Raw genomic sequence first — 128,086 nt, forward strand, 5'->3', positions numbered from 1 at the left:
GCAGGCCTTAATGACCTTAATTTATCCATGAAGCAAATGAAACAGTAGGGAAAATGCTGCTAATAAATACATGTGCTGTATACAGTCATGTAAGAGTGTACTCATTTTGCACATTTCAGAACACGAATTTTGCCTGCAGCAGTACAGTCCATTTTGGGGATGTACAAAGTAAATTCCAGATACCATGCATGGGGGAAAGGAGAAAGAGAGTGGGGAAGAAATGACACCAAAATGCAGATCTGAAACCACTCACATGTTAAAGGACTTCTGGAAATTGATGTTATTAATGTCCTTAAAGGCAGCCTACTGAAGCAGCGTTTGTAGAGACATTTCATTCTGAAAGAAAAGTACATTTTTATTGATAATGGCTCTCTTTTGCTGTATGAATACAGAATAGATGACACTGTAGCCCCAATCTTGGCTAAGACACTTAGCCAATGTTGTAACAGACTTGTAATGTAATATATATACTCAGCAAGCATCTGATTTATAACAAGAACAGAACTATGTTCTTTGCATGTATGTCTTGCAGGCAGAGAAATCAGGAGATTGGTTGAAATATGTGGGTTTGCCTTCCTACCTCTATAAACAGTGTAAAACCCAATCAAAAAAAAAAAAAGTATTGTCTAGAATCCTTGCAGTTTCTGAAAAAGATTTATTTTTCTCTATTTTAAACTTGTGCCTTCACATGTGACAATGTGGTCCAGGAAAAGAGTTCTGTTTCCTTGAGAACATAATGACAGAGAAATTGGTTCAGGGAGAGGAAAATAGAGTTCTACATGAAAGTTCTGTGATTTAGAGAGAAGAAAATCATTAAAAGAAAAATGTCTTTATTTCCCATTTTTGTGAGTATGTATATCTGTGGTTTGTTTTCTGTTACAAATGAGTGAAGTCAGGAACTTAGAGAAAACCAACTTCTATTTATTACTTTAATTTTTGAAAAAAGAGAAAATATAAAAGTCCATAAAAATTTATAGACTTTCAGATTTCCTAGTGCAATAAAATTAGTCTCTTTTTTATACCAGTTATTCCTTTAGATTGAGTAACGCACCTGACCTAGCCTATGCTTCCTTGTTTCCATCTTTGTTGATGAGGCACATGAACAGCGTTTATTTCCTGGCTGCCCTTCCTTCTCTCCTTCTCTCTCTCTTCTCAAGTACTTGGATTAATGTATAGCATTTTTTGGCTTCATGCATCTTCTTGCATGATGAAGCATCTGCCTGTGGTGCCGAAGCTACTGGCAGTGCCTGTGTTTGCCCCAGAGCACATTACAGATGGTAGTGTCATTGCAGATAATGATAGCCTAATATACTCATGGTAGCAACAGGGGACAGATGCTGCTTTTGTTCAGTTTTCAGTGGCACATACACCCTGCAGACCGGGGCGGAGAGGGGAAAACTGAAAAAATGAGCAGAACTGGCAATTTTGGTAACGGCCACTGGGTGGGGCAAAAGTGCACATCATAAAAAAAAAAAAAAAAACAACAACAACCACCCAAAACCCCAAAAACACACCAAACCAAAAAAAAAAAAAAAGAAAAAAGAAAAAAAAAAAACCAAAACAACCCACAAAAAACCAACCAAACAAAAAACCCCACCAACAAACAAATAAAACAAAACAAACAAAAAAAAACAGAAACCAAAACCGTGGATGATTTGTGACAAACAACAGGGGAATCAAAAGTACAACTCTTTAGGGTGGCCAGGAGATTCTCAAATATGTGAAATAACAGTTTCTACGTAGGAAACAGCAGACATTCTTCATTACTTTTATTACTTCCACAATAATCTACATTAAATTACACAGGGGATCACTTTAAGGCATCTTGTCTCTCAGGATATGAATGTGAATAAATCACACCCTATTATCTTCCATCATCCCCAGTGTTTTTTTCAGGGGGAATTTACACTCACACATAGAATAAATGCTTAAACCCCCACTGTAGAATGGCAAAGGACCTTTCTTCCAGAGACTGCAAGCATCTGAACTACATGCTGTTTAACTTTTGCCTTTGTGCAGCATAGTTGGATGAGGAAAGCCTTACCAAGTAATTATATTAAGTAGGAATGTAACTATCACTATTTTTATTGTGTAATGTTTTAACAAATTTCACTTGTCCAGTTTCTTAGTTTAAGAGCTTGAGATCCTAACAGAAAACACATGGTTTTGATGATTTACATGCTTTTAGTGCAAAACAGCACTTTTTCCTCTTGTAGTTAGCACCACTAATGAGAGTATGGACCTCAGATTATCCCTCATCCATGTTCAGCCAGTGTCAGAAACACAGGAAAGAAGCCAGTAACTGGGCGAAGAAAATCACCCTGTACGTGACTGTAACTTCTTGTATATCCTTCTACCCATACTCAGAGCTGCAGTCTGTTTTCTGCCATATGAGGTTGCTCTGCTTGAGGTCCTTAAAGACATTTCTTCCCATAGAACTGCTTTTTGTATTTTTATGTGGGAAGGAAAACTGTTGGCCTGATTTCAGCAATTCCTTAAAAAGGAAGACGAGGAAGGAAGGGCAGAAGTATTACAGATATGTCTAACAGTTTTCCTCAGACCTATTCCTGAAGTGTGATCAGAAAACAAACAAACAAACAAAATAATCCTCACTGCCTTTATAACACAACTGCTATTTTCCAAATAAGCCAAAGGAATTGATCTGCATGTGGTTGTCCAAGGATGAAATCCAAGATAGAATATTACCTTTTCCCTTTAAAGAAGTCCTTAAGAATATGTTTGTTTTTTTCCTTTTCATCTTCCTACTTCTTTGTGACTGTATCCATGTATAACTAGTAGATCTCTCACACTTATGAACTCAGGAACTATTACGAATTGTGTCATAGGGTCAGGGGACAGGACAGCTTGTAGTACACTACGAATTTCTGGAGGGAGAAAAGAACACCATATCTTATTTTCAGCAAAGAAACTAAAGTAAGATGATAAAAGCCGTTATATTTCCTCAGTCATTTAGCTCCATTGCTGGCACCATTTTTCACTGACCTCACAACTAGCTCTCTTTCTACAAACATCCTAATTAGTGCTTCTTCTTGTGACCAAAACAGCCATCTCAGTGCTGTGAGTCCCTCTGCACCTAAAGAGGACTATTTCACCTTACTCTTTTTAGAGGAACTGACTCCCTGGACATATTTCTACTTGCAGTGGCTGGCCTATAAAAGAAACTGTTGATTTCAGCCCATTTCATGTTCATCAGGCATACCAGTCAACAAAAATCATTAGAACAGATGTTGCTATCTGTTAGTGGCTTTAAAAGAGAAGACACTGGAGAGCAGAAATTTCCAGATGTGATATACACACTGCACATCACTTCCTTAATGCTCCTAGCCTGTGGATAAATGAACTTTATTCTCCATTGTTGCCAAATTTGCATTTTTCAAAATATTAAGAATTAATGTGAGGTAAAGCAAGCACAGTCACAGAAAACAGTGCTTGGACTGTGCAACGTTTCAGAGGATACCAGCACATTAAACAAAAACCCCTCTGCTAGTGTCTTAGACTACCTTTTAATTGTCCTGTTGTGGTGGTGCTAAACATAGAAACAGAAAATTTAATCTCAACAGTGTATGTAGTTTTACAGAAAGGGGAATGACTAAAATATGGAGACACTAACCCTGGCTCTCCAAGGAAGCATGTAATAAAGCTGGATACTGGATATCAAACTTGTAACCTCTGTCCTGTAAGAACAAGATCATCTTTCCACTCTGTCTTGCACTGCAAAGCTAGGATAAAAAAGCTTTTTAATAATGTCATTACTGGTAGTACTTCCTTATTGACAATTACCCAGTGTTATAGTACAACTACCAGTCAAACTGTATCTGCTTATAACAGAGCTGAATTTGTTTCATAAGGCATGACAAAATTTTAAGCACTCCAAAGATGTAGGTAACCATAGCTGTATACAAATGAGGAGACTGAAATACAAGTTTTGCATTTTCCTCCCAGTAACTCTCTCTATCCACCACTACAGCACAAGGTGGCATCTTTCAAATTTATTCTGTTCTGGGGCCTAGTACTGGTTTGAGCACACTCTAACTAGGTCTTCCAAGGTGTCTTCATCTAAGCACTGGAAGTCTGTGAGTTGCTTCTCTTCCAAAAATCAGTCATTATCCCCATCTAAAGCAGTTGTAGCTTTCCAGTCTACAAAGCGAGTACACTGCAGATTTCCATTTAGATTTAGACCTCCTGACTTCCCATCCTTGTCTTCATCCACTAAGAAACTCAGCTTTTTCATAATTATGTTGGGAATTAAATGTGGCAATACATTCAATGTGGGTTTGATTGTCAATAAACAATTGTCAACAGCAACTTGAAATGCTCATTTAGGGCCTAAAGTAAATTTAATAAAAATTGCATAAGAGTTAATTAACATAAAACAGTCAAACACAAAATGAATTAAATAAACTAAAATAAAGTTCATGTTTTAATCAGCAAAGCCTTGTTGCTTAACAGCTCCTCCAGGCTTAATGTTCAGCTTAGTTTCTGGATCACACTCTTTCAAATTGCTCCACAGAGACATAAATCTGACTGTAGCTACTGTATACTCTTGTGAGAGTGAGTACATGTGTATATTTCTGAGTGGGAATGTAAAATATAGTGTGCTGGTGCATTGAAGTGAATTACTCTTTTCTTTAGTAGGAAAAATACATTGCAATATTTTTCTCTTACAGAACACTGTCAAATATTTTTAACTTTCTTTTGTTTGGGTGATATCAGAGAAATTCAAGAATAATGTGGGATTCAATTAGACTGTATGAAAGCAGAATAAGATTATTAACTTCACTGAACTTTCCTGAACAGATGCCAACATGTTTGAATTCTAATACTATCCCAAAGTTCTCTCCTTTTGGAGTGACTTCACTGCAATATTTTTCTTTCTTAAGATGAAATAAAGAAAACATTCCCCAATCTGTTAAACCATTGATCTAGGACAAATGTATTTCAAAATCACATCTAAACTTACACTTAACACCATGCAACTGGATAAATTATCTGGATCATACCACCTGTGTTAGCCTGCTCTGACTGATCCATTATGACTCATCATGTGATTCTCTGAACACTGTGAATGCAATGAGTGAAAACACAGCTTGAGATGTCTTTTCTCCTTCCAATTTCTTTCTGAAGTTAAGAAAAACTTGACCACAACATGCTCTAAGCAACAAGGTTGCTGTTGCTTTACAAGGTATAGCAACTAAGCAATCAATACACTAGCTGGCCACTTCTTGGTTCTAAAGCGAGCAGGCTGAACTCCCAGTATATGTCCACTGGCCCCCCTGGGACACTTCCCTGGATGCTGTGTCCCTGTTTGGGAAGATGGAGAGAGAAATGTCATGTAGCATTATTATAACACTGGGTCCAGGATGTATCACACATACTTTTTGTGTGCTCAAAGATATATCCGAATTTTCCTGACACATGTAAAAATGTCTAAGTTTTGTTAATAACTACATGGAAATCTGCTTCTGTGGTCACCTAGCTTACACGTACATTAACAGTCTACTCCATTCTTCAGTCTATATTTCTGCTGAGGACTTCTGCTATCATATAAGTTATCTGAGTTTCTTTTCCTAATTTTCCCTATCTGTAAGATCATAATGGTACTATTCTGTATCACAAAGATTTTGAAATAAAAATGTCAGGAAGTGCTTTCTGAGCCTCAGGTGGAAACTTTCACTGAAGTGGAAAGTGTGGGTTTTATTTTCTGAAGTCTAAATGAATCTGAAGCTCAGAGCAAGTTTATGAAAAGCAATCCTCTGAGGCAAAATAGTTCACATAGTCCTACTTAAGACAAGCAGGTAATTTCTGTTGTGGAAGTTATGTGCTTCAAGTACAACTAATTGAATTTGAGATGTGGGAGGAATTACTGAATTAAATCATGCTAATATTCATAATCAATTTTAAGCACAACTTGGGTTTTTTTTAAGCAGTACTGATTTCAAATATCTTGTTAAATGACTGGAGATCGCTGTTATAGAGGGTCCCCTCTGACAAGCTCATAGCCATCAGTACTGTACCTTAAAAGCAATGCCAGTCATCCTTTAACTGTGATTTGACTTAGAGAGTCACCGCAGGAAGTTTTCTTAGGCTAATTACATAATCCATGGGGAAAAAAAAAATTACGGGAGAACCATAACAAAATGTTTGACAGCTAGGAGAAGACAACCCTTCAGGTACATGCTTTACTTTAAACAAAGTTACTAAGGTACAAGCTTTTGATGAACGTTTATAATTTGAAATGCTTTGTCTGGGATCAACAACTCTGTATCAATATCTCACTGCTAGACCCACCTGGTAAAATTGATCTGATTTTGAAGATGTGGAGGAAGGTTCTCAGGCTTCTTTAGATAAGATTTGCTACAACTTTGGTAAAACTTTCCAAAAGAATGAGGATTAGTGGGTACCCAAACTGGTTTAAAGGCATCATAAGATAGAGGAACATCATGAATTGCAAAAATAGCTATTAAAACACAGGTGGGCTTTCCCTGCTTTGTAGCCAATGATGTAATGTCACTTGTTCCTGTGGAATCTCTTTTGAGGGTATGGGGAAAACTAAGGTAAATAACATTGGGCCTGGGATATCTCTATGGCAATTTTTGTTGACTGACCTTTGATGTTTCCCATAATCAAGGGTAGTCCTGGTTAAGGCATCCAAGAAATTGTGACAAGGGCCTTAAAACTATTTCAAAAGAGAGTACATGCACTTAAACAGAGCAAGTATATTAGCCCTGCACCTATACATTGTGCAGTGTCTCCACTAAGTTCAGATGCAGCACATGCTGCTGCAAAAAAGTGTCACTGTGAATTTGTCAGCAGAATGCCCTCAAATCAACACAAAACCTGAGGTCAAAACAAACGTGGAGGGCAAATCAGTTATTGAGCAATCTCTAAAGAAAACCAAGGCCAGGTTAAATGCAGCTTATGCAATCCTTTTTAAAGGGGAGATTCAATAAATTTATGGAGCTGCAGTCCTGATTCTCAGGCTCAAGCAAACGCGAGCTGAGTGGAAAATACATTTTCTTTGTATCAATCTTCACTGTTGTGCCACAGACAACTGACCCTGTGGATGACTTGAAACACAGTTCTATCAGTCATTGGATCCTTCAATTGCCTTGTTTCCTTACCTGGGATCTCTGCCCAGCAGAACATTTTATGTTTTGAGAGATTGCTCATCAGTTATAAGAACTATTCAGAGTGAAGCAGAGGTTCTCTCCAGAAAGGAAAGAGAGGCTAATATACCAAAATATAACAACATCTAAAACATTCAATGTCTAAGTTTAGGTGTTTTTCAATTAAAAATATTATGATTTCAGAGTACTTGCTTTATTTGTAGAGTTGTTTCAACATACAAATTGTATATCACTCATTCATTTCAGAAACTATATATTTAGACTAATGAATGCATTTTGATTTATATAATGTATTATAATTTAACCCTTTAACACTTATCTTCATAGGGCTTGTTTTGATTTGTCATCTGCAGTAATTCTAAATAGTGTGTGTTTAGTGATTTAACTTGTAATGTCCCAGCGGATCAGTTTGGTGCATTTCTTCCTCCAAAGAAAATGAATTGACTTGAAAAGTGTATTTACATTTTGGTTTATGATTACATCTCAAAACTACTGGTCAATAGTAGATTAATCAAGCAACTAGATGAATTTGTCATATTCTTGTACTCCTTATTTTCAGTGCATATTTACACCCTAGGTTTTGATAATAGTGTTCATTATATACCTCTCAGATACATAAAACCTACTTTAAGCACTAAAAGTAGAATTATCGAGGTATTTTATTTTAATAAATGAAGCACCATCTCCATCTTCACACATCTGCAAATCTTACAGTATTGGCATTCTTACTGTGAACTAGCTCGTCTAAGTATGGACAGCTGTGTTAGCAGCAGAGTATATGTTCAGGTTTAACAAAGCAGCCCAGTGTTCCACATAGTTTTAGTGATTCTGATCACTGCATATAATTTCAGGTGAGTGCTGTAATGCTCTTTCCAGCCAGCCGTGAGACTCGGAGGTGTAGTGTCTTCCCAGTTTACACATATTATTGCTTTATACCCAGTGAATTAAAAATTCCCAGTAGATATTGAGGGGGTTTATTTCTACAAAATAAATAAAGAAGCATTCCCTCAGATTCTTTTTTCTTCCTTGCTTTTGTTTGTTTGTTTGATCAGTGCTTTTCTTCTTGCAAACAGATTTCTGTTGGCTATTTGTATACAGTATTAAAATATTATTTTATCTCTCAAATGTATTACTATGCGTTTTTCCTCATGGTTTCTTCATTCCACATTACAGCAAAATAGATGAGTGCATTGAATTGCTTTTTATAGATTTCAGTGTCTGATAGATGACTACGATTTTCAAAGTATAGAGGACATTTGATATCCTGTTCAATTCCTTCATGTCTTTAGGAAAGTGGTAACCTCACCAGACATCACTTTTTTTTGGGTCTATCTTCTTTTCATTTGAGAAGAAATGCTCTTTTAAAATGTACTTTCTTTTGAAGGGAGTTGTAGCAAGCAGTAGTGGAATACCCTTTGCCATTATTTCTCTAATTAGAGATCATGCTTCGGACAAAGCAACCCTGGGTATTCATGATATTTCTGAAGAATACATTTAGTTCGTGTGCTCTTTGGGACCATTATGTGTTAAGACTGCTATATTTACTGAACATAAAACATAAAAAAAAAAATACCGTTTAGTTTTTTTAAAGCTGATTTTTTTTATCAATGTAAAATAAAAACTGAGGTTAAAAAACTCTAGAAACATTTTATCTCTTCCTCTAGTTCATACAAAGAAATCTTCTTAATCTCTATATAAAAGACTTCAGGATGATCATAAGTATTTCTTCGGTGACCAAACCCAAATTCAGAATTCAATTCCAGGAAAAGGAACCTGAAACTTACTTTAAATGCATTTAAATTGATATACAAGTTTTCATGGCTTGTGTTTTACATTTGAAGACTTTTAAGTGATTGTAGTACATTTAAACCATGGCTTATTCCTGTTCTTGTTCTGCAGTAATTATGTGAGTGTTTTTACTGTGTCTGTTGAGTATCCCTCAGCTATTCTACAAAGAGGAAAAAAATTATTTTGTTACATCAGATCAGCTAATACATTAATTAACACCATAATTAATTAACACCATATATAATTTACTTTGTATTGTAATTTTTTGTGGGAGTTGCTTTGAAAGTGGAATTTATCTATAAATCAGTGATTTGAAACCACATTCAAACAACTTTTAATGACCTAAGTAAGAGCATAAAATGAGTTGGAGGCTTCTAAGTCAGGTATGTAGTTATATCACCTTTGTAAATGTCTCCTAATAAAAAAGCATCACAATTATATCACATTGAAGTCCAGTCAAACTGAGAACAGTGTTATACTCTGAACTGAAAATAGCAAAAGTAGACCAAAATTGCATTTCAAGCATTTTAAGAAGTATGTGCTCTCAGGATGACTTAGTCTCAAGTTATCCTACAGTTCGGGTTTGGTTTGTTGGTTGGTTTTTGTTTTGTTTTGTTTTGTTTTTTTCCCTCTCTCCTTATTTATTTTTAACCTAAGTAACGGTTAAACCAGATAAGGTATGGAGGGAAATCAAAATATACCGAATGTAAACCAATATTTTAATGAAAACTTCTGGACTGGAAGGGATCTTGTTCTTGGGTTTTTGTGATATTCAACCCAATGGCATATCTTCAAGCTTAAGTAGCCTGCAGGAGTTGCGGAATATAACTTCATGGAACACTTTATCTTGGAGAGACATCTGTATCCTAAATCTTCACTGTATGGCTATTACAATTCCTCTTGTCTTCGGTGAGAATTTTGTCTGAATATGTAGTGAAGTAATATCCACATGTATACATATATATGTATATATATACACACACACACACACACGCACACACACTAATGCATTAAGCATACATATATAAATATGGAATAGGCAAATATCAAAATATGATAAATGAAAACTAGAGTGAAGGATAAAGAAAAAAATAAAAGTAATTTTAGTGTCAGAGTTTAGAAATGGTGAGTACCATTTCAGCTGCCAGGTAAAAACTGCAGCTAAATTCAACAACAGTGAAATCCTTTTATTTCAAGATGTTAGTGATATTATTCCATTGAACAGGAAGCTGAAGACATTAAATGATTTTTTATAAGGAATTTTTAGCATTGGTTTGTCTTGACTGTTCAAGTAAAAGAGTTAAGGTAATTCACAGATCAAAAATAGTGTTAATTGAGGAAGTATTAATTAGTTCATTCTTATAAACTGCTTTGAGGAAGCACGTTGTTTCATAGAAGACATGTCTTTACCATAATACCATGCAACTTGTCTATCTATTTCCCACTTTCACTGTATATTATTTTAAACTATTCAGTAATTAATACAGCCCTCCTCCTTGGGAAAAATTTGCATGAGAGAGCTCATCATCGACTTGTTCTAGACAGGTAAAGAAATTACACTATCTTCACATGATATACACTTAGAAATGTTCCTGCAAATTTACAACTAGTTCTGTGCCTTATTCTATTATTGCACAGGAATTGCAATACAGATTTAGATCCAAAGCCTACCCTGAGCAGTGCCTCTCGAGAAAATGGCTAGTCTCGGATGCTTTAAAGTTCTGGAGCACTCTCCATAGGCACTCCATATCATATAGCCTGCCCCCACTTTTAACATTTTTTGTGTTTACAAGCAGAGACTGAGCCTTCAAGCATGAAGTGCTTCAGTATGTCTCAATATACAAAACCCTAATATTGATATCTTGTGTGCAAAAAAGAAAAGTTCTCCCAGTAGAGGTGGGTTTAGAAAAGTTTTTGGCAGTTGTATACAGAGGTAACTGAGTGAACCAGTTGGCTGCCCTAACTCTCATGATCATGTAAGGGATGTTCAAGGAATAAATGGTGTGTGCAAGCTAACTCCAACACTTAGCTGCTTTTCATTCCCTAAAATCATCACCACCTCCATTATCCATCACCTTCTTTTCACCAAACTAACTTACATCCATGTTCCGATTTTTACTTCTCTGATGTTGTGTTTCATTATATGAGGATCATAGTACAGCATAACTTTATGTATCTATGCTAACCCTCTCACTCATAAATAATTTCTTTATTTTGGGCTTAAAACTGAACCAAGATCAAAAACATTCATAATCTTTTGGTTTATGTTTCATTTGGATCATTTTTTGATAGATCTTACAGATACTATCCAAAGGCTAAAAGGATACTGACAAGTGGGAATGTGTGAACCCCTTTTCTGTGAAAATATGACTGAAGTTGATGCTGAAGTCTTATGTTCCTAATTTGTTAGCATTTCAGTCTATATTCACTGTATCTTTTGACAGGCTCTATTCAGTTTAAAAAAGATGGAGGACAGTAGATTCCTGTACAGTAGAAGGCTTTTTACTTTGTAGAGAAGTTAATTACCTTAGGCTTCTAACTTCATTAGGAGACTAATGGCAGTCAGTGGCCTCAAAGGCCATCAGAGTGAGACCTGTGAAGTAAACTGAGATAATGAGTTATCATGGTTGTGCTCTGTAGCTGCACAGTATTACAAGGATCACCCATGCCTTCAGCATGGCCATATGCAAATGGGTGCCAGAGGTTCCAGTTAGCAAATAATTGTTATTGAAAGGAGCCCCATGAAGGGCTAGAAATGGATGGAGTGAGTGCAGTTTGGCCTGAAGGGTTCCCATGGATCCATAGAGGGCTAAATCTCTGATTTGCTGTCCAGTTATCTTGAAGGTCCTTGGTTTACCTGAGATTGCCAACCTACCCACGTAAACACCTCATGTAAATGCTAAATTAGGAAGGTGATCATCTTGCATGCCAGCTGCTGCCAGTGAAAACTGTGGTCTCTGCAGAGAAAGAAGACACTTCAGAGCTAAATTCTTCCCTTTGGTTTCCATCAGCTTGCTTCAGGTAGAAAAAGAAAGACTATGCTAATGTTGTAATTTCCTTATAACTTCTTTCTTCCAGGTAAATTGTCAAGGACAAAACTATAACACACTGTATCCTTTGGACCAGAACATCACTGTACACCCAGTCTCAGTGAAAAAGTATAGAAGAAAGATTTGAAATAGTGTTTTGATTTGTTGTTCCTTTAATTTGTAAGGATACTGGAGAGCAATGAATGCAGTTTTGTGCAAATAAGTCTTGCTCTGGCACTGCTGTGTGAAGACACTCATTTCTGGGTTGTGAGCTGGAATACATTCCTACTCTGTTTTCTGTCTTCTAATTAGTTTTTAATCCATAACATGACTGTGCATCATCCCCTCTTATTGCTTAATATCCTCAAAAGAAGAAATCTTTAAAAGGCTCTTGAAATTCTAAATCAGCTATATTGCTTGCTTCTGTTATATATTTTGTTAACTATCCCAAGTAGTACTAACCCTTTCATAATGTAAAAATCTCTGTAACAATAATCTTTGTAGGTTGTTTTTTTTTCCTTCTCTTCTCCTTTCAGAGATTCTTATGGACCTTTGGTCAGTGATACCAATTAGGAGCTGTACACATAGAGGAGATCAGACTTAGCTCTGTACAGTTCTTGCTTGTTTCTATCAGTACTGAAAGTGCCTGGACTACAATTAATGTAATATGGATAGAACCTTTATTAAAACATGGCATAGCAATAACCACCCACAAATTCTCTCTAACAATGGGGGGGGGGTTAATTTTTTTTTCTTTAGTAACTTATCTGCTTAAATTTTAAGGGCTTGAGTATTTGGATTTTAGGCTATATTCTGCTGCGGCCTGTATACCACCTGAATATTTAGACTTGTACCCTCAAAATGAATATATGGGAACTGATATTAATTTTTTAAATAGGATTTGCTACCCAGAAAGGGCAGGCTCAACCTTTTACACACTCAATTTTTTATTTTTTTTTTTTTTTCATACATAAGAAGAAACAGTGTAGAAGACCAACTGAGGACTTGCTTCCTTCAAAGCATGAATTCAGTCCATTTCTGTTCCCTGGTGCCTGGCTTATTAAAAAGCCTATCACCTCAGACTGACAACTGGCAAATGCCCATACCCTTTCTACTGTTTTCCTCAGCAGTGTTTGACACTGTCTGTCATACATTCCTGCTTACATGCTGTACAAATCTGGCAAGTGTAGGCAGAAGCATGCTGAAGTGACTCTGATCTTTCTTGTCAGATTAATCCCAGAAGGCTCCATTTCCTTTCCAGAAATTGCCATTGAAGAACTTGGAAAGGCTCAATTCCTCCCCCTTCCTCATCCAATATCTATACTTTGGGAAACTATGACTTGGCAAAGGCTTGGGCAAAGACCAGCAAGAAGAAAATATACCCCACTAGCAGAATGAGATAAAAACCAGGTAATATACCAGCAGATGTGCCCAAATACCTTTTATATTGAGCTTCCCAAAGAAGTACGTATAAAGCTTCTGAAGGAAACTTAAAATGTAAGTTTATTTTGCTTGCTTGTGCCCTCCTGTCCTATTTTTTTGTTCTGCAAAATTACATATGGACTTGTGCTGTAAAGTTGATCAGGGAAGCCATCTATGTGAAATAAAACAAATTGGAAACTTCTCTTAAAAAAGTATTTACTGCTTGATTTAATTTGAAGCACTGAACTGATCTGTTTCAAAACATAGCCTCGCACACGTGATGTTGCCCCAACTGACAGGGACCTGAGAGGCAGCCCTGGGAGTAGGAAGAAATGAGAAGAAGAATGTCTCAGCTGGGTTTGTTGCCAGTGACACTGAAACACACAAATCAACCCCTTGCCTAGCTGAAAACCACATCTTACAAATGGGAGTGAGTTTACAGATGCAGCTTTTCAAAACTCGTACACTTAGTATATCCAGTGCCTTAGAGAAAAGAAAGCTTTAAGAAGCACTGTGAAGGGGATTACATGATACACATATTTATTAACTTATTTTTTAAAGGAGAAAAAGAGGTGAATTTTCTATTGAAGATACAAGCTTTTCCTGGCCTTTTGTTTTAAAACTCTTCTTTGAGCATAGAGTATTTTGTTTATTTCTTTTCTGTATTAAAACAGTAGTAAGCAATAGGATGAAATACTAACAAAGGAATATTGAGATGTACTTCAGTGTTGTGTAAGTAATTCAAGGAGTTAAAAGATTATTGGGGTTTGGGTTTGGTTTTGGTTTGGTTTTTTTTTGTGAAGCCATGTATCAGAGACTCTAGCATATCATTTCCACACTTTTCTACATCTCAATGTTTTTGAGTCAATGGGCAGATTTTTACCTATGTTTTCCCTTAGCTTCTGTTTCTATACCTGCTAATCGAGTAAATAGTAAGACTTTTTCCTTTCATCTGCACCTTGCTAAGCTACCTCATGGATAACTGTACTTCAAAGGTCACATGTTATACCCAGTCATTACATCTAAATGCAGAGCCAGAGTAAATGCTGTAATTCCAAATTTCCCTGATCTTAAATCCATGGGTTTATGAATTAACATAAACATCCATTTTTTGACCGGTCTGGTAAAATTACCTATATATCCATAGAGATTTTGCTTTCCTTTCAGAGGCATCAAAGAGTGCTTCCTTTTGAAGTGGTAAGTGCTTGGTATCGTGGCTTAATGCAGTACTGTTTTGTTTTGTTAGGCCCCAGCCTCAGAGAGCTGTTGGTCTGATACTTCACACAGCAGAAAATACTGTGATCTGATATCTGGGACTGAATCAAGTAATTGCAGGAGCTTGACTGCACCAGGGAAAGGGGGAGGGTTATGCCTTCATCTTCCCCTGCTAATGCCTGCTGTGTGGTCTTATCTCATTTGGTAGATTGGAAAGAATTTTAAAAGAAGTAAATACCAAATCTTCATTATTTTTTTTACTTTTTCTCCAGAACACCCTGCCCCCCCTCCCCCCCGCCCCCTTGGATAGCAGCTATGTAGCAGTTTCCAGTCACTGAAACAGGTTGATAATATTGGAGGAAACGGCAATGGTTTTTATTCTTCTCTGTAAAAGAATCTCAGAAATAGTTTAGAGAACTTGCAGATGGTGTTTCAAACAATACTGGGGGCTGGGGGGTGGGGGCGGTGGTGTACAGAGGAAGAGGGGAGCAACACAGCTGATCCTGAATCACATTTACATCAAGAATATTCTTCCAAGGGTTAAACGGCGAGATGTTCCCAAGCCTGAACTGTCAGTGTTACTATTTTAAATGTTCACCAATTAAATAATTAGGTGTAACTTAATAAATGTTTGAACACCATTTTCTCCACTCTTCTTTCAGTCCAACTGTCTCGTAGTTTATGTCACTATGGCCTACTTTTCAGCAAGAGCATGTCTTAATATTGAGTGTATCAAATCTGATCCTACGGTTTATTGTGGGCAGCCCCAGTTGGTCCTATTCTAAGGCTTTCCCTCCCTTTCTGGTGAAAAGCACTTGTACTGTGGCCCTGCTGGTGGCCTGAATCACCTCAATTTGTTCTAGCAATCAGAGGCAGCTGCTCCATGTGAAAGGAGTGTGGACCACTGAACAGAGCATTAGGAGTGACCTCAGGCTGAATGCAAAAAGCTCAGCCTTTTCTGCAAGGCCAGTCAAGCATGTGCAAACAGATTTGCCGAAGTACAAAATGGTCCAGTGATTTAAAGCAAGTTTTCTTCTCTCTTTCTCTCTTTTTCTCTTTCAGAAATGAAACAGGATAGAGGATAGCCTGGGTACAATCTTAGCAACATCTGTTGCCTTTCACTAGGGTCTCAGCCAAGGCCAATATCTATTCAAAGAGGTACTGACATTTTACTGAAAGAGAAAAAAGCCTTAAATAGCGAAGCGTTTGGACATGTTTCCCAACATGCACAGTTGGGTCTTTTTGTGGGTCAGAATGCTTTTGGAGAAACACTTCTTCCCCACAAACCCCCACCTCCCCTTTTCTAGTGAAAGTTTCAGAAAACAAATCTTCAGCAAATTACAGAGCTCAGCGGGCTTACAGCACTGAAGAACAGTTAAATTTTCCCTTAATTGCTTTTATTCTCTGAACCAAGGGGTGGTTGACAACTGAAATCTTAAACACACTTAAGAAGTGCGAAGGAATTTATGCTTAAGATTGTTTCACACCTGTTACTTTCTAACTTCCACATTAATTTATCTTTTAAAACAACTAGTAATAGCAGTGGAGCAACTGCAGCATTTTAGCACTGCTGCGATGACTGATATTGTATGAAGATATATTGTGTAAAGTTATTTGTTATGTTTGTTTTCCTGTGCGCTCTCCCCCCGTCCACCATAAACATTAATTTCATCCAGCACTTAGGAAGAGGCAGTTACCTGTTTCTCTCTCCCTTTTTTCCTCACATAGCTTTTCACAGGCAATTTTGCTCTGTCCAACCATGACATGCCTTCATAAAAGTGACAGATGAAGCAGCTGAGTAACTGGTGGGTATATTACCCTCCTGCAGGCATCTGCTGCTCAAAAGGCACCTATTCTTTTGTTGGCCTTGAGACTGAGGATGTATATTGCATCCCATACGTAAAGCCATTCTTATCAATTTCAGATATTTTGAAGATAATCATGATAAATTAAATAAAAGCTACTTAAAAGAAGTCTACTAGAGTTATTCAATTATATAGATTAGCAATAAAGATTTATATAAGTACGAATTTTTAGAAATAGGAGATAGTATTAGAATCCTCAAGAAGAAATTCTGCAATGCCTCCAGTTTTACTGACTTTTGGTTGGCCAGGCCATGGTCATTAAGTTCAGAGCAACATGGATATGTATAGATGAAAACAGCTCCATGACATGAAATGACTTAAAGTATCCGACGTATGTGTGTATTGTCCACATGTGCAAAATAAATTGTTAATATTTATCTGTATGGTGATAATTTACACTGAGATCAATGTGTCTGTGCTCTGCGTATGTCCCATGATTGACCTGAAAAAGCCTTGCCTCAGAAAATTCACAACAGCATGACATAAATGACAAACCTCTGTGACTCAAAGCAAACCAAAAGCAGTGCTTTTTTATTAAAAAAAAAAAAAAAAAAAAAAAAAAAAAAAAAAAAAAAAAACCAACAAACAGGGCATGTAAGACAGGTGACACTAAGGTCAATGTTTCTGAATGATTAGACACAGCAGCCTAGTGACCAGTGCCTGATGTCTCCAAAGTCCAGGCTGGAGGAAATACACTAAGAGTGAAGGGGATTGAATGGCTTTTTCTTCTTGTGCTAGGGCACTATACTGTTAACCTGCCAAGTATGGGAGGAAGAAGGTTCCAGAGAACTGCTATCTTTTTTTCACCTGCCCTCAGCTCTTTTGTTTTTTCCTTTATACATACAGGCATGGGTAGGAGGAAATAGGAATTAATCAAGCTCTGTTTTCATTCTTGCAACACAACCATTGGTGTAATGCCTTGGGACCTGCATCTTCATAGCAATGAACAAACATTTCCACCACCTTCTGTAGGAGTGGGACAAAGTGTTGTGTTCCATACTCTGAGTTAATTTTCTAACCAACAATTACTTAGATCTTTCAAAAAACTTATTCTTCCCTCATTGAATCAAAAGATGTTTTCCCACTGATTTTAATGAATGCAAACTCTATCCCAAGAACAGGTAGCAGCTGGATAGGATTAAGGGATTTATAAAGTTTTTGACATTTTAATATAAAAGTAATGCCTGAGATGTCATTCCTAAGGAATAAAAAAATTGATGGATACATTAGCTGGGTGGAAAATTGACACATCAAATTACGTCTCCTTTGGCATTCTTACCAAGTCATTGTGAGAGTGGGCAGTTCAAGTTGATGAAGCTAGTTGAACTTTTTCTCTAGTTCACTTGGAAGGTATAGCCATATGCTTCCTATACAATTGTTTACATGTCATTTGAGAACTCTTTATCCATAAATATTCAGGTATAGGAGTTTAGCATTTAGGTTAACATTCAGACATGAAAAGTTTGATTGCCTGAAGGTGAAAAAGAAGCATCACCAGCATGTTCCTCGTTTGTGGTGTTTCTTGTACTTATAATGCTTAGATTGTACATTTTGTAAATGTTTAGGGTTTGGGGATTATTTTTTTTGCTTGGTTTTGACTTTGGTTTGGGGCAAGTTTTTGTTGTTTTGGGTTTTTTTTCTTTTTCTTTTTTTTTTTTTTAAACTGAGAGTGAGCTTGTCCAATAATTGCTGTGGTCAGGGGAAAAATATAAATAAATAAAATTTGCTTCCTTAGCTAGTGTGTTCACACAGGGAAGGTTACGAGCATCTTGAATACTAGTCATAATGCAGGAGTATACATAATTTGGGTCTATTATTCAGAAAAGTCTTCTAAAATTGCAGCTGTAATCTCTGCTTTTATTCATGCAAGTGTTCAAGCTTGTACTGACAAACTACATAGAAACACTGAAATCTGGTTTGGGTTTAGAGGTCAGTGGAGAAGTTATTCACATTAATTTTGTAAAGTTGATCCAGAGTATAGACACTGACTTGAAGTGATACATCCTGCCATGTATGGTCAGTTACTGGTTTGTGTATATATTGGCATTTTTCACAAGTAACTTAGCTGCAGATTTTTTGATGACTGCTAACAGTAGCAGCCCCATGAAGTCTGTAAACCTCCCCACAGTCAATTTGACTTCCTATGTATAACTTTTCATAGAATCAGACAAATGTTTTGAGTCTAGATTGCAATTCCTCTGAAAAATTGACCTTAGTTGTGCCACAGTGTGAATGCCCTGCAGGATTGAGCTTAATATTTAGTAACAACTTACCTAACCTTATCTTTTTTTTTTTTTTTTTGCATACAGAAAAGACAGGAATGCTGATCATAAAAATGGTGATGTTTCTCCACCAGCAGAATCATGCTGGTATGAAGCATTAATCTGAGACCCAAGTGTTTGTGAATTTCTTTATTTACAGTTGTGTTCATCAAGAGATGCTCATAGATGTTGCTGTGTGAGGTCTGTTTCTACAGACTTTCTACTATAACTTGACACCATTGCAACATTAATGCAGGTCCAAGGATACACAGGTAGTTTGCACTTTGTTTGCTTGCACTTCTCAGAAACTGAACTTCTGCTCCTGCCCTGACTCTGCCTTTCCTAGCACTTTTGCTTGAACAATTTCCTTGAATGAGAAAAAAAAAAAAAAAAAAGGCATTTTAAAGCCTTCTTCCTCCCTTTTAATTGCCTTATAATATGCCTTATCTCATTTCCTAGCTCTTGTTCTTATCTTTTTTTTTTTACTCATGTTTTAAAAATAATCTTTTAATGCTTTTACTCCTAGCATCTTTCTTGGGCTGCTGCTGCTTTTTTTTTTTTCCGCCTTCCCCTGTTGGTAATCCATACTTCTGCAGAGCGCTCAGTGCACTACACTGCCAGCTTTGTCCTGCCGTATTCCATCTCACTGCTGGCCAGCCTGGTACATCCACTTATAATATGATGAATAGCATCTGGAGCCTGGCCACACAGCCTACATTCTGGTCTTAGGGCTTTTTTAAGCCATCTATCCTTGCTTGTACAAATAGCCCATTCCTGTGTGGCCATAATGAAATTCTCCATTTCTCTTTTCAGTCTTCTGACAGCCTACTTGCCATTTGCCACCATCTTCTTGTGAGATTTTCAAAATTCTTTCCATGCAGTTCTTTTTCAATTGATATTTCCTGGTGCTGTGTGACTAATAAATCACCAACAATAGCAGAATCTTTTAATTTTGGAGCCTCCTTATGATTAAAGAAGCCTGTTTTCTTTCTATTACCTTAGGCAATGGTAACTTCTTATTACTTTTACAGTCACATTTCCTTAGATTAATGAGATTTACTTCTGAAGAAGAATACCATTCTTGCGAATATATCAGTGTCCCAAATTTGCCAGTATATGTGGGCCAAATATGTTATCAAACAATCATGGAAACTCAGAAGAAGATAAAGAGGAACCAGAGAGGAACAGGTTGAGCCATGATGGTAGTATTGAATTGATAAGGTAACACTTCCTAAATGGAGTGGGTGGTTGTGGTTACATAAAGAGACCTCATAAATTCCCCAACTGAATCACCACTATTGTTACTTGCTACAATTTAGTTCATGTTCTATCTTTTTAGTTGTCGTATGTTTAGAGGTTATTCTACAAAATATCTGCTAAAGAACAGGTTGCTGAATTTTGGGGGTTATTAGGTAGGTCCCCATAATTACTGTGGCCCCACAGGGGCTGGGAAAAAAGACTGGAATATAGACAACAATGTAATTGTCTCCAAAAATAAGTTTAAATAGGGAATTAAGCCATAACTAAGAGGACACAGAAAAGCAAAGACATTCCTGTGTTGAGTATCTTGTTAAAGGCGGTAAGTGTCTTCACTTTCAATAAGCCTTTTGTTTTTCCTTCTGCTATTTGTAGAAATGAGAACAAAAGAATACTGAAGACAAGCAATGCTCAGTTCTAGATTTGAATCAGAGCTAGTGTAACCACAACAATAGATAATGATTTCCCATGTGATACAAAAGGTGAAAAATTCACATCAGAATTATAGCCACCTGTAAATAATGTCCTGGACAGCAGAAGTCCTTACCTAAGAGTCATTTATAGAGGTGTAAGTACTTGTACAGGGCAACCATGTGCTAATGGCATTAAGAAGTGTTTTTCTTTAAAAAAAGATCTTAAACTGCAAGGTCTCCTACTTGTCTCATGAAAGCCTAATATCACATATACATTTTTTAGGAAAAGTAAGGAAAAGTTAGCATTCTGCCGATGAGAGCAATACATTCTCATACTTAAGGAACTCTGCAAGCTGTTGCTGAGTGCATAATGGAAGTTATTTCTGCCCACACAGTCAGTGAGTTACCAGCATCCAGGTAGCAGTTAATAGACACTGCTTTTGTTCAGAATGTATATTATGAATGTACAGGTAGAAATGCTAAAGTTGAGAGACTGTCAGTAGCTCAGAGGACTAATGACAACTATAAAACTTCTCCATTTTCTGTCTCAGGTCAAAATCCTCCCTAAGCAGTGGCCACCAAAGCTGTCATTGTCTAAGGACCATTTGAGAGCATGTTTCAGAGTAGGTTTTGTGGTCCTAAATCTGCCTATGGATCCACTATACAGAACAGCAACACAACTCATACTGTGAAGAGGCACCTTTGACACTTTCAGAAGTGAAAAGATGGGAAAGATGCCAGAACCAATATATCTTTTGATGCCTGCAGTCAGTCTTTACGGGGCCTACCTAAGAGACAGTCTAGCATTGTTCGTTTTTACAAACCGTAGAATTCCTCCAGAAGCTGTACACCCGTACATTTCAAGATGACTAAATGTACTACAAAACATATAAGAAAGAAATACAACAGCACTGTAAATATGGATTAGAGCCAAAATGATCCAGCCAGTGTATTGGAATGGACTGACTCACTGGCAAAAACTCACAATCAAGACAGTCAAGAATAAATTTTATTAAAAATATATACATTTGCTTATGTTACTAAAAATGGTAGCTTGCCAAAAGTGACTAAGAATAATTGCTTCTTTATATTTTATTCTGCGTGTGTAATGAAATTAAATTGGTCTGCTTAGTCACACTTCTTGCTTGGAGTCACTTGGCTGTTTTGCTCCCATGAAAATCAAAAGGTTTAATAAATTTTATTTTGATATGGCAGCATAAGTATTTAGAAAAATAATCTGACAAAAATATCTATCCTGTTTTCAACATAGTAAAAATAAGTTCAAATGTTTTCACAAACATATAGTTTAATGAAAGGTCTTGCTTGAGAGAATATAGAACTTTGGAACATCCTTGAGAGAAGTCTGCTAAGTTAGTAAGAACATCATGAAATACTCTGCGAAGGACTACGCATGAAAGCTTTTTAATTGGGTGATAATTGGCTATTCCAATTCTCCATTAGTAATATCTGGATCAGAATCAAAATTAATGAGAAAGAACCCTTCCTTTATAAAGATTTTCAGTGATTGTAAAACTGTTTAGCCTCTATTTTGAACCTGAAGAGCAAAGAAAAAAATTCAAGATGTTAAGTAAGGTTTATGAAGCTAGCAACCCCTTGTAGATTTTTTTTTTTTTTTTTTTTGTATCAACTTATTCCCAAACAATGATTTTTTTCTCTCTCTTTTTAAACTGTTCTATTTTCACCATTGAAGTCATAGCTACTGAATTAAGTAGGAAAAGATAAGGTTTCCAAGTACTGGTTACATCTCAGAATGAAAAAAGATAAAGAAGAGGTGTTTGTGATATTTAGTGATGAAAAAAGATAATCTGTCCTTGAACCTTGTCCTCTAAGGATCAGTGCAAAGAGACTTTTTTGTCTTTTTTTGTCTTTTTTTTTTTTTTTAATGAACTTGTGAAAGGTGAATTAGGGATTGGGGGAAGGAGGACAAAGGAAAGAAGAATCCTTAATTACAATGTTAAGCAACTGTGTGCAATCATGTTTCAGGATTTTCTTGCCTGAATAAATCTTATTAAGTTGTAACCATGCACTCAGGCACTCCATAACTTGGAGAATGAAGATGGCTTCTAGTTGTTCTCTTTAAACCACTTCTCCAGTTCACAAATGCCATGATGCTGAATTGTGTCTCCCTGATTAGAAGGGTGACATTGGAAGTCACGTGTCTGAAAATGAAGCTAAAAGACAAGGAACACATAGCAGTTACCTATTACATTTATTAAAATACCCATGCATGTTTGCATTTGTGTATTCAAAGGCTACAAACAAACACAAGAAATGAAAATTATTTTTTAAAAAAATCCTTCATGATCTAAAGCAATTATTTTGTAGGGGTTTTTTAAGTGACTTTATCTTTACATTATTATGGTTGACACCACACTTCACAGTATAATGTATAATAGGAATGAAAATTAATTATAAATGCACATGATTAGTTTGTTCATATTGTGTTGGGAATGCTTTTCCAGTAAAGTTATAAATCAAAAGACATTGGCCAAGGCTCATTTCTTACCCTTGCCCTTGGTACGATCCATTGTTCTAAAAACAGTAAGTGTTAAAAATATTTTTGCCCGTGGAAAATGTCAGTTCAGCAGCTCCGCCAACACTTGGAACCTCTGCCTGCTTTTTTTGCAGGAGGCGTCCTGACTCCTGGCCGATCACGTTTCAGCCGCAGGTCTGTTTCATTCCGCAGACCCGGAAGGCTTCAGCAGTGCTGAAATGAGGCAGAAAGTTTGCGCTGCCGCTGTCCCAACCGCGCGGCGCCCCAGCACCGCAGGTACTGACCTCCCCCAGCGGCTGGCGCGGGCGGCCGGGCTGCGGGGCTCTGCGGGGCTCTGCGGGGCTCTGCGGGGCTCTGCGGGGCTCTGCGAGCTCTGCGGGGCTCTGCGGGCGCTGCCCGGCACCAGCACCGCCGGACACCGCGCCTGCTCCGCCGGCGGCGCGCACAGCCCCTCCGGGGGCACGGTCCCTCTCCCCACCATTCATTCTATGAAAGCACTTGGTTTATTTTTTCAATGTATCATTTTTTCATCCTTTCCGCCCACCTCACGCACACACCCCCACCCCCGCCCTCCGGTTTAAACACGGGCCGGGTAGGAGGGACGGCAGCGCTAGGGAGGGCAGGAGGCAGCCAGGGGCGCGGGGGTTCAGGTCTCCCGTCCAGGTGGGCGGCAGGTCCGTGCCTTGCCCCGGCAGAGCCGCGCCGCGGCCCCGGGACCCGGAGAGGGGACCCCCGCCCGGCCCGCTCGCTGCCCCGCGGCCCCCGGCTGCCACCCGCCGCCCCGGCGAGGGGGCCGGGGCAGGAGGGGTGGGTTTTGCAAGTGGAAGCAGAGCAGGCTGGGGAAACAAGGCAAAACTGGAAAGCAGGGACCCAGAAAGTTCGGATTAGTTTGGCGACTTTGTCTTCACGCCTCGGGAGCTCAATTGATCGCGGCTTGGGTGGGGTGGGGGGTGCGTGGGAATAAAAACAATACATTCTTAAACTCTCTCCTTCAGCTCCGCGTTTCAAATGCAAATGGAGAGATAGATTGCTTCCCGCCCCACTCCCTAGCCCGGCTCCCAATTCTTATCCAAAGGACTCCATCTGTGTATCCTGTCAAGGAGGAGGAGGAGGAGAAGGAGGAGGAGGACGAGGAGGAGGAGGAGGAGGAGGAGGAGGAGGAGGAGGAGGAGGAGAGGCGGGGAGGGCAGTGGGGCCGGGCAGGCTGCTTGCTCCCTGGATCCCTTTTCAATAGCCACCGCTGGGTCTTCGGGAGGTACAAAGAGACCCGGTGCCCGCTCCGAGCGCCCTCGGACGGAGCTGGCAGCCGGCTCCGGTCGCCGAGCGGCGATATCCCCTGCCCAGAGCAGCATCCCCACCTCCTCTGCCTTCTTCCCTCCCTCCCCGCTCCTTCCCTCCCTCCTCTTCCTCCTCCTCCCGCAGCCACGATCCGCATCCAGTCGGAGCTGGGCTTGGCACCGGCACCCACTTCTCCCGCCGTGTGCCCAGCGGCTGGCCGCGCCGTACCGTGCGGTGGAGGAGGAGCGGAGCGGCGGCGGCGATCCTGTCTCCGCGGGTGCGGGCGAGTGCGCGGGCGGGCACGCAGCCCCCATGCCAGGAAGGCGCCCCGCCGCCCGCCGCCCGGCCCCCGCCTGGGAGCATCCCGCCAGCGCTTCACAGAGCCACCGCCGGCCCTTGGGATTAAAATACTCATTGAGCTGGGCAGCCGAGGGAGAGGGGCAGCAGGTAAGTGCCGGCTGCACCTGTGCCTTTCCTCGCATGCCTCTCCCTCTGCCCCTCCCGCGCAGGCAGCGGGAGAGCGGAGTTGTTGCGGGAAGGGCTGTGCGCGGTCCGTCTCCCCGCCCCGGCCCCCGAGGTGCTCCCGCGCGGCTGCGGGGCCGCGGCTCTGCGGCGGCAGCGGGGCGGCGCGGCCGCGGGCGCAGCGGTAAGTTTCGTTTTCCCCGGGGCCGGGGCCGGGGGAGCCGGGGCCGCCCGGGTAGCGCGGCTGGGAACGGCTGCCGGGGCGCCGGCACCAGACGTGGCAGGGAAACCGTGGGAAGAGCGAGCGCTGATGCTGTACGCGTGTGTGCACCTTCTGAAAAACAGGAGAACAATAGCATCCCCCTGACTCTTTGGAGAAGTCTCACAGACAAGCGGGGAGGTGGGGTGGGGGAAGGGAGGACCACAGACTTCTGCAAAATATCGGCAGCACTAAGTCCTGACTACCTCGGTCCTTATCTCGGTCCTTTCTGCCAAACCAAAGCGGCTGTCTTGCTTGATCTCAGAGTCCGGCGCTGATGCTACAGAGCAAAAGATTACCGAGGCCAGGAAATTTCCCAGAGTTATTTCCCAGAGCTTTCCTGCTGTTATGTCACGGATATTCTAGAGTTAGTAAATGTTGAAATGACGGGAGCTTATTTCTTTGATTAGTATTCAGCTGGTAAGGCTAGCTCTGCAGTGCTTGGCTGTCTGATACTGACCCTTCTTCCTCCGCCCCGTCCCCCCATCTGTCTACATATCCACGCACGGGCATGTCCTGGCTTCCTGTATAATAGGTTGTGTGCACTGTGATCTGGATCCTCAGACTTCTAGTTGCTAAATGGAGGAAAAGATACGCCCTTTTGAGAGAAGATTTAGCCTTTATTGTACTCATGCTTTCAAAAGGTGAGGTAGTTCAGGTGAGCCAGGGTTCTGCAAACAACGTCTTCCCCGGCAAATCAGGGGATTTGGGGAGGGATGGGAGACCGAGACTAGTGAACCATTCTGGTTCTGGGAACTGAAATGTTGATACTTTAATCTTTTCTCTTTGCAAGGATAAAATCTTGTGTTCTGATACATAACTTCTCAAGTCAAAGCAGAGACTTGAAAGGGCAGCGTATACTTTATAGTCTCTCTAACAAGACATAGTGCCTTGCCATTTTGCAGCTAAAATATAGATGATTGTACAGCTTTGCAGAAAATAAATCTCTTTTCCAGGACAAATAAGTAAACTCTTAAGGATGCCAGTTTCTGAAACAGTCTCTTCTTGACAGTGATGTGAGACTTTACTTTTCTACCCTTATCATACTAATTGTCCCTCTGTTACATTATTTGAAGTTTGCAGGGAATTGTCACTGGTGAAAAGGTAGATACTTTGTTTTTGAAAAAACATAGGTCTACATAATCTCAGATGAAGAGTTATACGGATGGGCAATAGCATGAAAGTTGAGTTAAATAAATTAAGTTTGCTTAAAATATATTTTCTGAAGGTACAACAGGTCAACAGATAAGGATCAACAGGGAAATTATGCTGATTGCTCTTAGCAATACTGTAACAGCTTTGAAGATGCAAAAGTAAAGTGAGGGCATTTAGAAATAATACAACTGTGCCTCATTAGAGCTACTTCATTGCAGCGGGTGGAGAAAAAAAGAACAAAAACCCACTAAACAAATTCAGCAGAACTACCTAGGGACCAAATGTGACATCCTGTTTAAAGTCCTTGTACACACTTTTCCAGCTCTCCAGCCCGCAACTACCAGGGGATCTAATCTAGACACACTTCTTTTTTAGGGTCATGAAGGCTAAGTAAGATTTAAAAAAACAACTGCAATGAAATCCACAGCAAGGGGAGAAAAGTAAAGGAGCTAAAGCTAACTCCGACAACTTTTAGTGTTAAGTATGTGAAACATCTTGGATTTGAGTGCTCAATATAGATTAAGAACTACCTGGAATATTAGGGAAATATCAAAGGTAATAATGTGAGCTACCGCCCCATGTTAGAAGTGTGTGTCATTTAATGTGAATACAAATACAAAGTTCAGCAATATAGACCATTTTCTTGCAAAAAGCCATTAAATATTGCAGTTTTAATCAGAGAGCATTTCACCCTTATAATGGGAGACTTTACTGTAATTAAAGGCTGATGCAGGTCATTAGAATTGCATTGAGTCAGATGACATCCTCACAACTCTCTTAAGTCTACTTTTATTGATTTAATAACAAAGCAGTCTTGATTATTTGCTATTGATTTAATAGCAAAGCATTCTTGTACTTCCATATAAAAGGGTAATTTGTACAATTGTATAACTGCAGATTATCCATGAATTATCTGATGAGAAGAATGGATATAGCATCCATGCAGGTTTTCGCCTATCCTTTATATGTATAATTGTGTGTGTGTGCATGTTGTGTCCATTTTTTTCTATGTGTCTCCAGCAGACTTGACTGATGAAAACCATTATTAATGCAAAGCCTTAGGTTGTTCTGCTCTAAGTTAAAGTTTCACTTTGGTATAAACCTGGCTGAGCTTTTTGTCAAAGGTATTCAGCTCACAAATTGACTACAATGTGCAATGAAAATAGAAAATACATTAAATTTCAAATGGTTTGCAGATGAATATGCTGTTTGGGGAGTCCATCTTAGCGACAAATTGGCTAGTAAGTTTCTGTGTATGTTTTTGGGTATTGGCTTCAGTATCTGATGTGTTCAGTGGTTCTTCATTGAAGGCCTATCCTGAGACATTCAGTTTCCTTTAATTTATCATGTACATTATTTTTTCATGTATGTTTTCATGCTACTACTGGGTATTGTTTTGTTGCGGCAATAAAAATCATTAAATCCTAGCTGAGGAAGGGTGCATAAAATAGATGATGGTTACTTCTGTTCTTCCTGTCAAACCAAGCTCAACTCTAAGCAGTAATACAGGAGTGCCTCCTCTGGGAATTCAGCAGTTCTGCAAGAAAGTCATCCTTAGGTATTATGTGAAGTTCCTCAGCTTAAATGAGGCTGCAGAAATTGAGCTTGTTGCAATTTAAATATTTGACTTGATTGGTCACAGATATACAAATACTGCTAGCCTTTCTTTTCAATAACCGATCAAATTAACATAATCCTTTTCAGCAAGTTAGATCTATAAAATGTACCGTAACAAGGTGAAAAACCAACGAAGTACCTTCACGTGGAGAAAATTATATTTTAAAAAACCGCAATTGTTTCTTCTGTTAATTTTTCTTGGGGGAAAAAAGAAACCTACCAACAACCCAAACAACTTAGCACTCCAGCCACATACAATCTTATGATCAACCGCAGAACAGTATGAAAGACCAAAAGCTGTTGCCTGGTTTTCTTTATGCATTTTTTGAAGCCATATCATTTACTGAAGTGTGCCTAGCATTTTCCTGTTGTTTCATCAGGTCCTTTCACCTGAGTCAGAGGGTATTTAAGACAGTTTAGTGTAACATTAGCCATATGTTTGGAGCAGTGATAGTTTTTTACTTGATAACCAGATGCAGACTGCCGGATGTGCACTACGTTTACAGATCTCCCATGTGAATATTTAGGCCACTTAGTGGCAAGAGGCTGTGGTCTGTAGTTGTAATGTCATCAGCACAGGGAGTTAATAGATTTCATCATACTGCCTTCACTTACAGAGCGTCATTTCATGGAAGGGTCCCCACCTCACTTGTACCATGGCACCATCCTTTTTATTTTTTTTTCCTTTCTTTCCCTGAACAAAGTGATAACCAGACATTGCAATCTACACCATAATTAGTCATATAATCTTCTCTAAACCCTTTCTTTTAAGGATCACATCGCTCCCATGCCAGTGAAGGATATCCTTCATATCCTAGATATCCTGTGATATCTAGGGGGTGTGTGACATAGAGGAGCTGCAGGGTCATAACAAAGGAACAAAATTCCATAAAAAGGAATTTTCTCTGCCACAGAAAGTGACACCCTTTCCAATAGGTAAAATTGAGTTTCAAAGCAGAAATATTTCATTGAGGTTAGTTCAGCTGGGGCTGTCAAGGGGCTCACCTGCTGATTCCACTGTGTTTAAGGGATCATGGTTCAAGATCAAGTGGCAACAGTCACCCTCAGAATTATCTCAACATGCAAGGTCTTATTTTATTGAATGACTAAAGCAGAGAAAAAACCCAGACCCCAAACACAGGATAACTGTGCACTATTGACCAAGCTAAAATAAGATTTACCAGCAAATGTCTGGGCTGCACTTTCAGAGACATTGAGGTCCAGGTTTACACAGTAAATTTTGCAATAATATAAAAAAAATTAAAGCAATCTGATGAGATGCGGGTGGGAAGAGGGAAGCAATAGGAGTGGAAAACTCTTCAGTTATACCTTCAATGAATGCTTTGCACTGTCAGCAAGATTTCAAAATAGAGAAATGTAATCCAGACTGGTGGAGTTTAGTAATGGAAAAGGTTTTGGATTTCTACTTCTTCCTGAAGAATTTTGCACATTGGAAAGACATTGGGACAATATATGGTGAAGGACAAAAATTCCTGTGTGTGTTGAAGAGTTTGACAGGGAAATGACATGGTTCATAGATTAAGCTGTCACTGTGACACTGGTAGCAACGTGTGAGTGGAAGTCTGCAGGAATTTGCACTTTGGCTGCAAAGGTGAGGTTGTATGAAGATGATCTCAAGAGCCTTCAGCAGACTGCCCTAAAAGGTTGGGGAAATCTCAGGGGTGGGGAAAGAGGGCTTCCATGAGGGTATCTAGGAAACTGAAGACGTGTTTTGTCCCTATCTACTGGTGGTGCTCACTGCTACATGCAAACAGTGAGGACTAGTCTGGATGTGTTGTTTTAGACATTATGAAGCAAAATATTCAGAGATTTTCAGTGGGTGTAAATTACCCTTAATTGCTTGCAGTGAGGGGAACTATTCCTTAAAGCTGAGGATCTTATTCATGATCTGAATGGTTTTCAACAAATCAAGATTGCCCTTCAGAGACAGTGCATAACAGTGCCTTTTTGACACCAGCAGATTGTTTTGGTGGAGTAGTAACATTTTTCAGATTAGTAATGTTCACCAGAACACTTCTGCTACTAGACTGTGGCTTAAATGTAGTTCAATTTCTATACAACAGATGGGAGAAAATATAAGTTTTAGCATATATATTGAATTATTTTTTATTTTTCATTATTTTTTCAAATGTATAATATTCTCGCTGATGTTTTATATATCAACTATCTATTTAAGAACACAAACATGAAAGATTAGATTAGATATTTAGTGGACATTTTTTACAGGTTTGCTTTTTTTTAAATTTTTTTTTACTCGTAATTGTTCACATAGCATGTTGCTGCTCTGGTAAGACATACTATATGCACAGTTCAGATCACATAACTTACTCTGAATTACACACCAATTTTTGTATTTTATGCATTTCATATTAGTGATTGTCAGGACTATATGCAAGGTAAATAGGGAGTACAAGTTTAGATGTGAATGGTAGAGCCTAGTACTTTTAATATACCAGTAGACAAATTAATTTCATTTTTAAAGCCTAGATTACCTTTTATGTAGGCAAAGCATGAATAAGGAGACATAAGTGCACTTTGCCCCAATTTGAGGAGGGGAGTAGCATTTGAAGATCCAGAAACAAGATGTAAAGGTGCACTTATGTCCTAAGGTAATTAATTACATCAATTACAATTGAAAATATTTCTCACTTCTCTGTACTCCAAGTCCTGTTTGTGCACAAAGTGATACCATTTTATAAAAGAATATCTTTAAAAACAAAATACAAAATGGTTGCAGGTCAATTTTGCCTTCTCTTCACACTCAAGCCTGTAAACGGAGATGACAGAGAAGGCACTGGAATCAGAACACTGCATGCCCTCAATCGCTGTCAGTGCTAGTCATATTCACCGCTGCAAGTGCAGCCCTGAACATTGAAGTTATACCTTGATGAGGAAAAAAGAAGACCCCATCACCTTTTGGTTTTCAGTTTTATGAATGCCGTGATGTTGATTATGTGGTCTTGTGGACTTCATACTTAGGGACTTTGTAGAACAGGTGACAGTGAAGTGTTAGTTATGCTTGGACAGAAATACAATATTTCGTTTTTTTAATAAAAAATCCATAAAATATGTATATGCATATCTATATCAGTAAGAAAGGTAATTAAATGCAATTTAATAAATAAATATTCCCAGAACAGAGAAGATTTTAAAACACCAGACACTTTTACTTCTGCTTTAGGAAGTATCACACTCAAAAGGCAATGTGCTGAAAGAACTATAAATAAAAGCCTAAAAAAAACCAGCTCTAAGAGGAATAGGAGGACTTACCCTGAAGAAGGGGAGGAAGGGAAGGAAGAGTGTTTCAGAGCAGAAAGTGCTTCCACAAAGCTGAATAAAAAGAATTGGAATTCTGGAGACTGTGTGGTGAAAGTGTTTGAGAATGAGTAAATGACAACAATTTTTTTTTCCAGGGGGTGTGAGTACTCTGCTTTTCATCAGATTGTGCTGTCTAGCATATGGACTGTTTTTCAGTTGGTATTTTGGGTGTGTTTTTCTCTTCTGTGCTGTGGTGTGTGGCTGGGGACCATGACACTCCATATGGTGGCTTTCATATTTTCCTGCAGGTGTAAAAGAAAGGATATAAGAGAACACTGTTCAAGCTAAAGGTTAGAGCAACTCTAGGTTTGAAATGTCTGTTCAGAGCAAGAAGAAGACATTTCAAACTGCTTAGTGGAGACTCTAACATATTGTAAATGTTTTACTGACATTTCTTAAGCAAATCCATTTCGTATTTTTATCTGTTAAATAACAATCTGCTGCGTCTTTGAAATAAACTGACAGTTTATCAATATCAGATGTCTTTAACATGGTGTAACAGATACAGAGAGGGAAAGTAAAGGGTGCATAAACAGCTTCTACTACAAACAATGCTTATGTGAACTGAGAGGTAGGAAGTGAACACAGAATCAAGGCAGCACAGCTACTCTCCTTAACACTCATGGCAGCCCTCTCAGTAATTACTATGTCATATGGTCATGATTTACCCAAAGGGCCAGATCAAAACTGAGCTATGACTAGTTGGGATTAATCATTTTAAACTATGCTCTGCTAGCGAGCATGACACCTGTGTGTTAATCCCACTGCAAAAATAATCTTGGTATATGTAGGAGAGATGTCTTTTATAACCGTAATATCACATTTTGGAAATTAGGGTCTTTAGGTAAGCTATTGCTTGTTGTCTTTGTTTTGCCTGTAGGGAGACAGTGGATTTTCACATATGGAAGCTTTCAAATTGCTGCTGCTTAGCAAACACGCTCAGTGGGTTTGTGGTTTATCCCACCAGTCTCTAAGCAAAGCCTTTCTGGTGCAGGGCAGTACCACAGAAGGGATTATGATAAAAAGGCTTTAAATACAGTCTGTAATCAGAAGAGCTTTTTATTTGTTTCATGTTTCTGCCCTCTAGGTACCTTTGGCGGTGCGATGCATAGGCATTCTGCAGCTAAAAGGGCCTGACATACTGAAAACAGCAGAGATCACATTTCACTCCATTTTAATTGTAGTGGGTAGGGATATAATGATAATCTATCTAGAGCATTTAATGTGTATGTGACTTAATGTCTAGCCTTTTTAGTTTCATTAAACATAGAAAGGATGAAATCTTTCTTCCACAGCTTTCTAAGTAGCAGTGGTTCACTCCAAGTGAATGCCTTGTTGTCTGTTTTAATTTCATCCTCATTTTCACCTTGTGTTTGGCACTTCTGAAATACTTCTCATCTCCCTTGTTGCTCACTCTTGCTTATTTCAGAGCAAGCATTGCTTACCTGGGGTTAATGCAGGTGATTCCCCTGAAAGATAAAGCTATGTTTGGTTCTGCCTGACAGAACTTATACTTTTAAAAAACATTGCACTAAGCCTACATTGTCATTTGGCTAGAGAAGGCTCGAAATTGTAAAATACAGAAAAAAGTCTTGTTTAAGCATTGAATGTTTTTGGTTTTTTTTTTTTTTTTTTTTTTTTTAAAATGATTGGCATTTTTTAAGTGAGTTGAGTTCTACCGGTTATTAAATGATCAAAATTTCAAAATAAAAACATACCAGATGCACAAAAAGATAAAAATTCTATGTGTTAGTGCTGAAAAATCATTAAATCAAGGTTTCATTGAAAACACAAAATTACATTATACTCTGATCTTTCTGAACATAATTGTGTATTGATATATAAACTAGTCTAACGTGCTTCTTACTGTGCCTGATATTTGCTTTAGAAATGTAGTAAAAATGAATTGGGAGACTCTGAGTGCTTTTAACAGGTCAGATTCAGATCAGAACAAAAATCTGGTGTACTGTGACTAAGAATCAATCACATTGTTCCGATTCATCTTATACTCCTTTATTTTACTTTTCAGTTATATAGAGGAGAGTTAAGCTAACATATGTCCTTGCCATTAATATAACTTCCTGCCTGTAGCTCGTTTGTGATTATACCATTGTAATGGCAAGTAAAGCAGACTAGCAGACAGAGGAGGAAAAATCAAACCAAGTAATTGTAAATAGCTACAGTTGTTTTGATTACTTTAAAGAAAAAAAAATAATCAGCATTTGTACTGGGGAAACTGGTGTGTTAAGAGAAGAGTCACAAGTAAACTTTATAGCTATGCAGATGTATCAGCAGTAGTAATGCCATCCAAACAGTGTGCTCTAAAGTCTGAGACTTATGTAAACTCAAATGTGTTGCTGACAAGAAAAATCATAAATAAACATTTTTGATGCATTATGTGAAAGCTGCAAAAAAATTTGCATTCTGAAAAAAAAAAGTTCTGACAACTGTTCTTGTTTTTTTCCTGGATAGGTACCTGTTACACCATCTCTTTCGTGAAGGCTATTCAGCAGTGGTGACTTCTTCCAATCGACCACTCCACAAATTATTATCTCTGGATTCCCAGCTGACACCCTTCTGGAGGCTAGAGCTACCAAGACAACAGGAATTGTGCCCACCCTTGTCAAGGTTTTTTCTTTCACAGGGGAAAAAGAAAAAAAAAAAAAAAAAAAGATGAAGTTGGGCAAAGTGGAGTTCTGCCATTTTCTGCAGATACTAGCTCTTTTCCTGTGTCTTTCTGGGATGAATCAAGCAGAGCTCTCAAGGTCCAGGTCAAAGCCTTACATTCAATCAGGGAGGACAAGAACCAAACGCAGCTGGGTGTGGAATCAATTCTTTGTGCTGGAAGAATACATGGGTACAGACCCACTCTATGTAGGAAAGGTAGGGGATTTAAACAAACTTTGTAGGGTGGAGATGCTTACTTTTTGATGTGTTTATATGGTGCAACCTGAGAACTGTAATTCTCTCAGCATGGTTGACTTAAGCTAGGTTGGGACAAGCTTTCAGTTTGAAAAAAAACCCAAAGTTTAGCACTTCAGAAGAGCAACACATTACATTCCTGATTCCTCTTGCAATTTTCATTAAGAAGTCTACTAGCTATGCTTCTCTAAAGGAGTATGATGATGAAATTGTTCTACCACCATTGATAGAAAGAATATATTTTATTATGAATATCAGATGTATTTTCTACATAAGAATAGAGGAATTTGATGATGAATATTCTTTTTTAAGAGCTAACAGCTAATCCCCGAAAATAAAAGTTCTGTGTTATGTTTTTGCTCCCTAAAGAACAGCACTACTGAAGGCAAGACAGAAAGAATCAGGTGTCTGGGGGTGTGACAAGTGAAAAAGGGGGCATGTCTGTATTACTGCTTTGGTTTGACATGGCCTGGCTAGCAGATCGGCACCTTGGGGACCTCACTGTCTCCCGTGCATAGCACAGCCTTGTGGCTTTACCTTCCCTCTGATGGGCATCAGGCCAGTACAGAGCAAGCCCTTACATCAGGGCATCCCAAATGGCTTGTTCTGAGCGCCTGCCGCTGCACGTGGAGCACACTGAGCACAGCTGTGAATCCGGGCCTTAGCTCGTTTACTGCCTTGCACTGGTGGGTAATATGCTTCCTTAAGTAATTATGACGTGGAAAATAACCCACCCAAACAAAAAAAAACTTCTTGTGCTTCTGTTACTTTTATGTGTAAACATCTTGTTGAAAGAAACCCCCATTTTTCTATATAATATCAGAATCAATAAATGGAGTTTCTCATTCAAATATAGCAAATGCATAGAAAACCAGGGAGTGACCGCTTTTGACAAAATGGCATGCTTACAGAAAAGGAAGTACTTTGAAATCCTCTGCTTCAAATAGATGAGTGCGATGAATTTAATCTTGCTTAATTCATCCTACTGAGACAAAAGCCTTGATGTTTGTGTTAACACACTTAAGCGTTTAGAATTTGATCATGCCAACTGAATAATCAAGTTAAATGGGGAACTGCTCTCATGATTACAGCTATGGTGTGTTTAGATGCTTTTCTGAACTGGGTCTGGTACTTTGCACAATTGAGGCCTTAAGAAAGATGTGCTAGAATCAGAAATATCATCTCATATTTCAATGGTCCTGAAAGCTTTTGTTAAGTTTTAGGTTATGTAGTAGTTTCCATTCTGATGCCATGCAGCTCCTGTTCGGCTTTGGGGTTTGTGTTTTAGGCAAATTTGTTCTCAGGTTGGAACTTCTTTTGTGCCTCTGGAAAATGGCATATTTGGCATTCTTGCCCACTGATAAAAAATGGCTTACAAATTAGAATTTCTTTCCTGGCAAATAAGCATCTTTAAATACTCAACTGAAGACTGGTTTTGACCTGTACCAATTCTCATATACATTCAATTGCTGTATTATGGCCAAAGGTGCTGCAGAAGTGCTAGAGCACATGTTATTTGCATATATGTGGTTATTTTTAGCTTCACAGTCTGCTCTTTCCTGTCCTTTACAGGAGTCCCAGCATTCATAAGTAGACATCTTCTGAAAAACAAACCTTTTTTATTGAAACAGTCTGTGCCCAGCCTGCTTTTGTATCAGCAGTATGAATTGTTGGCTCAGGAGCTCAAACTTGTACAAGCAATCCATTTTGTAGGAAAAGCAGATAAAAATTGGTACTTGCAAAAGGAAGCCCATCTTCCTGGAAACAGAGTCCTTGCTGTTAGGTGTTAGATAAGACATGCCCAGTTCCTAACCTTCTCACTGGAGAAGCTTTTTACTCTGTGGTTCCTGAGGCGCAATCATGACTGAAGCTGTATTCACATGCAGGGGAGCAAAAAGGTGAAGAAACAGTTTTCTTTCTGTATGTTAACATATTATGTGTAGCACCACCCTGGAGTGAGCACCAGTTGCCTTCCTCCCTCTTTTTCAGGCAGGTAGGTACTAAGAATACTGAGATTTGGATAGGAAGGTTGGTTTTTTTGTTGTGCTTTTTGCTGTTGTTGTTGGTGGTGGTGTTTTTGGGGGTGTTCTTTCGTTTTTCTTTTTTTTTCTTTTCCTTTCCCCTTGGTGATGAAGCTACAGCAAGGAAAGAGCTGGCTTAACTCACTTCTCTCATCAAGTGAAGTGGAAGCAGCAACCAGACTGCCTCATGTTCTGCAGAGTGCTTTGCTCCTGGGGAGTTCAGTCCTGCACTGCCTTACATTCAGGATGCTTTGCAGGGTGCCAATCTAACTGCACATCCAGGAATGAGGAACCTTCCTCCAGATTTTAAGTGCTGTGAGATAAAAATGTCTCAGAAACACTCAGGCAAATAGAGATGCAATAAGGAATATTTTGTCCTCACCACTTCTACAAAGCCTAGGCAGTTCTGGTTGAAAGGCAGCATTCAGGGAAGGTTAGGGTTCCACAGCAAATCATTCAAGAGTCATGATATATCATGATATCAATGATGATGATATCAATGATGATGATATCAATGATGATATATCAATGATAGATCAAATAACAATTCCATGTTCAGCATTGTTGTGGTTTAACCCCAGCTGGTAGCTAAGCCCCACACAACCACTCGCTCGCTCCCCTCCAAGGTGGGATGGGGGAGAGAATTGGAAGGGTAAAAGTGAGAAAATTCATGGGTTGAGATAAAGACAGTTTAATAGATAAAGCAAAAGCCACACATGGAAACAAAGGAAAACAAAGAATTAATTCAGTGGTTCCCATGGGCAGGCAGGTGTTCAGCCATCCTCAGGAAAGCTGGGCTCCATCACGCTTAACAGTTGCTTGGGAAGACAAACATTGTAACTCCAAACATCCCCCCCACCCCCCACCCCCCCACCCCCTTACTTCTTCCCCCAGCTGTATAGCTGACCATGCCATCATATGGTATGGGACATCCCTTTGGTCAGTTGGGGCCAGCTGTGCCCCCTCCCAGCCTCTTGCATCCCCCCAGCCTGCTCACTGGTGGGGTGGGGTGAGGAGCAGAAAAGCCCCTGGCTCTGGGTAAGCGCTGCTCAGCAATAACTAAAACAACCCTAGATTATAAATATTGTTTCCAGCACAAATCCAAAACATAGCAGCATACTAGCTATTGCAAATAAAATTAACTCTCTCCCAGCCAAAACCAGCCCAAGTATTAACTCTGTCCTCCTGGGTGTGCATTCTGACACCTTAATTACATGATCAAGCAGGGTAAAATCCTATTCCTTTTAAATAATGTAACAGGATTCCTATTCACCTCAGTAAGCTGAGTCTTTCACTTAAAATAATTTTTCATTGTTCTCATGTTTGTTTAACAAGACTTCATATCCCTACCTGAGATATATTACATCCTTCCTTCTTGCATGCTTGACATCTACTTATTGGCAGAATGAGTTTTGTTTTGTTTTGTTTTGTTTTTTAAAATATTCATTTTCTTAAGGCGGCAGGGTCCTGTTTCTCATGTCACTCAGGAGAAACCTCTGGAGGACTTCCATTAGTTTTACACTAACAGGAGTCAAAGGTGACTGAGGTTTTCTGCCTTTTTTTTTTTTTTTTTTAATATAGGTCTTTCCTCTCCATGGTATGAATTTTAATCATCTCAGATTCAATCCTGAGTAATTCTGAATGCCTCTTGGGAGGTGCTTAACAAGTAATCAGATTGTGGACTGAACCATATACAATTTCTTTCTGTCCGTCAGCATAGCATATGTTATATTCACTTAAAGGGCTGAATCATTTAACTGTTTAGCCCTTTTATCTGTTCAGGTAGGCACCGTTATCTTCCAGATATGCCGTGCCGGAGATGAGACAGTTAACTATGATGCTAATTTAGCTAGAAGCATAGGTGGCTTCTGTTTTCCAGAAAATGTTTACTATTGCTTGGTAATCTGTTTTGTGAAATTCCTTACTCTGTATTTTCCATATAAATGACTTTAATGGAATCTATTTGGGCATAGAATTAATAGTACAGAACAGTTTTAAATGATTCATTGCACAAACGCCTAAAATTAGGAAAAAGTGGATGCTATTATATTGAATATTTGAAAAGCTGAATACAATCTTGTAATTAAAGTCTATATAGGTACACATTGGCAAAAAAAGGTGCAATTTAAAATGTTGATGATATCTTTTCAGGTTTTGTTATATAACTGTCAGACACCCTGTGTCTGAAAACTGTCAGGGTTTTTCTTGTTTTTGTTTTCTTTTTAAATTATTTTTATATGTTCTGCTGCAAGAGCGTCATCTCCTCAAAAGCACTACAATGACAAAAAGTCTCAGCCAGTAATCCTTTCATTTTTCTTATTTAAAAAATAAAAATAAAAAAAATAAGAAGCCACAAATAAACCTGAAGAAGTGAAATAAAGCTGTGAACTCCATGTGAGATGCTGATTAATGGCTGGCTTCACTGTTTTCTTTTGGATCTAAACCAAAACTCCTTTTCCAATGGCTCTAAATTTAATTGTAGTTAAAGACAGGGACAGTTTCAAGCTTTCAGCACAAACCCAAGAAGTTAATATGTAGCTTTGAGAAACTCACTGGTACATCCCAAAAATAACACGTGGATTTGGTAAAGGTGCCCTGCATGTAGTTGTTATTCATAATGTATGGGGAAGGAAAGCATGAATCCTAACCTCCATTGTCTAGATGGTAAAATCAAGAAAAAAAAAAAATGAGTGGACTAAAAGCACATAGTTTGTTAGAGCTCACAGTCATTCCCTTCCAATGCCATTTTACCTGCCTCTTTGTTTGTCTTCTATTTTAAGTTAAAAAGGCTTGTTGGATTCAATTTTCAAAGATGGACCAAAGTGCATAAAAGCGAATTTTTACATTATTATTTTCTGGGTTAGCACAGAATAAATGAAGCTTAGAAAATAATGCAGTGAACCTAAAAATTTCCTAGAAAACTGATGCATTTAAGAGAATTTACAGGTTCACGCCAAGGCAGAGTGGGGAAGGGTTTTCCAAGCAGCAAAATACGAAGAAGTGTATGTCATTGTCAGCATAGACAGTGGGTTATTTTTTCCAGCCTCATTATTTTGGAAGAAAAGAGGGTTTTTGTGTCTGTTTTTTGTTTTTTTCGAAGGTGTTGATGAATGTGTTAACAGGGTGACAGAATTATTCACATATGATATTTATCTGTGGTGTGACCTTATATCAAGCCATACACATGTAGTCAGAGGTAGGGATATTTTTCTGGATCATAGCCTGACTTTTTCAGATGCAGCTGAAGACTTTTTGACTGACTTGGGTAATAAGTGTCTTTGCTAAAATACTTTAAGGGAGTAAGTACTGTGGAAGTGCAAGCCACTCAGTCAAACTCAGACTGATATGTGGGAATATCAGCTGCTGAGAAACTGAGGGAACTTCACCTGTGATGAAAGACCTGAGGATCTCTGAATAGAAATTAATCTAAATAGCTTTTCATCTCTCTAGTAACTACACTACAGCAGTTTTATGACACTTTGGGAAACGGGGTGGAGATCGGGTGAAATCAGAAAGGTTAAATGTAGGTAGAAGGCTTGGCTGCCTCACGTGCAGATAACAGAGCAGGAGATGGGTCGGATGAAATTCCCTGGAAGTGTCTGTCCCTCCCACTGCATCTGGAGGCAACTCATGGGGATCTGCACTCCCTGCCCAGCCTCAGCCTGGGGTCTTGATCCATCTATTGTGTTTCTCTCCAAGTACTTTTGGGGACAAAAAAAATATATATCTATACAAAACAACCATTTTTCATCTGTCATTGTAGACGCTATGCAGAAAAAAAAGATGGCATAATAACTCAGAGAGAAACTTCCCCTTTGATATATTTTTTGTTCCTTTTCTATTTATGTTATCTTTACTTGTAGTATATTTTTTGAGGCACCATTGTTCTATATACTCCCAAAAGAAAATTTATGAAAGTGCAAAAGCAGATCTGGTGTATTTCTGATATTTATCCATCTCAGGAACTCTGTGGTTCTGTGCTGTGAAAAATTGATAATGGTTGACCTTTGAAGTAAAATGGGACATGCCATTCCTGTCAATGCTTTTTCTACCACAAGTGCTGCAAATGAAACAAATTAACACAAAATATAGTCAAGTCCTGCTTACTGCTTTGTGGATTGAATAAGTCTTGGGGAAAGGATGCTTCAGCTGTACAGCAGTGGTATGAATTTACCGTCTCAGCTTGTATCATGCAGTCACTAGTAGCACACATTTTTCTTCACTGGATAGTCACTGTGGGCTTTGTGTTATTCCATGCTTTTCTTTATTTGGATTACCCTGAATAACTGAGAACTGACTGACAATCTGAATGTTTCCTACTTAGCAGGCAGGGCTAAAGTGTCTCCAGGGAGAATGGTGAGATTAAGGCCCAGAGGAAGAATTATCCAAAGGGATAATCTAAAATCTACTGCATTTTCCTGGTTGATTTCATTAGCCTGCACAGCTATAGTGTAATTTCCTCTTTCCCTCTTTATAGGAAGTCATCTTCTCACATAGCTGAACAGATACAGAAATGGGGTTTATGCCAAGGATTTAAAGTGATGACAATTTCACATGCTCAAGCACTGAAAGACAATTTGTATGTAATTTCATTATTAGAAGTGATAACAGAGTTGAGAGACTTATGGTTGGATACCAAACCAGAACATGCAGCTTTTTGATCTTTTAGTATAATATAAAACATTGATCCTTAACATGTGCCATTATAGAAGATGAAGGTTAGTGAAGGTGATGACAACATCTGTAAATTAAGTAGCCTTCATCGCAGCTTTTTATTCAATGGCACAGCCATGTTATTTACATAATCCTGTAATACCAGTTCTGTATTTCAGTAGACTAATAGGCTCTACCTGCAGTGCTCTGCTCTGAATTTCTTTTGGGCATTATTTAAAACTATGTTTTATGGGTCTCTGACAAAATAGAAAAGCAAGAGTAAAAGCTAATTTTGCAACTATATGTAGATGAAAGTCTCCCGTGTGCTTGGCTGGTTATCAGAAAATGCCTTCTTTTCATGAGAGCATGAGATTTACTGTTCCGATGTCAGTCAGGCTCATGCTGCTTCAGCTGACTTTTTTTTAGCCATGTTCTAACATTCCTTCTCCTTTTCATCTGCTGAGTTTGTTTTCAGTCCTCTAGTTCATGCTGTTGGCTGTCATCAACATCTAGTTTTACCTCTGTCCTCTAGTCTCACAGTTGTGTATTAATGATGTTGGAAACTCGGTGCTGTAAAACTAGGGCTACCAAGAACTGTGAGTATTTGCATTATTCTAAGGCTAAGAATGTCCAGTCATGAACCAAATTCCCACTGTGCTAGGCACAGTGCAAGCAAACACAACCCCTGCCCTGAGGCAGTGGTCTCATAACAGGCAATAGCAGATTAAGAAGAAACATCAGAATCCAGAGAAATACAGAGATGTCAGTCAACATCCCGAAAATAGCTTGAGAACAAGAGCTCACTACTGTTCTTTGCTATGAAGATAGAATATTATTTGTTCTGAAGACAAGAATCATGCAACATTTTTTAACATTATGAAGAGATATCAGGGAGTTCTTTCCTGCCTTTATTTTCCATCCTTTAAGGATGACAAGTTAGTTAAAATTCGTAACCACAGATCTATTTGATATCTGTGTTAGTACAAGGCTACTTCTTTTTTCAGACCAGTGAAGATAAAAGATACTTTTCCATTGCTTTCAAAAGATCAAACTGCATATGCTTTAAGGTTTTACATCTTGTAGCCTGCTATCACACTTCCTTTTCCATGTTGCCTTTTCTCTTATACCTGTACTGTTAGACATAAATGTCTGTCTACAGACTCACTGGGCATTCATTCCATGCATTTAGTGTTTTCCATGTGTCACAGTCTAAAAGTGCTGCCAGGACTATTGCTGCCCTATCACAAATCTTTTGCTGAATTTCTTCTTTGCTCTGCAGTATTGGTTTTTGGGGTCTTTTGTGGTTTGGTTTTCGGTTTTAGTGTTGGGTTTTTTGTGTGTGTGGCTTTGTTTTGTTTTGTTTTGTTTGTTTGTTTTGTTTGTTTTTAATATTACACTGCACTTCTTAAGTTCCTTGTAGTTTTTCTTTTTCTTTCTTTATTAATCATTTAATAGAATAGTACCTGTGTACACATGTCGGTTTTCCGGTGCTAACTTTTACCAGTTAAAAGGGGTGCCTGGGACAACATATTTAGAGATCCTTAAAAAAACAAGGAATGATTCCTTCATGACCAATACGTTGGCTTTTACAAAAATATACTGGTGATAAGTCCTGGAAAATCTCTGCAGTGTAAGCTTTTTCTCTCAGCATTATGCTTTTCCTTGTAAGAGGTGGCTGAGCTAAGTGCTAGTGGTGGAACTGCTGAGAGAAGAAAGAAGTTAATACACTAGTTCAGGGGTCCTCAAACTTTTTAAACAGGGGGTCCAGCGCACAGATGAAGTGGCAGGCAATCATCTGCGGCTGCTTGGTTTCCCCCCCAACCCCCTGGCGGGGGGGTGGGGGTTCTGTAAATACCGGAGGCCGGATTGAGGACCCTGGGGGGCCGTATCTGGCCACCGGGCTGTAGTTTGAGGACCCCTGCACTAGGTTGTTCACTTGTCTTAGAATAACTATTGGCTACTTATACTACCAGCATCTTCTCTGTCACTTTTGCACTGGAAGAGACGCTTACTGTCACATACATTAGAGACCAGTAGTTCTTAGAAAAAGTTGTGGAGTTTATACTGTTAGGACATTTTCTAATTCTGTCCCAGCTGTCCAAATCATGTTCATGATATGAATACCAGCCTACACCACAAGCATAAGTGTCCTGGTCTCAGCCGGGATAGAGTTAATTTTTCCTCCTAGTAGCTCATACAATACTGTGTTTCAGATTTAGTATGAGAATAATGTTGATAACACACCCATGTTTTAGATGTTTCTAAGTAGTTCTTACCCTAAGTCAAGGACTTTTCAGTTTCCTGTGCTCTGCCAGTGAGCAGGTACACAAGAAGCCAGGAGGGAGCAGAGCCAGGACAGCTGGCCTGAACTAGCCAAAGGGATATTCCATACCATAGAATGTTGTGCTTAGTATATAAACTGGGTGAGTTGGCTAGGAGAGGCTAATTGCTGCTCGGGGACTGGCTGGGCATCAGTCAGTGGGTGCTGAGCAACTCTACTGTGCATCACTTGTTTTTCTTGAATGTTATTCCTCTATTCTTATCTATTATTACTATTATTATTATTATTATTCCTGTTATTATTATCCCTATTATTATTCCTAATATTATTCCTATTAATAGTATTATTATTTCTATTATTATTTATTTCTATTATTATTATTAGAATTAATAATCTGTTCTTATCTACATCTATGAGTTTTAATTTTTTCCAGATTCTCTTCCCCATCCCATCAGGGTAGGGAGGGAAGGAAGGAGGGAATGGCTTTGTGGTAGTTGTCTGCTGGGGCAGGTCATCACAACAAAAAGTTTGAGGAGATCATAATGCTTAGTCTGTCATAGCTTCAAGGCTGTAAGAAGGAGGATCAGCCAGTTAAAAATGGTGTGTGTGTTTACATGACATTAAAAATATGTTGTCAATACCTAACTATAGATCAATTGACCTCAATCTGTAAATGGGAGCCACCTCAACTTTCCCAGGCTAAGTTGTAAACTTAACTAATGAAGAAGCTCCATTGAGAATAGAAAAGCACACCGTGAAAAGATGCTGATGACTAAAATCAATAAATATGCTCATAAAATTATACAATATATTTAGGATCAATTCTTGTAGATGTTTTTGACTCAGCTGAACCAGTAAGTCTTATTCAAGTATTTGCTGGTGCTACAGGCCTGTGCCGTTGCAGTAGTAATATTGTTATTTACGTGGGTGTAAACCACATAGTATGGTAGTAGTACTCTGTAAGCCATAAACCATATAGTGAAGAATAAACATGATATTATCTTTCAGATAAATAGGAATACCAAGACAAATATAGCTCTTTTGGCATAGTACTTGATGTGCAATGATTCATATGCCAGAAGATACAAAATATGCCTTACTGGCTCAGTCTCAGGCTGTCTTTTTCAGAATGCTCCTGCAGGAGAAATAGGTAGTTCTAAACATTCAAGAACAAGCAAAAGTTTTTTTTTAATCTGTTGTTTATTAGGTTGTGCTGTTCACAGAGTAACTGGAGATTTAATCCAGCATCTTGACATCAGTTTTGCCAACCCTAGAAGGCCATTTCAGAACATTAATTTTGGAGTACAACTATTTGGCTATTTTAAAATTGATTTTTTAACTGACTTTATTCTGTAGGTTAGTAAAAGGGAAATACTGAGGACAGATTGATAACAAGTAGTAACATATTCTACATTTTGACATTGAAAAAATGTGCCTTCCTTTATATAGTGATATAGTATTAGAGCACTGAAGTCCTGCCTTGTGGTGTTTAATATAGATAAGTAGGGTATATGTTGAGAACTGCTAAAGGCGGTCTGACATAATGTTCTATCTACATCACAGAAGATTCTTTGGCCCTCTCTGAGTAGAAAGAAGTAAATTTCCTGTATTTTTTCAGGTGATATAAGGATATTTAACTGCATGAGTTCCACAAAATGTTGCCGTAGTCATCCCATCCCATTTAGTTTTCCCATTTCTGTAAATCATGAGCATTTACCTTGAGGACTACAGGGACATGCAATTTTATTGCTGTGGACTGTGTGTAAGAAGAATCGAGACCACAAAGTTATTCTCCATTTGAAATGCTTCCAAAATATGGAAAATCTGGTTCTTGGATACATGTGTAAGGATAAGCTGCTTAAACATTTCATACTGAGGTACCAAATTGTAACCCTGCTGACTAGGCAATCAAGCAATTAATTTTCTTTACAAGGTAGCCAGTCGCTGTATTAAGCAAAGTTTAGCTTGTTATTCTGTGACAATGGAAAATTTTCAGACACAGTGGGGAAAAGCAGATGGTCATTTCTTAAGTCTCCATAATCATGGTATAAATGCACTTCCATAACTTAGCAAAATACCTTACTTGCCTGTCTTATATGATTTACACACGTTTTATGGGCAGAGTAGGCATTTTGGGAAAGCACTTGGCATATTATTATGTTTCTTTTCTAACTTGAAGGGCTGTAATGCTGCATAGTGTTTATAGTAAAAGCTGTTAAATAATTCCTTTTGCTCCTCCATGTTCCTAACCTTCATGCTTATCTAGACTGTTGTCTCCCAACCCATCTTTTACTTTTTACCACTTAACTGTTGCTTAACCAAGCAATACATATTTCACACTTTAAAAGGTTTCCTCATTAGTCAGCATTGCAGTCCTGTGTTCACATAAAAGGCTCTTTTATTTATTCCCTCTGTTGTTTTTTTTTAATATCTTCCTGAGTGGAAAAAGCTGTGAGCAAAGGCACTCTATTACACCTCCAGCTAAAAAGGAAATAAGCCAAGTGAAACTGATATTTCCTGTCTCATTGTATGACTCAAATCACACAATTCATATTTGTTTCTTTCTTTGCAAGATCATGTCCACTACTATTCTGAGGATCTCAAAGCCTTGTTGCTTTACTGTTCTATTCTTTCTGCTGAATCAAGTGTACCTCTGAGTGCGTACCAATCCCTCCTGAAAAATTTGGAGAGCAAAGGATATATTGCTTAAAAGGTTGTTTCAATTTTTCTGTTTGACTGATAAACTGAATTAAGCCATGCCAAAGGAGAGTTTGTGGAGGAAACCAGCAGGAACTGGGGTGACAGCAGTGATGGAATGCATACATAAATGTGTATATATGTGTGTATGTGCAGGAAACAACAGAGGTAGCTTACACTGAAGTATAACTCCCACTTATACTGGCACATTTATTCAATTCAGATTTACCTTAAGAATGAAAGAAAATATAAAGATTCTAGTCTTAATGATTTTAGTATAGGAAAAAAGAGATTGGGAAGGTTTAAGAGAAGAAAAAGCATCCCAAAGAGTAAGTGTGAGAAAGCGAGAACCATGATGAACAATATGTTATGTTTCTCCTCAATACAGAGCCTGATGTAAAGCTGAAAAGAACATATCAAAGCAATCAATTAATATGTTAATTTAGATTAAGGTGTAACAATCATATGTATAGGTCTTGATTCCCTTTTCTCTTTGCTAAGGATGTTGTATGTGTGATATATGTGTGTATACGGGGCATGCAATGGTTTAAATCACATCAATCCACCACACAGGGGTTCTAGAAAGAAGGCCTTGTAGGTACCAATGCTAGCTGACTTAGTTATGTTAACACAGATGGGAAAGGAGGGCAGCTAGCCAGAGATGCAGTAACACCTGGGTTTGAGAAACTTGCAGGAGGCTAGGTCTGTTAGCTAGCAGATGCAGTTGAAAGGGTCAAAAAGGTAAGTGAAGCTTATTTGTAATTGAAAGAGGAAGTTTGCCATGTATAGCAAGGTAATTTGTGATACAAGAGAACAGCAAAACCAAATATCATCAGGACAAAAACTCATAGAAAAGTGATTTTGTTTTTCTTTTCTGGGAACTTTGAAGGAAATGATAGAAAAAAAAAAAAAGATTTATATATTTCTTATAGAACAGTACTGGAGAGGGCTAGAGAATTTGGAAAACAAACAAACAAACAAACAACCACATAACAACCTAATACATGAGCGACATAGTGCCAAACAGCACAGGACAAGAAAGAAAAACCTTCCATCCATAGAAGTTCCAAGAATTACTGGGTCAAGATAGAGTGTGGATGAGCAAAAAAGCAACGTGCAAGTCTGGAGGAGTCCAAGCAAGTCTGAGCTCTCAGCAGATGGATGGAAGGCTGTGAATATGTGCAGCTGTCAGGGCAGCAACTGGGCCATGTCTAGACTGTTTCCAAATTAAGAGTTGAAAATCAAAAGGATTAATGCTCTGGTCTACCACTAAGGAAGGCAGCCTGCACCTTATAAAGTAAATTTGTTTGGGAGTTAACAGGATGAAACAATAACACTCATGGGTTTTCTAGGTCTTTCTGAACCTCAGTAGACACCTTTCCTTCTAGACTGGTATTTTGACATTCACAATTCTGTGTAACTTTGTTTCCTACAATCTATTTGCAGGCTACATGAGATTTTTTTCCTGCAGACTAATTTCAATGTCCTGTCAAAATTAGATTTTGTTCCATAATATGTAAGCCACAGTATCGCATTCAACAATTTCCCTTCATCTGTTAGTTTAGTAAGTAGAGCTAGGTAGAAGATAATGGTCCATTCTGCTAGTCTGATGGCAGAACCATCTTTCCAGAACATTTTTTTTGCCAATTTTACTTCTAGCATCACAAATTGAAATCAATGACTGCTTTTCATGTGCGATGATACAGACTGAGGACCCAGGTGCTTTGTTTTGCTTCCCAAATATCCACTAAGCAGGCAATGAGGCTACAAAGAAGACAGATTAAGATCACCTTGATGACAGGTCCTTCTGATACCTTAAGAGATGTAAGGGTCTGTATCTGCAGACTATACTAAAAATTCAAGATATATACCTCTGAAATAATTTTATCTTCTGTGTATTAGATACAGTGGCCCGCCTTCTATTTCTGACCATTTCAGGTGTGCTTTGTACTATGCTTAAACTGCAAATATCAATTTGGGACACAGTTTTGGACTGTAACAGGATGAGCTAACAGGTTGTGGATCAAATTCAATTCTCTGGAAAATTACTTTGTTAGGTAATTAGCAAGATACAGGGAGAACCTGCTGCAGCTTAACCATCAAGGTCAGAAGAGTTAAGTTTATTACAGTGAACAAAGTGGTCCACGATATCGCAAATTTTCCTGGAGCCAGACACTCCTGCACCTGTAAATAACCTTTACTGATAACAGAACTCTAACAGAACAGATAGGAGTGCCATTGTAGAAAGTAACAGGTGAAACCAGATCTTTTTTCCCCATAATTACTTGGATCTGTTGAAAACAAAATACAACCAAAGATGAATATTACATTTAGTACTTTCCTAATGTATTTTCAAAATCAAAGTACACTCTTGGTTTTGTTGGTGCCAACAGAAATGATGCAATAAAATAAGATCGATTTTCTTAAACCCTGAAGCATTAAGATACTATTTAATAGTGTTTGGTAGAGGATAAAATTATTTTATGAATGATGTTTTGGAAGGCAAAGTAAGAATTTTTCTGTTCTTCATACTCCTGAAGTTGTGTATCTCATTGGTCAATAGACCTTTCCTGATGTTTTACTGTAAGGTTGGGCTCAAGGAAAACATTCAATATTGTTAGGGTTTTTACCTCAACTGAATATTTAAATGCCCTCAGGGTAAAGTGTGGGACTGTCAGAAGAAGCAACAGTTTGCCACGTAGAAAAGGCAGCTCAGGGCCACAAGTCTTCACAATGATTTAGAAACACTGTATGTCTTCACCAAATACCATATGGTGGTCTAATACATGTCAGTTTGTTTACAGAGTAGCAGAAAATTTGTTCTTAAAAGTGACTGTAGAAAATTTTACTTCATTACTCAGTAGATGAATTCTACATGTGAGTCACACCTGCATGTTCTGGTGATATTTTTTTTTTTCTACTTATTACTGCTATTAGTCCTGCTGAGCCAACACAGCTGAGACAGCAAACTGCGTTCTATTATTTCTTGAGTGTCATCCACAGATGTGTTTGCTATGTTCCACTGACTTACACCTGCACAACCCAGTTGTGAGCTATGGGACCATACATTTTTACAAAGAGAACAGAATCTGAAAATAGCAGGGGTTTTACTTACTTACGTAACTGGAGACATAAATCATCTCCTGGAAAGAAAAAGCTTGTCTTTACAAGACTTAGTCAAGATTGCAATATGAACAGTTTACGTTATGACTTGTCCACTGAGGCTCTTTGAAATGCAAGTCACAGAACACCATTGCTGGTTTTTATACTACCACTTTTCAGCATGCAGCACATTAAGAGAAAGCCTGTTTACTGTCTTAATGTCTTTTTTTACGATCAAATTGGTTTACTTGGTTAATTCAGTTTGTTGTTTGCCAGTTAATATTGAATTCATTAGATTTGCCATTGAACAACCACTATCCTTCCGCTTGTAGCACTGTTTTTGTGTATGTATGGACTCAACAACATGGCTCTATTAGTGAATGGGCATGCTTTCTCTTTGATAAAAATTGCAGGATTTAATAGGGTATTCTGATTCCTTTACTCTCTTATATAGCCATTGTTTTTGCCTTCCAGTCTTTCACCTGTTTTAAAACTAGCTGCAGAGCAGACTGAAGGGTATTCCTTACCTTGTGCTGTCATGAGCACTGACCACCAGTGTTTGACTACTGTGAACAGCATACTTTAGAATTACTCATGTATTTGTCACTGAAAACAGACACATTAACCACCACCCCAGACAATCTTTTTGCTTTCCTGTAAATTTTATTGAGCAAATACAAATAAAGATTAATGGGGAAAACAGAAGAGGAAGAAGCAATAAAAAGGATGTAAGTAGGATAAAAATAAGCCAATACTAGACAACCACAAACTCCCAGAAGAACAGGGGATCTGTGGGATCATTAGGATGACAAAAGTTTCACTAGTTAAGAATGTGAGGAATAGAATGTGGTTGAAGAAACACAATAGCCTTTGAAGATGTATATAAACTAGAGACAGGTGGGGGATAAAAATTCCAGCTGTGAACTACAAATGAGATTATTAAGTAAAATTTTCTGTCACTTCAGAAAGTTTGACCTTAGTATTTGAAATTCATATATCCTTGATCTTCATTAGTTTGACTTATCTGCTTGTGACTTTTATTTGTGTTATTTTCACAAGCTAGATTTCACCTGTTCATAAGCAATGTAACTTTTTCCTGAACTGTCATTGTATTTAAATGAAATTTTGCACATTTTTGAAGGGGAAAAGTACAGAAAAGTAACATAAATAAGAGATTTCTACTTTGTGTGCAGAAACAGTTACTCTTTGGAAAAATATTTAATGAATTTAACATTTTCCTTTTAAAAGAGATAACATTTTTTTGCCAGTACCTATTACGTACAAGGGTCAGAACTTTATGAATGGGAATATAATTCATTATTTGTTTTTCTTTAAAAGTATAGGAGCAGATCCTCAGTGAATGGAAATTGCTCTCTCCTTTCAGTGCACAGAGCTGTGCTGATTTACACCAAGTCATATAGAACTTCCCTAAGGGGGGATATTTATCACAGTTTGTTAAATTAAGTGATAATTTTAATGGACCACACAGAAGGTGTGAGACAAAAGTGAAAATGCCTTGAGTATAAAGTTCTGAACATTACAACTGGTGACAGAAGGCCTATCAATGAGACAGTAATCCTATAAAAATACAGAAAGATCAGATTGCTTGTTGAATTAGAATTGCTTTAATATGGATGCATGCAACTGGATAGCAAAGGAGCTGGAAACTTTCCATCTGCTTTGTATACAAAGTGATTAGATTGTGATCACTTAGTCCAAGAGGATAGAAATGATGCACAATTCTGCCAGGAAGAGACATGCAAATTGGATCAATTAAGCTTTGAGAGTGCTCAGACAATCTGGTAGAGAAGTTTACATGCTGTGTCAAGTGAAACTTAGCAAAGATCAGTCTTGAGTGCTGGGGGCAAGTATTACAGTGATTTAAACTCTAATCTCCAAGAGTAATTCATTGGTTTTGGATGCAGTTATAAAACCGATCAGATACTATAATAAAATAATCAGATACTATAACAAAAGTTCCCTTTAGGAGACGTTTGATGGGATACACAAGAAGCATGACAGACAAATTAGTAACAGTCATCTGAGTTGAAACATTTGAGGTAGATGACAGTAAATTCTGAATGGCTGATTGTGTTTGCAGTTAATGGAATACATAATACTAATAACTCCTGTACCTTCCTGTTGACCACAACGCTTCAGAAGCAGGGAGTGTTCTCATAAGGAAGTCAATGTCTGTTCTATTTTTTATTGAATCAGAGCTCACTCTGAAGGAGAACAATGTGAAAACAATCATTAAATAAGAGTACTCTAATTTCATCAGGGGCCATCTTAAGAATTTGAACTGTTCACCCTGTGCAACATCTTTAGGGTGCCAAAAGGACACATAGTTCCAGATAATCAGAGAGGTCTTTGTGTAAATTGAAAGTTCTCAATATATATGAGGTATGGGAACCTTAAGAAAAGAGTTTCTGAAGGAAGACTTTTAACATTTTCAGTAGAATCCAGATGGCTGTCAGAATTAGAAACAGGTCTGCACAATTTGAATTTTAATGTAGATTCAGCAAGTATACATGACCAATGTAAAGTAACACCTGCTATTTCAATATTTTCTCATCATTTGTTTATCAAGGGTGCATAAATTGATTGCATTGTCAGCATTTAATGACAGTGAGTAAGAAACACAGCAAGAATGTGTTCTGGTGAAAAGATGAAAAAAACAGACCAAAAAAATTCTGGGTTGGTATCAGTATTGTACATAGTAAAACTCATATCTATGGATTTTTTTGAAAAAATATAAGTGAATTTCAGTTTTAATCCATAAATATCTTCTCTGTCAGAATATGATTTAAGGAAACAAGGTGTAATGACTGCATTAAAATTTGATGACATTGTCTTTATTAAACACTCATCATGCTCACCAATGTAGAAAAAAACACCAGGAGTGCACTGTCCTTTACATACAGCTGTTAAAATCCTTCTAAGCTGGAAGGCTTTACAATTAAACTAGTATTGTTCATGTTAAGGCAATTTGTTATGGTTTTGAAATACTAATGTATTATCCTCGCCTTCAAATGTTTTCTGAAAACCAGCACAAAACATAGGCATTAAAAACATTTCTTTCCCAGTCCTTAATCCTATGGTAAAAATGCCTATCAAAATATGAATTACTATCTGGAGGCCAGTCTGGTTATATCTGAAAGCCCTGGCAGACATGTACATTGGAATGGTTACCAAAAAAAAAAAAAAAAAAAAAAAAAAAATCAAACCTTTTAAAGTATTTATTCACAAAAAATCATTTAATCATTTTATGTGTTCTGAACAGTTTAAGAATAGTCTTTCAAATGTACGTATTTTCTGTGCATACTTCAGCTTGTTCTGAATGCTGAAAAGCTACAGTGAGAATTTATGTAATGGAATCACTTAAGCTTCTGCTTCTGCTTCTTACAATTAGTCTATGTGATGGACATTGCCCTTCATTAAAGCACCCTTCCTTTGCATGGGGATTAAGGCTCTATTTCAGAAAGGCGCTTAGGCATATGCTTAGTACCAACTCTCATGAGCGTTAAGTAAGTCCTGACGTGCTGTACATGGATAAGAATGATTTCTTAACTTAGAGAATTCTAAATCAGAGATGTAATTTGAAGTAGCACAGTGTTACTTTGCCTTACTCTTTGGAGTAAATTTTGAGTAATGGGTTGTTAATTAACTAGCCAGTGTGTACAGGTGGATGGATATGTATTTTAGAAACACTTTTGGTTAAAAATCAATGTGAGAAACCATCTTCAATGAAATACATAAAAGTAGGGGGAAAAAAGAAAGAATTGTCTTATAGCCTAATGAAAAAAAAACTAACTTATTTATCATTCAGTGTTTTACCTTTGCTGAACTGTGGTGTTAGTAATCAGTCACAGTAGTGAATAGAAAGAACTACAGAAATGTTAAGGGGTGTAATCAAGCCAGACTGAAATAGAGTTTCTAAATTAAATATAAACACACTGACAACAATAACTTGTGTTTTAAGATAATAAGTTAACCAAGGGATTCTTCTGCTCTTTTTAAGTGAACTCATTTTAAGACACAAAGCAAGTGTCTGTAGGAAGATATTTAATACTGCACTTTTATTTGGTCATGTATTCGTTTTTCATGTTATATTGTCACACTAGCAATGAACCTCTAAGACTTTCCTATGGATTTTCATTGCCACCCTTTTCATATAAAATAAATTACTCATTTAAAATTTTTATAGTAATTTTTTACGTTAGAGATTCTCTGGGTTGTATAAAACATTTTATAATATATAACCAATATGATCATACAAAGAACTGTCAATTTCAAGTTGGCTATAAATCTTTCAGGACAGTCAGCACAAAGTGTTACATTTATCCAAACATATAAAACTTTATAAAGAAAGACAATAGGGATTTAATTTTTTAAGAAGCAAAACACAATAACAAACACTTGTGCCCTGACTTTTGTATTATAATTTCTATCCATTAAAAATGGAGAGGTAGACCAACATGTTAACTCTGCTTTATTTTAACAGTTTCATAAATATTTTTTATCAAGTCCTTAACTGCTTTCAGGGAAATGTGGCTGTGGACCCAGTTAATTACATTTTTTTCTATTGTTAATATTTCATCATTAAAATGACCAGATTGTTCTTGTTTTTGTAGTACTCTATAAGATTCTAAAAACACAATTATTCACAGTGATTCAACTGCTTTACAGTTACATAATTTACCCCTGTGTTCTAGTCTGTCAGGGTTTCAGCACTTCACACTAACACACAAGGTAATAGTATAAGTGGATATTTAGTGTCGTTAAACTTTCAGGAGCAAATGAAATTTGAGGAATTGATACAATATAAAACCAAACCAAACACAACAGAAAAAAAATCTACACCCTCTGGGTTTCTATTCCTTGGTACTAATGTTCTTTGGAAGCAGGTTCCTATAACAAAAATCATTATCAACCAAGCAATGCTGCAAGCTATTTTGGATAGCTGGAGCAGAAACAGGATAATCACTCTAAACTGTAGATCAGTAGTTTGACAAAGAAGAGACAATATGAGAGGTATAATTTCCACTCTAAAATAAAGACATTCAGTATAAGTACATATCTCAGAAAAGACTTCAATACCAAATGAATTTTTGTTTGTGAATTTGGTGTTATTGATATGGTAGTAAACAAGAATTGTGTGGGGTTAGTTTTCCCTCTCAGTGCTATTACAGATAATTCTTTAGATTACAGAGTTAGATATGAAAAAATACACCCTCTAATATACTCTCATTTTCCATGGTTGAAATCCTAGGCCTGAATATCATGGCTACATAGAAAAAGCAATATGGCAGAAACAACTTTCCAATCAGCATATTTGTGTTTGTTTTTTTTTTTCTTATTTTTATTTTCAAGAACCGGGAAAAAGCAAAATCATTCATTTTGCATTATTGCAGGTGTATAAATTCTGCTGCTGCTTTTCTTGTTTCATCTTCCCTCTTTCCCTCTTTCCTGTGCCATAAGGCAAAGTTTATTCATGCATTCTTTGGTCATAAAAATACATTAATAAGACTTAAAAATAATGAATAATCAATGAAAGGATTAACATATTTTCACAATGTATAGTGTTATAAGAACATGAGTTATTAATTTCACTACAAATATATATGTATTTATGCATATATACATATATGTATTTCATTCAAGAGAACTGTACGTTCAAGAAACAGTCCTTTACTGTATGTATTATAATTGTGCAAGCAATTGTTTCATGTGTAGTGGGGAAGTAATTTCAGAAGAAGAATGAGTGAAATTTCTTGAAGGCTTTGTTTCTGTTAGCTGCTACACATGCACAAACTTTTCAAGCCTATGGACATCTGCTAGCCTAGAGATATTCTTCTATGAGATATACTAGGGTCATTGGTATTTATTCACCATGTTAGATTTTTTAAGCTTGATCACTTTCATAGAAGCTATATATGGAGATTGCAGGGAGAAAGCATTCTTACACAATTGTATTACACTGCTGAAATAGAGAGTAGTGACTTTAAGAGAATTTTGTCTTATAGCTTCAGTGATTCTTGGCAACAAAATAAATCAAATCACTGGACCAGTAAATACATTGGTTTAGCATATAGCAGCAAGTAGTATGGTGCATTTTGAATCATGTGAAAATATTATTGGTATGTACAGAAGACAACTTAGTCACTTTTCTTGGAGAATAAGAAATACAGAGACCCAAGTACAGCTGGTAAGAATAAACATTCAGGATTTTTTAAATAGAATTTCACCGCAGTGGTATTTTCACATGATTTAATTCCGTTAGGTGTTTGTACAGATGAGGTTTGAGTCATTGGTTTCTTGAATCAAAACCTAAATCTATTTGGGTAAAAAGAAGTGTTTTTTTATATGGTAATTCAGATAGCAAATGCACTACTGTGTGGCTTGGTTTGTCAGTGATGCAGTTCTGTTACTGAAATACTCAGAATGAGTACTCCAAGGAATAAATACTGATGGACTGAGAGTGGTTTGGTAAATAAAACACCCCAAAACAACAAAGCTAAATATTGAACAGGTCTGTAAGGATTCCAATGCGCATATTGTTTACAAATTCTGTGGTCTGTTTCCCCATTCCAGATTCTAGCAGGATAATTTCTGAAAAGCTTGAAGTGTGTGTGCGAGGGGAAAGCAGGTCTCTTTTCCGCACCTATTCTGAACATGTTATGTTGCTTGCAGGCTCTTGGTGGTGCTACAATACAGTATTGCTGCCCCCCCCCCCCCCCCCCCCCAATAAATATTATGCAATTAGTACGTGATGATGCACAGTATACAGATGGCTTTTACTTCCCAAAGCTGCCAAACTGTCTTTTAAAGACTGTGAATGACAAATAGTCATTTTGGAGAGTGACATGTCATGATGATGGCCCATTAAAACTCCTCAAGAATACTCAGCCAGCTACATATGCCCACTCAGCTCCATCTACAGCAGCAGCTGCTTCTGAGTTCCTCCTGTAGCTGCACTAATCTTAATGGGCTGGCTGCACAATTCTCTGTCGCCACAGGGCATTTCGTGTTCTTATTAAAATGAGGGGGTGGGAGAGGAGCAGATTTGTGAATACAGCATTTGCAGAGATCAGAAAAGAAGAGGACAGTATAAGTAAATGTGCGTATGTGTGCATACGTGTGCATGTGTATGTGTATATATATATATACACTTAAATGTGTACATAGATTGTATATGTATATAAAATCACTGTATCACTGTCTATATAAAGAGCTAAATTATGTAAGTGTACAGAGAGAGGAAAAGAACACTATAGACAGAACTGGGTATTATTAAGAGAAAAAATGTCATAAAAATGTGACATGGTTGCTCTTATCACATCCAGTTTTCAGTATTTCCTATTAATTATTCAACTCACTAGCCTTTAGATGACAGTATCTCTATCCTAGAGGAACCTTTCATCTGAACTTTGTTTTCCACTTAGAAGCCTTGAGGGTTTACTTAGATACTAACTGGAATGTTATGAAGTGTAAGATTTAGAATTTTGGTAATTCTATTTTGAATTTTGTTTGAATAATAACCATCAGGGAACTAAAGAAGTTTCACTGTTCTCTTTCACGTTTAACCCCTCTTTTTCAAATGGTTGACAAAATTAAATATTCTCTTCACTTCATGTGGCTGAGGTGATAAGGTTATCCTGCTGGAGCATAGATCAGTCACCTAAGAGTATAAGGGCTATATATTTTTTACTAAACTCTTACACCAACATTATGAACCTTTTATTGGGGAGACAGTAAGGGGAAAGAAATTAATAGTAAAGCCTAACTGCTTATTCCAAGTTTGATCATGGCAGAGAATAAGTCTGAGTAAATGAATAAAATTTATTATTTTATTTCTTATGCACAGAAACATATGTTCTGTAACAGCAAAAAAAGTTCAGAAGCTACATTAATAGTGAAAATAAGGATTTTTTTTATTTTTTTATTTTTTTTTTAAGAATGATACCTAGTTCATTCAAAACAAGCTGACATTTATGTTACTCTTCCTGTCCATCCTTTATGTTTCTTATGTTTGTTCCTCTGGTTCCAGGACTTTAGAATCAACAACAATTTAAATTGTACCCTCTTTTCTTTTATTCTTTTTTTCTCTCCCCCTCCAGAGTAAGTAAGCTTTTTTGGTTTTTTTTTTGTTTTTGTTTTTTTTTTTTTTTTTTCTGGGCGTGGAGTAGTAGTACACACCTTAGTTAAATGACACCTAAGCAGATTCAGGTTACTAGCCTTTTTAATCCCTGTTGCATTAAAAAGAGCAGGAGAAGAAGATGTTGGTAAAGTTATACAGCTTTACTCTCAAATAGTACTCTAGCCTAACACTGATCAGTCACTGAAGGTCAGCTCCACTTACAACTCAGCATTTTCTTTCATTCGTACTTTTTATTTTTCCTTACTGTTTTATCCCATTTCCACTTGTCATTCTTCCTTTTGCCTGTCTCCTTTTGTCTTCCTCTAGCCCCATCTCCTCTGCTTTGTCACATTCATTTGAGGTCTTTCATCAGTCTAATCTCTATTCCAGTTCTCTCCTGCTCCTTCAGACCTGTCCATGTTCTCATCCACTCTGTTTTTGTTTTTATTTTTTTGATTACATTTTTTTAAAAAAATCCTCACTTTCCTCTCTTCCTTCTTTATCCTTACTTTTTCCTTTTTATCCTTATAATTTTTTTCTCTTTTCTTATGTTTTTTAATCATGCACCTGCATGAATACCTTGATTGTAGATGAAACTTTGTTCTCACAGGCTTTATATAAACTGTTGACTATGAAGATCTCAGAGGTCAAAATACACAAAATGACATATGATTTGCCTACAGGAGGGTTATTAAGGACAAGCTGTAGGATGGTACAGCTGGTACTCCCAAAAAGACATGCCCGGGGTTTACCCTGAGTATGAAATACGCCAATATGATAGGTAGCCTCTCATTATCTCATTGCCTTTGTGGTGATCGTGGGTAGATATATTGGCTTGTGGTCATTTGTAGGACTCTAGTATTACCCTTAGTAAGACAAAAGAGGATTTGGAGACAGTCTGAGTTCAGGCAGCTTATATGGACATTGCTGGATGTGAAGAGATCTCAGAAATGACTTGGACCTTGGTTGTCTCACCAGCTCTTGGGTCTTTGGTCAACTCTGAGCACTCCAGAAACAATTTTGGGCATTTTAGATCAATACAGAATGGAAGTTTTGTCTAGGCTGACTGGGTTTTGAGCAAGCCTTTCACCAGCTGCTTGTGTTAGATAAATAGAATGTGGTTATACTGTGGTCTGCAGCACGGACCTTGTTGTATTCCCACATGACTGCCTCTGCACTTGCCTGACAAGGAGAAAGTCTGCAGGCAATAAAACAGTGCATGAGATTGCTAGTATGTCAAAGTGGCAAACTGCACCACTGTGGCACAGTTCTCTGTGCCCCTACTCTACTAAACTTACTGCTGAGACAAGAAAACTCTGGCAGCATTACAAGCATATTCCTTCTTTTCAAACTCTAATTAAAAATATTAAGGTTTTGGGTATAGCCATTTATATTGACTTGATCTCTTCTCTGTATTGTCCATTATGCTGAAAGCACTAAACATAGACCAGCAACTTTCCTTCTGAGCCCTGGCTTGTACTATAGTTTTACATAAATTAATAAAACCAAAAGCAAACAAACCCCCTCCAGGACCTCCTTTATCACTTTCTCAACATTTCTTGGAAAAAAGGCTTTTACAAGAAAATCATTACCTGCTGAATAATACTTTCACTCGTGTCTGGGTGTGAAGTCAATCATATAAATCACAAGCCTTTGCTGACATCAATAAAATGTTGAGGAATCTGTCTCTGTCCCACAGGACTTCTGTAATGAGACTGAAAAGGAAATTAAAGCAGATGTCTGAAGCTGTTGTTATTAAAATATGGTTGCAGTTTACAAGACTGAGAGTTTCATAGCTCCCTCTGAAAACAGCAATTGTGTTAGTAACTAATGTGTTTGTGAGGCCCTTAAACACTGGAGAAATGTGGTATGTGCGCACATTGGATTTTACTGAAATGTTAACTCCATTGTCTATGCTGAATTTTAGTTACTATTTGAATTGAAATTGTTCCAAATCAGCAATATTGAACCCTTAGTTACCCTGCAAGATAACAAATATAGTGTTAAACTTTAAAAAAAAAGAAGAAAAAACCCAACCCAAATGTCTAGTATTTCATCCTAATATTTTATTCAAAACAATCACATGATATCTGAGGGAAAAGTGGTTTCAAAACCACAGTAAATACTGAATCTAAGAACAGAAGTTTTGAGAACCTGGCTGTTGCGATGAATAAGGTTTAATAGAAATAGACAAATTAAGTTTTTGTTACAAATCACCTACTTTCTTCCATCTTGTGGAAATTACATGTTTAATCTGTATACACCCAGAAAGCTTCCTTTTGAAGTCTTCCCTGAAAACAGGGAGGGCACGCTGCATATGAAGACAAGAGTGTCTTCCTCCCACAATCAATTCTCAGGTGTTTTGTGATAGTAAATTGTTATAAAGCACAAAGATTGCTTGTGGCTTGGTGCACTTTCTTCCTTTTGTCTTTTTCTGCTTCCTAGTCCCTCCTTGCTTTTAGTGAGAAGGCAGCAATAAAGCTGCCGTTGTGTCAGTTCTGTATCACCAAGATCTATGGATGCCTGCACAGTCACGAGGAGGCAGTTTTCATTCCTATCCTCCCTTTCTAGTTACTTTCATAGTGAGAAAGGAAAAGGTGCAGGCAAGGTAACTCCTCCTTGAGAAAACTTTTCAGTTGTTCTGCAAATGAGTGCACGTTTCTTATGGTCTCAGGGAGCTATGGGGCTAAGTTGTACTGAAGCATCTCGTGTTTGGTCTGTCTTTCTCTTTCTCACCATTACCTCTGTGATCCAGCTGATGCTGAAAACCTGGCAGCTCCCCAGGTTCTCCCTGTGTTTTTCATCCTCACCCACAATCTGTAAACTCTACAATGAAACATTAGTCATACTGCCACTAGGAGGAACAACTGCAAAGATGGATCTCTGGGGAAAGAAAAATGAAGAGAGGCATATAAGCACTGCACCTGCTTTAAGGAAGCCTGAATTGAAACTCAGAAATGGCACACCTCTCTTTCAAAGTTCATACAGATCAGTGGTGGCCACATAGATTGCTTTTAATGCAGTGCAGTATCTCTGCTTACTGATAAAAATAAATGTCCTTCCATACTGAAAATACTTAATTAGCATACTTTAATGGCAAGTGATGCAAAATTACATCAACTTTGGTCGTACAGATCTATACCTACTAACAGAAAAAAATCCAGAAGCTATTGAGTATTAGGGATCTTGAAGGAAATGTTTTATTTAGGTTCATGATTCTAAGGGTCTGCGTAAACATAAATGCATTAGGTGGAACCCTATACTAAGCTGCATTGCTGCAAAGCTAAAAAATGTGAGGACAAAATTAAAGGAGTTAGGGTAATAGTGTCTTTACTACTAAGCTGACTGCTTCCTTCTTTACTGTGATGATGGTGAGACACTGGGCCAGGTTGCCCAGAGAAGTTGTAGATGCCCCATCCCTGGAAGTGCTCAAGGCCAGGCTGGATGGGGCTTTGAGCAACCTGCTGTAGTGGAAGGTGTCCCTGCCCATGGCAGGGGGCTTGGAACTAGATGAGCTTTAAGGACCCTTCCAACCCAAACCATTCTATGATTCTATGATATCCAAACAAGCATTTTCTAAAACTAAGAGCAGTTTTAGGAGTTGGGCCTAAGAAGATATGAATGCTTCCTTTTCAGGTTGAGTTCAGACTGTAGAGGTTACTCAGTTAATGATCTTAAAAAAAAACAAAACACAACATCAACAACCAAGTGCAGTTCTACACACTGACCTTCTCTGCCTCCACAAGGCTTGTATGGCTTTTCTCATTAGATTTGTTCACTCTCTGCTAACTTTCCTAGAACACCAAAAGCTATTTTCATATTAAAAATACATCATCTCTCTGAAGAAGCTTGCTGCTTCCCTTTTCTGTTCTCATGTACTCTTCCTTGTACCAGATGTATGCAGGGGACACCCAACACAATGCTCTTAAAATCTTAGGGTTAAATGTATTTATTTCTTAACAAAGAAGCAATAGGATCAGCATATAGTAATTGGATCATGAATCTCAGATTTGATATAAGGTTACATGAAAGCCAAGGCAAACTGGAGAATGCCCATCATGGATATTGTGTGGAGGAAGCAATGGGTGAAATTAACTGGTAGTATGCAACCGTCTTTACCTATAGCATTCTTCTCTTTGAAAATTTATGGGTAGAATTTTGCTTACAATATTCATTGCAAACTACTTCCGAAAGAATTTTTTTCTGGGATGTTCCAGAATGGGATCAGGTGAGATTTTCCCAGTGAATCCTTGAATCCTCTGTGTCTCTTGAAACAAGAATTTTGAAACTGACTTTGTCTTGATCCCCCCTACTTCTGAAGTCCCAGTCCCCATGTGCAGCTACAGACTGAGCTGCAGTTGTGTCACCTCCATGAGTGTGGTAGGAACGGTATGAATGTCACCTCTGTAGAATGTGTGAGAAGTGATAGACAAGCTAGTATTATGGCACTGCCATAGATGCTTTCTGGAGCCTTCCTGTAAAGTACAAGTGTTCTGAGGACTAATATAATTCTATATAATTGTTACTAAATTAACCACAAGAACAAATAAAAATCCCAGGTCTCATTCTTAAATGTACTACTTCCTAAGAAAAAAAAAAAGGGGGTGGGGGGGTGGGGAGGTGGGACACCCCAAACCAAATAAACAAAAACAACAACAGCAAGAACATGCAAGGTATTTTCTAAAGTCAACGCTACAAGGAAAATATTAGTTCTTACTTCTTTGGTTGTTAAAATAAATAGCTGGAAGGCAGGTGGTTTGAAGTCACATTTGGTAGTAGTAGAGCGTTAAATATGGTGCGGGACTGCTGCATTCAAGAATGTTGTTCTTAGTTGCAAATCACTGATGCCTCTACATTAATGACTTTAATGTAGAGGCATGCAACTGCCTCTGGAATAAAGGTGCTGGAACTAGAATAAAGGTGATCTTAAAACTGCAGCAAACAGACACCTGGATCCTGTCAGCCTAGTTTATTTTTGCTTTGTTCTCTTGTACTGTACTTTTAAGTTATCTCAGATGGACACTAAACTACACATAAAAATGGTGAAGAAAATTCTTTAGAGTGCTTTACAAAGAATTGATTGTGCTCTAGTGCCAATCTTGAGCTCTATTGCCTTCCTGGATTTCAGTAGGTAGGGAATGGTGCTTTACTAACTTGAGCATGGGCCAGCATTGTATTTTAAAGGCTTAGTAGAACAAAGTTTTAAGAAAAGATATAAAGAAGTTTGCTGTCCCAGAGCCTCATCCTTGGAGTAACAAAGGTCATTGCTAATCACTTTAATAAACCATGAAGTAGCAGTTTTGTACTAAGGCATCATTCCAAAAAGTGGCTTCTGTTCAGCGTTTCACTCCAGGGCACCAGACACTGTAGTGTAATCCATGAGTTGATTTATGGACCTCAGGGGGGGAGTCCTTAAAAAACAATGTTAATCTGTGAGCCACTGAGTGAACAAATGGGAAATGCTGAAGCTACATCATTTCTTCTTTCTCTGGGATGTGAAACCCTTACTCAGTGCATCTTTGAGGATTTACACTTCTGGCCTCTCCTCTGAAGGTCTCTTTTCTTTCAAAACACTGCTAGAAAGATTCAGAAAGCTGAATCACCAAGAAGACAAAGGCATTGAAACTTGGTATCCCATAATTTCAGTTCTTGGGTGATGTCATACTCTGCCTTTCAGTCTAGACTGTGGAATTCTGGCTGTGTAGGGGGACCCACACAATGTCTCTGTAACACATGGGAGACCTGTGCATCCTGAAGTAGATCTTATTAAAAGAAAGGGGGGGGGGGGGGGGGGGGGGGGGAAGGTAAACCAAAATCAAACACAAACCAGACAAATTCTTACTTGCACAGGCCATTGTTTTTTTTTAGGGGACATGGCTACTTCTCTTGAAAAAGCAGCAAGAGCCCAAACTGCCAGATTTGTGAGATGAACACAGATACAGTTTATGGAATAAGCCAACAGCCATTTGGGCTAAGGAATACGTAGTGCTGCAAATCCTGAAAGAGCCTGCATGTGAGACATGTTTTACCTTGATCTGCTTACAGTGTCTACATTGACTATTCCTGAGTCTGCTGAGAAGTAGGACTTTAAATGTTCAGGGAACTCCACCAAAGAAATCCTGGGCTCATTTAGGTATCTCAGGAGTTAAGTAGCACAAGAATGAGGATAAGTCACATTTTGAAATAATGTCTGACTTAGACACTTCTGTTTTTTGACCCAGTCCAAAGCTCAGACTCCATTTCTGTCTTAAAAGAGAGAGGGAGTGCACTGTAATTGCATAAGTATGAGCTATCCAGACAGTGTAAGTGAAATAATGTGTAAGAAATAAGCAGCTTTTTATCCAGCTGAAAAATTCAAAACTGATCATGAATACTTCCCTGCTGAAATAGGAAAAGGCTTTGCAGCTGTGCTAAGTTATGCCTGAGATAGCAATTTTCTGCATGTATTCTGGCAGTGATTACTATCTTAGCGATACTCCCAGCTGAGATAAAAAAATTGTTGGAGGAAATTATGATGATGATGACAACAGAGTTACCTCCAAACTCAACATGACATGGAGTTGGGACAGGTACAAAATAGATAAGAGACGTAAAGAATCCAAACATCTTTAACAATGTCCTCAGCTATTTACAAGTATTAATCTACTTTTTAACAAGCAAGCAAGTACTTCAACTTTTACTGATGTTCTTTTTACTTGTACCATATTAAATATATATTGTGTGATTTACCTTAACATGATATTCAGATCAATTACATTGTTCATGCAAGTTTGAAAAGTATAGGAGAATTGTTTGAGTTGGTGTTCTATTACAAGAAGGTGAGAATCAGTAGACGTAAAAGAGCTACAGAACCTGTGGAATCTTGCTCTGTAACTTAAAATAGCTTGCATGATGAGGAAGAAAGTTTTTTTTTTCTGTACATCTGTCATGCATTTTGACCTACTAAGTTACATCTGTTCTGTGTCTGCTACAAGTAGTCCCAGGGAAACTACACTAGACTTCAGGTGCAGTGTAGTTCAGCTGGTGCCAGGACACTTCTTGGTCTTTCTGATTCCACATTTTTCTGAAGTTAGATAATGCAAAGCAAGATATGGAAGTGAAGTTACTGGTCCATCAGATTTTAGTGAGTGATCTATCAACCAATCCATTTTAATTAATTTGCTATGTTTTACTGCTTTACACAGTAAAGACTGAGGAAATCAGTGTCATTTCCCATACATGCACAGGAGCAAACACACACTGACATTGAGTTTATAGAGACATTTATTTGAAGTCTCACCCTTCAGTAGGATAATAAACTGAAACCAACAATGTACTTAAATTCAGCTAAGAATAAAGTCACAGTTGTAATCATATGTGTGCATATGTGTATGTGTGCCTATGGAAAACTCTGGTATAAGAAGACAATATCAAATGCATTTGAAAATTAGATTGTTTGCAGGAAAGAATGAAATTACCTTGCTTGAAAGAGCAAGCTGACGCATTCTAATGGTCCCTCACATGCCTTGCATGATAAACATTTAGCTTATCTTTTCAAGAACAATAAAATTTCATGTACTACTGCTCAACATAAGAATTATTTTTACATATCTCCATGCCACTGACTCTCATTTTCTCATCAATTTTTCACCAGCTTCACTCTGATGTTGATAAAGGAGATGGTTCCATCAAATACATCTTGTCAGGCGAAGGGGCAAGTTCCATTTTCATTATTGATGAGAACACGGGGGATATTCATGCTACAAAGAGGCTGGATCGAGAAGAGCAGGCCTACTACACACTCCGAGCACAAGCGTTAGATAGGCTGACTAATAAACCTGTGGAACCAGAATCTGAGTTCGTCATTAAGATTCAGGACATCAATGACAATGAGCCAAAATTTCTGGATGGTCCTTACACTGCTGGAGTTCCTGAGATGTCTCCTGTGGGTAAGTGCAAAATACACTGTTGGTGTTGCGGGAAATTTGTTCCTATTGCCTTTTTAAAAATTTCATTATTTTTTACTGTATCACACTAAGCTATTTAATTATCTATGAGGCACCTGCAACAGATATTTCAAGATTTAACTGGAAATAGCATGCTAGATTAAGTATTTACCCTTTCAAAAAATGTGAAACTCAAAGAGCTATGCAGGGATTCAGATAAGCATTTTATGGTGTATTTCTCATTCCAGTGCCCAGGGACTTTTGTTTTATAATTCTCATTAACAATAGTAAGTTTCATACCTATGCTACGGCACTCAGAGGTGATAATTTATCATTTTGTTCAGATAAAGTCTGTTCTTAAAATACTCTTCACATTCCTGCAAGTGCAGAGCATACTTTTTGGGGTAAGTGTTGCTTATATTAGTAACAGTTTACTGTGTATCTTTTCTAATACTGAAATCCAGCTCTCTGGGAAATATATACAAGCAGCAGGTACTGGGGTACAACTTGAGAGAGTTTCAAAATTCCCGTGGAATCAGAGAATGGCTTTTAGAGCCTTCAGACCCTCTGTTGGAAAACAAGAAATGCTATTTTTCCTAAGTTTGAGTTAGGGAAGAATTTCAACATCAAATCCACTCTCTCTTCATTTTAAACAGACCAAATGCTCATCTGCGGTCAGGTGCCACTGTTCTTTTCAAAGCTGACTGATCCAAACCAGATAGGACTTTGCCCCAGAGACTTTTTGGTAAATTTTGCTTTAACTTGAAATTATAAATGCAAGCATGAAGCTAAAAAAAGTAAAGCTAATCTACTTCAATGGAAATTTGTGTATGGGAAGTCTCACTTCAGGTTAAGAGAGTTATATGGTGAATGAAATTAGAATTTTCTTTGCTTGATTGATTTTAAGTCATAATAAAATTTGATACTCTTATAGCAAGACTGCCTATATAGCATTTGTTATAGTTTTCTTAATACCATCTCTTGTGGTTTTGGATGTTAAACAATACCTCTAAATTAGAGCTAGAGAGAGAAAAAGAATCTTCCCTACCTAAATACCCTGCAGCAATCATTAGTCAACATTGCTTTTATATTTGAAACTCAGCTAAGAAGCCAAGAGTAGATAAGTAAAACATTGCTAATGAGTTTTCTATTTATTTATTTTACTAAGCAGTGACAATAGACACTATTTCTCATTTGATACTTAGCACTTATTCATTGTCACTTGAACATTATGTGGATGGCTGAAAAGGCAATAGTAGCCTTGGAAAGAAAGATGGGCACCACAGCTTTTGAGGTGTATCGGGGAAGAGGTGAAGTTGTTATGCAGTGCTGAGAACTTTTTACTGCTGTGCTTTTGAAAAACGGAGATAACCAAATAATCTCAGACTATGAAACCTAAATATTCAACACTTCAAAGATATGTTCTGCAAAAAGTATATATATATATTTAATTGTTGTTTTAGTTTAGAATTAAATTATTTAAGTGAACTGTAGCATGTAGCAATTATTAGATTATTGCACTTTTGTCTTGTGCCCTGAAGAGCAGTATTTCCACATTTCCCTTTCTTAGGGAAAGACAATTACTTCTGTCTTGTCCTTTACTGGCATATTGACATATGGGCAACAACTACAGACCTAGGTAGATGTACATACATACACAAACCCATGGCTCTACCCCTCACCCATGCTCCATTTCTTCCAAAAATATATTGGAAATCAAGCTGTGGGGAGTGCACAGTCTGCAGTGGAGAACATAAGGCTCATTTTATATGAGCTTCTTTTGCATGTTGAATCTTTAACACATAAATGACTGAAGGATATTCTTTCCCTTACGGACCACACAGCACCAAATATACATTCAACTTAGCTGGAATGTTATGTAAAACTATTAACTGAGACTTGTGCACTCTCTGGGGTTTGGATCTACTAAGGGCAGTTTCATCTTCATGAGCCTCCTGAAACTTTGCATTTTAAATATCTTCATGGTTACTATCACAGAACTACTGAATACTGCATTTTTAATGATTTAAGGATTACCATGTAATGCCTGTGTGGCACTTGTCTTACATGGTCACATCCTTTCATAGTTTATTCATATAGCACAATTTTTAACTAATCACGTAGAGCATTCATGAAATATTAAGGAGAAACAAAGTATCTCTCTCCTATTTTGCTTAAAATTATATCCGTGACAAGGATTTTTAATTGGATATTAAACAAAATGAAAGAGATCACAGGATTATAAACTTAAATTAACTACAAAGCTAGGAGAACTATAACCTTTAACCTAAAGGGTGGTTATTCAAGTATAATTATTCTGTATTTTATTTGACAAATATTTTAGGGCATTATCTAAGGCTAATTGAAGTCAATATTTTCTGTTATTTGAAATGACTTCGGGTCAGGTTCAAATTATATTTGGGTCAGGCCCAATTATATTGATTATCCTGGATAGGGTAAATATCTTGATGGCTTGTAATCTATTCATAGCAAGAACTTCAAAGATATGGCTAATCTGAAAATCATAGGGCTTTTATTTTAAAAAAAAAAAGTACATCTTTTACTTAAAAAATCTAGAAGTGTTTTATTTCAAACAAACAGATTGCAAATTATAATTAAAAGAATATCAAAAGACTGTTCCTGTAATGCTGAGCAAAAAAATAGCTTATGTGAGATACTGATCTGTTTGGCTTATAGCTGAGGGAACTGGGGATAAAAATCCTAATACCCAACATAGTTTTGGTTTTGCTTAATCTTTACTCTCCAGACATATCAACAGCTTTGCTGCTACCAGCACAACAAATATATTTCTTGCCACATTTGTTATTTCTGATTGATATAGACAGAAATATTTGATTTTTATATCAAAGGGACACCCCCCCCCCCCCGCAAAAAAAAAAAACAAAAACAACAACAAAAAAAAACAAACAAAAAAAAAACCCAAATAAACAACAAACCAACAAAACCAAACCCAAAAGCTTTATATCACACTCAAATCTTTGGTACAATTGGATAGGAGATTTTGAGAGCCTGAATGAAGGGACAGTGTCTCTCTCCAGTCACAAGCCCCTTCTTCTTCACTTTATTGGGCCTTGCTGCTGGGCTGGGACCGGTCAGGCTTTGTCCCTAAGTTGATGAGGCTGTAGGAGGAGAGGGAGGAGGTGTAGAGGGCAGAAACTGCCTCTCCCTCTTCACATTTCTGGAGGGGAAAGACAGCATTGCTGCATCAGCTCTGGGTGAGGGATGGTGGCAGAAGCACAGAAACACCAGATGGTATGGAGCAGAACCAGACTGGGCTGTTGCATGTAAGGATCAAGCAGGTATTAGGGATAACTTAATAGTAAAGGTGTTTAATATTTCTAATAGCAGTTAATATCACATAGAAAAGTAATGCCATCATGGAATTTTGTGTATTACACATATTACACATCGTTAATTGGTATCAGTCAATGCCTTTAATAACTGGCTGCCATTAGAGGTCTATTTTTATTTTTAAATGTGGCTACAATTGAATTGATAAGGACTTGTCCAGTTTCAATAATAAGCATTTGTTCATCTAGTTTTAGAAACCAGTTTTCCCTTAAATGATCAGCAATTTAGGAACAGAAGTCACATAAGCATTTCTTATACAAGTTTGTTTAAAATCTTCAGTAAAATACCACACGTTACTGGCAAGCTTTTTAAAAGGGTCTGTGCAGAAGTTTCTAGAACAATTAACTCAGAGATTTAAAAAAGACCCCTCTGAAGGATCTCCAACTCAAAATAAACTTCAGCAACCAGTTTACATTTATATGACCCTGTCACAGAAAAGGTTGATCTCTCCAACATGTCAGAAACATTCCTGAATCTTGACTTGGTTAAAATAAAGTACAAAGAATGCTTTAAATTCAAGGTCCTCTCTGCAAAAAATACTCCCTTGCTTTTGCCCTAATATCAGAACTTAAATAGGTCAAGTTCTCAGATTACTGTGATTCTGTAATATTTACCAATATATATTAAAGGTTAGGTTAAAAATGGCAGCTTAAACATTCTGGAAAAAAACCCAAAAATCTATGTCAGCCATACAAAATTCAGTGTCTTGTTAGGCAGTAGCAATAAAGAAAAATGTGTAACACCCTTTCATAAGCAGCGGGCATTTTCCCTCAGTAATTGCTGCAATTGCTGAAAAAGTTTATGAAGTTGCTACATGCTGAATTATTTTTAATGAACTGATATTCAAGCTTTGTTACAAAGACATGATTTTAGAGTAAAATAATTGTAGAGGAATCCATATCTGAGAGAGAAAGACACTTTTTTAGCAAATAGCCCCTATTTATTTTTTACCCGTTTCAGGCACACAAACCGTAATTTTTAAAGTTGTAGTTGTGAAGCTACAAGTTATAACAAGTCACTAATGAAAGTTTGGGATAGGGTCAATGTTCTGTTTACATCTGCAGTCTAGGGCTCTGAACAATACTGCCATAAACAAGATTTACTGGGACACTCATTTTGTTGGATGGACTGAAGGTGTGGTGCCGCTTATTGACTGTCTTAAGTTACCTGCATGGACACATGTGACAGGTGACCACTTGTGTCATTAGGTAGGGCAAAGTGTTCAGGAATAAAAGGAAGACTTAATTTCAGTGCAGCGACACAGTCTCCTCTTGTAGGATGATGTACTTGGAACTACAATACAACTACCCATTCTTCCTCAACCTATGAGTTTCTTGACTGCCCCTGAGTATCCACAGAGCTATACTGGTTACTTGTCTTTTTTTTTAAAGGAAAATAAGCATATAAATTGGACATCAGTCCATTGCAAGAAAATTTAGGACAGCTCTGTGTTGCAATGAACGTCTTCTAAAGGAATTTCTGTTCTTCAAGAGAAATTTGCTTACTCTAGGAAAATCTCTGGGAATTGTCACACACTGATCTTTCCATGCATTATTTTTCCTTGGAACTATTTCCTACACATAGGACTTTTCACACAGTTAACACACCTTATGTTAGCTTGCATATTCTTTTTTTTAAAAAAATATATTATGCAGAAATCTCTCTCATCATTGGACTTCTGTAAACTCAAATTTTTTTCTGTGCAACTGGTAAAGAATGACAATAGCAGTGGTTTTAAAACATCTTACCCCAATCAGGGTTGAGAGAAATTAATTAGCACAAAGAGACGACAAAAGTATCATCGTTGCTGATTATGCTCAAGTGGGATGAGTGCAGAAAGATTTGGTGTTAGAATTTAGAATTTCTACCTAAGGAAAATAACCCAACAAACTCTAGAGGATCTATGTGTTTTAGGAGACAACCAATTAGATTTAGATAATCTCACTGGTTTGTTTGCTACATCAACAGTTTTTTACAGCACACAAGCACTTCTAAGTTTGCAGGATTTCCAGAATGTCTGTGTTGAGGTTGTAGAGCCCGTAGTTTCTTTGATCTTGTATTGGTACGGAGTCCTTGAAAACGGCAAGAGCAAGGAGCAAAGATGTAACTGTGTGTGAGCTGTATAAGCACTTTTGCCAATATTTGCAGACAGTGTAAGCTTCATTGGCAGGGCTTAGGGACTTTGTAAATGTGGTAAGCCTGGCTTTCACAAAGAACACAGGATGTCAAATAGTCATTATGGTACCCTTGTACTCAAAAGCTGGAGAAACTGGCAAGTTTAAAATAGGTCCCTGTATGAAATTACATTACAGAGTAATCTGTAAAATCAGTTTGACATACTGAATAAAAGCTCTTAGTTACTGGTGAACAGAAAATTGATGTATTTGAAGTCCCATAACTGATAAATTACTTGATGGATTAACTACCAATTTTCTTTTTAAACTTTCCATCTACTTAATAGTTGCATGTGAAATTTCAGGTTGAGAATAACCTTTTCCCTGTCCAAAAATATTAGACAGTCCACAAGAGAGAAAAATTACATTTAAAATAGAGTTGCAATCATAATACTTTGTCATGGATACTTTAGGAGGAGAGATCAGGAACATGGTTTAGCTAGGCCATAACTTAAGTGAATAGTTGTCTTATGAATGATCATTTATTGTCAGAATTCATTCAAGCAGCTTCCATCCTTTGTCATCTGTACCATTTTATGGGAGGCTGCACTAAATCCTCTCTCTCTCTAAACCTTCAGCCTTGTCCGAGGACCCATTTATGATCCTCTACTTAACTGAGACTTGAGAAGCTGAGGAAAATGGATGGGGGGCATACTATATCAGACATGAAGAATTTCAGAACTTTCTTCCTCTCCATTTCCTGAAAAAATCTAAACAAAACTGACAAGAATACAATTTATGTTAAGTTCACCCTGGACAGTTGCTATTGAAGTTTGTTAAAAAAAAGTGATTTCTAGACATGCTGCTCTCATTTTTGCATGTCAAAAATAGGTTCATTTGGAAAATTAACTCTCTTTACCAAATGTTTTTCTCTAATTTTGTGTCTAAATCCAGTTTATGAAGGAATCTGATCCTCTGTTGAAGACCTTGATTGGGCATCTGCCAAATTGCTGCAGTATTAATTCACAGCCTAACCTCCAAATGCATCCCTAGGGTGTTGAATGCAAAGTCTCAATGTTCCAGACAATCTGCCACTGAGAAAAAAATAATCCTTTCCAGCTATCAAGGGGTGGTGACCATGGCCAAGGCCTTGGCTCTCAAGTGTTCCTTTATTCTGCTTTCAGCATACATCATGGAAGTTGTTGTACAGAACAAAACAAATGGGAACTGATGTAGAGAACGTAATGAAAAGGAGCTTGATGCAGAATGAGATCCTTACAAAATATGCCCTTTTTGCTGGCCAGTTGACATTTCCATTTCTTAGTCCTATCAACACGGAGACATTTCTTGCTCAAGAAATGTTTATGCAGCAGATTACCATAACTGATACTAAAGTATTGTAGATTATTGAAGGAAATGCATACTTTTGAAAAGGAATTTAAAGGCATCTCTCACCATTTTTTTTCTGAGCTGAAACAGAATATCTTCAGCAATTACTTTATACAAGGGTAAATAATTTTATAGATTAAAATTAATTTTATGTATGTGTGTTCAGTTCTCAAAATATATAATACCTGGATATGTATGTATATTTGAATCTCTGACTACTCATTACAATTTTAACATGCAGACTTCTCTCCAAAGGGAAACTATTACTATATTTCAACCTTAAGCATACTACAGACATCACCATAATTTAGGAATTGTTGTTTGCATACCCTCCACCAACAAAAGGCAGAGCTAGAGAAGGGCAGCTACTGAGGGAGGTGGTTTTCATTGCTGTGAGTCAAAGGCTGAAGCTATTTGGGAGGATGGAACTCCATAATAACGAATACTCCTGGTTTACAAAGAGGGCCTTATACTCAAAGTTGAATAAAAATGGAATGATGAAAAGTTGTGAAAAAGCCACCTCACACTGTTCCAGATACATATTGGCATAGCATATTGAATAAGTGTAGTTCAGATTTTTGGATCTTTTATGTACAATAGTCCCTTAAACATTTTGCAGGTACCTCTGTGGTTCAAGTGACAGCCACTGATGCAGATGATCCTACTTACGGCAACAGTGCTCGAGTGGTTTACAGCATATTGCAAGGACAACCTTACTTTTCTGTGGAGCCAAAAACAGGTAACTTTCCATAAACTCTTTGCAGTAATGCTGAGAAAACAGAAAATGTGCATTAAACTTGATAGGAACTTACTAATGTGGTGTCTTGGTTAATTGAATACATTTGGATTTTGTTGATCTTTTGATCTCTTATTCCTCATAATAGATTATGAAAACCACATATCTCAGCTATGTGATAAGCAGACAGTGCTGCAATGGAAATTTTTATCTTGTCAATCTACCAGCTCCCTTGTCTTCTGCCTGTTGCCATCTTTCTGATCAATGAAAATTTCAAGATGTTGTGAACAAGTTTTCTTTGCAGATGTTTGTTTTAGAAATATCTAAGTGTCAGATGGCCAGATTTCCTTAAGTATAGATTTATGGCATGATCAGCTCTTCTTTCTACTCTTCAAACTGGTTTTGTTGTGGGTAATGTATCTTTTCTTTATTAGTTTGAAGAAGAAAGCACTGTACTTCCTATCTTTAGCTAAAATTTTGCTGCCACTTTCAAAACAAATTACTAGTGGAGCTTTTTGTTACTATTTTCATGAAATTTTGTGAATATTTTAAGCCACAACAAGATGCAACCTTTAATCCTATGTCAGTTCAATAAACATTACCCATTCTACTGTATCATTCCACAGAGCAGGAAAATAGGTTCTCACTCTGCTCAGTTTGAGTCAGTGCCTGAATCATCACTTTACACCAACACGGAAAGGAATAATAATCTTAATTCCAGAGGTGGAAAAGTTGAGACAAAAGAGAAACAACCTATTTACTCTATTTATTGTAAATAATCTGTGATGTGAATCAGACCTGTATCCCAATGCTATGACCAAAAGGTCACACTCTATTTAACATCTAAATTTGCCGAAATAAGTACTATAATTATCTTCATATTGCAACAGGTCCATCCTCATCAGGGCTATATAACACTTTCTTTCACCCTCCAATGAGCATGATTTATAGTGGTTTTACCTCTGTGTCTCTCTCTCCATGTGTATGTATGTACAATATATATTGTCATAATGACTGCAGAAAGCCCTTGAACTATAATGTGGTAGTTTCTGCTAAATCAAAACCTTGAGGGACTCCGACTAAAATGTTTGCATACATTTCCAGTTTGATGTGATGATAGTCATATTTTCTGTGTGCATGATAATTAGCTTCCAAATGATTAGTTAACATTGTCTGCAATTCAACAATGATAGAAAAACAAGCAGGCCAGAAAAAGCAATGTGGAAACAATAATGTTATGAAAATTGTATATTAATTGTATTTTAACATGTCTTGTAAAACAGGTGAAATAGTGCCAGACAGTCTGTTTGTGAAATAAATGTTTCAACCCAGAGATGATTAATAGCAAGTCCCGCATTAATAAGGGAAGAAAGAAATAAAACTCTAACTAAACATTCAACAAATATCAGATGAAGAGATATGTGTCCCAATGTGCCTCTTCTTTATTTAGTTTGTTTATGTTTCCTTTGCTGCTGACACTAAGTGCTGGTGGAGTAAACAGCTGCCTCTCTGGAAATCAGAGTTAGTAGCTGTACTGCATACTGAGCATGAAATATTCATAAAGTCATCAAGTTTTGAGAAGGCATATTTATTTTCTGAACTACATCAACAGAACTGAAAGAATAGAAGATGGAGCTTTCTTCCAGTTTTCATTTCAATTAATTACAAATTGTATGCAGATCATCAAATAGACATAACAAAACCTACTTCAGATATTACAGTATTTCCATCAATAAATCAAAAATCTCTTAATTACACTAATGCTTTAGAAGTTTGTGTTGTTAAAGCAAATATATTGTAAAATAAGATAATTTCATATAGATGCAGAGTGTGGCAATATTAGTATAACAATATTAGTAAAAGTTAATGTGGTGAATGACTATTCAAGACATTTTCAAATTATTCAAATGAATCTTGCCCTTGGAATCTTAAAAATTAATACAGAATATTCTGACCATCCTAGCTCTAAAATAGTGGGAAATTAAACACAGAAGATAACATCGTCCAGAGAAGGGAGTACTACCCAAGTTATTTTGAGGTCTGTAGTTCAGGGAGAAGATATGGAAAACACAGTCATGCATGGCATTATCCAAAGAATCTAGTACTAAGTAAAAACTGGTGGGGTTTGGAGACTACTTAAAAGAAGCTTGTAGTATGTCAGTTCAGTTTGTAGTCAAAAACTATGATATTGTTGTTGAAATTAATTAATTCCTCTCTTGTTGCAATCATGGATCTAGCACTACCTCTTAAAGGTAAACTGAGGTTTCACAGTAGCTTATTTGCCTGTGCAACCGTTGACACAGCTTGTCTCACTGCAGGTGTTATCAAGACTGCCCTTCCGAACATGGATAGAGAAGCCAAGGACCAGTACCTGCTAGTTATTCAAGCAAAGGACATGGTCGGGCAGAATGGTGGATTATCAGGGACTACATCTGTAACTGTCACCCTGACTGATGTTAATGACAACCCACCCCGCTTTCCAAGACGTAAGTTACTTTACAAAAATATGACTTGTAATATTTTTTCTAAACACTGTCTTTACATGTCATGCTATTTATAAACAAAACGCGATGAGCTTCCATGTTAAGTACTTTAAGAATCACTGACAGCAAGGTTGTTTATCTTTATTTTACATTGGAAGAATTGTTTTTTTTTACCTAATGTTTCAGGTCAGTTGAAGTGATGAATCAGGTGCATTTATTAATGTATTTTACTTCCTCTCTGTGGAGAAAAAGACAAAAAATGATATAACTTAATAGATATTTAGCTTTTGCCAGGTTGACTTCAGGATGCATAGTTCTTTAACTTGACTCTGTAACCTTCATATTCCTTTGGCATTTTAGCAGAATTTCTCTTATAAAGTATTTCCTAAGGAGTTAATCACAGAAGAGTTGGAAAGTCATCTTCCCTCCATTTACTTTCTTTGACCAAGGTAGCTCTCATTCTAACCAAAGAAAGGAGTACACAGTTGTATACTCAAACCTGAAGAGCTCAGTTTATTAATAGCATTCTGTCTGGGGTGCTTTTTTCTTAAAAAAAAAAAAAAAAAATAAAAATCCTTGCTAAGTAGAATTAAAGTAATTGAAGAATATAATCACATCTACTCCAGTCTCACCTTCAATGATATAAAAATTGACCTGTACATAATATATTTCCTGTTATTTCAAGCCACTGACTGCTTAAAATAATAATAGAATAACTGAAGTTATTTTTGAAGGTGAGGGTGTTATTGGCTACCGACTGCACTCAGATACCCTTTTGACAGCATATGTATCATTTTCTTCTTGAATGAAAAAGCTGGAAATTTCAAGAATGCAGATGATGCACTTACTGTTAAAGAAATTAATATATATCAGTTTCTAGTCATTTTCAGATTGCAAAATGCCTGATCAAGATATACAGCTATAAAATAATAAGAGTTTATATTGATATTATTTGACTTGCCTTTTTTCCTCTTCTGTGGAAAACAAAGTAAAAAACTTGTTGAATTCCAACATGTGTTGGAATTCTGTAGGAGGCATTCATCTCACGATTTGCACTTAAGTTTTGAAGTTCTCTCATCATAGGAAGAAATTATGCCTGTAGTACTTAGTAGAGTCCATCACAGGGAAAACAGCAAAAAACCCCCCAAGAATTCTATTTTAAACTGAAGAATATATTCTGGTAGCCTGAGTAAAATAGTCAAGTGCATGATTTAAAGGAAAGTAGATTTTAAGAAGTTTAGATTTTTTTTAGCCTACAGTCCCAGAAGACTCTGAATTAATCAGATTTTTGAATTTCACAGGATCGTATCAGTATAATGTCCCAGAGTCTTTGCCGGTGGCTTCTGTGGTGGCCAGAATAAAAGCTGCAGATGCAGATGTAGGACCTAATGCAGAAATGGAGTATAAGATTGTGGATGGTGATGGTTTGGGAGTGTTCAAAATTTCTGTTGACAAAGACACCCAGGAGGGAATCATAACAATTCAGAAGGTAAGTCTGATTTTTCTCACTGATTCTGTCTGGATCTATGCAAGATAAGAGCAGGTAATGGAGAGTATTAACTTTTGTTTCTAAGAGTCTTCTCTACTGTAAAAGCAGATCCATTGCCATATTTCACCTTGATTTCATTGTGTACGTGTGTGTGTGATCTTAAGCTTTTTAATGACTTACAATTATTGTGTGGGTATTTTGGCAATAGCTATATTGTTTTCATGAGTTTTTTTAAAAGCTCCTGCACATACAAGTTCAGATAGGAATCTAAGCTTTAATCTCATTTTTCCTTGTATTAAAAAGAAAATGTGAAAAGGTATCTTACAGTAAAAATTCAAGCTCCAAATACAAAATGGATCCCAAATGTAAAAAAAAATTAAATATCTAATTGTCTTTGGCTGAAGTTGTTCTATTCAAAAGGCACATATTACTAATGTTAAGATTATGCAGCAGCAAGATTAGTTGTTTTACAAGGTAATGTTATAAAAAAAGTGAGAAGATGGAAATATTTAAAGAAATATTTTTTTCTTATTAGCTTTCTATATGTACAGTTAGAAAGCTAACACCTTAAAACAGAAAAATCATGTTTATAAAAATGTTAAAACTCAACATTCTAACCTTGCTGCAGCACATTTTGGACTATCCTTTTACAAAATAAAAGCCTGTTGAAATATTTTGCAAGAAAATTTAAATTTGGAGAACAGGAAAAAACTCCAACATCTTAAGACAGAAGAATGTCCTCTCATATAATTTCATACTCTTAATGTGTGAATTCTTGGTAATGATCGTACTGAATCAATAGCCCTAACTCTGCTAATCAATTTAATACTTACTAAAATGTGGAACTGACTTGGTGTTTTAGAACATATGTAAATATGTTCCTGAACAAGGATTTATGTTTGTAGTTAATATTATTCCATAGAAGATTTTTCTTCTCTATATACTTTTTAATCTCTGTAAACTTTACATACCAGGTGTGGAAATTGTTTGGTTTGGGTGTTTGTTTGTTTGTTGTTTTTTTTTTTTCCTTCCTCTGGTGCATCAGTTCCTTTCTAAAGCAATATAAAACTTCAGTAACAGTTCTCCTTTGAAAGAAGTCAATACTGCAGGATGTTGCAAAGCAATGGGCTAATTCAGATGCCCTGAACACCTGCTGAGAGCTGGTAAGCTTCCATAGATGTCACATTAAATGGAGAATGTTTAGCACCCTTGAAATATCAGGCTCTAATATGTGTAATATGAATCATCTTTTTTCAAAGGAAGAACATCTATCTTAGGCTTCTTGCAAACTGTGCTAATTTCTGCTTAGCACGTTTGAAATACAAGTGATGAAAAGTTAGTCTCTTTGTTCAACAGCCAACTTCATCAAAGCTCCTTCAGTTTGCTTATTTAAGGTTTTTGAGCAAAGATTTGGAAGAAATATGCCTATCGTAGAGGCAGAGCATTTGCCAGTGCCACAGCGAGCGACACTGAATCAGCTGGGGGCTTCAGCAATCTAATTTGAGAACTAATGTGTTCATTTGAATTTTTAGTATGCTCTTGTAGTCATGGTGTTTGTTCCTGGAATATTCTGATTCCAGTATTGTACAGTGGAAAAAACAATTGCCATTTATTATTTCTGTAATCACATTAGCTAGGGAGGTGAACTGGACTTCCTAAAAAGTGCTCTATGAAATAGCTATTGGACCATGTTAAAAAGGTTACAAAATTTTGACCTGATGAAATGCTCCAATTTACTCATAATTTTTAAAGCTAGATGCTGCTGTATTTTGACAGAAGGACTCACACTTTTTCTCTGCAGTGTTAGAACTTTTCTCTAATTTTCCTGCTGTTGCTGAATATCCTCTGCCACACCCAAAGGTGAGTGCTAATGCTGAGGGGCACCTGGCAGACCTCTGGGTGTCCTTAGTTCTTCATTTGGAGTCCAGGGAACTTAGTGCCTTGCCCAAAGCTGAGATATCCTTCCTGCCAACCCTGTAGAGGACATTGGCTGGGAGGGAAGAAAGTAAGTGAAGAGCTCAAGCACAGTGGCTAACAGACAACTGCACCTTGTTCTTCGCTGGAGAACAAGTACATAGAAGACCGTTAATGACAGTAAACACAGGTTAAAAGGGTGTCAAGGAGTCAGGCAGAGGTTATCCCTGGATGATAATGTGTGCTTGTTAGAGGGGAATCAGGGAAGAAATTAAATCTGCAGCCTGGAATCTGCCTACATATTTTACTATCCAGCACATGACATTCCGTACGCTTCTGATGGCAGTCAGCTCTCTCCTTTTCATGCCCCTGAAACCAGCTGAGGCACTGAGAAACAGCTCAGCCTCCAAATGCATGCCCATCATTTTAAACTTGTGTGTATTTGTATGCTGAGATGACATGTCTGTGTACACATCAAGCAGTAAAATGCCAAGGCAAAGACTTCTGAAAAGGCATGCTTTGGTTCTAAATGCAAATGCATACTTTAGCTTTGCATACTTTTGCTGCAGTCCTACATACAAATCAGCAGGCTGGGCATGAAATTCACTGCCAGTATTTCTGAGCAGTTGAAGGCACTGCTCCTTTTTTTTGTGTGCTGGGTGTTGTGGAGAAATTTTGGCACCTGGTTGTCGGAGTTCCACACACAAACTGAGGATTTTACATTCTGTTTTTAGAAGGATAACTGTTTTGAGACGATTTGAAAAGTTTACTTCCTCACTAAATCTAAGACTTTTTTTTTAACACATAAAAAGCAGCAAGTAAAAAAAAAAAAAATCATAAAAAACCCACCCTAAATTAAGAGCAGTGTAATTTAAGAATTTGGTGAGCAAAGCAGGATTTTTGTATGCTCTAAGTGGATGCAATATGAAAGAAAATACCCAAGGGTTAAGGCAAATTGCAAACAAATCATTTATGTGTATAAATTCAGGAAAATGAACTTTTTAAAAGAAGAGACATACCAGGAATTCTGATATTAGAAAGAGAAAATGTTACATGGCTACGTAATTCCCAAGATTACTTGTGTATAATGGCCTTGACTAATACATATACCGATTTGAAAGGTGGCAAAATTGGTGAATGAGATTTGGGGGTGTTTACTTTTTGGTTTGGTTTGTTTTTCCCATGCATTTGAATACATTTCTTCTCTGCACCCTAAGATGCAGAGATTTCAAAACATGAAAACTCAGCAGAAAAAAAAATAATTGTGATTTTACTCTAACAGTGATATTCATTGAAATATGGAGTGTATTCTTCCCTCCTTTATATCTCTTCTGCACTACTAAATCCAGGTATCTCTGGCTTGCGCAGTTTATTCAGGATGGAGTTTTCTCTGAAGAGTTTAGGAATAGTGCTATTTTTCAAATAGTAGTAGTTCTGCTCATAGTTTTTGAAGCCATGGCAGGACTGGGGATTACATGTTCCTGAACACACGAGTACTGTTGCTGCTTAGTGCCTAATGCCAGTATATACTAGCTGCTAGACTACATCTCAGTTCAAGGTAACGTTTTGACAGTAGGCTGGTACTCTTAGAATGACTCGCTTGACCATATGTGATCAGACAAGGGAGGAATACTTTCTCTGTGTCTTCATCCACTTTGTCTTCCTTCCTCCAAAGAGTAGAGTAGGATTGTACTACCTTACGCAGCACAACTAAGGAGCATGCATGCTGTGCTACTGTACATTATTTGCTGCTATATGGTTTTTCATATGCCTGTGACACCTTATTTTCTTTTGTTCTGCTTAGGATGTTTGAATCTGGATTAGATGAATGAGATGTCAAGTTCATGTATTCCAACACATTGCTTAGATATATGTTAGAAAAAAAGAAACCAACCAACCAAAAAACCCACACCTTTTTCAAAGTATTATTTAGGACAAGGACTAACTTTTGTTCATGAATTTATGTCTGAAATAATAAGTGGTTAAGTCTGGGTAGAACTGAGTTTTTGTGAGATCAGTGAAGCTAGAATTCCATCTTATGACAAGAACTAGTAAAAACAGTATTGAATCTTTTACTTGATTATTGGCACTAAAAAATAATATAATACATTCTTATGTATACTTCTTATATAATACATTAACTGAATTAATTGACTGAATTCATATGCAAAAAAATTTATCCAGCATGTATCTAGGATGGTATATAAAAGTGTGTCAATTGTTTTTGGGATGCTATGTTCTATTTCTAACCTGCAATAGGATGTAAAAAATCCAGAAGCTGGTATAAACTACAAGAGAATAAGACTCATCAGCACAGTTCAGCGCAGTATTGTCTGCTTACAGGAAGGTGGGAAAGTGGTGGGAAAACTAGTGGGGGTCTTTTCCTGTAACCTGCTATGTTCATACAATTTGTTGCCTAGTAGTTTCAAGTCGCTGTGGAAACCTTCCCTTTTTTTTCTTTTCATACTTTCTCTTTTATTAAATAATAATAAAAAACAAATGAAATGTTCTTACTTATCAAGTAAAATAGAAGAAAGCTCTTCCTTTATTTTTATCTGGTACAGAGCAGCCTTAAGATACCATCTACTCAAACTTTGTGCTAGAGTTCCGATGCTGCAAATAACCAGAGAGTTTGGCTATTCTCCACCCCATAGGCACCCTGTCTGTAGTGAATTCCTAAGTAAAGCTAAATTGGTTATGTAAGTTACTTTTAAGCAGGATTTAGGAAAACATCCACCTTAGATGACCTTTTCAGAAATAAAAATTACTTTTACCATTTTTGAAAAGGAATTGGGCATTTATATTTCTTAGAAATATTTGAAAATTGTATCCTGGTTCACACTGTGACTCAGTTCTCCATCTGTAGAGTAGGATCAGTTCCTTTCTGTGGTTTAATTTGTAAGTTACATTTTGCTATTGATGCTCTGTTAGTAAGAACTCAGATCATTTGCATAGCTACATTTCACAGTAGAGAGGGTGTTCGGAAGAAAAGTATAATTTTTCTGAATATATTAGAGTTTTAAAAATGTGTTTTGGATTTGTCTCTGGAGTAGCAACCTTAGAATTAAAGAAATGTTTATGGAAATGAATGATGAGTCAGTCATTTAATACCACAAATTCTGAAGTGTTCATGCAAACCTATATGTGTGCAATTTCAAAGGGAATTCATGTTGACTGTTCACAGAATCCTGATTGTAATACACAGGAATGGATCTTGGCTTCACTTTCTAAGCAAAATGCATACACGAGACCATATTGTTTGTAGTTTCTAAAGCACTGTTCCTAAAAATAGTGTACTGAACAAGGCATTGTATAAGTACAGATTTCACTTTATTCACAAAGTTGCAGGCTATACTTAGTCTTCAGTAATAATAAAAGCTTAGTAGCAAAACCTCCTAGGATAAAAACCTGATAGATGATCTGTATCCAGCTACACCTTTATCAAATACATGATGCTTAAAGTAGTAATGGTAATTTAATAATAAAAAAGGCTGCAAGGTATATTTTTATTATACATGTTATGTGACTTTTTTGAAAGTTATGAAATCTGATGCAAGCCATTTGAAGTCTGTGGAGAGATTTTAGTGCATGTAAGGGCAGGGAGTGGGGTGTGGGGGTGTGGGGTGTGTGTGTGGGGGGGTGGAGCAGGGGAAGCCCAAAGACTCTCTCTATAGAGGGTGTTGTAATTTCTTACTGTAGCAAGTGATAAGCATTAAGATTTCCCATGGTACAGTTCTTGCCCACTTTGCCTTCATTTCTCCCCCCAATACACAGCCCTACCACCAATATCACCAACCAATTTGAATGTTAGAGGGAAGAATGTGAAAATAGTGTTGCAAAGTACTTTTTCATAGAAATTGATGGCTAAGACGTTATTCTAAGACCTGACTTTGTTCTGAGAGTAATACTGTCAATTATAAAAACGGGGAGGTTATGCATAAGCTTTTGAGTGAAAAGCTATCTTTCTATTACTGTTAACATTTCACCTTTTTTTGCAGCTAGAAATTTTTCTTTCAATTCTGTATCAGAGTTTACAATGTAAGAACTTGAGGCTTCCATAGTTCCTTTGAGAGATAATGCGCATTTGTTTGATGTACTGCAGTTTTCAATATAAAACCTCAACTGGGCTTAAAAATGTGATTTTCACCTCTGAAAAGTATATTATTACAAAGTTGTCATACAATAAAAAATGAACATAACAAAAATGTTATAAGAATTTCATACCCAGCCTCTGTAATATAGGTGACTTTTTTTGTAATTTCCTTCAGACAGCAGAAAATTCTTACCCCTTAAAAGAAAAAGAAAAAAAAAAAAAAAAGAAGAAGAAAGACCCCCCAACCCCCAAAATGAGAGATAGATTAATGGATCCTGCACAAGATCTAATAAGATAACACTAATGCACAGATATTAATGAAGCTGTCAAGCTCTATTCACTGTACTGAAGGACTCAAGTATACATTATCCATTTAACCTTCAATGCTGATGTAGTGATTTGTAGTCTGTTGACTTGGTATTCCATTATTGGACTCTTGCGCTTTTGTTATACCAGGAAATAATGGAGGTATGATCTGAAGGCCTGTTAAATAATGCTTTCTGTATAACAGACATCAGTGATAATTAGATAAAAAGGAAAAAAAACCACGGAAATCTTTCCAGTTCACTTTTTCAGTCTTTCATTAGTGTCTGTAGTATGTAATGTCTTTATTATATTATCTACGAATTGTTGAAACATTTCCACCAGGACAAGAACTCTTGCATACTGACCATATCTTAAAGGTTTTGTTTATTTTCCCAGATCACATTCTGCCTCAAACCGGGTCCCTGTTTATTCACCATAGGATGTGAGGGTATACCTTATAGAAACAGACTGAGGATGACTGTAGCTTTTGTAGTCATTGTCACACTCCACAGGAGACAGACTCTGCTACAAAGAACTAAAATAAGACAATATTACTGCCCCTGTGTAACACAATACCATTTGATGTTGTAAAACCCCTTTGCCAATCCATACTTCTCCATACTGTTCCCCCTGTATATGCACAGATATTAGATATTTTATTTCTTTATTGTTCATTAGCAAGGACCCTTACAGCTTTTGGAAACAATCAGCAGCACTGGGTACCAGAAGATATTTGAGGCAATTCTAGGACAGGATTCCTGTTGCTGAAAGCAGATGTTTACTTCTTCCAGTTATTGAGACTGCCTTACTAGTGACTGGTAAAAACAGGCATTCGTAAGTAGACCAGCTGATTTCTTCCCTAGAATAGTTTTGCTATACTCACAGTAAGCACCATATGGTGATTTTTTCAGATCTGCAAGGCTGTTAGAGAAGGTGAAACAAGCTTTTAGTAAGTAGGCCTGTTTAGTATACACATCTATACCATCACTAGTTTTACATCCTTAACTTTGAGGAAATGCCTTTCTAATGAAAGTGGGGTTTGTGTGTTCCCTACTAGTCTAACACTCCTGTAATCCAGTCAGATAAAGAATGGTCTCTACATTACAAGAATGAAATATGATTATTTAAATGTGTGTGTCAACCCTTATGATAAACATTCACATTGAAAACACATGTTTTTATGATTTCAATTTTTAATTTAGTCTCCTTTAATCAATATAGAAACATGGGAATGTCATTAATTAAAATTAATATTTCTTCATTGTTTTGCTCACTCTACTCAAAATTTATATAATTTGTCTAATTACATACATTGTGCTTTATACATTTTATTAAATCAAATTTTCATAATCTTTTTTTCTTAGGATGACTGTGGTGTTGACACTAGTGTATCATAACAAGCTGTCTTGTCTGCATTCTCATGATATATTTCCATGTGTTTAAATATCATTTTAATCTCAATCATCTAGTTTCAACAGGTATCACTTATTAATGAGAATGAATTAGCCTTCCCTTCTCTGCTACATATTTTTATACATTCTGACTGAAAATGCACCGTTTGCTAAAGGCTTTTTTTAGTTCAACAGATCTCAGCCTTTTGTCTTTGACATTCTTCAGGTTATAATTTCTTTAGTTCCTATGATGCTTGTATTGGAAAATGAGAAGTCTAAAGATATTTGTGTGCTTGGTTGTCTTCTCCTTAACCTTACTGTTCATCTGGTCATGCCAGACGCTTAATTGTTTGCACCATACAACAGAATTTCTGAAACATTTTTCATCATCCTAATACCACATTATATTTTCATTATGGCTGTGAAGTTTGTTTCATAGCAGACATATTGTACTTTAAACATAAACCCAAAATTAAAATTTTAAAAAAAAACAAACATGCTTTAGTAATAAATACTGACCAGTGGTATCCACTATAGTGATCACTATCCAGATAACCTTTCTTTTATGGCATATCTGTCTTTGGAGAGCTATGGATGCTGCAGCCCTGATTCCATGCAAGAAGTAAGCACTTGCATAACATGAGGATCACCCATATTCCCTTTTGGAGAAGCCTTTTGCTGCCACATAGAGTTTATAAAAGTTCATTGTCTTTCTGAGTGTGATATGTTGCGGTTCAGTTTTCATTTTTAAATCTAGACTGTTTACAGCTGTATTGTAACTTCGGCATAATTACTGACTTTAACATGCTCATTTGGGATTTATCCTACTGTAACTCCATGGAGAACTTAGACCCTTGCATTTGTAGGTCAACAGATGTGTGTTTCACCTCTGCTGCTCCTCTGAGTGAATACAGGAATGTTTTGCAGATGCTCTCAGACTATTTTGAAAACACATTTCAGATCCCTATGATGTATCCAGGACCAGAATTGCAAAAAACCTTTTAAAATCTGTTTTATACACTTGGAATTATAGTTTGAAAAGATAGCTGAGTAACCAGACTGCAGTTTTAGGAATGCTTGGGTCTTTTGTTGCTGTTCCTTAATGATTAAATGTGGGATTGCAAAGGAATAGTTAGCTGACATTTGGGGCAAGCTGACAAACTAGGACTATGGATATAGGGCAGATAGTGTTAATATTTACATGTTTCCTTTCAATAATGGTCTGTGAGGTAAGATGCTTTTTTGTTTCCAAAATAATTTTTCTTATAGGGCTGTTCTCCAGATCACAGATGCCCTGTTAGTTGTGGTGGATAATTTTTAATTCCAAGGCACTATTTATTCCTAAAGAAATTATACTTTCATCAAAGAAAATTAAAACAGAATGAAGATGGAAAAAAATTAATGTGCATTCTGTTTTATGAGCAAAACAAAACAATCTCCAGGCTGCATCTCCATACAAAGTATTGTCATATAAACAATGTAGTTTAACAGATTGACACATTGTCTACACAAATTTATACAGGTCTTGGAGTAATAATACATTAGCCAATCCCAATGCTATTCAAAAGAATACCACAAAACAAACAAAAACAATTTTCTGAACGAGGTGTTTTCACCAGTGAATATTAGATCAAGTTCTTATGTCTGGGTAGTACATCACATTGTATTGGACATTTCCTTTAGATATAGTACGAATAAGGCAAAAAAAATAAATTCATTCACAGTGATTAAATAATTGGGGAAATTTGGTCCTCAAAGAAGTCACAGGAAGTTTTGCCATTAACTTAGAGAATTCTTGTTTCATTCAGAGGGTAGAACTACCTCTACCATTAAACTCATTTGAGAATATTCACTAGTGAGACGTTGCAAATAAAGTTTTTAGGAAGCTAAAAAATAAGCCATCAACTATGCTTCGCCCATTGAAAGTGCTGGTTGGATACAAATGGCAAAGTTCATTTTGTACTTACTGACAGTTATAAGTGAAACAGTTTTGTGTCAACATCACTGGGTAATAAAATTTCCAAATAAATTTACCTGTACAGGAACTGGATTTTGAAGCTAAGACAAGCTATACCCTGAGGATAGAAGCAGCCAATATGCATGTTGACCCTCGCTTCCTGAGTCTGGGACCCTTCAGTGACATGACAACAGTGAAGATAATTGTAGAAGATGTTGATGAGCCACCTGTGTTTACTTCACTTTTGTACTCCATGGTGGTGTCTGAAGCAGCAAAGGTTGGCACTATTGTTGGAACTGTAGCAGCCCATGATCCAGATGCCTCAAATAGTCCTGTCAGGTAATTATAAGATGTCATAATTGTTTATTTATTTAGCCTTTGAAGTTGTTAATTTTATTGTGGGGTGGTCTTTGCTTACATTGAAAGCAATTAGTTAGGTTTCTTCCTTTGCCAAGGGACATTGAGATGTTCTAAGAGATGGCATATTTTGACTTCCATACTCCTGAACTACAGAACCTTTGAGAAAATAATATATTTAATCTCTGTAAAGCAAAGAAAAGAAGATATAATTTCAGGATTCCAAAGAAAATATCCTCAACATATGACTAATATTTACTTATCTCTAAGTTTTGGATGAGTCTATTGTTATCTATAACAAGTTATCTTCTCTTAAATCAACCAGGACTGAAAAGCACACATAATATATCCATGTCTCTGTATGTACGTCCATAATGATTCATACTCTCAATGCACTACGCACAAGAAGTCACAAGAATGTAACAACATGTTAAAATATTGCAAGAATGTAATAGACTCCTGCACAGTAGGAAAAGAAAAAAAAAATCAGGGAAAACTCTTTATGTGAGGGAAATGTATAGGGCACAACACATCCTGTTTCAGTCAGGATGGTTGAAGGCAATAATCTTTTGGCTTTTGTAAATTCTGTCACAACCAAATATCTTTCATTTGAATGGGAAAAGATATGAACCCTGGAGACACATAAAAACTATGAAGGACCTCTTCCTTTGTCTTCAGTGTGTGAAGAACCTGTAAGCCTTCTGCAGTCTAAGGTCCAGATCATAAAGAAACCATAAGAAAGCACCAAGTATTGATCTTATTTTCCTGTATCTAAGGTCAGAGCTCAAGGACAAAGACTTACCACCTAAGTTAAACCAGTAATGAGTTGCTTGTTACTTTTCTTAAGCAGTGTAGTCATATTAATTTTTAAAGGAACATGCAAAAGGTAGTACTTCTGACTCAGGAATTTTGTGATTTTAAATATCTGCAGGAGGAGGAGCACACACGATTAAAATTTAGTACTAATATTCATTTGTTTTTATTGTTCATTTAGGACATACATAAAATAGAACTTCACAGGTACAGAACTCGGTTGGATGTCACCTTTTTTCGTGATGTTAAATTTTTACTTTCATGCATTGAAGATGAACTTGGAACTCTAGTGTAGCTCTTTAATTCTAATGCAGAAATCTTAAGCTGTAAAAATAAAGCATATGTTTCACTCCTACAGCTGACGTAAGTGTTCTCTCTCTCTTTCATTATATATCGGCAACATATTCAAAATAGCCGATTCCTATCATGTATAAACAAGTCCTAGATGGATGGTTGGCATGGATTTACTTGTGAAATTTATCTTTACTGAAATCTATCTTTTCTGTGGCAGTGTTTTCTGGCACTGGTGTTAGCATCTGGTATATAATACCTGGTTTAACAGAATCATGTAGAGTAGGATTAAATCCAGTTCCATAAATGCAGTCTATGCTCAGAATGGTTTTGATTCCTTGTGACTCTTGTGTAAACATAATGATGAGTTTATTGGCCTCAATCTAGTTAATTTTTATGATTCCAGCATAAAAAATACGTATACCACCATCTTAACTAACATCTTGAATATCTTTTCTGCTTCAAAGTTTGGAATTTGAGAGGGAGGAAAAATAAAAGTAGTGAGAGTTTATCTGTACGCTTGCAAGCCTATGTACATTGTTGGAGGCAGTGACAGGTCACATAATGTAAAGCTGTCCTGCATCTGCTGTAATATACATCAGAGCCAGATTCACCTAAAATTGGAATGTGTTATGGAGGATTAATGCATAATACTTTTCATGATCTACTTAAGAAGTTAAAATTATTAATCTATAAATAAGTATTCCAAATTCTAAACATTGGATTATATTAATATTGATTAAAATTTAAATTTGTTACAATTCAGAAAATATTGAAAATACACAATCAGACACAATTAAAACCTTAACAATATGGGGGTGGGGAAATATTAAATATTTTGAAAAGAAGAGGCTATCCTTTATGGACCAATGAACTATTGATGTTTGAACTAGCTTAAATAAAGGATTTAAAATTCCTGCAGCTCAAAGATTTTCAAGAATTAATGGCTGCAAGGAATTAAAGGATTAAAAGTATTTAAAATAGTTTTTTTAGAATTTGAATATGGATGCAATGCTCGTAAATAAGTTAATAGAAAGTGCTTGCTTTCTATGCATGAAAATTATTTTTTCTTGTTTTTTTCATAAGAACCTGTCATCCAGTTTATATAACTTGTTTGCTTTCCCCTCCCTCCCTCCTTCCTTTTCATTGCTTTCTTGTTTTCCTTTTTCTGTCTTTCTCATCTCCTCCTTCTCCTTCTCTTTCTTTCGTACTTTTTTTTTTTTTTTTTTTTTTTAAGAAAGGCCTTTGGCTCTTCATGAGACGTAGCGATAGTCTGAATAATTGGTATGATATTGAATCCCAGATGTGGGACCTTCCAAGACTCATTACATAGCAGAGGTGACAGGCATAGACTCATGGGGAAATTTGACAGCGACAAAACAGCTGAAGAGCACTGCTGACCAAATAAACAACAGTGCTGGCATGAAAGAAAGTAAAAAATGAAATACAGTTAACATAAAATGGGGGGAAAAATTAAACAGGAGAAGTGAAAGAGGGCGAGCCTTAATCTGTGAAAACCGCTGTTACTGTTGCTCTTACAAGTCCTTACCCTGTCCTCTCTCTCGCTGTGACATAAAACAGTAAACCAATTCTAATTATGTAACAAGCCTCTGCTCTAAGATTTTGCAGCTAAGAGGGACAGATAAAACCACAAAGTAGAAGTTGGTATATTGCAACACAGAACAAACAAATGGCATCATAAGATCATTACATCTGGGAAGTCCCATTTTTTAACTATTTTCCATAATCCTTTCCTTCCACATTGTTCAAATTATTTGGTTAATCTTATATAAATATAATCTATTATCAGTGTGACATAATTGTAATGATCACACTTGGTCTGATCTGGACATTTTAATTCATCCTGGGTGTAAGGAAATGCTCTGGAGTACATACTTGATCTAAATGAGAGTGCAAGAATCTGACTCAATATTAAATCAAATGTCAAGAACATTCCAGCTGTAAATCGAAATCTGCCTAATCAACCTTCCCTTTCTTCTGCAAAGGTTATAAGCAAAACACCCACAGGCATTTTGACCTTTTCCCTTATGCTATTTTCTGTTTGCTAAGGAGCTCATTTCCACTTCCTAAAACAAATTTGGAGGTAAAAGGTATGTTAAGCCAAAGAGTTAAGGGCATGAGCCTGTGTTTGCCTAATGACAGTAAAGCACCAGCACCTGACAGTGATGACATGCAATCCCTTGCCCTACTCTGCATCGTCTCTTTCTACTTCCCTGCCCCTTCAGCTCTGAGTGACAGGGGTTCTTCTGGTGATAGGAAACCCTGTGCTCAGACTGCCAGCCCCCATGGCAGCAGCGCCTCCCTGGTACAGCCATGTAGCAAACTTGCAACTCACCTTCTCCTTAGCTGGGGTTCAGGGGGATGTTGTTCCATGAAAAAAGGAAAGCTTGCCTCACAGCAGAGAGGAAGAAAGGAGAGGGGAATAACTATAACCTCACTGAAGAGGACACTGTGGGAACAGAGCCTGCCACTGTCAGCACAGGCTGCTGTGTAACTCTTGCCTTCACATAGAGCTTTGCATCTCTCAGCACCCCAGAGAAACTGGACAAAACAAAGCTCAAAATGGGGAAACAATGGAAACTCTTTCTCTCTATTAAGAAATCAATGAAACCTTTTTACAAGTGGTAATTGAACATAAATCAAAGTTTTCTCTCATCCTTCACCTAGGTACTCGATAGATCGAAACACAGACTTGGAGAGGTATTTCAATATTGATGCCAACAGTGGAGTCATTACAACTGCCAAGTCTTTGGACAGGGAAACTAATGCTGTTCATAATATCACAGTTTTGGCTATGGAGAGTCGTAAGTAACAATTTAAAGATCTTATTGGCTGTTTATGTCTAAAACTTCAGGCTTGTTGTGATCAGCTGCATTGAAAGAAATTATGGGAGTTTCAAACCATGGCTGACAAAAATAACTTCTTACTCAATGTAAAATAAACTTACATGATAAAAATTAAGAAATACAACAGATTAAGTATTTGCTGTTTCCTTTGTCTCACACCTTTTGTAGTCTTTTGAATTCTGAAAAGATATGCAAAGGAAGATGAACTATGCCAAGTCAGCAGTCTCAGAACAAGTATCATTAGAGGAAAAGTGATACGGAGCATAGAGGAGATCAGTTAGCTCATCTTGTTGATGACACTCAGGGTTCATTGCTGTTGGTAAACCACAGCATTCCTAAAAGGCGGGAAGGAAAGGGAATGTGAATGCTTGCGTGGTTTCACTTTCCTGACTCTAAGATAAGACTGTAGAGGATATTTTGTATTTGGTATCTTTCTGGCATAAGATGAAAAATGTTGGAAGAATCAAACCCTTCAAGTACATACAACAACAATTCTGTTAATGCAAGTTTAAATGTAAACTTGTTCAGCTCTGAATATATTCTGTGGAAAGCTATATATTTTTTGCCATTATATTTGAAGAACTTATTTCTTCAAATTTCATGCTTGTTACTGCTCTGCTGGGCTGTGATAATAAAAGATATCAATTCTCTGACCTGCTATTTTAAAAATCCTCATTTCTTGCTTTCAATGAGGTTAATTTAATGTTTAACCTTAAAGCTAACATCTATCATTTAATGTCTGTGTGAATTTATCTTGTATTCTCAGGAGTAGAATTTTCGTCTAGGAGGCCAGCATGGAAACTTTCCTGGGTAGTAACAAAGCTGACAAGGTAGCCAAGGGGCATACTTGACACAAGTGAGAGTCTAAGAGCACAAGTAATACCTTACAATGCTACAATGCTTTAATTTATGTTCATGGCCTGCTTGCTTTTCAATAAGCTTAGGTTAGAAGAGGAAAAAGTTGGTGTCAAAACTGTTTACTCCTCTGGTATTTCAGATGTGCAAGAAAACCAAAAGCAAACCAAAACACTTTATGATTTACATTTGGATGCATTGATTTAAATATTTATATTATTTACTAAAATGTGGTTGCAATTCTTGATAGAGAGATACATATTTGAAGTTTTATACAGTTTTTCCTTCTGCCCTGCCCTATTCCTAATGTCACTACTTGTGGTAAAAAAAAAAATAAATTACACAATCTCTTTTCTCTGCTCCAAAACAGGTGTATTCTAGCAAAATAAGCATAGCACAAAGTGATGCCCTTTATGCTTAGTCCAAAAATACCTACTGTTAAGATTAAATAATTGGACCCTGAACAGATTCATATTTTAGTTAGGGATGTACATCAGTTTAAGGATGTGATTCATATTTAAGGTGTTCAACATGTTAATGACAGTCTTGAAATACTTAGTTGTGTGTGCACTTTAAATAATTTTGGATTTGCTTGGGAATACAGCTTTCTCTTCTTTCTGTTATATATAGATGATGGAAATATATTTTAAACTTCTTAATAGTCTGATCAATCTGAATTGCAACAAAAATGTATTTAACCCATAATAACTGTGCTGTTCCTGAGATGAATGGTGATATTCTGGCTAGTTATACCCCTTGGCAATGGTTTTATATCATCCTGCTCTTATCCTTCCATATGATATGGTTCAATGCTGTGATTAGTGAGTCAGATTTTTGGTTTATCCCTGAGAGTAAAATCTTAGTTTAACTGAAGCAGCTGAAAAACATAAACATTGTTTCCACTAGGCCCAGAAGATCAAGACAAGAGCTTTCTTTGTCCTTCTAGGAGGGACTGTAGTTCATTTGACATGCATATGCAAAAGTAGAATGCAAATTAAAAACATACTGGCCCAAAGAGTAACTTGCAAGGAGCTCTTCTTGACTGTTTTTTTGGCTCCTTTTCCTATAGCAAACCCTGCACAGACTGGGAGAGGCTATGTAGCTATCACTATACTTGACATCAACGATAACGCCCCTGAGTTTGCCATGGAGTATGAGACAACTGTCTGTGAAAATGCTCAACCTGGTCAGGTATGGCTTCATTTATTTTTTAATGTTTATTTTTATCAGATAGGCAGCTATTTCTTATGAAAGCCTGCCAGCTTTAAGATAAAATAGAATTGGCTTATGGCAGTAAAATTGATGCTTTGATGTAGAGGACAAGCAAAGAGTAATCAAACCCTAACATCTTCACCATACATCTGAAGAGAAAGACTGAGGTGTAAAAATTACTAGTTGAAGGTACTGTTAAAATCTCTGGCTTTCTTACTGATATAACAGACACATTTTGCTATACTCACCTGATTCTGCATAACATTAAGAATATGTACTTCCTCCTAATTTTGCTGGGAAGTGGGAAGTCATAACATGGAGGTTATTCTGCGACTGAAGGCCTACCGTTCCTAAAATGAGTATACACTTTCATTTCCCTTAGCATGGGCTAAGCCATAAGTCCCTAGCCATAAGTCCACAATTTCACAAGGGACATGTATTCCTAGCGTATTCCCCAGTGTTTTTAACTCCCCAAATGTCTTCCAAGTAGTCCTAGAGTCAACTAAGATTATCTGGTGTTGTTTATCCTTGGTGTCTCTCATATTTGAACTTATCCTCTCTACATTGTAATATCTCAAAAATATGTATTTTTTCTCATTCTCTCTTCTGTCTCCCAGAAAACTACTAGACGTTTCATTCACATAGATACCACATGTTCCATGGGAGACATTGCACTTTTGTGCCTTCTCCCAGAATATTATCCTTCCTGTGGCAGAGTTGTTTATTGCACATTTCAGAACCATACCATAATTTAAATCCTTAACAGAAAACACTATTATCATTAGCTTGTGTTCATGAGAAACACAGAATATACATGCTCTTATTGGAGTAGCTGTTTGTTTTCCTTGTGTTTATCAGAACTGTTAGCTCTGAGTATTTGTTCTTCATGGATTTTAAGCAATGCTGACACTGGTTTTAGAGGTAGATTTTCAGAGAATTTTAGAAAATAAAGTTGGAAAAACAATGATAATAAAAAATAAATCCTAGCAAATATTAATATACTCATGACTTGGCTTTTTATTTTTCATGATGTTAAAAAAGAAGAATTAAAATGCTCAAAAGCATAATTGTTTCCTTGCAAAGGTTTACTACATTGATTGCAGTCACTGTTAACTATCTTAAGGGCCATACTGAAGATACACTTCTTCCACTATTACGCAGTTTATGCTCCTAACTGTGGTGAATGACAGGACTTGCAGATCGTTGCTTTTGGCCAATAAAGTTGATACCGGGAAAGTAAAGAGTTGAGTCACATTTGTTTTTAATAATGTCTGTATGTGCTTAGGAGATTAGAAAACCAAAACACAGTATGGGCAGGACTCAATCGAGTGTTGATACTTTGGTAAGTAATAGAGGGTTTATACAATGCACATATAATTGTGCTTCTTACCATTCTAATCAATGAAATCACAATATACCTCAAAACAGGTGATCCAGAAAATCAGTGCAATTGATAAAGATGACCCACCAAATGGCCATCGGTTCTCCTTCAGTTTAACAGCAGAGGCAGCAAATAACCACAATTTTACACTGCAAGACAACAAAGGTAAGAACATTTTGTTTGGATTAATATTCACCACTAACACCTTTCTTTTTGAATATATCATGCTGATTATGACCTACATAAATGTCTATTCTGGTAAGGACATAAATAAAACTACAATCAGCCTACAAAATAATTTTATCTGTTGATTATTTGTCAAAGGAATCAAACTGTTTAAATCTTTTAAAACCTTGAGCCAAACAGAGAAGCTTCCAATCTTTCTTTGTTTTTTTGTTCTTTTTTTTTCTTCTCTGCCCAGAAGTCACTCATCTCACATTTTTATTTGTATTTATAGGTTTTTATCTAAATTAGATTGTACCTTGGTTCAGTGACTGAAAAATGTCCAAGAATACCTGTTTTATTAATATAACTCAGGGCATGAAAAACAAGTGCACAGTAAATCGAAAGGACTTTTTTTTTTTTTTTTTTTTTTTTTTTTTTTTTTTTTTTTTTTTTTTTTAAGAAAAACAGAGCTTTTCAGTAAGTATACCGTCCATTGAAGAATGCTTTTATTAATGGGAAGTGCCTACAATATTTGCACAGACTTCTTATGACTATTTCCCCAAAGACTTATGCAAAGACTCCCATTGGCATGACATTTCTATTAGTCAAAGTATCTGAGAACATGCTTGTAATTAGTGTTCTTATTAGTTGTACTGCATAGTAAGGCAGCTGGGCATGTATCAGTCAGTTTAGTTATTAGCTGAAGCAAACAGAACTAAATAGACACAATGTTACTCTTGCATTGCTTTTTTATGGATCAGCACTAAACCAGAGCTGCAAAGTCATCCTTATTAATAAAACAAGAAAAACAGACATATAGTGGACTAAAGGACACTGTTTGTACTGACAGACTTTGAACAACATTCACCAAGTATAACATATGACCTAATAAAGTTCTCCCACACAGCTATTCACTGCCTTACCCTGCATGTAGTTACTGGTGTGCTTAATTTTCTTCATATGAGCAGCTTGCAGTCTGAATCTAAAGATAATAGTAATAATGATCAAAATAATAAAAATGCATTAGAATAAAACTCTGTTCAGAAATCTGACGTTGTTACAAGTACTGTAAATTATTTAATGAGAAGACAGGCCCTCTTCCAGATAACTTAAAGTTTAGGAAAAGTAATAATAGACTTTTGCAATGCCATTAAAATAAAAGGAGTTATAAGATACAGGCAGCAGCAGTTGCCTCCTTCAATGTTTAATTTTATGCATATCTGTATGATGCTATATGAAGTGTTTGCATATTTTGCCAGATAGGCCATAATAGATGACACAATAAGATAACTTCACAGGACTATCAATATATCTGTCTATTATTAGATAGATAAATAGATGGATAAGTAGATAGATAGACTGAACAACCAACATTTTCTATACGTTCTAGGTGTCAACCTGTATTGAACACCGTGAGTTTCTGCACATATTTTCTGGAACACATGGACTTTCTATTCACTCAACTCAGAGCAGCATCAAACCACATATTTTAGACTGATTATATTAGTCATCTTGACTCTCAGATGAGGCTGAAAAGAAGAGCATGTCTTTGTTACATGTGCAATTACCTGTATTTGTACAGCAACCTGTCTGGCTTTTTTTTTTTTTGCATTAAAAAATATTTCACTCGTGTTCAAAACTTATTTTCCTATTAGTATGTTCATCCCTTCCATTAAAATGATATCTATATCTCTAGATAACTGAAATAGATACTTGGAAATTAGACCTGAAACAGGTATATAGATACTTAATCTGATCACTGAAGGGCAGTTTCTTTTCTTTTTTTGTAATGATCTCATCTTCAACTATCTATCAAGAGTGTGAAACTGTGAACATAACTAAAACCAAATAGACCTCCAATTTTGAAATATCCTTTCATGAAAAATAGGAATCTTTTTGTTTAGTTGTGTATCATTTCTCAGCTGATCCTATCTTTGCAGCTTCAAAAATATATGACCACAAAAGATAAACCTGTTGAAATAACATAAATGTGTTTATAAAGTCTTTTAAGTGAAAGACTGTATTATAGGACTTGTGTTTGAGAAAGGTAATTATTTTATATTTCCATCGTTTTTTCCTTTTTCTAGATAACACTGCAACAGTATTAACCAGAAGAAATGGGTTTCGAAGACAGGAACAGTCTGTTTTCTACTTGCCAATATTCATTGTGGACAGTGGATCACCTTCACTTAGTAGCACTAATACTCTCACCATCAGAGTCTGTGACTGTGATGCAGATGGTATTGCTCAGACATGCAATGCAGAAGCTTATATCTTACCTGCAGGACTTAGCACTGGAGCCCTGATAGCAATATTGGCTTGTGTCTTGACACTTCTAGGTATGTCTTCTTCCTGTTACCTTTATTTTCCATTAAATATATACTAGTAAAAGAAAGGGCGGGGGGGCGATGTGTGTGATAGTGCGCTTTGTGGAAGTATTTGGTTTAGCATACTCACCATATAACCAGTATCAGCGTGTGATTTTTTTTCAGAGATATAACTATTTCTGAATATTTATTGATTTGCATAGAAAAAAAGACATTCAAAAAATGCAACATATTTAGCTTATTGATAATAAACATATTTAATTGAACATCTATAGAATGATCTTTTGTTACTTCTGCAACTGGTAGTGCAGCTGGATTTTATGTTGTGCAGTGAAACTGCAACTAGATAAAAGACAGTGGAAAACAGTGGAACAGTGTCAACATGTTAGTTTGGTTAGCATTTCTCATCTCATGCCTAGTCCTTGAACAAAATGACTACATGGGAGTAGTGAAGGCCTAAATCGAGGAGTAAAGACAAAGGATGCAGGTGAGCAAAAGTGCAGTTTTGCTTATTGTCAGAAAGCTCACATTAACAAGGGTACAGATTCAGCAGAGAAGAATTTTCTTGGGTATTGTTATCAATGGAGAGATTTTTTGATTCCTTGCCTGTATGTATCAGTCTAAGGGAAAGGAGAAGACTGTAGTCTCCTCAGGTTGGTATAATCCCAGTAATAATTTATATGTCACTGTTAGATATCTAAGTAATTTGAATAGGTCTAATCAAGAGACTTTTGTCCACACTTCTATTCATGGCTGTATTTCAACAATGTATATATATCTCTTCTTATTGACTTTGATTCACCTTGCCGTAAACCATTAGAAGGAAATGTCCCTTCTGCTAAAAACATTTCCGAAGGACTCAAAAAAGGAAATGCCCTTACATTATTGTTACGGAGTAAGAAAAATCACTACCTCTGCAATGAACCTAGCTGACTTACTCAGTAGCTATGTATGGGAGGTGCCATTTCCAGAGTTTTCCATCTTTATGACAAAAACCCCTAACACCATAATATTGTTTAAACTCATTCAACACATGGTTAGGCCAAAGTTCAAGGAGAAATAGATGTGAATCATTGCCAAAAGTTTTAATTAACATTTTCTAAATATCATTTATCTAGTAGCATTTCTAGGCCATTTATACAAACAAATGAACTTTAGTGGGACATAAACCTAATGACAGAGCTCAAAAGGATATGCAAAAGATTCTCGCATATGAACTGGCATTGGCATCAATGGAAAAACACCTATTTAAAACTTTGGTCCAATGTACTTAGACAAGAAAAGTTCTGTAACTGTAGCAATTCACTTCATCCCAAATTGAAATGTCATGATTACTGTTATATATAAAAAGAAAGTTTCTGGAGGTTGCATAAGGAGCTACCATAGACAGAACACAGCCTGGACTGGGAATGAGCTTTTCTTAAATAGGTTGCGTATGTTTTAAAAGAGAGCATTGATTGGAGACACAGCATATTACAAGGCAATAACATTCTTAATCTAATCACTACACTAGGGTTCAAATACAACCAATAAATCATAGATTCGTAGAATCATAGAATCATTTAGGTTGGAAAAGACCTTTAAGATCAAGTCCAACCCTTAACCAAGCACTGCCAAGTCTACCATTAAACCATGTCCCTAAGCACCACATCTACATATTTTTTTGAATGCTTCCAGGGATGGTGATTCTACCATGTCCCTGGGCAGCCTGTTCTAATGTTTGACCACCCTTTCAGTGAAGAATTTTTTCCTAATATCCAATCTAAACCTGCCCTGACACAACTGGAGACTGTTTCCTCTTGTCCTGTCACTAGTCACTGCCCCCCTCTGCCTACAACCTCATTTCAGGGAGCTGTAGAGAGCCATAAGGTCCCCCTTGAGTCTCCTCTTCTTCAGACTAAACAACCCCATTTCCCTCACCTGCTTCTCATAAGACTTGTGCTCCAGACACTTCACCAGCTTCTTTGCCCTTCTCTGGACATGCTCCAGCACCTTAATGTTTTTCTTGTAGTGAGGTGCCCAAACTGTATTTGCGGTGCAGCCTCACCAGTGCCAAGTGGGGGGGGGGGGGGGGGGGGGACGGGGACACGGGGACACAATCACTTCCCTTGTTCTGCTGGCCAGCCTGCGTAATAGCTGGGCATTCACCTTTCTAATCTCCCTGCATAACCTAACAATATCCTTATAGTCCTCCTCAGGTGCCTGCCCCTTCATTCAAAGGTGGTAAACTCTCATTCAAGAACTCTCCTTTATTCTGATCATTTTTAGAAGGTACAGAGCAAGTATTTGGCAAAGAATTGAAGATAAAATCTCTGAATATATTTTTTGAATGAGCTATGCACTGAAGAGGAATCTTGTGTAAAACCACCTTATAATTGATTTTATTTGTCAAAGAATTGGACTTCCAAACTAAGCCATCTGAATGCATCACCATTGTTTATCTAAATAGACATTTGTATGTGCTGTCATCATTTCAAATCAAAACTGTTCCTTTTGGGTACAGTTCAAAGCTGCAGGCAGTTTAGGCTGTGTTTATATGTTAATCCTGGCTTTGAGTCCTGCATTTTGGTACCGTATCTTGCTGCTCTTTTGTTCCCAGTCAGGTGCCAGTCTTCACAAGGAAGAGGTGCTTAAACATCACTGCTGCCCTGTAAAACCCCACTCAAGTGTTGTTGCTTATTTGGTCCCAAAGGCTTTCTTCTCTTATTTGTTCCTAGAAAACATCTTCTGGGATCAGCTGAATGGTAGTCCTGCCAGGAATTTACTTTCTCCTTTTCCCCTTTTTCTTTTCACATTTGTTCCTGAGAAAAAATCCTGAAGATCCATGAGTACAGCATAAAAAATAAGCTTCAGCTGATGGTGAGTGGTTCCAGGGCTGGGACCAAGGGATGCACCTGTTTGTGTGAGAGTTTATCAATGAAAAGAGAACACAGGCTACTGGATCAATTTTTTTTTTTCTGACTCAAGGTTAACACATAGTGTAAATCTGGTCACATTCATCAATGCCATTTCAATGTGAGTGGCAGTTGTAAAGCAGAAGAGGCATACAATTTGAATAAATGTCATGGATACATGTGTTCTGGCACTAGTATATTGACTTGTCAACAAGCTCTTACATTCTTCAGTTTAGTACTTTGATATTTGTTCTTGCCCCATACATCTCTTGATCTAATAAATAGCCATTTGTCTTGACCAAGATCAGATTGTATCACTGGGATTTCTTAGTGATTTTTACTTAAGCAACCAGTCAGTTTTAGATAAGTTTTCACTGATACTGAGAATGTTAGTACATGGTACTAATTCTTTATAATTGGCTATAACATGGGGTAGACTATTTTTTCACACTAAAATAATCCTTAAATTTAAAAACATGTTACCAAAATCTTTTTCCCTTCTCATATTGACTGATGGAGATTAAATTCTAAATTTTATTCCACAAGAAAATTCCAGTACTTTCTTAATTACTCAAAACAATTTTATAATTATTCACTCTGCAATGAAGCTATGTTTTAAAGAAAAAAAAAACAACAAACCCACAGACCTCAAAATAGTGCTTGCAATTTATTCTCTAAAAAACATATGTAAAACTACTTTATATTCATTTTAGACTGTACGTAATTTTAGAGAAGGAAATAGGAATTTTTAAACTCTTCTGAAAATTACATGGTAATTTTGTTCAAGGTAATTGGTTTTCCAGTTAGCATCTTCCAGACACAATAATTGCTTTTGTAACAAGTCTTTAGCACAAAATATGTACATAAAATCACACACAAAAAGAATGTTCACCTGTAGATAACCCAATTGTATTTGAGGGTTTAAGGATCTTTGTATTGAAACAACAGAAAGCTAGGTTGACATAGTGCTTTTTCATTATTTTATCTTCCATACTTCTGAATATAAACTATTAATACCACTTACTTTCTTAGAAACACTAAAGAAAGCCTCCTATTAGTGTGGTACTAGAGTTTACAAGTTAATTATACATTGAATAAACTTCAAAATTCAGATTTAAATTATTATTTTTTCAGTTGAAAGATGAGGAATTTGTTACCAGATACCACAATACCTATGAGAACCCAATTAAAACAGCACACATAATTGTATAATTTTTAAACAAGAAGAAAGAGTCCTATTCATAAGGATTTTGTTCTCTAAATAGGTAAAATATATACAGAATGTGATTATGTAGTATACTTATGTTCGTTTTGGTCAAGTGATAAATTTATAACTGTTTCAATGTGGGGGTATCTAAATAAAGTCTTTTAAAAGGTGGTTGAGTATGCAATGCAGAAGCTGTTTTCTGAAAGTTACAGAGCCTATTAGGGTCACGCAGTATGGGCATTTAAAGGTTGCAGTCACTTTGCAAATATCAGTCCAAACTGATTAAACAACAATTATATATAAGGCTTTTTAACTGGGAACTAAATGCAGGTTGCCTGAGGCTTGGACTCGGTAATCCCCAAATCTCATCTGACTGTACTGGCAACTACAAGGTATAACTTGGTAACAAGGTGTAATAGGTTATTAGTGTGCTGCTTAGATGGCTGACGATCTCCAGTCTTCAGCTTTATGAATTATGACACACCTAAGGTATAAACCAATGCGTGAATTTGCTTGCAGCTGATGTGGCTTGTTGCTATAGTAAATGCCAGGCTTAAGAGTGTGGCATATACATGGCACGACAATGCTTGTGATTTAGCTCTGTCCCTTACTGTCTAGCTCTGCATGTAGGCTCCTTCAGGTTGTCTCAGGGCTTTTATAGCTTCCTTACAATTGTGTTGCAGTTGCCTTGAGTACAAAATGAAAGATTAATACTACAAGAGAGAAATATGCTCAGGTGAACTGAGCCTGACTTTTTACCAGACCATACCAAAATAGAAATGTCATAATAATTCCATAAAGCACACTGCTAAATGGCAAAGCAAAAAACTGCTCTTGTATTCAAAGGTGTTTTTTTAAAGACTGTTTTAGGTGAGCTGAAACTATTGATATTACCATTACACCTATACTGACACAAGGATAAAACTATGTATTACCACAGCTAATATAAATACAAACAACATCTTCTCTTGGCTAGTGTACCTGTTAAACAAAGCCAACATTTCTAACAATTCAGGTAAATTACAACAAAAAGGTTAGTTTAGATCTATTTTTATTAGTTCTGGTTATTTAGTCTTTATAATTAGTTACTTCCAATATAAATTGGTTTATTTATTTGTTAAATCACATATGAAATTATTATTGCCATTTGATCTCTTTAGCATGAATTCAGTCCATTTAATCTCTTTAGCATGAATTCAGTGTACCACTATGGAGCCAAACTAGTGTCCTCGATGTGCAATATATATGTCTCTAAAGCTTTTCCATTGTATTACTTCTTCTCTAAAAAGCATAAAATTAGGTTTTCTAGATGTTCAACCAGTCACTGATTTCTGACATGTTTGATTTTGTGATAAATGTAGGGAAAAAACCTGCCATCAGTGAATGAGAGGTGGAAAAGCTTTAAAATCTTGATTTAGGTATGAGTGAAATTGTTTTGGGGCTTGTATTCATCTCTGCAGTTCCTGCAATGCAGCTAAAGGTTTGTTATTTAGAGGTTAATTTTTTTTTTGTTCATGGCTGTTGGAAAAGCTAGAAATTAATAATCTCATAAAGCCAGCTAAATGCTAAAATATTTAACCTTTAGAAAGACTCCATATTTTTCTTGGCTTCAAGCAAGTGTGAGATGTACAAGGAACACTGTATAAAACATTCATTCTATCTTGGTTTTTATTGTACCTTTAGGCGGACCTGCCTACTAAGATTCATATTTTTCACTTATTACCAGGTACTTAATTTTCAAAATTAAGTATGTTAAGAGGGACAGTGATATGAAAATGCATTTGCACTTGAGTAAAGGAAATTATTAGTGGCTAGTTTACAGTACACTAAAAATTGTGGCAGTAAATTAAAAAAAAAAATAATTGAAAAGTTATGTCAATAACAATCTTGGCTTCAATGTATATTTGTACTGTCAGCAAGATAATTTGTCTTTCACTTGAAAATATCTTTTATAAGTAAAAACATTGAGTTGAGTGCAATTGTCTCTATGATGACAATTTTATGTTCTCTGGTGTACAATTTACTGCTCAATTTGTATTATACAAATATCAGAATGTTTTGAAATTTCTCAGAAGCCACTTTAAAGGTCAAAATCTTGTATTGTCAAACTGCTTGTGTAAATGTTGTTCACAGTAAAATGCCCCATACTAGTGGCTTCTGAATTCAATACATAAAGCATGTATCAGGGAGACACCAGGGACAAAAAAGTGAGAGAGTGATGCTGATGCTGCAGTAATATAGAGTCACAAGGCATCTGTTAGTAGATGGATCATTAGATGTGTGCCTGGTTGCTACTGAAAATAAGTGGAAAAAATATTGACTGATATATTTGTCAAAATGTTTAAAAAAATTTTGAAGTTGTTCCAGTTTTATTTTTAGACATGCATGGCTCCAAAGAAAAAATGGCAGAAAGTCCACCTTTAAAGTCATTTTCTGCTTTAGCCAATTTCAAATAGTACCATCATGTCTGTAGATGAATGATACAGTTTTCTGCATGTACAGTCTCTGAATGACTGGATTGTTCTGAACAAGAGATCCCAATATTAAATCATGCATCATGATGACTAGATTGATACTGCTTTTAAAAATTCCTCCATGAAAAGAAGGGTTTTCAAGAATGGTAGTTCTGCCTCATACAATTTATGGAGGCCACTTCTGAGATGATGCAGGGAAGCTCAAGCTTAATTTTATCTGTATCAGCTTTTGCTTTTCCAGATGTTTCTGTATTTAGTTGGCATATCAAAGTACTGTAAGTAAAGATTGTAAACCTTAGACATATTCATTCACATAATCACATATTCTTATGATTAAAAATAAACATAAAATCAGAAGAGATTAATTTAAGGTGGAATGACACTTTTCAACCTACTGTTATTTTTAGTCATAGCTATGCCTGCTATTTTCTAGGAGTATCATTAACTCAGCAAATGTTATCCAGATGCTACAATATAGTATTAATCATTTTCTAGGAGGATGATTCACGCTCCATCATGTCCCACAGATGGATGCAATGTTCATATTACTGGTTCCATATTTTGTTTGTCAGCAATGATGTTTCTCTACCAAAAGTGTATTTGAACAAGAGAAGCCTTAAGTTAGTTTCTCCCAGTTCCTTTGCCTGTCACTGCAGTTTAGTATTAGCTTTCAAGCTGAAAGAAACTTTAAAGATCAAAATTTTAAAAATAATTACATTTCTAGCACTGGGTGATCCAATAAACTCTAGCCCTAGCAGTTCTCATTAGATATAATTCATAAACCTTAAATACAGTACTTTACACTTTATAGGAAAGTGAGGTCTTATAGAGAGGTACTTTTAATCCATGAACTAAGACAGTCTTATTTCACACATTGCTTAACAATTCAGTGTTCTACAATCTATGATGTTTTAAATTTTTCTTTTTCAGCAGAGATTGGCCATATACTTTAATTCAGTCACTTCCCAAACCACGGTTGTTAAATTCTATTCAGTTACTTTATGAATGTGCTTTTATCACTTGGGCAATTAAGAGTTCAGGAAAAGGTCTTTTTCTTTCATGTCTATGAGATTGTCATAGTCACACTGAACCAATCCTAAAATTTATGTTTAGTGGACAGCATAGGATATAGAACTAGAGATGAAGATGTTAATCCAGAGTGGTTTTGGAAATAGATTCTTTAATGTCTAACAAGCATATGATTTAAAAGCTGTTTCAGAACCTGCTAGGTTTCAAATCTAAGTGTTTAAATTGCCTGCTGTTTCCTTGGGTCTTTGCCATATAAATTAATGAGTATTTCCACCACTAGGAAAAATATGAGGAAACTTTAGCATTGCTAAAACTCCAGTCTTTCTGTGTTCTAGTTCTTGTCTTGCTGATTGTCACCATGAGGCGAAGGAAAAAAGAGCCCCTCATTTTTGATGAAGAGAGAGATATCAGAGAGAACATTGTCAGGTATGATGATGAGGGGGGTGGAGAAGAAGACACTGAGGCTTTTGACATGGCTGCCTTGAGAAACCTCAACATCATCCGAGACACCAAGACCAGAAGGGATGTAACACCTGAGATTCAGTTCTTGAGCAGACCAACTTTTAAAAGCATCCCAGATAATGTCATTTTTAGGGAATTTATCTGGGAAAGACTAAAAGAAGCTGATGTGGACCCCTGCGCGCCACCCTATGACTCCCTGCAGACATATGCATTTGAGGGGAATGGCTCGGTGGCAGAGTCACTCAGTTCTTTAGATTCGATCAGCTCAAACTCTGATCAGAACTACGATTACCTCAGTGATTGGGGTCCTCGTTTTAAAAGGCTTGCGGATATGTATGGGACTGGACCAGACTGCTTATACTCATAGCCTTGGAACCTTTCTCGAAAATGCACTGAAGAATATTAAAACAGAAAACTCAACCTTACAGACTGAAGAAAGTTGTAAATATTTCTCCATTTTTAACCTTTTAGGTTTTTTTTGCCTTGGTGGAACATATCGTCATTAGACATGTCCTAGGGACTGCACTGACCACACAGAATATGAGCATTAGTTGGCATTTTTGATAAAAGGAAATGCTCAGCCAGATTCAAATAGATAGCAACTCTCAAATACCTGCAGAGGCAACTCAACTTTCAAGAGTATGTTATGCACTGTGACCTCAATGAGCCAATGATACTCTGTAGATGCCTTTGCAGTATTGCTATACCTAGAACAGAGTCTCTGGTATGAGAGAAGTGTAAGAAGAAACAAATTTACAAATATAATATAGCATTCAATACAACATTACAATATATAGTATTTACAGATGAAAGAGCCTTTTAACAAATTTTCTTTACTGTGTTGCATGCAGCTTGGTAAGCCAAAAGCAGAGCAGATATGAAAACAGACAGAAGCCCAGCAGATCATTTTTTTGCTTCTCCCTGTTTGTTCTCAGAGCTTTTTAATTAGAAGCCTCTGTAATTTTCAGGGTAGATTTATGAAAAAAATTGCTGTTTGTACTAAAAACTTCCACAATGTTTGTCATCAACTTAACAAAGTAGTTTGCAAACCACATAAAATAAGAAATATGGAGGGGTATTCTTGTGGTTGAAAAGTTTTGTGATGCCCATGTAGGTATAGAAAAGATGTTGCTATCTATTTGCTATTTTTTATTATCTCTTCTGATTTGTACAGGAGAATTTATCCTTTTTTATTATTTGACATAAAGTGTTATATTTATTTTGGAGCTCCAATCTCCACTAAATTCAGATCCATTTTACTGCCTCATGGTATTAGTCTTGTCAGAACATGCTGATTTTTCTCCAGTCTCAGATAAACGTAGGAAATGAAGCATGGAAATGGAGAAATTACAGTAAAGCAATCTCACCTGCCATTCATCTCAAAAAGGAGAGCAGCTCCAAGGACATGCAGTTGCTCTTCTGAGCCATTACAGAGTCTGAGACATTTAAAGAAAATATTTGTACATTGAATTTTTGGAAAGAAGACTACAGAGGTAGCTGGGAGTGTCTTTAATGCAAGATTTAATTTTCAAGGTTAAACATGCTATATGCTTCAAAGACTGTAAACACCTTATTTTTCCTCCTTCCCCTTATCTTTTGCTGCTGGTGAATCACAGTAAAAGACTCTTTTTCAATTTCTTTCTTATGTTAAGCAATGTAATGCTGTTAACTCCAGAAATCATCTTTAGATACTGCTGCACATAAATATTTTTCCCCAAAGGTGTTAACTCACTACACATAATTTCTATACTGGTTCAGGAGTGCCAAAACAGAAGGACAACTGCTGTTGGTTAAAATACTGTGTGATTTTGAAGTAGGATTTCTTAGAATAAGACAACTTTTTTATGATTCTGACAATATTTATACTTCATCTTTCATGATTTATTACTAAATAATACAACATATATTCAAGTTAAATAGTGTTTTAAGTATTATTTCAGATTGTTTTGTTTCAGATAATCTGTAGATGAGTTCCTAAGTTAGATTCTGCTCCTACAAGCTTTTTTTTTCCTTGTACCTAATTTGAAATGACTTGACTTGCCTGCAATTATTGAGCAGCATACAGACTTGTTTGCAGGACTGTGTTTGTGAATAGAAGGTACGCCATAAAGGATGATGCTCACTCTAAAAGTGCTTCTTTCTGAAAGAAGGATCCTTGTACTAAAATCCTAATGTATGGGTGACACCAGGCTGGGAGATGGGAAATTATCTTTAAGGCTTTGTAACCTTTGCAGCCCAGCATTATGAATTAATTATGTGAAAGTGGCCTTCAGCTCCATCAGAGAAAACAAAATAATATTATTCATCTGCAACAGATTTGAGTTACAATTTAGTAGACAATCATTGTTTCATTCAGTAGATTTGCTTCTAGTTGTATTAAATATATATATATATATAGGTATATATCTATCTATCTGACAGATTTTTGTAATAGAACTGGAAGATATTGCCCATGACTTTTAGTCATACATGTAAGATTTTCAATAAAAAAATTAAAAAAAAAAAAAAAAAAAAAAAAGAAAATGAACCATGTGTATGCAGTTTCATGAGATCAAGGTATGCTGTAGGAGTTAAGCAGGTATTAAATCAGCAAGGTGCTGAGAGAACAGCTTTTTATTAATCTCTTGTTTGCGGGAAGATAATTTATGCATCTGGATTAAGATGTCAAAAATACTGATTTTAGCACATAACATTTAAAGGAGATTTAAATGTGGTTTAGAGTAAACAACACAATTCCCTTGTTTTTTCACCTTCTATATCTGTAAAAAACCAAAAAGTTCCCCTGTTATGAAACTATGTTAGGGTTTGGGGGTTTTTTTTGGTGTGTTTTCTATGGAAATAAATATGTTTTACTCTAATGCCATAAAAAAATCTTGCATATATACGTTTTGTGTTGCCCAGTTCTAAAATAATAGATTAAATTTGTTGTTACATTATATATGCTTACCTACTGATTATATTATTGCAGTAAGAATGAAAGGTGGAAATCCCTTGTGTTTGATGACATGTCACTATAGTATATACATATGGTATTCATAAGATATGTACTAGCATAATATACATAGTATATAATGCTTTCCATAAGTCACCATGACTGTAGGCTTTCACAACTTGTAATCTGATTCATATTCTTTCTTTGAGTTATTTATATCTTAGTTAATTATATTGCATTATCTGATGTCATAAAGTATATTCTACTGACTAAAAAAGTGTAAAATATAAGAGATATACTCTCTGTCCTGGAAAGTTTGTGAAATTATTTGAGCAAATGAATTAGAAAGGCCTTTTAAAAAGACTTCCCATTTTATTTTTTTATTTAACTGTCTGAAGAGCTCAAGTATCTAACTAAAGATCACAATTACTCTTTAAATAGTATGTCAAACATTGCAACTACTCCCATCTTATAATGAAATATCAACACCCCTTTCCTTCCACGATATGGGAACTGAATAGGCTTATTTTAAATTGAGATCCCCCCGCCTTCCCCCTGCACTGTAAGGCAATATAGGCTCAAACAAGATGAGGCTTCAGAGTTTTAGCCCCTTTAGTAATCTATATATTTTGAATATATATATTTATATATGTATAAAATACATATATATTGAAAAATGTATGTTTTTAAGAATGTTGCTAAAAAATAATTATAAAGTTTACCCATTTGAAGAAGATTTATGGCAAGATTCCTTACTCTGCCTTGACCAGTGCAAAGTCTACTGAACTCAGCAGAGTTAAACTGTGGACATGCTGACTTATATTTTTTATTCAAAGGAATAAACTTAATGTACTTACTCTACTAAATTATATACTCACTAAGAGGTAGCACAGGCCTGCCTAAGCCTACTAGTTCTGATGGCTGGGTTAATTCAATCACTGCAGAACTCATTACATTTGAGGATACCCACCAAAACCTCTCCTTTTCCATAAGAATTAAGGGTGTGTGTGTGCTTCCTTTTTATTTGTTGTTTTCATTGCTGTTTTGAAAAGGGAGGCAGATTCATAGGGATTTTCCTTTACCCTACTTACTCTTCAGGTGCTGGAATGCATCAACAGCAAAATATTTCCTGTCTTATTTTCTTTTTAGAGATTTTGGATGAAAGCATGTTATGAAATATAAAATGGCAGCATCTTATTTTTATGGACAAGTACTCTTGTATGATATAAAGAAAAGTAATAGTTTGTCCTTCTGAAAATGAAATAAATATACCATAAAGCTTAAAATTACATTGACTTTTAAGATCATTAAATAGTTGAAAGGCTAACACAATTACTTATATCAAATCTATTATTAAATTCTTGGTTGCAGCCTGTCATGTGGCTGCTTTTATTTTTCTATATGTAGAAATTTTCTCTACTTTAGAATCTATGTATACCAATACTTATCTGAGACAACATTGTATTTAACTCACTAGTGATACTTAGATGGGGTCAAGTATATTTTTATTGGTCTGTGACACTAAGAGTGAGTTGCAAAAGATAGAAATTTCTTTTTATTTATTTGACAGAAAAAGGAATGTCTACAAGATAATCAGAGGTCTACAAGTTGCAGTCTTAACTATGGCATCACTATGTTTCCTAGATATATATCTACTTTTCCAGATATGTCCTAACATATATTCAAACCCCAGCACCGTTTCTCCCACACCAAGAATTCTTTCTCTGCTCAGTATCAATGTAGTTAAAAATGTGTTATATTGTTTACTGAAAAGTTTTTTAGGGTTATGTACCTATACTTAGGTTCTTTGAACTAGGAGAATCACAGCACACAACAGGAATAATTTATTTCCTAGACAAAGAGAATGAAAAAAAAATTCCACATATTAATTCTATACTTGCTTTGTGATTATCATTTATTATTTCTCACAAAAGAGAAAAAAAATATCTTTCAATGTGATACGTAATATCTGTGAAAACATACCATACAATGCCAGACAGAAATATATTGGTTGAAAAAAAACCTTGATTTACCTAAGCGTTACATGACCCAAGATTGTCATGGAATCTTTATGTATAATCAAACATAATAAAAGCAGGAAACAGCCTAGGAATTTCTTGGAAGTCAGAAGAAAATCTGATTTGAAGTCACAGTGGTATATATCATATACATGCTTATTCTCTTATCTCATATGTGAACATTTCCTAAAATTATATGTATATTTAAACATTCCACCCATACACCATTTATTTTTAAACACTTTATTTGACCAGAAAGTATCAGAAAAACTTAACCCTACTTTCAAAATCTTTGCCTATCCCTATTAATATCTGAAGTGGAAAAAGATAGTTTAAACTTAGACAAAACTTTTAAAACTGCCTCCACAATAAAAGCAAATAATTTTCATATTTGACCAAAAATGCTTTAGAAGCTGTTAGAACTGTTGCACAAACTACTATTTCTACAATGTTTTAAAGCTTTAGGTTTTTTTATAATAAAATGGTACCATATTGGAATTCATATTCCTAGAAATGGCATAAAGTTTAATGGAGTTTAACATTTGGTTGATTAACTAAAGTCATAAACCTGTTATTCATCATAGCAGCAAGCTGAACTAGAAAAAAGTCAAGGATTGTATTTTTTTCTTCTACTCCCCAGCATCTCTGCTAAGGTCAGAATTTCTTTTCATTGTACATCAAAGCAAAATCCTGGTGAGTCAAGTTAGACACAGTAGGGAATTAGATCTTTGTCTCCTCCTCACAAAGGCTAAAAGGCTATTTACTAGGTCATTTGATTCAATCATTCCTCTCTGATGATGTCTTGACTCCTAGGTCATGTTACCTGGAACCTGTGAAGTTGTTGGGTGGGTTTTTTGGTTGTTGGTTGTTTTTTTTTTTTTTTTTTTTTTTTGTGTGTGTGTGTGTGTGTGTTTCGGTTTTTGTTTGGTTGGTTGGTTGGTTTTGTTGTTTTTGTTAAAACTGGTGTTCTTGGTGAAAAGTTTACATTTGAATGAATTGACTTTTTTCTTTGGATGTTTAAGTTTTCTTTTTCTTTGGTCAAAACCATATCAGCCAGGTATGTCCTGACTTTTCCTCAGTTTTGACTTCAAACTCACCTTTTTCTTTTCTGTTAATAGCACAAAAGAAAGTCCTGAGATGTTCCTTCTCTTTGATATCAAGAACCTATGGAGAAAAAGCAAAACATAGCATCAACAGACTGCAGTGAAACTAATCTGTCACTTTCTCTAAACACAAGCTCACAAACACTATGGTTAGGCTGCCATTAACCATTCAAATCATTACATGGGTCTAATCTCACGGCTTCAAAATACACTGTCATTTTCTGGTGCTACAATCAGCAATTGCTACACATTTACCAAAATAAAATTTTAGAACTGTCAAGATTTGTTACCTGTAGATCAGTTTCATCTTTGTAATTTATATCATGGTCTTGATGCACAGAAAAAGGATAAGTTACAAAAGTAAAACATTACAAGAACAGAATGCCCATATGTGCACTAACTTTTAATGCAGTGTTTTATTTTTTTTTTATTTGTTTATTTATTTATTTTAAATTGCTTTGCCTTAGTACTCCCTAATACATTGATAGCTTTTCCTCTCATTGAAACTAACTACTCATAATTTAGGGTAAGTGTGATATCCAGCCAGACATTCAAGCCACATTATACCATTCAAGTCTGATAAGAATGGTCAGTCTGAATTTTAATGTCCTTATATTTCCTTAATGATCAAAACTTCTTTTATTATTATCACACTGTTGAAATTACATGTAGAAAAAAGTATTTACTGATGCACTTAAAAAATGCTGGGTGAAATCCTGATCATGTTGAAGTACTTGGCAGATGTCCCTATGGCTTTCAAGACATGTCAAGATTCTACATTGTTAGGGAAACCAATAAATGACCACTTAGAACATCAAGACAAGAAGTTGTTGCTTTGAGCTGGATATGCTTTCTTTTTACACAATCTCTTCTACAAACAGTACCCTTGCTCACAAAGATCTTTTGTGTGCACATGCTAAATACAGACAGTATTAGAAAAAGTTTACACCTGATGAAGTACTGACAGTGAAATACTGACTGGAGAAAAAACCAAACCAAACCAAAACCCTTTCTCCCTAAAATTAAGAACATACAGAATTTCTGATCTATAAAAATCAAATTATTATACTTTTCCTCAGAGGGAGTGACCGTCTGTAGCTTTACTGACTTCCATGACTGTAGATGCAATCCAAATGAATCATAGTCTTCTTGTTTTGGAATCAGTTCTCTCACTGTTCCTTGATATTTTATTAACATAGAAAAGGGCTCAAGTAAAAAAAAAAAGACATAGATATTAAAAGTACCAAGCTTTTCCTGGTGTTTTTATTGCTACATGCATGACCTAATGATGTGAAAAATAACATTTTAAGAGATGCTACTGGAATACAATTTCCTCTAAGCTAATAATATTTCAATCCTGTGGAACAATATCTTCCAGCAGCCTACAGTACTTGCCCTGGTCTCATCTCCTTATTCAAATATAAATAAAGAACCATTAAGGAGAGACATTAAATATCTAAGTGATAAGCTTGATAAGAAATTTGATATTCCTCAAAATATTGTTTTCCTAGTGTATGTGTGAGGAACACATGAATGGAGCTCACATAAGACATACAACCTGTTGATACAGTTACTGTTTCTGGATGGATGTATTTCTTTTCCCCTTCAGTTTCTAGTAAAGTTTGACTGTAACACACAGAAAACAACCACAGCAATGAAAAAGTGCCGTATATTTGCTTCCAAGGACAATGTGAAGATTCAAGCACTGTAAAAAATAATTTCTTTAAAACAGGTTAGTGAAAAGATGAACATTTTGTCTCCCCCTTTCTCTTCTCTCCATCCTCTGTCCCCTCAAAGATAGCATGGGACACTAAAGCTTTTCCTCCTCTGTAATTTTGCTTTTTGGGGTACACATTTATGATCTTTTATAGTAATATGTAGAAAGTGAATGGAGACCAAGACAGTGTCAAAGTCAAAGCTTGAGAATTAGGAAAAAGATCTAATAGTTTCCTACTCTTTTTGCATGACCTTGACAAACTAGCTTTGAGGTAGAATTATGATATGTCTTTCAGAGTAAGTTATTATATGATAACAAAATAATATGAAAAACTGATACATAGTAACAGTTTATCATGGGAAATAGATTAATATATTATATATGACATAGGTTTTTACTAGACTTAACACAGGTCAATATATTTTATTTGGACTCAAAGATTAATGCAGACCATCTTGGCTTATGCACAAAGCACTTTCATGAAGAGATTTTAATTCAAATAGCTACTGTGGAATGCATGGTTATTTCAACATTCAAAACCCACATTCCTCGGAAACAAACAGAGGTAACCAACAATCCAGACTTCTTGTCCTTCTGGAAACAGGTAGAAATAACAGAGAAGACGGGAAGGGGAAGCTTTTAGAATTTAAACCCTGTGGTGAATATGTATGTAAATCAAACTTACTACAATGGAAAGCAAGACAAGAACATCTTTCAACAGCATGCATTCTACTCAGTTTCATTTAGACAATTATTGTCATCTCTGTTAAGAGTTGTCTTACTTTAGTTTGGCCTTTGTGTACTACAAAAAGCACTAAGTCAGGAACTGAAAAGATTTCTGTTGTCTTCTGGTAAATTTGCATTCATGAAGAGGTAAAGCAAATGCATACCAAAGCTCTGGCTGACTGGCAGTCTGGAGTCTGTTCTCACAGTATAGTTAAGACATGATAAGCAGACACCATGCTGAATGATAATGTCTTGCTGTCTCATTCTTCATCCTTTCCTGTATACATCCACTGCTCATCTTTATCTATAGTTGCTATCTCCTAGAGGAAAGTTTTGTAGTTTTGAATGCTCTCTATGGTGCTTCATACAATTGGTCACAGACGATGATTAGGCCTTCTAAACAAAATAGCAATACTACTGTTACTCTTACTACTACTGCTAATGATGCTGCTGAAAAGAGACACTGTTGGTCTTGGAATCAGAATATCAAGTTATCTACCCATATTTGTCACTGATCTGCTTTGTGACTGTTTCATCTGTCTTTGTCATCTTTTTATATAAAGGCCTGCAGAGGAACAGACTGTTTTCATTTTTGGAGGATGAAAAAAGTGTGGTAACATCTACGTAATAAGAGTTTGTTTGTTTGTTTTCTTTTCTAAAACGAAATGACGTATACTCGTAGGTAGAATTCAGTCCTGGCATAAGTCTGGAGTAAACCATTCCTGACCCAATGACAGCAACAATGCAATTTCAGTGTTGTATATGGGATGGCAAGGGAGCATCAAGAGACAATGAGCACTCCTGAAAATAATTTGGCATAAGGAAGGCATATGAATGCAATATGATATCATGCCAGAGGTTTTCTACAACCAGTATTGTAGAAAAAAGGAAAAGGTTGCCAATATTTTCATTTCATATATCTTGTGTTCCATAGAGTTTCAGACAAAGAAAGAGAGATTGAATTAATTTGCTTATTTATTCTATCTTTGAAGTAAGTGTTCTCTCAAATCTACAATGAAACAGTGGCCTATAAACATATTGGAGGGCTAATATACTTTGTTCTGAGGTAAAAGAAAGCTTCATATCGTTCTATTGAGCATACAAGTACTTAATGTTTTAATACAGAACAAGCCATATTGCAAGTAAGCAGGAAAGGTTTTGAGAATGTATATTCTCCTCAGTGAATTTACTTTGACAGCTGAAGCTTATTAAAATCCCTTCTTAAAGTAAAATATATATCTTTGTAAACCTTATGGTTTAACTAATATAAGATTAATAAATATAATCTTTATTGATATAGAAGCTCCATCTGAGGAAGGAAAATTAATTCATCCTTCTTGCCATTCAATCATAAAAAGCCTCAATGGTTTTGTAAATTTAAAAAAATGTCCTCCCTTTGGAAATAAGAAATTAAAGGCCCCCTCACTAGTAAGATGTATTGGCAAAACAATGTGTTGGAAAAGCTAATGGTCTTGAACTGACTACCTCATTGAAACCAAAGTGGAGGCAGCTCAGGTAAGCTATCATCAACTTCAAAAACTAAACAGATTTTACTCTTTCATTTTACCTCTGCAGTTCAATGGTGGATGGAAATGGTATAAAGCAACTGATACATTATTAATTTTAAAGGTGAGCATACTGTCCAAAAATATTCTCTGTGAATAAGTTACCAAGATTCAGGTCAACAAAGCTGGACTGCTCAAATTTTTGCTGAGTGAATTAAAAAGGATGCTAATACTCTGATACCAATATTGTTTCTAAAGTAAATGGCATCTCACAGAATGTGTTCCACTGCTTGCTTTGAACATATTTAAATGAAAAAAAAAAAGTCAGGGAAACAGAAGACGTAAGAGTTCAAACAGCTCAAAGGAGACTTTTTGTAACTACAGCAGATATTTTATTTGTCACCCAGTAGCTCAGAATTTGTGCAACAGAGTGGCAATAATTTTGTACTAGAGCAGCAGCGAATTGACCCAGAGAACAATGTGTCTTTCAGTGAATGAGGCCAGGTTCAGATCTTCAAAGGTATTTAGAAATGTGATCAATGTCAGTGTGGCTGTTAAACACCTCCAAGGGCCAGGATCAGAACTGTTCCCTCATCTTCTAAATTCCATGGAGACCAGAGATCTGAGCACAACACTTTTTAGACATTGAAATGTGACAAGACTTTCTACCTTAGGAAATCTAGTTATAAGAGAAAAAAAAAAAGGTTATATATAACTTTCATATTTTTATATTTTGTTATTATAGTGAAAGAGATTGTACCAGTCTTTTATCTACAAATAACCGAAGCATTGCATTAAACTTTGTCTGCACAATTCCCATTAAAACTGCATAAGCTAAGTTCTTGAGAAAGTCTCCATGATTTTTCTTGGGAATCCTTGGTAGTTCACAATGAAGTGTTTTAGCATGTATAATTATTTTTTCAGTTGCTATGCCTTCTTTCTCCACCTGCTGTGTGAAGAACCATACAGTAAATCAGTAATAAAGCTTCTCTTCTTACTGTATTTTTTTTAAATAATCTAAACTTTTGACACTCAAAGTGAGTTGAAGTGTAAAATTAGAATAACTTGTGTTTAGAAGAATAACAATCTAGCTGCGCTTAGGACAAAACTCTAATGGCTCCTGAAATATCCTATTCATGTTTTTTTATGATTTTTCTGTAAGTAATATCTTACCGACCTTTACATTACAAGACAGAGAACAAATTTGGTGGGTTTTATACATATTGTTCAAGGACCTAGAGACATGTGCTACTTACTGGCAATAGGCAGAAGAGTGCCTATGTGCAAGATTATGTGATGTTAGACTAAAAAGATGCAACTTTAACCAGCTTGGAAACAGGACATCTTCTTTATAATGGAGTGTGTTCATCAGAGAGCTGTTAAGTATGAATTATTAAACTCAGTGCACTTCAGCAAATGTAATTGAACACAGGAGACTAAAAATATAAAATATAGTCTTCAAGCAAATAGATTTAACTCTCTCCTAGCTCTAAAATAGATATAAAGTATAATATTAGCATACAATTTAAAGGTCAGTTAACAGTGGTAGTCCATCAGTAATATGTAGGTTAGCCATGTTGGTAGTCTGAAAAATAAATGACTTGTCACATGATTTTATAGACTTCTGTTATGCCCATACTCCTTCACCTTTTTCTGTTATTTCTCTCTTCATTCCCTTTCACTTCTTTCCTCCTTTGATAAATCTATTTGATTATACAACCTCTTAATTTCTAAAAGGTTAAGATGTACTAGGTACTCTCACTGTTTGGGTTGCAAAATTAGATTGCAGCGATGGGTTTCATAATCAGTGCTTCTGGTAGTGCTTCTAGATCCACCTAAAACAAAACTCTCTACCAGTGTTTACATGTGGTCAGGATTTTGCCTATTTCATATAAAAGACAGGCAAAACCCATAAAATAAACACACTGCTTGATGTCTTCTCCTTCTGCCTGTGTATTTGTCCTGGTTTTGGCTGGAATAGAGTTAATTTTATTCTTGGTGGCTAGTGCAGTGCTGTGGTTTGAATTTGGTGTGGGGACAGTTTGGTTGGGGACTTTTTGGTTTCTCAGGCCTTGCTGGTATGAGGGCTGGAGGGGCACAAGAAACTGGGAGGGAACACAGCCAGGCTGGCTGACATGGACTAATCAAAGAGGTATTCCATACCATGGGACATCATGCTCAGTATAAACCTGGGGGGTTGACCAGGGCTGCCGATCACTGCTCAGGGACTGGCTGGGCATTGGTCAGGGGTCAGCGGGGGTGAGGTGATGTATTGTTCATTATTACTTTTATTTTCTCTCTTCTCCTTGAATTTCATTCCTCTCCTTTTCTCCTTTCTTTTCATTATAACTGCTGTTATTATTATTATTGTTCTTTTGGTTTTATTTTACCTCAGTTGTTAAACTGTTCTTATCTCAACCCTCTAGTTTTACATTGCTTTCTGATTCTCCTTTCCACTCCCATGGGTGTGGGGGGAGTGAGTGAGTGGCTGCGTGGCATTTAATTACTGGCTGGGGTTAAACCACAACAGTCTGCTATGAATTCTAAAAGAAAAACTTTTCAAGAAACCGTAGCACTGTGTAGAGGAAAGGACAGAGTAGGAAAAGGGACTTCAGGTCTCAGGAACTCAATAACAAATTAAGAAGAACCCCTACCCGTGTAAACTGAGTTGTGAGTGGGAAGGAGATGCTAGCCAATAATATTTGAAAGACATTATATTACTCTCAGCTTGCTATAAGGGAGCCTATGTCAAATGAAATGTGTTTTGAAACTAGGTTATAGAGAATAAATCTTCACATAACTGCTCATCTTTAATTTAACATCTTTGGCAGTCTCAATAAAGACAAAAAGTACTGAATTAACCAACACACTGAAACTTCCTCTCTCTTTCCATCTGATTTAAAAATGTTCCCTTTAGGTATTTTTTTTTTTTTTTTTTTTTAATAATCACAGTGGTAAAGAGAACCTGTACTGGCCATCACAGAGCAAGATCAAGAAGGCTTCAGCTGTTAATTCAGCATTTTTGTAAGAGCATTAGAAAAAAAAGAAACTAGTTGACTAAGCAAAGATAATTCCAGTTAAGGTCAGGCATAAAGCCTTTCTGATATTTAATCAGCTGCCATGCTCAACTTTCAAAACTTCTAGCAGTTATGTTCAATTCAGGTCAAAAGTAATCATTAAACCAGGTATGTATTAGAATTTAAATTCAGGTTTTGACAAAGTTCCAATGTCTTCCTTTCTTACATCTTCTTTTCTTTAACCTGCATGAAATTGCAGATATTTACTATATTATAATCTCAGTAAAATTCTCAAAGTAACAAGTAATGTGATTAAGAAACAATGAAATTTTCTAATTGGAAAAGTCGGTGTGAGAGACCATACCTCAAACTGGTTGTCTCAAAGTTTGTTAGCTGAGCTTCTGCAAGACTGAACTTGAGAATTGTGAAGAGATGAGGAGCCAACATCTGCCTGACACCAGCTTTCAGCGAGGGGCAAGGGGAGACCTCACCCCTGTGACACCAATTTAATGTTCCAGTCCGGGGAGACCTGAGCCGGGGAGATTCTTTGTTATACCCGGAGTGAGACTAAAACACAAACAAGGTAAAATGCTGCTAACCAAGGAAATGTATTGTGCATTTATATAAACAAAACATTCATGTGTTGTGGTAAGAAAATAGCTATAGGAAAGAGAGGGAAAGATAGGAAAGAAGGAAACCTAGCAAGCAGTTGGAACAGAGTTGCAAGAGATAGTCACCACCATGGATCCAGCAGCATCCCGTTGGTCCACAGTCTCCATTCACGTTGGTGGTGAGGGTCTCCTGATCATTGCTTAATTTTTTGGTGGCACAGTCTTTTACCGGGTGTTCAAGGGTTTTTTTTCCCAGACAATGACGTGTATTGCATTCCTCCTGTGATCACTGCATGGAAAGCGGTGATCTTCCCTGTCTAGGCACCTTCCTCACAAGGGCAAGGCCTCCCCTTGCCCCTGGCAGAAAGCTGGTGTCAGGCAGCTGTTGTCTCCTTATCTCCTCACAGTTGTGGAGTTCAGTCTTGCCGGACCTCAGCTAACAAGCTTTGAGACAACCAGTTTGAGATATGGTCTCTCACAGTGAGAAGAAATAAAATTAAATACCTTAATTAAATGCCTTTCTTTCTTTCTTTTTATTTAAACATTAGACAGTGATTTTCCTCAGTCATTATTCTTGATGTAGGTGTGTTTAATATTTTCATTAGAGAACTTCATGCAGGAAATAAATGGGTGCTCTGAGACATGCAGATGATACAAAGAGGGAAGTATTACCAAGTTGGAAAGACCTCATCAATAAGTGGAAGAATTGGATGAACTCGTGGACTAATCCAATGGAAATTAGATTTAATTTAATAATACAAAGCACAAAGTTATATACTTCGGGATTAATGAGAATCTGAGCCCATATGTGTAAACTACATCAATTGTATATGTCAAAGAAAAGGATAAATCTGAATACATTGGTGAGTAATAGGATGACAGCGTGACAAATGCTAATGATATCTTGTGATGTATCAAGCAAGGTGTTCTCCATACAAGTAGGAAAACATTTGTAACGTTTTGGTAGGATCTTACTCAAAATCTCCTATACAGATATATCCCAAATGAGTATATATACTCATCTGATAATGATGAAATTAACCCCAAATAGGTGCAGAAAAAGACTATAAGAATGACTATGAGAATGGAAAAATCCCTATGATATCATGTTAGAAGAAACACTAAAACAAATGGGGTTTGTGTTTTTTGTAAATTTTTGGGCTACTTTGTAAGCATGCAAATATAAGAAGGACAAGAATGATCTGCTTTAGAAAGCAATGTTATGTATGAGAATAAGGATATAAAATGGTCATGAATAATTCTGTAATCACAATTAGTAAGGTGTTTCTAAGGAAGTTCCTGGGATAATCTTTCTAGTGTTTTTGTCTTTAACGCAAAAGTTGAAAAGATTAAAGAAGGGATCACATATGAAAAAAATACATCAATATTGACTATCACGATGAAGGACTGTGTATTCAACTCATTTCAGCATTCAAAGGCTGTTGAAATAAATTTAAATATTTCATTGATCAAAAATATGGACACTATTTGGTACTACACAGAAGTTACATGTTGCTGAGATTGCCTTTTAGATTAATAAATTGGCTTTTTTTTTGGTGTTCTGTTTTTTACACTCCATCCTGAAAAGCACTTGGAGAATGATCACAAGCTACTGTACAGGTTGAAAAGTAACTAGCAATACGACAATTTTTCAAGTGTCTGCATGGTATTTCTTGCTTAAATACTCAAGTGATCATCACATAAACATTAAATTAGTAGTCAGGAAGTCATCCCAGATTGACTGGCAGAAAACATTGGAAAGTTGTTTTGATTTGCTGTGCGGTGTCCTTACCTAGAGTGTTTCATCTAACAAATGCTCGCATTCTTCCAGGAATCTAGACCAATGTCAATGTCCTTGACATTCTCAGCTCTATTTTCATATATTTCTGTAGCTTTTGACCTGATGTTGAAATACTGAAGTTTTTGGTTTGTTGAAAGAACAAGCGTTATGACTTGTGAGATGTTTGGCTAAGGATTTTTGGTGCCTTTCCAAGTAAATGTTCTTTAATCTATAAATGGTGAGCACCGGGCTCTTTTCCCACTTCCCCTTCTCCTCCCCTTGCTCCCTAGCTTTATTGCCATATTTATTTATCAGTTTCAGTTGTATCATTGACTGCTTTTCCAACCTGTTAACAGAAATAATACCACATTTTGTGTAGTTCTTGTTCCTTGGGGACTTGGACCAGCATTCTGGGTCCATGTTACTGAATGGGCATAAATCTGATCTGGGATTAGATATAAATCATGCAATATTTTAAAATTTGAGATCGACATTCTAAAGAACAAAATTCTAGCTGTTAGAGTGTCTTAAACACTGCATATGTATCTACCTACAAAATCACTGGGTTTAGTTAAGGAAGTTTGACTTATCTTTTTTCCCCTTTACTGCTATTTATCTCACCTTTCCCAGTTTCTGTCATTTCTGGCTGAATATTTAAAAAACTACCTGTTATGATTCCCCTATTATATGTCACTCAAGACCAATTTCCCTGTAGTTAATTGAGAAAAAGACAGCTTACCCTGACAGGCTCTAGCCTCATGATATTTGCATGCAGAAGTCTTTATCACTCAGTTATCAGAACTGTTGCTGCTTTAGATATAATTGTATAGAAAAGAGCAAGAAATTCAGAAGACATCTCCAGTATTATTCTGTACTGTGCTCCAGAACAGAAATGGAGGGAAAAGTAAAGATTTTTTGTTAGGGGGAGGTGGGAAGATAAATTGTAATTAAGCAAAGGGAAATGCATAATTTTAATACCAAGGAGGAAACATAAGGTTTTCATCATTTCAATCAGCAGTATTTTATAGTAAAGTAGCATTTTTATAGTAAAAATAAACAAATGTAGACCAGTGGGGAAACAGGCTTGTATGACAATATTTTTTTTATTTCTTAATTTTTGTCTTCCCCACTGCTTTCTCTGCTCTATCATGATAAGAAAACAGTAGAAAAATTGTAAATTATATTTTCTCATTTCTTTTGCTGTCTGTTTTAAAGCAGTGTTTAGTAATTTTAAATAATAGCTTTACAGAGTGCATGTTTTTGAAATAAATGTCATTCATCTACAGAAAGCAGAGTGCCTTATTAGGTTCACTGACAGCTGAGTCATGCTACCTTTAAATCTGTAATGCAATTGTCTCCCCTAATTAGGGAAAGATCAATGTAGAATGAGAATAATAATCATAGTGATAAAACTTTACATTTATATTATGTGTTGTGTGTGAAGAATTCAAAGTATTTTTCAAGCTTAATAGCATTTAGCCAAGTATTAGAAGTCTATTTACACAGAAGAAGCTAAGAATCAGGGCATAGACAATTTAAGTGACTTAGCCAAGGCCATACAACAATTCAATTCCAGTAACAAAAAAAAGATTCTATAATTTAAGTCTCCTTTTTTCCTAGCTAGACCTCATTCCTGCCAAGCACCTGTCTTACAGACAAATACCCTTGTTCTCAATGGTGAAGTGAAATGAAAGGAAATGAAGTCACCTTGTGTGATTTTATAAGCTGACCTGTCTTGATGAAATATTGAATCCTCTAAGGATGGTGCATAGAATTTATCTTGCTGGTCCTAAATACATTAATAATATTCTTCTACTCTTTCTCCTGTAGAAATGTTGGATAGAACAGAAATGTGGCAGTATTGCCAGAGGTGCATCCTGACAGTCCCATCTTTTGCAGCTGGGTAAACTTAAGAGTAAAAGAGAGCAGATGTGATATCAAGGGACTGACTGCATTAAAACCTTAAATAAAAAGTAAATGGCATTTCAGACAGAGATATGAAAGAAGTGAAATACCTTCAATCTAAACATACACATGCAATCACAGTTGTTTCCGAGGTAACACAATGTGCCTTTCCGAACAGTAATTCCCCAAAGCAGGTGTAAATTTCAAGGGATGCGTCAGTGTGGTAAGACATTCAAACCCTAACATTTCTAACACCAGCAGTTAGTTATTTTAGGTGAATATTTCCTTGTCACAGGCTTTTGTATAATCACTAGCAAAAGTTTGCCAGGAAAATAAGTGCAGTTCTCAGGCAGTCTCTATCACTGCTTCCTGTAGAGTGATCTGTGCTTCTGTATGTTGGTATGAACAAGAACAAAAATAGGTTGATAAGAGAGTCCAGAGGAGAAAAAAAAAAAAAAAAAAGAATATTTGATTAAGGCTTCACTGCCTGACAGAACAGTTGTCTATAAAAAATTTGTGCGTATTATACCTTTACAAAACTGGACACTAACCAGTAGTGTATGATGCTCCATAGGCAGGGAATCCAATTCTTTACTGCCTGAAGCCTGTGTAATTTCTTATAGCTTTTCAGAGTGCATGTAAAATACCACCATTCTGATCATACTCAGTTCTTTGCACACAGGATGATGATTACCTAAGGAAGTATGGAATCAGACCAAGAAAAACAGGGAAGAGAACTCTTTCCATATGATCGATATTTAAGCAAGAAAATACAGAATAATAACAAACACATGCATTTTCATGAGCCTTCACCTTTTTTTTTCAGTGTTTGCAATAACATTAATCACATTTTAATTATGAATTCAGGCAGGTGTTAAAATATTCAAACTCTATAAAATTTTCCAATGGATTACTAATGCAGTCAAACTCTTTAAAATTACATTTTTGTACCATAACTATAAAACCTGTTATTTAATCTTCTCTGCAGAAGATATTTTTTAAACGTATGCACATGTTTAGAAAACTAGATTCCTACTAATATTACACTTGGCTACTATCATGTACCTATTAGCACTTTTCTCAGAGTGCTAGTGAACTAAAACCTCTAGCAACACATGGAACGAATATGGAACATCTACCTGTTCATTTTTTATAATCTCTGAGTATACCTTGCTGCACCTTAGTCAATTTGTCACATACTAAAAGGGTGGTTTACAGTAAAGGATTGCAGATTTGCAATGTGAACTGCTTTTGTGGGCTTGTTATTGCATGAAATCCCACAAAAGCTTTTACAAGATGTGATTAATATTTTTTTTCTTAGTCATACTTATATTTTTCATTCACAGATTGAAAGTAGAGGCCTACAGTCAAGGGAGATATGACTGGCTGCCTTTCAGCATTATAATGGAGAGTAATAATCTGTCATTCATATCCTTCTCCCGCCTCACACACCCTTGCTTTTATGTGGCAATAATTATACCCTAGATGAAACTGCAGAGAATATAAAATATCTGTGTTCTGTTGTACTTTTGAGAAATGACAATATATTTATGTGAATATTTTTTAATATTACATTCAGCATTTTAGGTAAGAATAAGATTATGTCAAAGAAACCTTGAAAATTTGGAGAGATATGTCAGGATACAGGTGAGATTATGAAGTTAATAACCACAAGAACATAAGAATGGCCATAATTCAGACTAAAGACCCTGTAATCAAAATGGGAAATTAGTACAGAAGAAATCTAGCAAGAAGAGGACTTGCGGAAACTTTCTCAAAAGACTTTCCCAGGCTTGAGGTGAGAATTGCAGTTCTAGAACTCAATACAGCTGATATGCCCTTGTCTGTACTACCCAATTGAAAGTTGTGAATGGAAAGTGCTTTCACATGCTCTTCTTGCCTTTTATCCCAGTCAGACTGTTTTCCTCAAAACAGTCTGCCTGTCATTGTATAAACATACCACACTCCAAAAACTTTGTATTCTTTAGTAATGATCCGTTTACTAGTCAGAGAACCGTGGACCATTACGAGTTCACTCATATTCCTCAGCTGTCACATCTGACCAAATGGTAATGCTTACCAATTTGCATGGTTTGCTTAAAAGCTATAAACCCCATACGATTGCATTTTGAGAAATGGTTTAAATCTCTTTTGACACAAAAGAAACAAACAGAAATCCAAAAAAATTATTCCGCAACTTTCATTTGTAGGGAACTATACTAAAATCATTAAGAATGGTGTGAACAGAGAATCAACAGGATTTTTCTGCTACAGAAACAACGAAAGGAAAAGCAGGAGAAAATGAGGCCTAGAAGAACAGCATGTGCTGATAGCACATAGATTATCAGGTCATCATCAAGACCTACATACTTACCTACATGTTGATTCTCAAAACATCCGTACCAATAGACAAGTAACTGACCAAATTCTGAAGACTTGTACATGTTGGACAGGATGAAGAGATTAATCGCTGAAGAGTCCAACAGACACGCAAAACCAGCACATAGTCACCAACCTAAAAAGAACTGAGGAGATGATGAGTAGCTGGTATTCCTTGAAACCTGTATCATCCTGGGGCCAACAGCTTTGGTCACTGTATGCTGGAGAGGCTGCTAAAACACAAAGTTCCTGGTGCCTATGAGTATGTGAGCATGACCATAAATGTTAATGAGTTAAATTAGTTGGGTTTTTTTTGCTTGGTTTGGTTTGTTTTTTAAGAAAATCATGTTTCCCTCCTAGAAGGCCTGCACTAAGTTTTGCTATATTTTTGCTACTAAGTTATGACATTACTTCCTACCTACTATATTTGTCTTTTAATCTTATTTTCTGTTTTGTCATAGATCTTCCTTCTGGAGGAGCTGAAAACAAAACAAAACAAAGCAAACAAAAAACCAAACACCTCGAATAACCAATCAAGATGTGGTCCCTAAACATTTATTTCACAGATAGCACTTTCCACCCACAGAGCTTTAGAAGAAAGAATGAGAAAAATGGAAGTACAGAAGTTCCAAAAATGCCTCCCTTAACAGCCATTAAACAAGTTGTGTTCCATCAGAAGGATCCAATTCAGTCTGGCTTTTGGTACTTCGTAAATCTTGTAGGACTCTTGAAAATCATTGTGTGGAAACCAGTAAAGGTTGAGTGGTTAGTCTGACTTGGTGGTTACATGACTTGTCCATCTACATAGGTCACAGAAAATTTAAAATGTATCAAAGGTATAGATTCAAGAAGGAAAATGTATTTCTTGTTTATTAAAGTGAAAAAAGAAGTTGAAAGAAATAAATCTACAATGGCTTTCTCAGTGTGAAGTGCAGCTGTCCTTTGCATAGCCAGCCAGCTTGGAAAACCATTGCAAACGGCCAGCAAAGGCCACTCTTCTAATCAACTTCAAGGGACATCTTGTTTCTAAAGGGAGGTGCATAGATAAAGTAAATTCTGATCTTAAGGGTAATTGTATCAGATCATGAAGGTTGTACTGCAAAAAATGTCTATCTGACAATTTTAAGTATCACAGAGTGCTGGAGAGACTAGACAAAATATACTATCTCTGTGTTAGTTCTGGAAGTCCAAAGTGAGAAGAAATAAAAGGAAATACCTTAATTAAATGCTTTTTTTTTTTTTCCTTTTTTTTTTTTTTTTTTTTTTACTATACAGCAATTTCTATCAAGTCAGGTATTTCTAGGCTTTGCAAGCTATAAATGAAGTCTGCACATTAATGTCTCACACTTAATTAGTAGGTGACAATTTGGAATGTTAGCCACCAGCTGCTTGTGTGTCCAGATAATTTCAAAGTAATTAGGGCCTCCTGAATATTAGTTCAGGTTAGCTGTTTATCACTGTATAGTTAGTGTTTGTTGTGGTTTAAACCCCATCCGTAATTAAGTGCCATGCAGCCACTCACTCACTCCCAACTCACCCAGAGGGATGGGGAGGAGAATCAGAAAGGAATATAACATTTGAGGGTCGAGATAAGAGCAATTTAATATTTGAAATAGCATAAAATGAAATAACAACAATAACAGTTATAATGAAAAGGAGGGAGGGAGAAGAGGAATGAAATTCAAAGGGAAGGGAGAAAAGAAAACAAGTGATGGACAATACAACTGCTCACCACCCACTGATAGATGCCCAGCCAGTCCCTGATCAGTGACTGGCAGGCCCTGGCCAACCCCCCTCTCCAATTTGTATACTGAGTGTGATGTCTCATGGTATGGGATATCTCTTTGGCTAGTTCATTTCAGCTGTCCTGGCTGTGTCCCCTTTCAATTTCTTGTGCCCCTCTAGCCTTCTCAGTGGCAAGGCCTGAAAAACTAAAAAGTTCTTGAATTAATATAAACATCACCCAGCAACAACTAAAAACATCAGTGTGCCATCAGTGTTGTTCTCACACCAAAGCCAAACCACAGCACTGCACGAGATAGTAAGAAGAAAATTTATCCCAGCTGAAAGCAGGACAGTGTTCTTCCATACTATACTGCCCATTAGTTTCAACACCACTGCTATTTTCTCAATGAAAGGGAAGGAAGGAGGAAAGGAAAGAAGGAAAAAAACCCCATAAAGGTAGGAAGCAGGCATGCAAGACTGAAAAGCTATGAGGAAATTTCAGATTATTAGTGTAATAGCCAGGAAACTTCCATACTGGGTGGAGAGGCAGGGAGAAGAACTGTTGGTTTCAGTTGCAGCTTTTTGCTTAGATATTTCAGTGATTCAGTACTGAATGATATCTTTGCCTTGATCCAAAGGCACAGAGTAGCCATACTGACTCCACTTGCCTTGGAACATGTCACTGACAACCAGATGTATGGACCAGGCACAGACTGAATTCTGATATACTGAAGTTGTTTTTTTTCCCATGTAGAATAAAAAAGCAGATGAAGACAAGAGAGAACCTGCAAGTCTGAAATTTAGCTTTGTAGCCAACGAAACAACAGCAGCAGTGTTCTCCAGCTGTGCTTATTACTACAGCACAACAGTGAAAATTACTGAATTTCTGTATTTATAGAAAACCTGTGCCTCATAAATATCCAGCTGTGTTTTTTTTTTCCAAGTACGATATGGGGCCGTTTTTTATAAATATAGACATTTGGTAGAAACATTTTGTAACAGTTAAAATGCAAAATTAAGTTATAGAAATATTAAGTAAATTATTTATTTATTTTTGATACAGAAAAGTGCTGTCTTTCAGAAAAATCAATATGACTCATTGCCATTTTCAGTGTACACATCACTGACCATGTAGTGATTTTTGACCATGAGGGTTATATATGTGCTGGTTTTGTTTAGCGATATGTCTTGACAGGAAACAGGCAGATTAACATTTTCGATCATGATGGCTAATATGCATATTCAATGACTGTACTGGCTATAATGCTGGAAACCCTGGCACCAAGGAATCTATCGGCGGTGTGGAGCTGTACAGGTAGGATAAAATAGAGACATTGATTCAGATGAGATAGGTGGAACATTTCAATTATTTATCTGCAAACAACCACAGCAGCAGCAAAATCCTGACATAACACAAGATGGTTAACTTTGAGCTTGGAATAGATCTTATAGTCACCAAGGTACCTCAGAGGCAGAAGGCAATTGTCAGCAATTAATGGCTTGTGGATTTAAGAGAAAAGCAGGGCATCAGCATTTATGCAGTGAAGGGTAGGAAAGTACATGGGACCAATCTAGCTGACAACTGCAGGGAGTTTTGCAAATGTTTGCAAGAGGCTTCTTAAGAAATATTCATCTGAAAATGACTATACCTATAAATGGATTATGGTATCTAAAATCCCACATGCCTTTTATTGTCAGTTCTGGCTGCTGGTCTTCTTCCATCTTGTCTAAGAAGATTTACCTTAAAACATTTGTCCTATTTTAACAACAGCAGCAGCAGCTGAAGAGAAGAAAAACAACAAACCCTCTTTTTATGCCAGACAAACCTCCTTCTTTTTATTGGTCCAAATGGTTCCAAACGCTGTTTTTGTATAATGCACAATGTGTGTGTGGCTGCAGTGGCTATGTATAACACAAGTACACAAAACCGGCAAGGTGGATTTCAGTCTGCTGCTGCTGAGCTTGCTCCTTTTATCGCTCTTCCCTCTCTGAAATAAACTGCTAAGCTTTCAAATGTTGTCCTGCCTCCATGTAGTCACTTGACTAAAATGGCTTTTAAACTTTCACCTGCTAAAGCTCTTCTTTTTCAAACAGCGCTGAGGAAACCCAAAGCAATAAAAAAAACTGGCAGAAGTCCCAATGTCATCCAGAGAGGGGGAAGGGGAGAGCTCAGGGAACTAAACTGCTGCTCAAAGTGTCAGCAATTAAAATTAATTGAGAATAATTAAGTAAATCCCATCCTCTTGTTCCTCTTCAGCGTTTATTTAATTTTGATATTAGTACTATAGTAAGTTTATGGACAGGCTGAAAACAAGTTGAAAGTGGT

General features: G+C 36.6%; 1 protein-coding gene across 2 annotated transcripts; it reads left to right on the forward strand.

The window, feature by feature from the left end:
* Positions 1-24,085: 24,085 nt before the first annotated feature.
* On the forward strand, positions 24,086-113,944 carry CDH7 (cadherin 7). 2 transcript variants are annotated; one of them, XM_080379475.1, is made up of 12 exons: positions 24,086-31,191; positions 33,496-33,906; positions 64,473-64,767; positions 72,259-72,378; positions 74,694-74,861; positions 76,160-76,347; positions 86,094-86,347; positions 90,158-90,294; positions 92,261-92,382; positions 93,832-93,949; positions 96,037-96,288; positions 104,216-113,944. In XM_080379475.1, exons 2-12 carry the CDS (start codon positions 33,697-33,699, stop codon positions 104,707-104,709), a joined length of 2,358 nt encoding a protein of 785 aa, XP_080235601.1. In that variant the 5' UTR covers positions 24,086-31,191; positions 33,496-33,696; the 3' UTR covers positions 104,710-113,944. The 2 variants fall into 2 exon arrangements, with proteins under 2 accessions (XP_080235601.1, XP_080235600.1); XM_080379474.1 differs by having other exon boundaries at positions 24,513-24,638.
* The last annotated feature ends 14,142 nt before the right edge of the window (positions 113,945-128,086 follow it).

Source organism: Falco punctatus (genome assembly GCF_963210335.1).
Source record: "Falco punctatus genome assembly, chromosome: 3".
Classification (NCBI taxonomy): Eukaryota; Metazoa; Chordata; class Aves; order Falconiformes; family Falconidae; genus Falco; species Falco punctatus.

What these genes read in the sequence shown, in the direction of transcription:
- CDH7 (XM_080379475.1), top strand. Translation starts at nt 33,697, where the DNA reads ATGAAGTTGGGCAAAGTGGAGTTCTGCCATTTTCTGCAGATACTAGCT. An exon ending in TCCTGAGATGTCTCCTGTGG is followed by an intron (nt 64,768 to 72,258) that starts GTAAGTGCAAAA and finishes AACATTTTGCAG; the next exon opens with GTACCTCTGTGGTTCAAGTG. An exon ending in CCCACCCCGCTTTCCAAGAC is followed by an intron (nt 74,862 to 76,159) that starts GTAAGTTACTTT and finishes TGAATTTCACAG; the next exon opens with GATCGTATCAGTATAATGTC.